Below are 144,179 nucleotides of genomic sequence, written 5' to 3' on the forward strand. Positions count from 1 at the left end.
AAATACAAAAGGCACAATGCCGCCGTATGTACAAGAATAGAGACTCTTCATACAGTCGGTGCTTTGAGCATTCCCTGTGAGACCAGTATTAGTTTCCGATACACCACTCCAGGTTCAATGTATTCCTTGGACATACTCATTGACGATGAAACACTGATATTACATCGGTATTAAATACAAAAGGGACAATGCCGCCTTAACTGCAAGATGAGTGAGACTTCTTAGAGTCTGTGCTCTGATCCTTTCGTGTGAGACCTGTATTAGTTTCCGAAATACCACTGCAGGTTCATTGTATTCCATGGACCTTCGCATTGATGAAGAAACACAGAAATCGCAGTGGAACTAAATTCGAAAGGCACAATGCCGCCTTACGTACAAGAATAGAGACTCCTCTTACAGTCGGTGCTTTGAGCATTCCCTGTGAGACCAGTATTAGTTTCTGATACACCACTGCAGGTTCAATGTATTCCATAGACATACACATTGACAATGAAACACTGAAATTACATCGGAATTAAATACAAAAGTCACAATGCTGCCATAAGTGCTAGAACATTTACTCTTCTTACAGTCGGTGCTTTGAGCATTCCCTGCGAGACCAGTACTAGTTTCCGATACACAACTGCAGGTACAATGTATTCCTTGGACATTCACATTGTCGATGGAACACAGAAATGGCATCGGAATTAAATACAAATAGCACAATGCCGCCTTAAGTACAAGAATAGAGAGTCTTCTTAGTCGGTACTTTGAGCATTCCCTGTGAGAACAGTATTAGTTTCCTATACACCACTGCAGGGTCTATTTATTCCATGGACATTCACATTGACGATGAAACACAGAAATCGCATCGGCATTAAATACAAAAGGCACAATGCCGCCTTAAGTACAAGAATAGAGACTCTTCTTACAGTCGGTGCATTGAGCATTCCCTGTGAGACCAGTATTAGTTTCCGATACACCATTGCCGGTTCAATGAATTTTTTGGACCTTCACATTGACGATGTAACACAGAATTCGCATCGACATTAAATACAAAATGCACAATGCCACCTTAAGTACAAGAATAGAGACTCTTCTTACAGTCGGTTCTTTGAGCATTCCCTTTGAGACCAGTATTAGTTTCCGATACACCATAGCAGGTTCAGTGAATTCCTTGGACCTTCACAATGACGATGAAACACAGAAATCGCATCGGAATTAAATACAAACGGCACAATGCCGCCTTAAGTACAAGAATAGAGACTCTTCTTACAGTCGGTGTTTCGAGCATTCCCCGTGAGACCAGTATTAGCTTGCGATACACCACTGCAGGTCCAATGTATTCCGTGGACATACACATTGACGATGAAACACTGAAATTACATCGGAATTAAATACAAAACGCACAATGCCGCCATAAGTGCAAGAAGAGTGGGACTTCTTAGAGTCTGTGCTTTGATCCATTCCTGTGAGTCCAGTATTCGCTTCCGATACGCCACTGCAGGTTCAATGTATTCCTTGGACATACACATTGACGATGAAACACAGAAATCGCATCGGAATTAAATAGAAAAGGCACAATGCCGCCTTAAGTACAAGAATAGAGACTCCTCTTAAAGTCGGTGCTTTGAGCATTCCGTGTGAGACCAGTATTAGTTTCCGATACACCACTGCAGGTTCAATGTATTCCTTGGACATACACAATGACAATGAAACACTGAAATTACATCGGAATTAAATACAAAAGGAACAATTCCGCCATAAGTGCAAGACGAGTGAAACTTCTTAAAATCTGTGCTTTGATCCTTTCCTGTGAGACCAGTATTAGTTTCCGATACACCACTGCAGGTTCAATGTATTCCTTGGACATACACAATGACAATGAAACACTGAAATTACATCGGAAATAAATACAAAAGGAACAATTCCGCCTTAAGTGCTAGAAGAGTGAAACTTCTAAAAATGTGTGCTTTGATCCTTTCCTGTGAGACCAGTATTAGTTCCGATACACCACTGCAGGTCCAATGAATTCCTTGGACCTTCACATAGACGATGAAACACCGGAATCGCATCGGAATTAATACAAAAGGCACAATGCCGCCTTACATACAAGAATAGAGCCTCTTCTTACACTCGGTGCTTTGAGCATTCGCTGTGAGACCAGTATTAGTTTCCGATACACCACTCCAGGTTCAATGTATTCCTTGGACATACTCATTGACGATGAAACACTGATATTACATCGGTATTAAATACAAAAGGGACAATGCCGCCTTAACTGCAAGATGAGTGAGACTTCTTAGAGTCTGTGCTTTGATCCTTTCCTGTGAGACCTGTATTAGTTTCCGATACACCACTGCAGGTTCATTGTATATCTTGGACCTTCGCATTGACGAAGAAACACAGAAATCGCAGAGGAACTAAATTCAAAAGGCACAATGCCGCCTTACGTACAAGAATAGAGACTCCTCTTACAGTCGGTGCTTTGGGCATTCCCTGTGAGACCAGTATTAGTTTCTGATACACCACTGCAGGTTCAATGTATTCCTTAGACATACACATTGACAATGAAACACTGAATTTACATCGGAATTAAATACAAAAGTCACAATGCCGCCATAAGTGCAAGAACATAGACTCTTCTTACAGTCGGTGCTTTGAGCATTCCCTGCGAGACCACTACTAGTTTCCGATACACCACTGCAGGTTCAGTGTATTCTTTGGACCTTCACATTGAGGATGAAGCACCGAAATCGCATCGGAATTAAATACAAAAGGCGCAATGCCACCATAAGTGCCAGAATAGAGACCCTTCTTACAGTCGGTGCTTTGAGCATTCCCTGTGAGACCAGTATTAGTTTCCGATACACCACAGCAGGTACAATGTATTCCTTGGAACTTCCAATTGACGATGAAACACAGAAATCGCATCGGAATTAAATACAAAAGGCACAATGCCGCCTTACGTACAAGAATAGAGACTCTTCTTACAGTCGGTGTTTGAGCAATCCCTGTGAGACCAGTATTAGTTTCCGATACACCACTTCAGGTCCAATGTATTCCTTAGACATACACATTGACGATGAAACCCTGAAATTACATCGGAATGAAATACAAAAGGCACAATGCCGCCATAAGTGCATGAATAGAGACTCTTCTTACAGTCGGTGCTTTGAGCATTCCCTGTGAGGCCAGTATTAGTTTCCGATACACCACTGCAGGTACAATGTATTCCTTGGACCTTCAAATTGACGATGAAACACAGAAATCGCATCGGAATTAAATACAAAATGCACAATGCCGCCTTAAGTACAAGAACAGAGACTCTTCTAACAGTCGGTGCTTTGAGCATCCCCTTTGAGACCAGTATTGTTTTCCGATACACCACTGCAGGTTCAATGTATTCCTTGGACATAGACATTGACAATGAAACACAGAAATCGCATCGGAATTAAACACAAAAGGCACAATGCCGCCATAAGTGCCAGAATAGAGACCCTTCTTACAGTCGGTGCTTTGAGCATTCCCTGTGAGACCAGTATTAGTTTCCGATACACCACAGCAGGTACAATGTATTCCTTGGAACTTCCAATTGACGATGAAACACAGAAATCGCATCGGAATTAAATAGAAAAGGCACAATGCCGCCTTACGTACAAGAATAGAGACCCTTCTATCAGTCGGTGTTTTGAGCATTCCCTGTGAGAAAAGGATTAGTTTCGGATACACCACTCCAGGTTCAATGTATTCCTTGGACATACTCATTGACGATGAAACACTGAAATTACAGCGGAATTAAATACAAAAGGGACAATGCCGCCTTAACGGCAAGATGAGTGAGACTTCTTAGAGTCTGTGCTTTGATCCCTTCCTGTGAGACCAGTTTTAGTTTCCGATACTCCACTGCAGGTTCAATGTATTACTTGGACCTTCGCATTGACGATGAAACACAGATATCGAATCGGAACTAAATACAAAAGGCACAATGCCGCAATAAGTACAAGAATAGAGATTCTTCTTACAGTCGGTGCTTTGAACATTCCCTGTGAGACCAGTTTAAGTTTCTGATACACCACTGCAGGTTCAATGTATTCCTTGGACATACACATTGACGATGAAACACAGATATCGCATCGGAATTAAATACAAAAGGCACAATGATGCCTTACGTACGAGAATAGACACTCTTCTTACGGTCGGTGCTTTGAGCTTTCCCTGTGACACCAGTTTTAGTTTCCGATACAAAACTCCAGGTCAATGTATTCCTTGGACATACTCATTGACGATGAAATACTGAAATTACATCGGAATTAAATACAAAAGGACCAATGCCGCCTTAACGGCAAGATGAGTAAGACTTCTTAGAGTCTGTGTTTTGATCCTTTCCTGTGAGACCAGTATTAGTTTCCGATACACCACTGCAGGTTCAATGTATTCCTTTGACCTTCGCATTGACGATGAAACACAGATATCGCATCGGAATTAAGTACAAAAGGCACAATGCCGCCTTAAGTACAAGAAAAGAGACTCTTCTTACAGTCGGTGCTTTGAGCATTCCCTGTGAAAACAGTATTACTTTCCGATATACCACTGCAGGTTTAATGTATTCCTTGGACATACACATTGACAATGAAGCACAGAAATCGCATCGGAATTAAACACAAAAGGCACAATGCCGCCATAAGTGCCAGAATAGAGACGCTTCTTACAGTCGGTGCTTTGAGCATTCCCTGTGAGACCAGTATTAGTTTCCGATACACCACAGCAGGTACAATGTATTCCTTGGAACTTCACGTTGACGATCAAACACAGAAATCGCATCGGAATTAAATACAAAAGGCACAATGCCGCCTTAAGTACAAGAATTGAGACTCTTCCTACAGTCGATGCTTTGAGCATTCCCTCTGAGACCAGTATTAGTTTCCGATACACAACTGCAGGTTGAATGGATTCCTTGGACATACGCATTGACGATGAAACACAGAAATCACCTCGGAATTAATACAAAAGGCACAATGCTGCCTTACGTACAAGAATAGAGACTCTTCTTACAGTCTGTGCTTTGAGCATTCGCTGTGAGACCAATATTAGTTTCCGATACACCACTCCAGGTTAAATGTATTCCTTGGACATACTCATTGACGATGAAACACTGAAATTACATCGGTATTAAATACAAAAGGAACAATGCCGCCTTAACTGCTAGATGAGTGAGACTTCTTAGAGTCTGTGCTTTGATCCTTTCCTGTGAGACCAGTATTAGTTTCCGATACACCACAGCGGGTACAATGTATTCCTTGGAACTTCACAATGACGATGAAACACAGAAATCGCATCGGAATGAAATACAAAAGGCACAATGCCGCCTTAAGTACAAGAATTGAGACTCTTCCTACAGTCGATGCTTTGAGCATTCCCTGTGAGACCAGTATTAGCTTCCGATACACCACTGCAGGTTCAATGGATTCCTTGGACATACGCATTGACGATGAGACACAGAAATCACCTCGGAATTAATACAAAAGGCACAAAGCCGCCTTACGAACAAGAATAGAGACTCTTCTTACAGTCGGGGCTTTGAGCATTACCTGTGAGACCAGTACTAGTTTACGATACACAACTGCAGGTACAATGTATTCCTTGGACCTTCACATTGACGATGGAACACAGAAATGGCATCGGAATTAAATACAAAAGGCACAATGCCGCCATAAGTGCAAGAACAGAGACTCCTCTTACAGTCGGTGCTTTGAGCTTTCCCTGTGAGACCAGTATTGGTTTCCGATACACCACTCCAGGTTCAATGTATTCCTTGGACATACTCATTGACGATGAAACACTGAAATTACATCGGAATTAAATACAAAAGGAACAATGCCGCCTTAACGGCCAGATGAGTAAGACTTCTTAGGGGCTGTGCTTTGATCCTTTCCTGTGAGGCCAGTATTATTTTCCGATACACCACTGCAGGTTCAATGTGTTCCTTGGACCGTCGCATTGACGATGAAACACAGAAATCGAATCGGAACTAAATACAAAAGGCACAATGCCGCAATAAGTACAAGAATAGAGACTCTTTTTACAGTCGGTGCTTTAAGCACTGCATGTGAGACCAGTATTATTTTCCGATACTCCACTGCAGGTTCAATGTGTTCCTTGGACCTTCGCATTGACGAAGAAACATAGAAATCACATCGGAACTAAATACAAAAGGCACAATGCCGCAATAAGCACAAGACTAGAGACTCTTCTTACAGTCGTTGCTTTGAGCATTCCCTGTGAGACCAGTATTAGCTTCCGATACACCACAGCAGGTTCAATGTATTCCTTAGACATACACATTGACGATGAAACACTGAAATTACAATGGAATTTAATAAAAAAGGCACAATGCCGCCATAAGTACAAGAATAGAGACTCCTCTTACAGTCGGTTCTTTGAGCATTCCCTGTGAGACCAGTATTAGTTTCCGATACACCACTGCAGGTACAATGTATTCCTTGTAACTTCACATTGACGATGAAACGCAGAAATCGCATCGGAATTAAATGCAAAAGGCACAATGCCGCCTTAAGTACAAGAATAGAGACTCTTCTTACAGCCGGTGCTTTGAGCATTCCCTGTGAGACCAGTATTAGTTTCCGATACACCACTGCAGGTTCAGTGTATTCCTTGGACATACACATTGACGATGAAACACAGAAATCGCATCGGAATTAAATACAAAATGCACAATGCCGCCTTAAGTACAAGAATAGAGACTTTTCTTACAGTCGGTGATTTGAGCATTCCCTGTGAGACCAGTAGTAGTTTCTGATACACCACTGCTGGTTCAATGTATTCCTTAGACATACACATTGACGATGAAACACAGAAATCGCATCGGAATTAAATACAAAAGGTACAATGCCGCCTTACGTACAAGAATTGAGACTCAAATAACGGTCGGTGCTTTTAGCATTCCCTGTGAGACCAGTATTAGTTTCCGATACACAAATCGAGGTTCAATGTATTCCTTAGTCATACTCATTGACGATGAAACACTGAATTTACATCGGAATTAAATACAAAAGGAACAATGCCGCCTTAACGGCAAGATGAGTGAGACTTCTTAGAGTCTGTGCTTTGATCCTTTCCTGTGAGACCATTATTAGTTTCCGATACACCACTGCAAGTTCAATGTATTCCTTGGATCTTCGCATTGACGATGAAACACAGAGATCGAATCGGAACTAAATACAAAAGGCACAATGCCGCAATAAGTACAAGAATGGAGACTCTTCTTACAGTCGGTGCTTTGAGCAATCCCTGTGAGTCCAGTATTAGATTCCGATACACCACTGCAGGTTCAATGTATTCTTTAGACATACACATTGACGATGAAACACTGATATTACATCGGAATTAAATACAAATCGCACAATGCCGTTATAAGTGCGAGAATAGAGACTCCGCTTACAGTCGGTGCTTTGAGCATTCCCTGTGAGACCAGTATTAGTTTCCGATACACCAATCGAGGTTCAATGTATTCCTTAGTCATACTCATTGACGATGAAACACTGAATTTTCATCGGAATTAAATACAAAAGGAACAATGCCGCCTTAACGGCAAGATGAGTGAGACTTCTTAGAGGCTGTGCTTTGATCCTTTCCTGTGAGACCAGTATTAGTTTCCGATACACCACTGCCGGTTCAATGTATTCCTTGGATCTTCGCATTGACGATGAAACACAGAGATCGAATCGGAACTAAATACAAAAGGCACAATGCCGCAATAAGTACAAGAATGGAGACTCTTCTTACAGTAGGTGCTTTGAGCAATCCCTGTGAGACCAGTATTAGATTCCGATACACCACTGCAGATACAATGAATTCCTTAGACATACACATTGACGATGAAACACTGAAATTACATCGGAATTAAATACAAAATGCACAATGCCGCCATAAGAGCAAGAATGGAGACTCTTCTTACAGTCGGTGCTTTGAGCTTTCCCTGTGAGACCAGTATTAGTTTCCGATACACCACTCCAGGTTCAATGTATTCCTTGGACATACTCATTGACGATGAAACACTGAAATTACTTCGGAATTAAATACAAAAGGAACTATGCCGCCTTAACGGCAAGATGAGTAAGACTTCTTATAGTCTGTGCTTTGATCCTTTCCTGTGAGACCAGTATTAGTTTCCGATACACCACTGCAGGTTCAAAGTATTCCTTGGACCTTCGCATTGACGATGAAACACAGAAATCGAGGCGGAACTAAATACAAAAGGCACAATGCCGCAATAAGTACAAGAATAGAGACTCTTCTTACAGTCGGTGCTTTGAGCATTCCCTGTCAGACCAGTATTAGTTTCCGATACACCACTGCAGGTTCAATGTAGTGCTTAGACATACACATTGACGATGAAACACTGAAATTACATCGGAATTAAATACAAATGGCACAATGCCGCCATAAGTGCAAGAATAGAGACTCCTCGTACGGTCGGTGCTTTGAGCTTTCCCTGTGAGACCAGTATTAGTTTCCGAACACCACTCCAGGTTCAATGTATTCCTTGGACATACTCATTGACAATGAAACACAGAAATCGCATCGGAATTAAATACAAAAGGCACAATGCCGCCTTTCGTACAAGAATAGAGACTCTTCTTACAGTCGGTGCTTTGAGCATTCCCTGTGAGACCACTATTAGTTTCCGATACACCACTCCAGGTTCAATGTAGTCCTTGGACATACTCATTGACGATGAAACACTGTAATTACATAGGAATTAAATACAAAAGGAACAATGCCGCCTTAACTGCAAGATGAGTGAGACTTCTTAGAGTCGGTGCTTTGATCCTCTCCTGTGAGACCAGTATTAGTTTCCGATACACCACTGCAGGTTCAATGTATTTCTTGGACCTTCGCATTGACGATGAAACACAGAAATCGCATCGCAATTAAATACAAAAGGCACAATGCCCCCTTAAGTACAAGAATAAAGACTCTTCTTACAGTCGGTGCTTTGAGCATTCCCTGTGAGACCAGAATTAGTTTTCGATACACCACTCCAGGTTCAATGTATTCCTTGGACATACTCATTGACAATGAAACACAGAAATCGCATCGGAATTAAATACAAAAGGCACAATGCCGCCTTTCGTACAAGAATAGAGACTCTTCTTACAGTCGGTGCTTTGAGCATTCCCTGTGAGACCAGTATTAGTTTCCGATACACCACTCCAGGTTCAATGTACTCCTTGGACATACTCATTGACGATGAAACACTGAAATTACATAGGAATTAAATACAAAAGGAACTATGCCGCCTTAACTGCAATATGAGTGAGACTTCTTAGAGTCAGTGCTTTGATCCTCTCCTGTGAGACCAGTATTAGTTTCCGATACACCACTGCAGGTTCGATGTATTCCTTGGACCTTCGCATTGACGATGAAACACAGAAATCGCATCGGAATTAAATACAAAAGGCACAATGCCGCCTTAAGTACAACAATAGCGACTCTTCTTACAGTCGGTGCTTTGAGCACTCCCTGTGAGACCAGTATTAGTTTCCGATATACCACTGCAGGTTCAATGTATTCCTTGGACATACGCATTGACGATGAAACACAGAAATCGCATCGGAATTAAATACAAAATGCACAATGCCGCCTTACGTACAAGAATAGAGACTCTTCTTACAGTCGGTGCTTTGAGCATTCCCTGTGAGGTCAGTATTAGTTTCCGATACACCACTGCAGGTTCTATGTATTCCTTAGACATACACATTGACGATGAAACACTGAAATTACATCGGAATTAAATACAAATGGCACAATGCCGCCATAAGTGCAAGACCATAGACTCTTATTACAGTCAGTGCTTTGAGCATTCCCTGCGAGACCAGTACTAGTTTCCGATACACCACTGCAGGTACAATGTATTCCTTGGACCTTCATATTGACGATGGAACACAGAAATGGCATCGGAATTAAATACAAATGGCACAATGCCGCCTTAAGTACAAGAATAGAGACTCTTCTTACAGTCGGTGCTTTGAGCATTCCCTGTGAGGTCAGTATTAGTTTCCGATACACCACTGCAGGTTCTATGTATTCCTTAGACATACACATTGACGATGAAACACTGAAATTACATCGGAATTAAATACAAATGGCACAATGCCGCCATAAGTGCAAGACCATAGACACTTATTACAGTCAGTGCTTTGAGCATTCCCTGCGAGACCAGTACTAGTTTCCGATACACCACTGCAGGTGCAATGTATTCCTTGGACCTTCACATTGACGATGAAACACAGAAATCGCATTGGAATTAAATACAAAAGGCACAATGCCGCCTTAAGTACAAGAATAGAGACTCTTCTTACAGTCGGTGCTTTGAGTATTTCCTGTGAGACCAGTATTAGTTTCCGATACACCACTGCAGGTTCAATGTATTGCTTGGACATACACATTGACGATGAAACACAGAAATCGCATCGGAATTAAATACAAAAGGCACAATGCCGCCTTTCGTACAAGAATGGAGACTCATCTTACAGTCGGTGCTTTTAGCATTCCCTGTCAGACCAGTATTAGTTTCCGATACACCACACCAGGTTCAATGTATTCCTTGGACATACTCATTGACGATGGAACACTGAAATTACATCGGAATTATATACAAAAAAACAATGCCGCCTTAACGGCAAGATGAGTGAGACTTCTTAGAGTCTGTGCTTTGATCCTTTCCTGTGAGATTATTATTAGTTTCCGATACACCACTGCAGGTTCAATGTATTCCTTGGACCTTCGCATTGACGATGAAACACAGAGATCGAATCGGAACTAAATACAAAAGGCACAATGCCGCTATAAGTACAAGAATAGAGACTCTTCTTACAGTCGGTGCTTCGAGCAATCCCTGTGAGACCAGTATTAGATTCCGATACACCACTGCAGGTTCAATGTATTCCTTAGACATACACATTGACGATGGAACACTGAAATTACATCGGAATTAAATACAAATGGCACAATGCCGCCATAAGTGCAAGAATAGAGACTCCTCTTACAGTTGGTGGTTTGAGCATTCCCTGTGCGACCAGTATTAGTTTCCGATACACCACTGCTGGTAAAATGTATTCCTTGTACCTTCACATTGACGATGAAACACAGAAATCGCATCGCAATTAAATACAAAAGGCACAATGCCGCCCTAAGTACAAGAATAGAGACTCTTCTTACAGTCGGTGCTTTGAGCATTCCCTGCGAGACCAGTATTAGTTTCCGATACACCACTGCAGTATCAAAGTATTCCTTAGACATACACATTGACGATGAAACACAGAAATCGCATCGGAATTAAATACAAAAGGCACAATGCCGCCTTAAGTACAAGAATAGAGACTCCTCTTACAGTCGGTGCTTTGAGCTCTCCCTGTGAGACCAGTATTAGTTTCCGATATACCACTGCAGGTTCAATGTATTCCTTGGACATACGCATTGACGATGAAACACAGAAATCGTATCGGAATTAAATACAAAAGGCACAATGCCGCCTTACGTACAAAAATAGAGACTCTTCTTACAGTCGGTGCTTTGAGCATTCCCTGTGAGACCAGTATTAGTTTCCGGTACACCACTGCAGGTTCAATGTATTCCATAGACATACACATTGATGATGAAACACTGAAATTACATCGGAATTAAATACAAAAGGCACAATGCCGCCATACGTGCATGAATCGAGACTCTTCTTACAGTCGGTGCTTTGAGCATTCCCTGTGAGGCCAGTATTAGCTTCCGATACACCACTGCAGGTACAATGTATTCCTTGGTCCTTCAAATTGACGAGGAAACACAAAAATCGAATCTGAATTAAACACAAAATGCACAATGCCGCCTTAAGTACAAGAATAGAGACTCTTCTTACAGTCGGTGCTTTGAGCATTCCTTGTGAGACCAGTATTAGTTTCCGATACACCACTGCAGGTTCTATGTATTCTTTAGACATACACATTGACGATGAAACACTGAAATTACATCGGAATTAAATACAAAAGGAACAATGCCGCCATTAGTGCAATAATAGAGACTCCTCTTACAGTCGGTGCTTTGAGCATTCCCTGTGAGACCAGTATTAGTTTCCGATACACCAATTAAAGTTCAATGTATTCCTTGGACATACTCATTAACGATGAAACACTGAAATTACATCGGAATTAAATACAAAAGGAACAATGCCGCCTTAACTGCAAGATGAGTGAGACTTTTTAGAGTCTGTGCTTTGATCCTTTCCTGTGAGACCAGTATTAGTTTCCGATACACCACTGCAGGTTCAATGTATTCCTTGGACCTTCACATTGACGATGAAACACAGAAATCGCATCGGAATTAAATACAAAAGGCACAATGCCGCCTTAAGTACAAGAATAGTGACTCTTCTTACAGTCGGTGCTTTGAGCATTCCCTGTGAGACCAGTATTAGTTTCCGATATACCACTGCAGGTTCAATGTATTTCTTGGACATACGCTTTGACGATGAAACACAGAAATCGCATCGGAATTAAATACAAAAGGCACAATGCCGCCTTAAGTACAAGAATAGAGACTCTTCTTACAGACGGTGCTTTGAGCATTCCGTGTGAGACCAGTATTAGTTTCCGATACACCACTGCAGGATCAATGTATTCCTTAGACATACACACTGACGAAGAAACACTGAAATTACATTGGAATTAAATACAAAAGGCACAATGCCACCATAAGTGCAAGAATAGAGACTCCTCTTACAGTCGGTGTTTTGAGCATTCCCTGTGAGACCAGTATTAGTTTCCGATACACCACTGCAGGTACAATGTATTCCTTGTACCTTCACATTGACGATGAAACACAGAAATCGCATCGGAATAAAATGCAAAAGGCACAATGCCGCCTTAAGTACCAGAATAGAGACTCTTCTTACAGTAGGTGCTTTGAGCATTGCCTAAGAGACCAGTATTAGTTTCCGATACACCACTGCAGGTTCAGTGTATTCCTTGGACATACATATTGACGATGAAACACAGAAATCGCATCGGAATGAAATACCAAATGCACAATGCCGCCTTACGTACAAGAATAGAGACTTTTCTTACAGTCGGTGCTTTGAGCATTCCCTGTGAGACCAGTATTAGTTTCTGATGCACCACTGCTGGTTCAATGTATTCCTTAGACATACACATTGACGATGAAACACTGAAATTACATCGGAATTTAATACAAAAGGAACAATGCCGCCTTAAGTGCAAGAAGAATGAGACTTCTTAGAGTCTGTGCTTTGATCCTTTCCTGTGAGACCAGTATTAGTTTCCGATACACCACAGCAGGTTCAATGTATTCCTTGGACCTTCGCATTGATGGTGAAACACAGAAATCGCATCGGAATTAAATACAAAATGCACAATGCCGCTTTAAGTACAAGAATAGAGACTCTTCTTACAGTCGGTGCTTTGAGCATTCTCTTTGAGACCAGTATTGGTTTCCGATACACCACTGCAGGTTCAATGTATTCCTTGGAACATCACATTGATGATGAAACACAGAAATCGCATCGGAATTAAATACAAAAGGCACAATGCCGCCTTAAGTACAAGAATTGAGACTCTTCCTACAGTCGATGCTTTGAGCATTCCCTGTGAGACCAGTATTAGCTTCCGATACACCACTGCAGGTTCAATGGATTCCGTGGACATACGCATTGACGATGAGACACAGAAATCGCCTCAGAATTAATACAAAAGGGACAATGCCGCCTTACGTACAAAAATAAAGACTCTCCTTACAGACGGTGCTTTGAGCATTCCCTGTGAGACCAGTATTAGTTTCCGATACACCACTGCAGGATCAATGTATTCCTTATACATACACATTGACGAAGAAACACTGAAATTACATTGGAATGAAATACAAAAGGCACAATGCCACCATAAGTGCAAGAATAGAGACTCCTCTTACTGTCGGTGCTTTGAGCATTCCCTGTGAGACCAGTATTAGTTTCCGATACACCACTGCTGGTACAATGTATTCCTTGTACCTTCACATTGACGAAGAAACACAGAAATCGCATCGGAATTAAATGCAAAAGGCACAATGCCGCCTTAAGTACAAGAATAAAGACTCTTCTTACAGTCGGTGCTTTGAGTATTGCCTAAGAGACCAGTATTAGTTTCCGATACACCACTGCAGGTTCAGGGTATTCCTTGGACATACACATTGACGATGAAACACAGAAATCGCATCGGAATGAAATACAAAATGCACAATGCCGCCTTACGTACAAGAATAGAGACTTTTCTTACAGTCGGTGCTTTGAGCATTCCCTGTGAGACCAGTATTAGTTTCTGAAGCACCACTGCAGGTTCAATGTATTCCTTAGACATACACATTGAAAATGAAACACTGAAATTACATCGGAATTAAATACAAAAGTCACAATGCCGCCATAAGTGCAAGAACATAGACTCTTCTTACAGTCGGTGCTTTGAGCATTCCCTGCGAGACCAGTACTAGTTTCCGATACACCACTGCAGGTACAATGTATTCCTTGGACCTTCACATTGACGATGGAACACAAAAATGGCATCGGGATTATACAAATGGCACAATGCCGCCTTAAGTACAAGAATAGTGACTCTTCTTACAGTCGGTGCTTTGAGCATTCCCTGTGAAACCAGTATTAGCTTCCGATACACCACTGCAGATTCCGTGTATTCCTAGGACATACACATTGACGATGAAACACTGAAATTACATCGGAATTTAATACAAAAGGAACAATGCCGCCGTAAGTGCAAGAAGAATGAGACTTCTTAGAGTCTGTGCTTTGATCATTTCCTGTGAGACCAGTATTAGTTTCCGATACACCACTGCAGGTGCAATGTATTCCTTGGACCTTCACATTGATGATGAAACACAGATATCGCATTGGAATTAAATACAAAAGGCATAATGCCGCCTTAAGTACAAGAATAGTGACTCTTCTTACAGTCGGTGTTTTGAGCTTTCCCTGTGAGACCAGTACTAGTTTCCGACACACCACTGCAGGTTCAATGTATTCCTTACACATACACATTGACGATGAATCACTGAAATTACATCGGAATTAAATACAAAAGGCACAATGCCGCCATACGTGCATGAATAGAGACTCTTCTTACAGCCGGTGCTTTGAGCTTTCCCTGTGAGACCAGTATTAGTTTCCGATACACCACTCCAGGTTCAATGTATTCCTTGGACATACTCATTGACGATGAAACACTGAAATTACATCGGAATTAAATACAAAAGGAACAATGCCGCCTTAACTGCAAGATGAGTGAGACATCTTAGAGTCAGTGATTTGATCCTTTCCTGTGAGACCAGTATTAGTTTCCGATACACCACTGCAGGTTCAATGTATTCCTTGGACCTTCGCATTGACGGTGAAACACAGAAATCGCATCGGAATTAAATACAAAAGGCACAATGCCGCCTTAAGTACAGGAATTGAGACTCTTCTTACAGTCGGTGCTTTGAGCATTCCCTGTGAGACCAGTATTAGTTTCCGATATACCACTGCAGGTTCGATGTATTCCTTGGAACTTCACATTGACGATGAAACACAGAAATCGCATCGGAATTAAATACAAAAGGCACAATGCCGCTTTAAGTACAAGAATAGAGACTCTTCTTACAGTCGGTGCTTTGAGCAATCCCTGTGAGACCGGTATTAGTTTCCGATACACCACTGCAGGTTCAATGTATTCCTTGGACATACTCATTGACGATGAAACACTGAAATTACATCGGAATTAAATACAAAAGGAACAATGCCGCCTTAACTGCAAGATGAGGGAGACTTCTTAGAGTCTGTGCTTTGATCCTTTCCTGTGAGCCCAGTATTAGTTTCCGATACACCACTGCAGGTTCAATGTATTCCTTAGACATACACATTGACAACGAAACACAGAAATCGAATCGGAATTAAACTCAAAAGGCACAATGCCGCCATAAGTGCCAGAATAGTGACCCTTCTTACAGTCGGTGCTTTGAGCATTCCCTGTGAGACCAGTATTAGTTTCCGATACACCTCAGCAGGTACAATGTATTCCTTGGAACTTCACATTGACGATGAAACACAGAAATCGCATCGGAATTAAATACAAAAGGCACAATGCCGCCTTAAGTACAAGAATTGAGACTCTTCCTACAGTCGATGCTTTGAGCATCCCCTGTGAGACCAGTATTAGTTTCCGATACACCACTGCAGGTTCAATGGATTCCTTGGACATACGCATTGACGATGAACCACAGAAATCGCCTCGGAATTAATACAAAAGGCACAATGCCGCAATAAGCACAAGAATAGAGACTCTTCTTACAGTCGTTGCTTTGAGCATTTCCTGTGAGACCAGTATTAGTTTCCGATACACCACTGCAGGTTCAATGTATTCCTTAGACATACACATTGACGATGAAATACTGAAATTACATTGGAATTAAATACAAAAGGCACAATGCCACCATAAGTGCAAGTATTGAGACTCCTCTTACAGTCGGTGCTTTGAGCATTCCCTGTGAGATCAGTATTAGGTTCCGATACACCACTGCAGATACAATGTATTCCTTGTACCTTCACATTGACGATGAAACACAGAAATCGCATCGGAATTAAATGCAAAAGGCACAATGCCGCCTTAAGTACAAGAATAGAGACTCTTCTTACAGTCGGTGCTTTGAGCATTGCCTGTGAGACCAGTAATAGTATCCGATACACCACTGCAGGTTCAATGTATTCCTTGGACCTTCACATTGACGATGAAACACAGAAATCGCATCGGAATCAAATACAAAAGGCACAATGCCGCCTTAAGTACAAGAATAGAGACTCTTCTCACAGTCGGTTCTTTGAGCTTTCCCTGTGAGACCAGTATTAGTTTCCGATACACCACTGCTGGTTCAATGTATTCCTTGGACCTTCACATTGACGATGAAACACAGAATTCGCATCGGAATTAAATACTAAAGGCCTAATGCCGCCTTATGTACAAGAATAGAGACTCATCTTACAGTCGGTGCTTTGAGGATTCCCTGTGAGACCAGTATTAGTTTCCGATACACCACACCAGGTTCAATGTATTCCTTGGACATACTCATTGGCGATGGAACACTGAAATTACATCGGAATTAAATTCAAAAGAAACAATGCCGCCTTAACGGCAAGATAAGTGAGGCTTCTTAGAGACTGTGCTTTGATCCTTTCCTGTGAGACCAGTATTAGTTTCCGATACACCATTGCAGGTTCAATGTATTCCTTGGACCATAGCATTGACGATGAAACACAGAGATCGAATCGGAACTAAATACAAAAGGCACAATGCCGCAATAAGTACAAGAATAGAGACTCTTCTTACAGCCGGTGCTTTGAGCATTCCCTGTGAGACCAGTATTAGTTTCCGATACACCACTGCAGGTTCAATGTATTCCTCAGACATACACATTGGCGATGAAACATTGAAATTACACCGGAATTAAATACAAATGGCACAATGCCGCCATAAGTGCAAGAATAGAGACTCCTCTTACAGTCGGTGCTTTGAGCATTCCCTGTGAGACCAGTATTAGTTTCCGATACACCACTGAAGGTACAATGTATTCCTTGTACCTTCACATTCACGATGAAACACAGAAATCGCATCGGAATTAAATACAAAAGGCACAATGCCGCCTTTCGTACAAGAATAGAGACCCTTCTTACAGTCGGTGCTTTGAGCATTCCCTGTAAGACCAGTATTAGTTTCCGATACACCCCAGCAGGTACAATGTATTCCTTGGAACTTCACATTGACGATGAAACACAGAAATCGCATCGGAATTAAATACAAAAGGCACAATGCCGCAATAAGTACAAGAATAGAGACTCTTCTTACAGCCGGTGCTTTGAGCATTCCCTGTGAGACCAGTATTAGATTCCGATACACCTCAGCAGGTACAATGTATTCCTTGTAACTTCACATTGACGATGAAACACAGAAATCGCCTCGGAATTAATACAAAAGGCACAATTCCGCAATAAGCACAAGAATAGAGACTCTTCTTACAGTCGGTGCTTTGAGCATTTCCTGTGAGACCAGTATTAGTTTCCGATACACCACTGCAGGTTCAATGTATTCCTTAGACATACACATTGACGATGAAACACTGAAATTACATTGGAATTAAATACAAAAGGCACAATGCCACCATAAGTGCAAGTATAGAGACTCCTCTTACAGTCGGTGCTTTGAGCATTCCCTGTGAGACCAGTATTAGTAGCCGATACACCATTGCAGGTTCAATGTATTCCTTGGACCATCGCATTGACGATGAAACACAGAGATCGAATCGGAACTAAATACAAAAGGCACAATGCCGCAATAAGTACAAGAATAGAGACTCTTCTTACAGCCGGTGCTTTGAGCATTCCCGGTGAGACCAGTATTAGTTTCCGATACACCACTGCAGGTTCAATGTATTCCTTAGACATACACATTGGCGATGAAACATTGAAATTACATCGGAATTAAATACAAATGGCACAATGCCGCCATAAGTGCAAGAATAGGGACTCCTCTTACTGTCGGTGCTTTGAGCATTCCCTGTGAGACCAGTATTTGTTTCCGATACACCACTGCAGGTACAATGTATTCCTTGTACCTTCACATTGACGATGAAACACAGAAATCGCATCGGAATTAAATACAAAAGGCACAATGCCGCCTTTCGTACAAGAATAGAGACCCTTCTTACAGTCGGTGCTTTGAGCATTCCCTGTAAGACCAGTATTAGTTTCCGATACACCCCAGCAGGTACAATGTATTCCTTGGAACTTCACATTGACGATGAAACACAGAAATCGCATCGGAATTAAATACAAAAGGCACAATGCCGCCTTAAGTACAAGAATTGAGACTCTTCCTACAGTCGATGCTTTGAGCATTCCCTGTGAGACCAGTATTAGTTTCCGATACACCACTGCAGGTTCAATGGATTCCTTGGACTTACGCATTGACGATGAAACACAGAAATCGCCTCGGAATTAATACAAAAGGCACTATGCCGCAATAATCACAAGAATAGAGACTCTTCTTACAGTCGGTGCTTTGAGCTTTTCCTGTGAGACCAGTATTAATTTCCGATACACCACTGCAGGTTCAATGTATTCCTTAGACATACACATTGACGATGAAACAATGAAATTACATTGGAATTAAATACAAAAGGCACAATGCCACCATAAGTGCAAGTATAGAGACTCCTCTTACTGTCGGTGATTTGAGCATTCCCTGTGAGATCAGTATTAGTTTCCGATACACCTCTGCAGGTACAATGTATTCCTTGTACCTTCACATTGACGATGAAACACAGAAATCGCATCGGAATTAAATGCAAAAGGCACAATGCCGCCTTAAGTACAAGATTAGAGACTCTTCTTACAGTCGGTGCTTTGAGCATTGCCTGTGAGACCAGTAATAGTATCCGATACACCACTGCAGGTTCAATGTATTCCTTGGACCTTCACATTGACGATGAAACACAGAAATCGCATCGGAATCAAATACAAAAGGCACAATGCCGCCTTAAGTACAAGAATAGAGACTCTTCTTACAGTCGATTCTTTGAGCTTTCCCTGTGAGACCAGTATTAGTTTCCGATACACCACTGCAGGATCAATGTATTCCTTGGACCTTCACATTGACGATGAAACACAGAATTCGCATCGGAATTAAATACTAAAGGCATAATGCCGCCTTCAGTACAAGAATAGAGTCTCTTCTTACAGTCGGTGCTTTGAGCATTTCCTGTGAGACCAGTATTAGTTTCCGATACACCACTGCAGGTTCAATGTATTGCTTGGACATACTCACTGACGATGAAACATAGAAATCGCATCGGAATTAAATACAAAAGGCACAATGCCGCCTTACGTACAAGAATAGGGACTCATCTTACAGTCGGTGCTTTGAGCATTCCCTGTGAGACCAGTATTAGTTTCCGATACTTCACTGCAGGTTCAATGTATAGCTTGGACATACTCATTGACGATGAAACACTGAAATTACATCGGAATTAAATACAAAAGGAACAATGCCTCCTTAACTGCAAGACGAGTGAGACTTCTTAGAGTCTGTGCTTTGATCCTTTCCTGTTGGACCAGTATTAGTTTCCGATACACCACTCCAGGTTCAATGTATTCCTTGGACATACTCATTGACGATGAAACACTGAAATTACATCGGAATTAAATACAAAAGGAACAATTCCGCCTTAACGGCAAGATGAGTAAGACTTCTTTAGGTCTGTGCTTTGATCGTTTCCTGTGAGACCAGTATTAGTTTCCGATACACCACTGCAGGTTCAATGTATTCCTTGGACCTTCGCATTGACAACGAAACACAGAAATCGAATCGGAACTAAATACAAAAGGCACAATGCCGCAATAAGTACAAGAATAGAGACTCTTCTTACAGTCGGTGCTTTGAGCATTCCCTGCGAGACCAGTATTAGATTCCGATACACCTCAGCAGGTACAATGTATTCCTTGTAACTTCACATTGACGATGAAACACAGAAATCGCCTCGGAATTAATACAAAAGGCACAATGCCGCAATAAGCACAAGAATAGAGACTCTTCTTACAGTCGGTGCTTTGAGCATTTCCTGTGAGACCAGTATTAGTTTCCGATACACCACTCCACTTTCAATGTATTCCTTAGACACACACATTGACGATGAAACACTGAAATTACATTGGAATTAAATACAAAAGGCACAATGCCACCATAAGTGCAAGTATAGAGACTCCTCTTACAGCCGGTGCTTTGAGCATTCCCTGTGAGATCAGTATTAGTTTGCGATACACCACTGCAGGTTCAATGTATTCCTTGGACCTTCACATTGACGATGAAACACAGAAATCGCATCGGAATCAAATACAAAAGGCACAATGCCACCTTAAGTACAAGAATAGAGACTCTTCTTACAGTCCGTTCTTTGAGCTTTCCCTGTGAGACCAGTATTAGTTTCCGATACACCACTGCAGGATCAATGTATTCCTTGGACCTTCACATTGACGATGAAACATAGAATTCGCATCGGAATTAAATACTAAAGGCATAATGCCGCCTTCAGTACAAGAATAGAGTCTCTTCTTACAGTTGGTGCTTTGAGCATTTCCTGTGAGACCAGTATTAGTTTCCGATAAACCACTGCAAGTTCAATGTATTGCTTGGACATACACACTGACGATGAAACATAGAAATCGCATCGGAATTAAATACAAAAGGCACAATGCCGCCTTACGTACAAGAATAGAGACTCATCTTACAGTCGGTGCTTTGAGCATTCCCTGTGAGACCAGTATTAGTTTAAGATACACCACACCAGGTTCAATGTATTCCTTGGACATACTCATTGACGATGGAACACTGAAATTACATCGGAATTAAATTCTAAAGGAACAATGCCGCCTTAACGGCAAGATAAGTGAGGCTTCTTAGAGTCTGTGCTTTGATCCTTTCCTGTGAGACCAGTATTAGTTTCCGATACACCATTGCAGGTTCAATGTATTCCTTGGACCATCGCATTGACGATGAATCACAGAGATCGAATCGGAACTAAATACAAAAGGCACAATGCCGCAGTAAGTACAAGAATAGAGACTCTTCTTACAGTCGGTGCTTTGAGCATTCCCTGTGAGACCAGTATTAGTTTCTGATACACCACTGCAGGTTCAATGTATTCCTTAGATATACACATTGACGATGAAACACTGATATTACATCGGAATTAAATACAAATGGCACAATGCCGCCATAAGTGCAAGAATAGAGACTCCTCTTACAGTCGGTGTTTTGAGCATTCCATGTGAGACCAATATTAGTTTCCGATACACCACTGCAGGTACAATGGATTCCTTGGACATACGCATTTACGATGAAACACAGAAATCGCCTCGGAATTAATACAAAAGGGACAATGCCGCCTTACGTACAAGAATAAAGACTCTTCTTACAGACGGTGCTTTGAGCATTCCCTGTGAGACCAGTATTAGTTTCCGATACACCACTGCAGGATCAATGTATCCCTTGGAACTTCACATTGACGATGAAACACAGAAATCGCATCGGAATTAAATACAAAAGGCACAATGCCGCCTTAAGTACAAGAATTGAGACTCTTCCTACAGTCGATGCTTTGAGCATTCCCTGTGAGACCAGTATTAGCTTCCGATACACAAATGCAGGTTCAATGGATTCCTTGGACATACGCATTGACGATGAAACACAGAAATCGCCTCGGAATTAACACAAAAGGGACAATGCCGCCTTACGTACAAGAATAAAGACTCTTCTTACAGACGGTGCTTTGAGCATTCCCTGTGAGACCAGTATTAGTTTCCGATACACCACTGCAGGATCAATGTATTCCTTATGCATACACATTGACGAAGAAACACTGAAATTACATTGGAATTAAATAAAAAAGGCACAATGCCACCATAAGTGCAAGAATAGAGACTCCTCTGACAGTCGGTGCTTTGAGCATTCCCTGTGAGACCAGTATTAGTTTCCGATACACCACTGCTGGTACAATGCATTCCTTGTACCTTCACATTGACGATGAAAGACAGAAATCGCATCGGAATTAAATGCAAAAGGCACAATGCCGCCTTAAGTACAAGAATAGAGATTCTTCTTACAGTCGGTGCTTTGAGCATTGCCTAAGAGACCAGTATTAGTTTCCGATACACCACTGCAGGTTCAGTGTATTCCTTGGACATAAACATTGACGATGAAACACAGAAATCGCATCGGAATGAAATACAAAATGCACAATGCCACCTTACGTACAAGAATAGAGACTTTTCTTGCAGTCGGTGCTTTGAGCATTCCCTGTGAGACCAGTGTTAGTTTCTGATGCACCACTGCAGGTACAATGTATTCCTTGGACCATCACATTGACGATGGAACACAGAAATGGCATCCGAATTAGACACAAATGGCACAATGCCGCCTTAAGTACAAGAATAGAGACTCTTCTTACAGTCGGTGCTTTGAGCATTCCCTGTGAAACCAGTATTAGCTACCGATACACCACTGCAGATTCCATGTATTCCTAGGACATACACATTGACGATGAAACACTGAAATTACATCGGAATTTAATACAAAAGGAACAATGCCGCCGTAAGTGCAAGAAGAATGAGACTTCTTAGAGTCTGTGCTTTGATCCTTTCCTGTGAGACCAGTATTAGTTTCCGATACACCACTGCAGGTGCAATGTATTCCTTGGACCTTCACATTGATGATGAAACACAGAAATCACATTGGAATTAAATACAAAAGGCATAATGCCGCCTTAAGCACAAGAATAGTGACTCTTCTTACAGTCGGTGTTTTGAGCTTTCCCTGTGAGACCAGTACTAGTTTCCGACACACCACTGCAGGTTCAATGTATTCCTTAGACATACACATTGACGATGAATCACTGAAATTACATCGGAATTAAATACAAAAGGCACAATGCCACCATACGTGCATGAATAGAGACTCTTCTTACAACCGGTGTTTTGAGCTTTCCCTGTGAGACCAGTATTAGTTTCCGATACACCACTCCAGGTTCAATGTATTCCTTGGACATACTCATTGACGATGAAACACTGAAATTACATCGGAATTAAATACAAAAGGAACAATGCCGCCTTAACTGCAAGATGAGTGAGACATCTTAGAGTCTGTGCTTTGATCCTTTCCTGTGAGACCAGTATTAGTTTCCGATACACCACTGCAGGTTCAATGTATTCCTTGGACCTTCGCATTGACGGTGAAACACAGAAATCGCATCGGAATTAAATACAAAAGGCACAATGCCGGATTAAGTACAGGAATAGAGACTCTTCTTACTTTCGGTGCTTTGAGCATTCCCTGTGAGACCAGTATTAGTTTCCGATATACCACTGCAGGTTCGATGTATTCCTTGGAACTTCACATTGACGATGAAACACAGAAATCGCATCGGAATTAAATACAAAAGGCACAATGCCGCTTTAAGTACAAGAATAGAGACTCTTCTTACAGTCGGTGCTTTGAGCAATCCCTGTGAGACCGGTATTAGTTTCCGATACACCACTCCAGGTGCAATGTATTCCTTAGACATACACATTGACAATGAAACACAGAAATCGCATCGGAAATTAACACAAAAGGCACAATGCCGCCATAAGTGCCAGAATAGAGACCCTTCTTACAGTCGGTGCTTTGAGCATTCCCTGTGAGACCAGTATTAGATTCCGATACACCTCAGCACGTACAATGTATTCCTTGGAACTTCACATTGACGATGAAGCACAGAAATCGCATCGGAAGTAAATACAAAAGGCACAATGCCGCCTTTCGTACAAGAATAGAGACTATTCTTACAGTCGGTGCTTTGAGCATTCCCTGTGAGACCAGTATTAGTTTCCAATACACCACTCCAGGTTCAATGTATTCCTTGGACATACTCATTGACGATGAAACACTGAAATTACATCGGAATTAAATACAAAAGGAACAATGCCGCCTTAACTGCAAGATGAGTGAGACTTCTTAGAGTCTGTGCTTTGATCCTTTCCTGTAAGCCCAGTATTAGTTTCCGATACACCACTGCAGGTTCAATGTATTCCTTGGACCTTCGCAGTGACGATGAAACACAGAAATCGCATCGGAATTAAATACAAAAGGCACAATGCCGCCTTAAGGACAGGAATAGAGACTCTTCTTACAGTCGGTGCTTTGAGCATTCCCTGTGAGACCAGTATTAGTCTCCGATATACCACTGCAGGATCAATGTATTCCTTGGACATACGCATTGACGATGAAACACAGAAATCGCATAGGAATTAAATACAAAAGGCACAATGCCGCCCTACGTACAAGAATAGAGACTCTTCTTACATTCGGTGCTTTGAGCATTCCCTGTGAGACCGGTATTAGTTTCCGATACACCACTGCAGGTTCAATATATTCCTTAGACATACACATTGACAATGAAACACAGAAATCGAATCGGAATTAAACTCAAAAGGCACAATGCCGCCATAACTTCCAGAATAGTGACCCTTCTTACAGTCGGTGCTTTGAGCATTCCCTGTGAGACCAGTATTAGTTTCCGATACACCTCAGCAGGTACAATGTATTCCTTGGAACTTCACATTGATGATGAAACACAGAAATCGCATCGGAATTAAATACAAAAGGCACAATGCCACCTTAAGTACAAGAATTGAGACTCTTCCTACAGTCGATGCTTTGAGCATTCCCTGTGAGACCAGTATTAGTTTCCGATACACCACTGCAGGTTCAATGGATTCCTTGGACATACGCATTGACGATGAAACACAGAAATCGCCTCGGAGTTAATACAAAAGGCACAATGCCGCAATAAGCACAAGAATAGAGACTCTTCTTACAGTCGGTGCTTTGAGCATTTCCTGTGAGACCAGTATTAGTTTCCGATACACCACTGCAGGTTCAATGTATTCCTTAGACATACACATTGACGATGAAACACTGAAATTACAATGGAATTAAATACAAAAGGCACAATGCCACCATGAGTGCAAGTATTGAGACTCCTCTTACAGTCGGTGGTTCGAGCATTCCCTGTGAGATCAGTATTAGTTTCGGATACACCACTGCAGTTACAATGTATTCCTTGTACCTTCACATTGACGATGAAACGCAGAAATCGCATCGGAATTAAATGCAAAAGGCACAATGCCGCCTTAAGTACAAGAATAGAGACTCTTCTTACAGTCGGTGCTTTGAGCATTGCCTGTGAGACCAGTAATAGGATCCGATACACCACTGCAGGTTCAATGTATTCCTTGGACCTTCACATTGACGATGAAACACAGAAATCGCATCGGAATCGAATACAAAAGGCACAATGCCGCCTTAAGTACAAGAATAGAGACTCTTCTTACAGTCGGTTCTTTGAGCTTTCCCTGTGAGACCAGTATTAGTTTCCGATACACCACTGCTTGTTCAATGTATTCCTTGGACCTTCACATTGACGATGAAACACAGAATTCGCATCGGAATTAAATACTAAAGGCCTAATGCCGCCTTCAGTACAAGAATAGAGACTCTTCTTACAGTCGGTGCTTTGAGCATTTCCTGTGAGACCAGTATTAGTTTCCGATACACCACTGCAGGTTCAATGTATTGCTTGGACATACACACTGACGATAAAACATAGAAATCGCATCGGAATTAAATACAAAAGGCACAATGCCGCCTTACGTACAAGAATAGAGACTCATCTTACAGTCGGTGCTTTGAGCATTCCCTGTGAGACCAGTATTAGTTTCCGATACACCACACCAGGTTCAATGTATTCCTTGGACATACTCATTGACGATGGAACACTGAAATTACATCGGAATTAAATTCAAAAGGAACAATGCCGCCTTAACGGCAAGATAAGTGAGGCTTCTTAGAGACTGTGCTTTGATCCTTTCCTGTGAGACCAGTATTAGTTTCCGATACACCATTGCAGGTTCAATGTATTCCTTGGACCATCGCATTGACGATGAAACACAGAGATCGAATCGGAACTAAATACAAAAGGCACAATGCCGCAATAAGTACAAGAATAGAGACTCTTCTTACAGTCGGTGCTTTGAGCATTCCCTCTGAGACCAGTATTAGTTTCCGATACACCACTCAAGGTTCAATGTATTCCTTAGACATACACATTGACGATGAAACACTGATATTACATCGGAATTAAATACAAATGGCACAGTGCCGCCATAAGTGCAAGAACAGAGACTCCTCTTACAGTCGGTGCTTTGAGCATTCCCTGTGAGACCAGTATTAGTTTCCGATACACCACACCAGGTTCAATGTATTCCTTGGACATACTCATTGACGATGGAACACTGAAATTACATCGGAATTAAATTCAAAAGGAACAATGCCGCCTTAACTGCAAAATGAGTGAGACTTCTTAGAGTCTGTGCTTTGATCCTTTCCTGTGGGACCAGCATTAGTTTCCGATACACCACTCCAGGTTCAATGTATTCCTTGGACATACTCATTGACGATGAAACACTGAAATAACATCGGAATTAAATACAAAAGGAACAATGCCGCCTTAACTGCAAGATGAGTGAGACTTCTTAGAGTCTGTGCTTTGATCCTTCCCTGTGAGACTAGTATTAGTTTCCGATACACCACTGCAGGTTCAATGTATTCCTTGGACCTTCGCATTGACGATGAAACACAGAAACTGCATCGGAATGAAATACAAAAGGCACAATGCCGCCTTAAGTACAGGAATAGAGACTCTTCTTACAGTCGGTGCTTTGAGCATTCCCTGTGAGACCAGTATTAGTTTCCGATATACCACTGCAGGTTCAATGTATTCCGTGGACATACGCATTGACGATGAAACACAGGAATCGCATCGGAATTAAATACAAAAGGCACAATGCCGCCCTACGTACAAGAATAGAGACTCTTCTTACATTCGGTGCTTTGAGCATTCCCTGTGAGACCGGTATTAGTTTCCGATACACCACTGCAGGTTCAATGTATTCCTTAGACATACACATTGACAATGAAACACAGAAATCGCATCGGAATTAAACACAAAAGGCACAATGCCGCCATAAGTGCCAGAATAGAGACCCTTCTTACAGTCGGTGGTTTGAGCATTCCCTGTGAGACCAGTATTAGTTTCCGATACACCTCAGCAGGTACAATGTATTCCTTGGAACTTCACATTGACGATGAAACACAGAAATCGCATCGGAATGAAATACAAAAGGCACAATGCCGCCTTAAGTAGAAGAATTGAGACTCTTCCTACAGTCGATGCTTTGAGCATTCCCTGTGAGACCAGTATTAGTTTCCGATACACCACTGCAGGTTCAACGGATTCCTTGGACATACGCAATGACGATAAAACACAGAAATCGCCTCGGAATTAATACAAAAGGGACAATGCCGCAATAAGCACAAGAATAGAGACTCTTCTTACAGTCGGTGCTTTGAGCATTTCCTGTGAGACTAGTATTAGTTTCCGATACACCACTGCAGGTTCAATGTATTCCTTAGACATACACATTGACGATGAAACACTGAAATTACATTGGAATTAAATACAAATGGCACAATGCCACCATAAGTGCAAGTATAGAGACTCCTCTTACAGTCGGTGCTTTGAGCATTCCCTGTGAGATCAGTATTAGTTTCCGATACACCACTGCAGGTACAAAGTATTCCTTGTACCTTCACATTGACGATGAAACACAGAAATCACATCGGAATTAAATGCAAAAGGCACAATGCCGCCTTAAATACAAGAATAGAGACTCTTCTTACAGTCGGTGCTTTGAGCATTGCCTGTGAGACCAGTAATAGTATCCGATACACCACTGCAGTTTCAATGTATTCCTTGGACCTTCACATTGACGATGAAACACAGAAATCGCATCGGAATCAAATACAAAATTCACAATGCCTCCTTAAGTACAAGAATAGAGTCTCTTCTTACAGTCGGTGCTTTGAGCATTCCCTGTGAGACCAGTATTAGATTCCGATACACCTCAGCAGGTACAATGTATTCCTTGGAACTTCACATTGACGATGAAACACAGAAATCGCCTCGGAATTAATACAAAAGGCACAATGCCGCAATAAGCACAAGAATAGAGACTCTTCTTACAGTCGGTGCTTTGAGCAATTCCTGTGAGCCCAGTATTAGTTTCCGATACACCACTGCAGGTTCAATGTATTCCTTAGACATACACATTGACGATGAAACACTGAAATTACATTGGAATTAAATAAAAAAGGCACAATGCCACCATAAGTGCAAGTATAGAGACCCCTCTTACAGTCGGTGCTTTGAGCATTCCCTGTGAGATCAGTATTAGTTTCCGATACACCACTGCCGGTACAATGTATTCCTTGTACCTTCACATTGACGATGAAACACAGAAATCGCATCGGAATTAAATGCAAAAGGCACAATGCCGCCTTAAGTACAAGAATAGAGACTCTTCTTACAGTCGGTGCTTTGAGCATTGCCTGTGAGACCAGTAATAGTATCCGATTCACCACTGCAGGTTCTATGTATTCCTTGGACCTACACATTGACGATGAAACACAGAAATCGCATCGGAATCAAATACAAAAGGCACAATGCCGCCTTAAGTACAAGAATAGAGACTCTTCTTACAGTCGGTTTTTTGAGCTTTCCCTGTGAGCCCAGTATTAGTTTCCGATACACCACTGCAGGATCAATGTATTCCTTGGACCTTCACATTGACGATGAAACACAGAATTCGCATCGGAATTAAATACTAAAGGCATAATGCCGCCTTCAGTACAAGAATAGAGTCTCTTCTTACAGTTGGTGCTTTAAGCATTTCCTGTGAGACCAGTATTAGTTTCCGATACACCACTGCAGGTTCAATGTATTGCTTGGACATACACACTGACGATGAAACATAGAAATCGCGTCGGAATTAAATACAAAAGGCACAATGCCGCCTTACGTACAAGAATAGAGACTCATCTTGCAGTCGGTGCTTTGAGCATTCCCTGTGATACCAGTATTAGTTTCCGATACACCACTGCAGGTTCAATGTATTCCTTGGACATACTCATTGACGATGAAACACTGAAATTACATCGGAATTAAATACAAAAGGAACAATGCCGCCTTAACGGCAAGATGAGTAAGACTTCTTAAGGTCTGTGCTTTGATCCTTTCCTGTGAGACCAGTATTAGTTTCCGATACACCACTGCAGGTTCAATGTATTCCTTGGACCTTCGCATTGACAATGAAACACAGAAATCGAATCGAAACTAAATACAAAAGCCACAATGCCGCAATAAGTACAAGAATAGAGACTCGTCTTACAGTCGGTGCTTTGAGCATTCCCTGTGAGACCAGTATTAGATTCCGATACACCTCAGCAGGTACAATGTATTCCTTGGAACTTCACATTGACGATGAAACACAGAAATCGCCTCGGAATTAATACAAAAGGCACAATGCCGCAATAAGCACAAGAATAGGGACTCTTCTTACAGTCGGTGCTTTGAGCATTTCCTGTGAGACCAGTATTAGTTTCCGATACACCACTGCAGGTTCAATGTATTCCTTAGACATACACATTGACGATGAAACACTGAAATTACATTGGAATTAAATACAAAAGGCACAATGCCACCATAAGTGCAAGTATAGAGACTACTCTTACAGTCGGTGCTTTGAGCATTCCCTGTGAGATCAGTATTAGTTTCCGATACACCACTGCAGGTACAATGTATTCCTTGTACCTTCACATTGACGATGAAACACAGAAATCGCATCGGAATTAAATGCAAAAGGCACAATGCCGCCTTAAGTACAAGAATAGAGACTCTTCTTACAGTCGGTGTTTGAGCATTGCCTGTGAGACCAGTAATAGTATCCGATACACCACTGCAGGTTCAATGTATTCCTTGGACCTACACATTGACGATGAAACACAGAAATCGCATCGGAATCAAATACAAAAGGCACAATGCCGCCTTAAGTACAAGAATAGAGACTCTTCTTACAGTCGGTTCTTTGAGCTTTCCCTGTGAGACCAGTATTAGTTTCCGATACACCACTGCAGGATCAATGTATTGCTTGGACTTACTCATTGACGATGAAACACTGAAATTACATCGGAATTAAACACAAAAGGAACAATGCCGCCTTAACTGCAAGATGAGTGAGACTTCTTAGAGTCTGTGCTTTGATCCTTTCCTGTGGGACCAGTATTAGTTTCCGATACACCACTCCAGGTTCAATGTATTCCTTGGACATACTCATTGACGATGAAACACTGAAATTACATCGGAATTAAATACAAAAGGAACAATGCCGCCTTAACGGCAAGATAAGACTTCTTAAGGTCTGTGCTTTGATCCTTTCCTGTGAGACCAGTATTAGTTTCCGATACACCACTGCAGGTTCAATGTATTCCTTGGACCTTCGCATTGACAATGAAACACAGAAATCGAATCGGAACTAAATGCAAAAGGCACAATGCCGCAATAAGTACAAGAATAGAGACTCTTCTTACAGTCGGTGCTTTGAGCATTCCCTGTGAGACCAGTATTAGATTCCGATACACCTCAGCAGGTACAATGTATTCCTTGGAACTTCACATTGACGATGAAACACAGAAATCGCCTCGGAATCAATACAAAAGGCACAATTCCGCAATAAGCACAAGAATAGAGACTCTTCTTACTGTCGGTGCTTTGAGGATTTCCTGTGAGACCAGTATTAGTTTCCGATACACCACTGCAGGTTCAATGTATTCCTTAGACATACACATTGACGATGAAACACTGAAATTACATTGGAATTATATACAAAAGGCACAATGCCACCATAAGTGCAAGTATAGAAACTCCTCTTACAGTCGGTGCTTTGAGCATTCCCTGTGAGATCAGTATTAGTTTCCGATACACCACTGCAGGTACAATGTATTCCTTGTACCTTCACATTGACGATGAAACACAGAAATCGCATCGGAATTAAATGCAAAAGGCACAATGCCGCCTTAAGTACAAGAATAGTGACTCTTCTTACAGTCGGTGCTTTGAGCATTGCCTGTGAGACCAGTAATAGTATCCGATACACCACTGCAGGTTCAATGTATTCCTTGGACCTTCACATTGACGATGAAACACAGAAATCGCATCGGAATCAAATACAAAAGGCACAATGCCGCCTTAAGTCCAAGAATAGAGACTCTTCTTACAGTCGGTTCTTTGAGCTTTCCCTGTGAGACCAGTATTAGTTTCCGATACACCACTGCAGGATCAATGTATTCCTTGGACCTTCACATTGACGATGAAAACAGAATTCGCATCGGACTTAAATACTAAAGGCATAATGCCGCCTTCAGTACAAGATTAGAGTCTCTTCTCACAGTAGGTGCTTTGAGCATTTCCTGTGAGACCAGTATTAGTTTCCGATACACCACTGCAGGATCAATGTATTGCTTGGACATACACACTGACGATGAAATATAGAAATCGCATAGGAATTAAATACAAAAGGCACAATGCCGCTTTAACGGCAAAATAAGTGAGGCTTCTTTGAGTCTGTGCTTTGATCCTTTCCTGTGAGACCAGTATTAGTTTCCGATACACCATTGCAGGTTCAATGTATTCCTTGGACCATCGCATTGACGATGAAACACAGAGATCGAATCGGAACTAAATACAAAAGGCACAATGCCGCAGTAAGTACAAGAATAGAGACTCTTCTTACAGTCGGTGCTTTGAGCATTCCCTGTGAGACCAGTATATGTTCCGATACACCACTGCAGGTTCAATGTATTCCTTAGACATACACATTGACGATGAAACACTGATTTTACATCGGAATTAAATACAAATGGCACAATGCCGCCATAAGTGCAAGAATAGAGACTCCTCTTACAGTCGGTGCTTTGAGCATTCCGTGTGAGACCAATATTAGTTTCCGATACACCACTGCAGGTACAATGTATTCCTTGTACCTTCACATTGACGATGAAACACAGAATTTGCATCGGAATTAAATACTTAAGGCATTATGCCGCCTTCAGTACAAGAATAGAGTCTCTTCTTACAGTCGGTGCTTTGAGCATTTCCTGTGAGACCAGTATTAGTTTCCGATACACCACTGCAGGTTCAATGTATTCCTTGGACATACTCATTGACGATGAAACACTGAAAATACATCGGAATTAAATACAAAAGGAATAATGCCGCCTTAACGGCAAGATGAGTAAGACATCTTAAGGTCTGTGCTTTGATCCTTTCCTGTGAGACCAGTATTAGTTTCCGATACACCACTGCAGGTTCAATGTATTCCTTGGACCTTCGCATTGACAATGAAACACAGAAATCGAATCGGAACTAAATACAAAAGGCACAATGCCGCAATAAGTACAAGAATAGAGACTCTTCTTACAGTCGGTGCTTTGAGCATTCCCTGTGAGACCAGTATTAGATTCCGATACTCCTCAGCAGGTACAATGTATTCCTTGGAACTTCACATTGACGATGAAACACAAAAATCGCCTCGGAATTAATACAAAAGGCACAATGCCGCAATAAGCACAAGAATAGAGACTCTTCTTACAGTCGGTGCTTTGAGCATTTCCTGTGAGACCAGTATTAGTTTCCGATACACCACTGCAAGTTCAATGTATTCCTTAGACATACACATTGACGATGAAACACTGACATTACATTGGAATTAAATACAGAAGGCACAATGCCACCATAAGTGCAAGTATAGAGACTCCTCTTACAGTCGGTGCTTTGAGCATTTCCTGTGAGATCAGTATTAGTTTCCGATACACCACTGCAGGTACAATGTATTCCTTGTACCTTCACATTGACGATGAAACACAGATATCGCATCGGAATTAAATGCAAAAGGCACAATGCCGCATTAAGTACAAGAATAGAGACTCTTCTTACAGTCGGTGATTTGAGCATTGCCTGTGAGACCAGTAAAAGTATCCGATACACCACTGCAGGTTCAATGTATTCCTTGGACCTTCACATTGACGATGAAACACAGAAATCGCATCGGAATCAAATACAAAAGGCACAATGCCGCCTTAAGTACAAGAATAGAGACTCTTCTTACAGTCGGTTCTTTGAGCTTTCCCTGTGAGACCAGTATTAGTTTCCGATACCCCACTCCAGGATCAATGTATTGCTTGGACATACACACTGACGATGAAACATAGAAATCGCATCGGAATTAAATACAAAAGGCACAATGCCGCCTTACCTACAAGAATAGAGACTCATCTTACAGTCGGTGCTTTGAGCATTCCCTGTGAGACCAGTATTAGTTTCCGATACACCACTGCAGGTTCAATGTATTGATTGGACATACTCATTGACGATGAAACACTGAAATTACATCGGAATTAAATAAAAAGGAACAATGCCGCCTTAACGGCACGATGAGTAAGACTTCTTATGGTCTGTGCTTTGATCCTTTCCTGTGAGACCAGTATTAGTTTCCGATACACCACTGCAGGTTCAATGTATTCCTTGGACCTTCGCATTGACAATGAAACACAGAAATCGAATCGGAACTAAATACAAAAGGCACAATGCGCAATAAGTACAAGAATAGAGACTCTTCTTACAGTCGGTGGTTTGAGCATTCCCTATGAGAGCAGTATTAGATTCCGATACACCTCAGCAGGTACAATGTATTCCTTGGAACTTCACATTGACCATGAAACACAGAAATCGCCTCGGAATTAATACAAAAGGCACAATGCCGCATTAAGCACAAGAATAGAGACTCTTCTTACAGTCGGTGCTTTGAGCATTTCCTGTGAGACCAGTATTAGTTTCCGATACACCACTGCAGGTTCAATGTATTCCTTGGACATACTCATTGACGATGGAACACTGAAATTACATCGGAATTAAATTCAAAAGGAACAATGCCGCCTTAACGGCAAGATAAGTGAGGCTTCTTAGAGTCTGTGCTTTGATCCTTTCCTGTGAGACCAGTATTAGTTTCCGATACACCATTGCAGGTTCAATGTATTCCTTGGACCATCGCATTGACGATGAAACACAGAGATCGAATCGGAACTAAATACAAAAGGCACAATGCCGCAATAAGTACAAGAATAGAGACTCTTCTTACAGTCGGTGCTTTGAGCATTCCCTGTGAGACCAGTATTAGTTTCCGATACACCACTGCAGGTTCAATGTATTCCTTAGACATACACATTTACGATGAAACACTGATATTACATCGGAATTAAATACAAATGGCACAATGCCGCCATAAGTGCAAGAATAGAGACTCCTCTTACAGTCGGTGCTTTGAACATTCCGTGTGAGACCAATATTAGTTTCCGATACACCACTGCAGGTACAATGTATTCCTTGTACCATCACAATGACGATGAAACACCGAATTTGCATGGGAATTAAATACTAAAGGCTTAATGCCGCCTTCAGTACAAGAATAGAGTCTCTTCTTACAGTCGGTGCTTTGAGCATTTCCTGTGAGACCAGTATTAGTTTCCGATACACCACTGCAGGTTCAATGTATTCCGTGGACATACTCATTGACGATGAAACACTGAAATTACATCGGAATTAAATACAAAAGGAACAATGCCGCCTTAACGGCACGATGAGTAAGACTTCTTAAGGTCTGTGCTTTGATCCTTTCCTGTGAGACCAGTATTAGTTTCCGATACACCACTGCAGGTTCAATGTATTCCTTGGACCTTCGCATTGACAATGAAACACAGAAATCGAATCGGAACTAAATACAAAAGGCACAATGCCGCAATAAGTACAAGAATAGAGACTCTTCTTACAGTCGATGCTTTGAGCATTCCCTGTGAGACCAGTATTAGTTTCCGATACACTACTGCAGGTTCAATGTATTCCTTGGACCTTCGCATTGACGATGAAACACAGAAATCGCATCGGAATTAAATACAAAAGGCACAATGCCGCCTTAAGTACAGGAATAGAGACTCTTCTTACAGTCGGTGCTTTGAGCATTCCCTGTGAGACCAGTATTAGTTTCCGATATACCACTGCAGGTTCAATGTATTCCTTGGACATACGCATTGACGATGAAACACAGAAATTGCATCGGAATTAAATACAAATGGCACAATGCCGCCCTACGTACAAGAATAGAGACTCTTCTTACATTCGGTGCTTTGAGCATTCCCTGTGAGACCGGTATTAGTTTCCGATACACCACTGCAGGTTCAATGTATTCCTTAGACATACACATTGACAATGAAGCACAGAAATCGCATCGGAATTAAACTCAAAAGGCACAATGCTGCCATAAGTGCCAGAATAGAGACCCTTCTTACAGTCGGTGCTTTGAGCATTGCCTGTGAGACCAGTAATAGTATCCGATACACCACTGCAGGTTCAATGTATTCCTTGGACCTTCACATTGACGATGAAGCACAGAAAACGCATCGGAATCAAATACAAAAGACACAATGGCGCCTTAAGTACAAGAACAGAGACTCTTCTTACAGTCGGTTCTTTGAGCTTTGACTGTGAGACCAGTATTAGTTTCCGATACACCACTGCAGGTTCAATGTATTCCTTGGACTTTCACATTGACGATGAAACACAGAATTCGCATCGGAATTAAATACTAAAGGCTTAATGCCGCCATCAGTACAAGAATAGAGTCCCTTCTTACAGTCGGTGCTTTGAGCATTTCCTGTGAGACCAGTATTAGTTTCCGATACACCACTGCAGGTTCAATGTATTGCTTGGACATACACACTGACGATGAAACATGGAAATCGCATCGGAATTAAATACAAAAGGCACAATGCCGCCTTACGTACAAGAATAGAGACTCATCTTACAGTCGGTGCTTTGAGCATTCCCTGTGAGACCAGTATTAGTTTCCGATACACCACACCAGGTTCAATGTATTCCTTGGACGTACTCATTGACGATGGAACAATGAAATTACATCGGAATAAAATTCAAAAGGAACAATGCCGCCTTAACGGCAAGATAAGTGAGGCTTCTTAGAGTCTGTGCTTTGATCCTTTCCTGTGAGACCAGTATTAGTTTCCGATACACCATTGCAGGTTCAATGTATTCCTTGGCCCATCGCATTGACGATGAAACACAGAGATCGAATCGGAACTAAATACAAAAGGCACAATGCCGCAATAAGTACAAGAATAGAGGCTCTTCTTACAGTCGGTGCTTTGAGCATTCCCTGTGAGACCAGTATTAGTTTCCGATACACCACTGCAGGTTTAATGTATTCCTTAGACATACACATTGACGATGAAACACTGATATAAAATCGGAATTAAATACAAATGGCACAATGCCCCCATAAGTGCAAGAATAGAGACTCCCCTTACAGTCGGTGCTTTGAGCATTCCCTGTGAGACCAATATTAGTTTCCGATACACCACTGCAGGTACAATATATTCCTTGTACCTTCACATTGACGATGAAACACAGAATTTGCATCGGAATTAAATACTAAAGGCATAATGCCGCCTTCAGTACAAGAATAGAGTCTCTTCTTACAGTCGGTGCTTTGAGCATTTCCTGTGAGACCAGTATTAGTTTCCGATACACCACTGCAGGTTCAATGTATTGCTTGGACATACACATTGACGATGAAACACAGAAATCGCATCGGAATTAAGTACAAAAGGCACAATGCCGCCTTCAGTACAAGAATAGAGACTCTTCTTACAGTCGGTGCTTTGAGCATTCCCTGTGAGACCAGTATTAGTTTCTGATACACCACTGCTGGTTCAATGTATTCCTTGGACATACGCATTGACGATGACACACATAAATCGCATCCGAATTAAATACAAAAGGCACAAGGCCTCCTTACGTACAAGAAAAGAGACTCTTCTTACAGTCGGTGCTTTGAGCATTCCCTGTGAGACCAGTATTAGTTTCCGATACACCACTGCAAGTTCAATGAATTCCTTAGACATACACATTGACGAAGAAACACTGAAATTACATCGGAATTAAATACAAAAGTAACAATGCCGCCATAAGTGCAAGAATAGAGACTCTTCTTACAGTCGGTGCTTTGAGCTTTCCCTGTGAGACCAGTATTAGTCTCTGATACACCACTCCAGGTTCAATGTATTCCTTGGACATACTCATTGACGATGAAACACTGAAATTACATCGGAATTAAATACAAAAGGAACAATGCCGCCTTAACGGCAAGATGAGTAAGACTTCTTAAGGTCTGTGCTTTGATCCTTTCCTGTGAGACCAGTATTAGTTTCCGATACACCACTGCAGGTTCAATGTATTCCCTGGACCTTCGCATTGACAATGAAACACAGAAATCGAATCGGAACTGAATACAAAAGGCACAATGCCGCAATAAGTACAAGAATAGAGACTCTTCTTACAGTCGGTGCTTTGAGCATTCCCTGTGAGACCAGTATTAGTTTCCGATACACCACTGCAGGTTCAATGTATTCCTTAGACATACACATTGGCGATGAAACATTGAAATTACATCGGAATTAAATACAAATGGCACAATGCCGCCATAAGTGCAAGAATAGAGACTCCTCTTACAGTAGGTGCTTTGAGCAATCCCTGTGAGACCAGTATTAGTTTCCGATACACCACTGCAGGTACAATGTATTCCTTGTACCTTCACATTGACGATGAAACACAGATATCGCATCGCAATTAAATACAAAAGGCACAATGCCGCCTTAAGTACAAGAATAGAGACTCTTCTTACAGTCGGTGTTTTGAGCATCCCCTGTGAGACCAGTATTAGTTTCTGATACACCACTGCAGGTTCAATGTTTTCCTTGGACATACACATTGACGATGAAACACAGAAATCGCATCGGAATTAAATACAAAACGCACAATGCCGCCTTTCGTACAAGAATACAGACTCTTCTTACAGTCGGTGCTTTGAGCATTCCCTGTGAGACCAGTATTAGTTTCCGATACACCACTGCAGGTTCAATGTATTCCTTGGACCTTCGCATTGACGATGAAACACAGAAATCGCATCGGAATTAAATACAAAAGGCACAATGCCGCCTTAAGTACAAGAATAGAGACTCTTCTAACAGTCGGTGCCTTGAGCATTCCCTGTGAGACCAGTATTAGTTTCCGATACACAACTGCAGGATCAATGAACTCCTTAGACATACACATTGACGATGAAACACTGAAATTACATCGGAATTAAATACAAAAGGCACAATGCCGCCTTAAGTACAGGAATAGAGACTCTTCTTACAGTCGGTGCTTTGAGCATTCGCTGTGAGACCAGTATTAGTTTCCGATATACCACTGCAGGTTCAATGTATTCCTTGGACATACGCATTGACGATGAAACACAGAAATCGCATCGGAATTACATACAAAAGGCACAATGCCGCCCTACGTACAAGAATAGAAACTCTTCTTACATTCGGTGCTTTGAGCATTCCCTGTGAGACCGGTATTAGTTTCCGATACACCACTGCAGGTTCATTGTATTCCTTAGACATACACATTGACAATGAAACACAGAAATCGCATCGGAATTAAACTCAAAAAGCACAATGCCGCCATCAGTGCCAGAATAGAGACTCTTCTTACAGTCGGTGATTTGAGCATTCCCTGTGAGACCAGTATTAGTTTCCGATACACCACTGCAGGTACAATGTATTCCTTGTACCTTCACATTGACGATGAAACACAGAAATCGCATCGGAATTAAATACAAAAGGAACAATGCCGCATTAAGTACAAGAATAGAGACTCTTCTAACAGTCGGTGCCTTGAGCATTCCCTGTGAGACCAGTATTAGTTTCCGATACACAACTGCAGGTTCAATGAACTCCTTAGACATACACATTGACGATGAAACACTGAAATTACATCGGAATTAAATACAAAAGGCACAATGCCGCCATAAGTGCAAGAATAGAGACTCTTCTTACAGTCGGTGCTTTGAGATTTCCCTGTGAGACCAGTATTAGTTTCCGATACACCACTGCAGGTTCAATGTATTCCTTGGACCTTCGCATTGACAATGAAACACAGAAATCGAATCGGAACTAAATACAAAAGGCACAATGCCGCAATAAGTACAAGAATAGAGACTCTTCTTACAGTCGGTGCTTTGAGCATTCCCCGTGAGACCAGTATTAGTTTCCGATACACCACTGCAGGCTCAATGTATTCCTTAGACATACACATTGGCGATGAAACATTGTAATTACATCGGAATTAAATACAAATGGCACAATGCCGCCATAAGTGCAAGAATAGAGACTCCTCTTACAGTCGGTGCTTTGAGCATTCCCTGTGAGACCAGTATTAGTTTCCGATACATTACTGCAGGTACAATGTATTCCTTGTAACTTCACATTGACGATGAAACACAGTCATCGCATCGGAATTAAATACAAAAGGCACAATGCCGCCTTAAGTACAAGAATAGAGACTCTTCTTACAGTCGGTGCTTTGAGCATTCCCTGTGAGACCAGTATTAGTTTCTGATACACCACTGCAGGTTCAATGTATTCCTTGGACATACACATTGACGATGAAACAAAGAAATCGCATCGGAATTAAATACAAAAGGCACAATGCCGCCTTTCGTACAAGAATAGAGACTCTTCTTACAGTCGGTGCTTTGAGAATTCCCTGTGAGACCAGTATTAGTTTCCGATATACCACTGCAGGTTCAATGTATTCCTTGGACATACGCATTGACGATGAAACACAGAAATCGCATCGGAATTAAATACAAAAGGCACAATGCCGCCCTACGTCCAAGAATAGAGACTCTTCTTACATTCGGTGCTTTGAGCATTCCCTGTGAGACCGGTATTAGTTTCTGATACACCACTGCAGGTTCAATGTATTCCTTAGACATACACATTGACAATGAAACACAGAAATCGCATCGGAATTAAACTCGAAAGGCACAATGCCGCCATAACTGCCAGAATAGCGACCCTTCTTACAGTCGGTGCTTTGAGCATTCCCTGTGAGACCAGTATTAGTTTCCGATACACCACTGCAGGTACAATGTATTCCTTGTACCTTCACATTGACGATGAAACACAGAAATCGCATCGGAATTAAATACAAAAGGCACAATGTCGCCTTAAGTACAAGAATAGAGACTCTTCTTACAGTCGGTGTTTTGAGCATTCCCTGTGAGCCCAGTATTAGATTCTGATACACCACTGCAGGTTCAATGTATTCCTTGGACATACACATTGACGATGAAACACAGAAATCGCATCGGAATTAAATACAAAAGGCACAATGCCGCCTTTCGTACAAGAATAGAGACTCTTCTTACAGTCGGTGCCGTGAGCATTCCCTGTGAGACCAGTATTAGTTTCCGACACACCACTGCAGGTTCAATGAATTCCTTAGACGTACACATTGACGATGAAACACTGAAATTACATTGGAATTAAATACAAAAGGCACAATGCCGCCATAAGTGGAAGAATTGAGACTCTTCTTACAGTCGGTGCTTTGAGCTTTCCCTGTGAGACCAGTATTAGTTTCCGATTCACCACTCCAGGTTCAATGTATTCCTTGGACATACTCATTGACGATGAAACACTGAAATTACATCGGAATTAAATACAAAAGGAACAATGCCGCCTTAACGGCAAGATGAGTAAGACTTCTTAAGGTCTGTGCTTTGATCCTTTCCTGTGAGGCCAGTATTAGTTTCCGATACACCACTTATAAAATAAATAAAATAAAATAAAATAAAATAAAATATTAATTATTTTTATCTGTCTGATTGGCTCTCCTATGAGTCGTCAGGTTTTGATTATTCGGTATCAGACGCTTGACAATGGCTTTTTCGTAAAGGCAATGTTACTCGTAGTTGACCGTGAAATAAAACTGAAATAATCGGACTTCGTAATTAAATCGTTTCCAAAGACTGCTGCGGTAGGTGCGGACTCATAATCTAAATCTCAATATTACAATAATTTGCCAGCCATGCCAAAACGTCGTACAGAGGTGATTGTCTACTAAACAAAAAATTACACAGTTAGTTAAATCAGATATATTCAATGAATAAGCCTACAGTTCATAATCCTACTTACTTCTATAAATATAAATTCTTTTCAGAATCGAGTGCCTAGTATGGTTGCAACTCGCTGTAATTTTCTATAACATGAAATATGGCGGTGTGCCAGACAATAAACTAAAATACGTGCTTCTCGCACCACTTCAACGAGAGCTCTCTTTTTTCTTAATCAAACATACGACTAACGAAAATGTACTTTTGTTTTATCAGCGACACAGCGCTGCAGTTGTGTGCCATAGGCTTTATTTATTTGTCACTGATTATTTATTTAATTAATATCTCGCGTTTCCGAGGAAACTCACGCTCGGCATGCAAATGTGCCTTTATATTGCCCCCTGAATTGCGAGGCGAAAGGACACATCTGCAGGCGAGCAATTCACCTAAAGGCACAAGAAAATCTAAGTTATCTACAACTATTTACATGACTTACATTATACTGTATATTATACACAAAATTTGAATGACGCGCGTGCGCCGAAAAAGTTCTTATGTTGGCAAAACAGAGTGCGCGCATGCGCAGAAGCGTCTGTGTATCTACGGCACTGCCGTTATTTCGTAAATTTAGATCACGCGGCACAGTATTGCAGTTCATATTGTTCGTGTGCGCGCGCATTTCTTAGTCGTTGCACAAAGAAAATATTCCACCAAGATTACATATGAAGACTACATTCTATGACAGGTAACTTAGTTTTAAAATTACAATATTTGTTATAATACAATACAACTTTAGATTGTTGAATGTTCTTAGTTACATAGCATTGCAATGAAATGCTTCAAAGAAAAATGTCCGTATTTTTCAGGTGCGTTGACCTATACACATGGTGTCGTTATCACAGTTCATATTCATCTGCTGCACAATAATTTTTTACAGGTTAGTATCGTCGTGGTAAAGTTTTTTTTTTTCACAGTAACATCGTTGTATAACAACGTGATTGATACATAAGCATGTCCATTTCCTATTTCCATTATAGTCGTTGTGATGCAGTTCGTTGTGACAAAAAGCATTGTTTATTACAGATCAGACGTGACCCGTCGAGTAATTAGTCCATATGCAGTTCGTTTTCGATATTCCGTGGAAGCTTGGTTGCAGAACCTCGGACGGCACATAGCTGGCGTCGATCCTTGGACAGTCCAGGTAAGCGTGTCCGTCACATTTCGAGAACATTTCATTCCCTGAAGTTCCAACCAAAATTCTTCCACCCGTCGTGTTGTTTCCTGGACAGGCACTTTGTGTCCATTTAATCCAGTTAACATCTTGAAGTTGGGTACTGTAGTAATGTCGCTAGACGATGCACGAATTATGCACTTCACATATTCAGTTTTTTTTTTAAATATAGCTCACCTAAATGTTCGTGGTTACTCACCGAAGAAATCGTTCATCGCGTTAACAAAGGTACGATGCATCATGAATGTCATTGACAGTTTCTTTCACATAGGTTTCTGCGTAGTTGCAGACTTAGTAATGTACGTTAATGTCCGTGAATAGTGGTTCACTACGCAATTTTTTTTTTTTATTTTTTTTTTTAAAAAAAGTTTTTCACATTTTGGCACTCGTTATCGTTCAAATTTTCACACAGTAACAGTTACATTATACATCAGTTTAAAAAAAACATAAGTAATAATACATACACACGTCACATATTTTCTTAGCATAAACATAATACAGTTGCACATAAACATGTTTACATCATCATTACATAGCTATAGGTTATTACATTGTGTCATATTTGATTACATGAATTGCAGATATTTACATCCTCTTTAGCGGTTTTGCTGGGATATTATCGATGTTTTTTGTGATGTCATCTGAAATTAAGATAGGTTAGACACAACATTCATTACATCAGTAGGCAAGACCAGGCGTTTTCGCTACTCAATAAATATTCAAAATAGTAAGAGAGAGAAAATGTTCGATTCCTCGCGTTTTGTGCGTGTGTGTAGAGTGTCTGTGTGGCCTTGACTACTGATAGATGCTTTTCGTGTTGAGAGATGTGCGTCTAATCTATTTCTCAAAGTAAAAGATCGCATCACAGATGACGTCTGTCAGTTCGTCAGGTGTCATAGCAAGTCAGTGGTACCTACAGTCACAAATGTTCCGTGAAAAATTTATATATCATTCACTGCTACGTAATCATAAATTTTACTTTAATATTCAGTCTTCTCGGTGGAACCGCGGCGTTGAAAGAAAAGTTCTTCTGTCTTCAACTGCGACTCTGGAACGCTGAAATGAAAATTTCTATACTACTTATTATCTGTGTTGTAGCAACAGAGTTTTTCGAGTTGCTTAGCAATATTTTGATGGGTATGACTTTTACATTATTCAGCATGAAATGCTCTAAGATCTCGGTGTGCGTATAGCCCAATAATTTTGTTAGTTCTACGATGTTGTAACAGATACGCACCAGGGTGCGGTATGTTAACAATTATATAAGGTCCTTCATATAGCAGACGCCACTTAGCGTTGCGTCGTTTGAGTGCAACAGATTTATGATGAGTACGAAGTAGTACAAGCATTCCTACCTCGAATTTTTGTTTTCTTTTTATTATGTTTCTGTGATGTTTGTTTCGTATCTGTGCGTGATGTGTCAGCGTAGTCAATACTTCTTTTATTTTCTGTTCAGGTGTGATTTCCTTGTCTGACAACTTAGGTAATGGTTCTATCCACTGATCGTTCTGTTTGCAATTGAACATGATCTCGTTAGGTGTGTAATTTGTATCGTAAATATTTAAGTTATTGTGTACGTCTTCGAAAAGACTTAGGTAGGACACCCAATTAGTATGTTTTGATGAAATATAGGTCCTCATGAATCGATTTAATTCTCGGAAAAGTCTCTCAGTCGCGTTACATTGTGGACTAAACCTCGAAATAAATATACTTTTAATGTTATTGTCCTTCAAGAAATTTCTCCATTTGTACCCAGAGTAGTATGCTGCATTATCTGACAGAATTGCTTTAGGTTTTCCCACGTGCGTCAGGTAATCACTTGAGAATCTTCGTATTATAGCATTTGCAGTGGCGGATTTTAAAGCATAAAGTTTTACGTGTTTAGAAAATATATCGTAAAAAGCTAAGATATATTTGACGCCTCCAGAGCTTGCTGGATGCGGTCCACTAATGTCAGTACACAGAATTTCCAGGGGTCTACCAGGTAAAATAGAATGTAAATCTGTTTTTGTGGATAAATTCTGAGGTTTTGATTTTTGACATATGACACATGTTTTTAGTTCCCTGTAAATTTTTCTTCTCATATTGCTAAAATAACAGTATGTACTGAGCTTTGCCAAACACTTTTTCGTCCCATAATGACCCCAAACTAAGTGTGTGTGCCAAATTAGATTACGTTCAGACTCTTTGGGAATGCATACACACCAGTTAGTAGCATTTGGATGTCGGCGGTAAAATAACACATCATTGTGTAACTTGTAATACTGAGTCAAAGGATGGTTGTGTTTTTCTACCAGTAATGTTATTATCTTATACCAGTGAGGATCAGATTTTTGTAATTCAGCCATGTTTCTGCACATATCAATATAATATTGGTGATACTGCTTGTCTTGCATTGAGAGAATCCTGTAGTCATTTATATTTTCTAAGTCACTGTTGGTATCATTCATACCTTGTGGAAGTCTAGACAAAGTGTCTGCAATGGTGTTGTCCTTACCTCTTATGTACTTAATTTCAAAAGAGTAGTTCTGAAGTGTAACTGCCCATCGTGATAGTCTAGGATGTACAAGTTTACAAGTTAACAAAAATGTCAGGGCCTGGTGATCGGTGTAAATTACCGTATGTTTTCCAAATAAATAATAATTGAATTTCTTGAATGCCCATACTATGGAAAGTGTTTCTAACTCAGTAGTGGAGTATGTACGCTCACATTCAGTTAGAGTGCGACTCGCAAACCCAATAATTCTTATCTGTTCCTCCTCTTTATTCTTTACAACTTGAAATAAGCAACAGCCCAAGCCAGTACGTGAAGCGTCACAAGTCATACAAAAATCTAAATTGAAATCTGGATGGCTCAAAATGTTAGCATTCACTAAAGCATGTTTAATTGTATTAAAGTCATTCTGGCACTGTTCCGACCAGATCCAAACTTGATTCCTTCTGAGTAGATTTAGCAGATGTTTACTGTTCAAAAGTGGTTGTGACAAAAAACGTCTGAAAAATGAACATAGCCCAAGGAATGATTTTAACTGCTTTTTAGTTCGAGGGCTAGGAAAGTTTCTGATAGCATCTAATTTACTGGGATCCGGACGTATGCCCTGTGAATTAATGATATGTCCTAAATACTTTATCTCACTGCAACCAAATTTTGATTTTCTTAGGTTGGCTGTGACTCCAGCTTGTGCAAATTTTTCTAAAATTCTTTGAAGTGTGTCAACGTGTTCATTCCAGGATTGTGTAGCTATCAGTATATCATCTACATAGTGTGTGACTGTCTCAACTAAATCGTCGCCAAGCACGGTATCCAGGGCTGTAATGAATACCCCAGAGCTGACATTCAGTCCGAAGGGTAGAACACAAAACTGATAGGTTCGCCCCCCGAACATAAATGCAGTATATTTCCGAGAATCAGGAGTGATACCCACCTGCCAAAACGAATTAGCGAGATCTATTGTGGAAAAATATTTTGCATCTAGAAATTTCTGTAATTGCTCTTCTAAATTTTCAGGTTTTGTGTGAACCGGTAAAATTATTTCATTAATAGCTCGTGCGTCTAACACTAACCTAATGCCTCCATTTGATTTTTTGACAACAAGTAGAGGACTACAATAAGGTGAGGTGGATGGTTCAATGACCTTCCAGTCTAACATTTGTTTTAATTCTTGCCACACAGCAGGTCGTTGAGATAACGGTACGTTATATGTCTTATGGTAGAAGATCTTGTGAGGCTTAACTTCAATCTTGTACACATACGTGCTGATAACACCTAATCGTTTGGTAAAAACTTGTAAATATTTGGATAACACTTCCTGTAGTTTTATACGTTCATGTACACTGAGAGCTGTAGCTTCACTTATCTTATGATCAAGCAATGTTTTCAAGTCCATTAGCTCTCTGTCAGATGAGTGTGTTTGCATGTCTTGAATGTCTTTGTCAAGTACTAACTGTACCTTGTACCCTGTACAGTGTTTGTCATGCTTTAGAGTTCTCCTGTCCAAATCAATAATAATTACACTGCCTTTATCATTTAAAATACATTTACCTTTGGAGAAGTCTATAATGCAGTCCTTCTCGCTCATAATATCTATTCCTAATATGCAATTTGTCACAAGGTTTTGTACAACCAGGAATGGCCATTGTACGGTTCCATTACCTATTTTAACGTTTACAAAAACTTGCTTCGTAACCCTACATGACTTATTACCTAGTGCAGTAGTTATTTTACAGTTTTGGGCAGGAAACTCAGGCACAGGTTCCAATTCACACATCTTTTTATAAAAATTAAAAGATAAAACGCTCACAGCTGCACCTGTATCTAGGATAATAGTAGTTGGAATCCCACCTACTACACCAGTAGTGGATGCTAAAACAATTTCATTTGTGTTTAAACGACATTGTGTACTGTCTTGTAAAAGTTCATCTGATATATTGTTATTGTGGTTGTATCTTATAAATAAAACAGGTAGTTTTTGTTTAGAATTACTCGGCATATCATTATTCTGTTGTTCAAGTGTGGTGTCAAATAACTGATTAACATTGAAGCCGCCCCCCAAGGATTCTTCAGCCACGACCTGGGGCAAAGTAGTGACTGTTTCTAGTTTGTTGGATTATCATTTGTACTAGGTACTGACACAGATTGAGGTTGTGCATCAGGTGTCATTTCTATTATATTCACATTCGGATATTGCCTATTATGATCTCCAAACTTTTGCGGTTGTTGTTGCTGTTGCGCATTATAACTTACCTGTCGGTCGTAAGGTATGCTCCAATTTTGACCTGGTGGCTGCTGTGGTAAAGCAGAGTTTGAATGAAAGTACTGATCGTTACGAGTCCAACCTTGATGCTGTCTTGGCTCGTAGTTATTATTATTTCTATTTCTGTTTGTGTTTTTGTTATTACCTTTGTATCCGTTGTTACCGTTGCAGTTATTACCGCGGTGCCTTTTGTATGGATTGCCGCATGAAATGTTATTACTGTTGTAACTATTGTTCGTATTGGAATACGCGTGTTGATTTTGATTTCCGTACTGAGACGGCATGTGAGTTTGCTGTTTTTGTTGTACCGCGTATCCAACTGTGGGCGCGCCAGAATTGTGTTGGCAAGCCTGCATGTTTTGCATACCACTAGTGTAAACATTGTGGCTGCTGTTTTGCCGCGCGAAGCGCTGATCTTCAAGTAACATGTCAACCGAATCTAAAGCTGTTAAAAAATAATCTGAATCGTCATCTGGGATATGTAGAAGTTTTTCCTTAATGTTGAAAGGCAATTTGGCCTTCAACGCTCGGAGTATATCACGTGTTGCGACTGGTTCGTCTAAAAAATGTCCCATGTTCAAGTATTTTTCAAAATATCTACGTAAGTTACCATTTTTACTGTTAAAAGTTTCAGGTTCTAAAATTTGTCTTCTGAGTCGCTCCTGGACGGATTGCGACCAGAATTTGTTCAGAAAGGCACGCTCAAACTCACTGTACGTGGTACATACGTCAGCTTGACTGTATGCCCAGACAGCTGCATCGCCTTGGATGTAACCGACAATATATGAAATCTTTTTCCGGTCACTCCAAGTGCGTGGAAATGCGTTACTAAAAGATTTAAGAAAAATCACCGGATGAATGGTTCGTTTCTCTGGGATAAAAGCCTGAAATTGCCTGTGTTTTATTAAGCTTTCGTCTTCCTTTGCATTATGATATGGATTTGTACCACTGTAATTACTGCAATGCTCAGCTGGCGAGTAATTACGATAATGTTGCTGTGGTTTACCATGATAATACCTTGTGTTTGTGTTTGCACGTTGTGGTATGTGTTGTTGTCGTGGTGTGTTTTGTTCTTGTGTGTATGTTGTGTGCGGTATGTGTGCGTCATACTCGAATGTATATTGATTTCTGAACTGTACATTTTGACTGATATTTTCGTTACATTCAGACTGTGGTTGATCGGTGAATTGTCTCATGGGTGCAGTGACGGATTGTACTGCGTCACTAATCAGCTGTTTGTTATTAGTGATGTATTCCGCTACGGAGTCGTGCACAATTGTTGGTAAATTTTCACGTATGCATCTATCAAAATGTTTGTCTTTGTTCTCTACCCAATCATGAAATTCTTTATTAATATTTTGAAAATGAGCTGTGGCATCAGATTGTAAGATGTCAGTCAGGTGTTGTTCAACATCGTCAAATTTATTCTGCACGTCAGTAATTCGTTTTTCAAGGTTGTCGTGTACTGAAGGATATGTTTGAATTTGTTCAGTAAGAGCTTCACACGTGACATTAAGGTTTTTTAATTGTTTCTGTAAAAGTGCTACGTCATTTGTAATCTTTTCTTGTCTCGTATTAAGCTTGGAAAATTTCGTACTGAGTTCAGTCATCTGTTCGGTCAGTGTGGCGTCTATAAGTTCCACACGTTTACACAAAGTGTCATTACATGCCTTGATTGCTATGAGATCAGATTTAATTTCGTCATTTTGTGTCTTTAACTGTTCATTTTGTGTCTTTAAGGTTGCCATGTTTTCCGCGTTCTGCATCCTTAAGGTTGCCATATTTTCTGCGTTTTGTTTCATTAGCATTTGTAACATGTTGGCAATGTTTACTGTTTGCAAGGTCTCTGCCCCCGCCGCGTCATTAGACGTGACGTCATGTATTAACATGGGCTCTGACTGAGACTTTGAAATTTTTGTGGTGGACGGCCTATTGTCAAAATTTCCGTTGACACTTGCGTCAATATTTGATGTATCGTCACTACCGGTTGCTGTCGTAAAGTCATTTTCTAACATTTGTCTCTCGTCCGAGTCGGATTGCGTCTGAATAGTACGTCTTTGCTGTTCCATTTTTGCGTATTGTTTTCTAGTTATTACCATGCCACACGTGCTATATATTTCAAGAAATTAATGTTTGACACTGGTTTTAAAATAAAATGCAGTTGAGCATGAATCGGTCGTAGCAACAATGGCTGTCTGTTAATTTAAAAATATAAACTGAATTTGAGATTATTGGTAATGGCTGCTGGCCATGTTACATGATATCGTACAGAAGTCGGCCATATTGTACACTCGTGTATTGGTATTGTTGCATACGTTATTGTTTAAGGAAAAATACTGAGAATGGAATTTATCACTGAAACTGTTATGCGGAAAAGAAACACTACAGAATTTTACTGAAAAGCTAATACACTGAATTATACGTCTGGTCAAGCCTGCTAATGCAAAGATGCTGCGTCTTACCTTATTTTGCTGGAAGCTTCTTTGCGTCTTCCCGCAAAATTTTATAATTGGCAAATATCTTCTGATTTTTTTATTTCTCATATAGTCAAGTCCAGGACCAGAAGGTTGATTTTTCACATGAAACAAAGAGAACAATGTAACAAATGACAAAATAACAAGTCCGACACGCAGTCGCCAATATAAAATAAATAAAATAAAATAAAATTAAATAAAATATTAATTATTTTTATCTGTCTGATTGGCTCTCCTATGAGTCGTCAGGTTTTGATTATTCGGTATCAGACGCTTGACAATGGCTTTTTCGTAAAGGCAATGTTACTCGTAGTTGACCGTGAAATAAAACTGAAATAATCGGACTTCGTAATTAAATCGTTTCCAAAGACTGCTGCGGTAGGTGCGGACTCATAATCTAAATCTCAATATTACAATAATTTGCCAGCCATGCCAAAACGTCGTACAGAGGTGATTGTCTACTAAACAAAAAATTACACAGTTAGTTAAATCAGATATATTCAATGAATAAGCCTTCAGTTCATAATCCTACTTACTTTTATAAATATAAATTCTTTTCAGAATCGAGTGCCTAGTATGGTTGCAACTCGCTGTAATTTTCTATAACATGAAATATGGCGGTGTGCCAGACAATAAACTAAAATACGTGCTTCTCGCACCACTTCAACGAGAGCTGTCTTTTTTCTTAATCAAACATACGACTAACGAAAATGTACTTTTGTTTTATCAGCGACACAGCGCTGCAGTTGTGTGCCATAGGCTTTATTTATTTGTCACTGATTATTTATTTAATTAATATCTCGCGTTTCCGAGGAAACTCACGCTCGGCATGCAAATGTGCCTTTATACACTGCAGGTTCAATGTATTCCTTGGACCTTCGCATTGACAATGAAGCACAGAAATCGAATCGGAACTAAATACAAAAGGCACAATGCCGCAATAAGTACAAGAATAGAGACTCTTCTTACAGTCGGTGCTTTGAGCATTCCCTGTGAGACCATTATTAGTTTCCGATACACCACTGCAGGTTCAATGTATTCCTTAGACATACACATTGGCGATGAAACATTGAAATTACATCGGAATTAAATACAAATGGCACAATGCCGCCATAAGTGCAAGAATAGAGACTCCTCTTACAGTAGGTGCTTTGAGCATTCCCTGTGAGACCAGTATTAGTTTCCGATACACCACTGCAGGTACAATGTATTCCTTGTACCTTCACATTGACAATGAAACACAGAAATCGCATCGGAATTAAATACAAAAGGAACAATGCCGCCTTAAGTACAAGAATAGAGACTCTTCTTACAGTCGGTGCTTTGAGCATTCCCTGTGAGACCAGTATTAGTATCTGATACACCACTGCAGGTTCAATGTATTCCTTGGACATACACATTGACGATGAAACACAGAAATCGCATCGGAATTAAATACAAAACGCACAATGCCGCCTTTCGTACAAGAATAGAGACTCTTCTTACAGTCGGTGCTTTGAGCATTCCCTGTGAGACCAGTATTAGTTTCCGATACACCACTGCAGGTTCAATGTATTCCTTGGACCTTCGCATTGACGACGAAACACAGAAATCGCATCGGAATTAAATACAAAAGGCACAATGCCGCTTTAAGTACAGGAATAGAGACTCTTCTTACAGTCGGTGCTTTGAGCATTCCCTGTGAGACCAGTATTAGTTTCCGATATACCACTGCAGGTTCAATGTATTCCTTGGACATACGCATTGACGATGAAACACAGAAATCGCATCGGAATTAAATACAAAAGGCACAATGCCGCCCTACGTACAAGAATAGAGTCTCTTCTTACATTCGGTGCTTTGAGTATTCCCTGTGAGACCGGTATTAGTTTCCGATACACCACTGCAGGTTCAATGTATTCCTTAGACATACACATTGACAATGAAACACAGAAATCACATCGGAATTAAACTCAAAAGGCACAATGCCGCCATAAGTGCCAGAATAGAGACTCTTCTTACAGTCGGTGCTTTGAGCATTCCCTGTGAGACCAGTATTAGTTTCCGATACACCACTGCAGGTACAATGTATTCCTTGTACCTTCACATTGACGATGAAACACAGAAATCGCATCGGAATTAAATACAAAAGGCACAATGCCGCCTTAAGTACAAGAATAGTGACTCTTCTTACAGTCGGTGCTTTGAGCATTCCCTGTGAGACCAGTATTAGTTTCTGATACACCACTGCAGGTTCATTGTATTCCTTGACAATACACATTGACGATGAAACACAGAAATCGCATCGGAATTAAATACAAAAGGCACAAAGCCGCCTTTCGTACAAGAATAGAGACTCTTCTTACAGTCGGTGCTTTGAGCATTCCCCGTGAGACCAGTATTAGTTTCCGATACACCACTGCAGGTTCAATGTATTCCTTAGACATACACATTGGCGATGAAACATTGAAATTACATCGGAATTAAATACAAATGGCACAATGCCGCCACAAGTGCAAGAATAGGGACTCCTCTTACAGTCGGTGCTTTGAGCATTCCCTGTGAGACCAGTATTAGTTTCCGATACATTACTGCAGGTACAATGTATTCCTTGTACCTTCACATTGACGATGAAACACAGAAATCGCATCGGAATTAAATACAAAAGGCACAATGCCGCCTTAAGTACAAGAATAGAGACTCTTCTTACAGTCGGTGCTTTGAGCATTTCCTGTGAGACCAGTATTAGCTTCTGATACACCACTGCAGGTTCAATGTATTCCTTGGACATACACATTGACGATGAAACACAGAAATCGCATCGGAATTAAATACAAAAGGCACAATGTTGCCTTTCGGACAAGAATAGAGACTCTTCTTACAGTCGGTGCTTTGAGCATTCCCTGTGAGACCAGAATTAGTTTCCGATATACCACTGCAGGTTCAATGTATTCCTTGGACATACGCATTGACGATGAAACACAGAAATCGCATCGGAATTAAATACAAAAGGCACAATGCCGCCCTACGTACAAGAATAGAGACTCTTCTTACATTCGGTGCTTTGAGCATTCCCTGTGAGACCGGTATTAGTTTCCGATACACCACTGCAGGTTCAATGTATTCCTTAGACATACACATTGACAATGAAACACAGAAATCGCATCGGAATTAAACTCGAAAGGCACAATGCCGCCATAAGTGCCAGAATAGCGACCCTTCTTACAGTCGGTGCTTTGAGCATTCCCTGTGAGACCAGTATTAGTTTCCGATACACCACTGCAGGTACAATGAATTCCTTGTACCTTCACATTGACGATGAAACACAGAAATCGCATCGGAATTAAATACAAAAGGCACAATGTCGCCTTAAGTACAAGAATAGAGACTCTTCTTACAGTCGGTGATTTGAGCATTCCCTGTGAGACCAGTATTAGTTTCTGATACACCACTGCAGGTTCAATGTATTCCTTGGACATACACATTGACGATGAAACACAGAAATCGCATCGGAATTAAATACAAAAGGCACAATGCCGCCTTTCGTACAAGAATAGAGTCTCTTCTTACAGTCGGTGCTTTGAGCATTCCCTGTCAGACCAGTATTAGTTTCCTACACACCACTCCAGGTTCAATGTATTCCTTGGACATACTCATTGACGATGAAACACTGAAATTACATCGGAATTAAATACAAAAGGAACAATGCCGCCTTAACTGCAAGATGAGTGAGACTTCTTAGAGTCTGTGCTTTGATCCTTTCCTGTGAGACCTGTATTAGTTTCCGATACACCACTGCAGGTTCAATGTATTCCTTGGACCTTCGCATTGACGATGAAACACAGAAATCACATCGGAACTAAATACAAAATGCACAATACCGCAATAAGTACAAGAGTAGAGACTCTTCTAACAGTCGGTGCCGTGAGCATTCCCTGTGAGACCAGTATTAGTTTCCGATACACAACTGCAGGTTCAATGAATTCCTTAGACGTACACATTGACGATGAAACACTGAAATTACATCGGAATTAAATACAAAAGGCACAATGACGCCATAAGTGCAAGAATAGAGACTCTTCTTACAGTCGGTGTTTTGATCTTTCCCTGTGAGACCAGTATTAGTTTCCGATACACCACTCCAGGTTCAATGTATTCCTTGGACATACTCATTGACGATGAAACACTGAAATTACATCGGAATTAAATACAAAAGGAACAATGCCGCCTTAACGGCAAGATGAGTAAGACTTCTTAAGGTCTGTGCTTTGATCCTTTCCTGTGAGACCAGTATTAGTTTCCGATACACCACTGCAGGTTCAATGTATTCCTTGGACCTTCGCATTGACAATGAAACACAGAAATCGAATCGGAACTAAATACAAAAGGCACAATGCCGCAATAAGTACAAGAATAGAGACTTTTCTTACAGTCGGTGCTTTGAGCATTCCCCGTGAGACCAGTATTAGTTTCCCATACACCACTGCAGGTTCAATGTATTCCTTAGACATACACATTGGCGATGAAACATTGAAATTACATCGGAATTAAATACAAATGGCACAATGCCGCCATAAGTGCAAGAATAGAGACTCCTCTTACAGTCGGTGCTTTGAGCATTCCCTGTGAGACCAGTATTAGTTTCCGATACATTACTGCAGGTACAATGTATTCCTTGTACCATCACATTGACGATGAAACACAGAAATCGCATCGGAATTAAATACAAAAGGCACAATGCCGCCTTGCGTACAAGAATAGAGACTCTTCTTACAGTCGGTGCTTTGAGCATTCCCTGTGAGACCAGTATTAGTTTCTGATACACCACTGCAGGTTCAATGTATTCCTTGGACATACACATTGACGATGAAACACAGAAATCGCATCGGAATTAAATACAAAAGGCACAATGCCGCCTTTCGTACAAGAATAGAGACTCTTCTTACAGTCGGTGCATTGAGCATTCCCTGTGAGACCAGTATTAGTTTCCGATACACAACTCCAGGTTCATTGTATTCCTTGGACATACACATTGACGATGAAACACTGAAATTACATCGGAATTAAATACAAAAGGCACAATGCCGCCATAAGTGCAAGAATAGAGTCTCTTCTTACAGTCGGTGCTTTGAGCTTTCCATGTGAGACCAGTATTAGTTTCCGATACACCACTGGAGGTTCAATGTATTCCTTGGACATACTCATTGACGATGAAACACTGAAATTACATCGGAATTAAATACAAAAGGAACAATGCCGCCTTAACGGCAAGATGAGTAACACTTCTTAAGTTCTGTGCTTTGATCCTTTCCTGTGAGACCAGTATTAGTTTCCGATACACCACTGCAGGTTCAATGTATTCCTTGGACCTTCGCATTGACAGTGAAACACAGAAATCGAATCGGAACTAAATACAAAAGACACAATCCCGCTTTAAGTACAAGAATAGAGACTCTTCTTACAGTCGGTGCTTTGAGCATTCCCTGTGAGACCAGTATTAGTTTCTGATACACCACTGCAGGTTCAATGTATTCCTTGGACATACACATTGACGATGAAACACAGAAATCGCATCGGAATTAAATACAAAAGGCACAATGCCGCCTTTCGTACAAGAATAGAGACTCTTCTTACAGTCGGTGCTTTGAGCATTCCCTGTGAGACCAGTATTAGTTTCCGATACACCACTCCAGGTTCAATGTATTCCTTTGACATACTCATTGACGATGAAACACTGAAATTACATCGGAATTAAATACAAGAGGAACAATGCCCCCTTAACTGCAAGATGAGTGAGACTTCTTAGAGTCTGTGCTTTGATCCTTTCCTGTGAGACCAGTATTAGTTTCCGATACACCACTGCAGGTTCAATGTATTCCTTGGACCTTCGCATTGACTATGAAACACAGAAATCGCATCGGAATTAAATACAAAAGGCACAATGCCGCCTTAAGTACAGGAATAGAGACTCTTCTTACAGTCGGTGCTTTGAGCGTTCCCTGTGAGACCAGTATTAGTTTCCGATATACCACTGCAGGTTCAATGTATTCCTTGGACATACGCATTGACGATGAAACACAGAAATCGCATCGGAATTAAATACAAAAGGCACAATGCCGCCCTACGTACAAGAATAGAAACTCATCTTACATTCGGCGCTTGGAGCAATCCCTGTGATACCGGTATTAGTTTCCGATACACCACTGCAGGTTCAATGTATTCCTTAGACATACACATTGACAATGAAACACAGAAATCGCATCGGAATTAAACTCAAAAGGCACAATGCCGCCATAAGTGCCAGAATAGAGACCCTTCTTACAGTCGGTGCTTTGAGCATTCCCTGTGAGACCAGTATTAGTTTCCGATACACCTCAGCATGTACAATGTATTCCTTGGAACTTCACATTGACGATGAAACATAGAAATCGCATCGGAATTAAATACAAAAGGCACAATGCCGCCTTAAGTACAAGAATTGAGACTCTTCCTACAGTCGATGCTTTGAGCATTCCCTGTGAGACCAGTATTAGTTTCCGATACACCACTGCAGGTTCAATGGATTCCTTGGACATACGCATTGACGATGAAACACAGAAATCGCATCGGAGTCAAATACAAAAGGCACAATGCCGCCTAAAGTACAAGAATAGAGACTCTTCTTACAGTCGGTTCTTTGAGCTTTCCCTGTGAGAACAGTATTAGTTTCCGATACACCACTGCAGGTTCAATGTATTCTTTGGACCTTCACATTGACGATGAAACACTGAATTCGCATCGGAATTAAATACTAAAGGCATAATGCCGCCTTCAGTGCTAGAATAGAGTCTCATCTTACAGTCGGTGCTTTGAGCATTTCATGTGAGACCAGTATTAGTTTCCGATACACCACTGCAGGTTCAATGTATTGCTTGGACATACACACTGACGATGAAACATAGAAATCGCATCGGAATTAAATACAAAAGGCACAATGCCGCCTAACGTACAAGAATAGAGACTCATCTTACAGTCGGTGCTTTGAGCATTCCCTGTGAGACCAGTATTAGTTTCCGATATACCACACCAGGTTCAATGTATTCCTTGGACATACTCATTGACGATGGAACACTGAAATTACATCGGAATTAAATTCAAAAGGAACAATGCCGCCTTAACGGCAAGATAAGTGAGGCTTCTTAGAGTCTGTGCTCTGATCCTTTCCTGTGAGACCAGTATTAGTTTCCAATACACCATTGCAGGTACAATGTATTCCTTGGGCCATCGCATTGACGATGAAACACAGAGATCGAATCGGAACTAAATACAAAAGGCACAATGCTGCAATAAGTACAAGAATAGAGACTCTTCTTACAGTCGGTGCTTTGAGCATTCCCTGTGAGACCAGTATTAGTTTCCGATACATCACTGCAGGTTCAATGTACTCCTTAGACATACACATTGACGATGAAACGCTGATATTACATCGGAATTAAATACAAATGGCCCAATGCCGCCATAAGTGCAAGAATTGAGACTCCAATTACAGTCGGTGCTTTGAGCATTCCCTGTGAGAGCAATATTAGTTTCCGATACACCACTGCAGGTACAATGTATTCCTTGTACCTTCACATTGACGATGAAACACAGAAATCGCATCGGAATTAAATACAAAAGGCACAATGCCGCCTTAAGTACAAGAATAGAGACTCTTCTTACAGTCGGTGCTTTGAGCATTCCCTGTGAGACCAGTATTAGTTTCTGATACACCACTGCAGGTTCAACGTATTCCTTGGACATACACATTGACGATGATACACAGAAATCGCATCGGAATTAAATACAAAAGGCACAATGCCGCCTTTCGTACAAGAATAGAGACTCTTCTTACAGTCGGTGCTTTGAGCATTCCCTGTGAGACCAGTATTAGTTTCCGATACACCACTCCAAGTTCAATGTATTCCTTGGACATACTCATTGACGATGAAACACTGAAATTACATCGGAATTAAATACAAAAGGAACAATGTCGCCTTAACTGCAAGATGAGTGAGACTTCTTAGAGTCTGTGCTTTGATCCTTTCCTGTGAGACCAGTATTAGTTTCCGATACACCACTGCAGGTTCAATGTATTCCTTAGACATCCACATTGACAATGAAACACAGAAATCGCATCGGAATTAAACTCAAAAGGCACAATGCCGCCATAAGTGCCAGAATAGAGACACTTCTTACAGTCGTTGCTTTGAGCATTCCCTGTGAGACCAGTATTTGTTTCTGATACACCTCAGCAGGTACAATGAATTCCTTGTAACTTCACATTGACGATGAAACACAGAAATCGCATCGGAATTAAATACAAAAGGCACAATGCCGCCTTAAGTACAAGAATTGAGACTCTTCCTACAGTCGATGCTTTGAGCATTCCCTGTGAGACCAGTATTAGTTTCCGATACACCACTGGAGGTTCAATGGATTCCTTGGACATACGCATTGACGATGAAACACAGAAATCGCCTCGGAATTAATACAAAAGGCACATTGCCGCAATAAGCACAAGAATAGAGACTCTTCTTACAGTCGGTGCTTTGAGCATTTCCTGTGAGACCAGTATTAGTTTCCGATACACCACTGAAGGTTCAATGTATTCCTTAGACATACACATTGACGATGAAACACTGAAATTACATTGGAATTAAATACAAAAGGCACAATGCCACCATAAGTGCAAGTATAGAGACTCCTCTTACAGTCGGTGCTTTGAGCATTTCCTGTGAGACCAGTATTAGTTTCCGATATACCACTGCAGGTTCAATGTATTGCTTGGACATACTCATTGACGATGAAACACTGAAATTACATCGGAATTAAATAGAAAAGGAACAATGCCGCCTTAACTGCAAGATGAGTGAGACTTCTTAGAGTCTTTGCTTTGATCCTTTCCTGTGAGACCAGTATTAGTTTCCGATACACCACTCCAGGTTCAATGTATTCCTTGGACATACTCATTGACGATGAAACACTGAAATTACATCGGAATTAAATACTAAAGGAACAATGCCACCTTAACGGCAAGAAGAGTAAGACTTCTTAAGGTCTGTGCTTTGATCCTTTCCTGTGAGACCAGTATTAGTTTCCGATACACCACTGCAGGTTCAATGTATTCCTTGGACCTTCGCATTGACAATGAAACACAGAAATCGAATCGGAAATAAATACAAAAGGCACAATGCCGCAATAAGTACAAGAATAGAGACTCTTCTTACAGTCAGTGCTTTGACCATTCCATGTGAGACCAGTATTAGTTTCCGATATACCACTGCAGGTTCTATGTATTCCTTGGACATACGCATTGACGATGAAACACAGAAATCGCATCGGAATTAAATACAAAAGGCACAATGCCGCCCTACGTACAAGAATAGAGACTCTTCTTACATTCGGTGCTTTGAGCATTCCCTGTGAGACCGGTATTAGTTTCCGATACACCACTGCAGGTTCAATGTATTCCTTAGACATACACATTGACAATGAAACACAGAAATCGCATCGGAATTAAACTCGAAAGGCACAATGCCGCCATAAGTGCCAGAATAGCGACCCTTCTTACAGTCGGTGCTTTGAGCATTCCCTGTGAGACCAGTATTAGTTTCCGATACACCACTGCAGGTACAATGTATTCCTTGTACCTTCACATTGACGATGAAACACAGAAATCGCATCGGAATTAAATACAAAAGGCACAATGTCGCCTTAAGTACAAGAGTAGAGACTCTTCTTACAGTCGGTGATTTGAGCATTCCCTGTGAGACCAGTATTAGTTTCTGATACACCACTGCAGGTTCAATGTATTCCTTGGACATACACATTGACGATGAAACACAGAAATCGCATCGGAATTAAATACAAAAGGCACAATGCCGCCTTTCGTACAAGAATAGAGTCTCTTCTTACAGTCGGTGCTTTGAGCATTCCCTGTCAGACCAGTATTAGTTTCCGATACACCACTCCAGGTTCAATGTATTCCTTGGACATACTCATTAACGATGAAACACTGAAATTACATCGGAATTAAATACAAAAGGAACAATGCCGCCTTAACTGCAAGATGAGTGAGACTTCTTAGAGTCTGTGCTTTGATCCTTTCCTGTGAGACCTGTATTAGTTTCCGATACACCACTGCAGGTTCAATGTATTCCTTGGACCTTCGCATTGACAATGAAACACAGAAATCGAATCGGAACTAAATACAAAAGGCACAATGCCGCAATAAGTACAAGAATAGAGACTCTTCTTACAGTCGGTGCTTTGAGCATTCCCCGTGAGACCAGTATTAGTTTCCGATACACCACTGCAGGTTCAATGTATTCCTTAGACATACACATTGGCGATGAAACATTGAAATTACATCGGAATTAAATACAAATGGCACAATGCCGCCATAAGTGCAAGAATAGAGACTCCTCTTACAGTCGGTGCTTTGAGCATTCCCTGTGAGACCAGTATTAGTTTCCGATACATTACTGCAGGTACAATGTATTCCTTGTACCTTCACATTGACGATGAAACACAGAAATCGCATCGGAATTAAATACAAAAGGCACAATGCCGCCTTAAGTACAAGAATAGAGACTCTTCTTACAGTCGGTGCTTTGAGCATTCCCTGTGAGACCAGTATTAGATTCCGATACACAACTCCAGGTTCAATGTATTCCTTGGACATACACATTGACGATGAAACACTGAAATTACATCGGAATTAAATACAAAAGGCACAATGCCGCCATAAGTGCAAGAATAGAGTCTCTTCTTACAGTCGGTGCTTTGAGCTTTCCATGTGAGACCAGTATTAGTTTCCGATACACCACTAGAGGGTCAATGTATTCCTTGGACATACTCATTGACGATGAAACACTGAAATTACATCGGAATTAAATACCAAAGGAACAATGCCGCCTTAACGGCAAGATGAGTAACACTTCTTAAGTTCTGTGCTTTGATCCTTTCCTGTGAGACCAGTATTAGTTTCTGATACACCACTGCAGGTTCAATGTATTCCTTGGACATACACATTGACGATGAAACACAGAAATCGCATCGGAATTAAACTCAAAAGGCACAATGCCGCCATAAGTGCCAGAATAGAGACCCTTCTTACAGTCGGTGCTTTGAGCATTCCCTGTGAGACCAGTATTAGTTTCCGATACACCTCAGCATGTACAATGTATTCCTTGGAACTTCACATTGACGATGAAACACAGAAATCGCATCGGAATTAAATACAAAAGGCACAATGCCGCCTTAAGTACAAGAATTGAGACTCTTCCTACAGTCGATGCTTTGAGCATTCCCTGTGAGACCAGTATTAGTTTCCGATACACCACTGCAGGTTCAATGGATTCCTTGGACATACGCATTGACGATGAAACACAGAAATCGCATCGGAGTCAAATACAAAAGGCACAATGCCGCCTAAAGTACAAGAATAGAGACTCTTCTTACAGTCGGTTCTTTGAGCTTTCCCTGTGAGAACAGTATTAGTTTCCGATACACCACTGCAGGTTCAATGTATTCTTTGGACCTTCACATTGACGATGAAACACTGAATTCGCATTGGAAATTAATACTAAAGGCATAATGCCGCCTTCAGTGCAAGAATAGAGTCTCTTCTTACAGTCGGTGCTTTGAGCATTTCATGTGAGACCAGTATTAGTTTCCGATACACCACTGCAGGTTCAATGTATTGCTTGGACATACACACTGACGATAAAACATAGAAATCGCATCGGAATTAAATACAAAAGGCACAATGCCGCCTAACGTACAAGAATAGAGACTCATCTTACAGTCGGTGCTTTGAGCATTCCCTGTGAGACCAGTATTAGTTTCCGATACACCACTGCAGGTTCAATGAATTCCTTAGACATACACATTGACGATGAAACACTGAAATTACATCGGAATTAAATACAAAAGGCACAATGCCGCCATAAGTGCAAGAATAGGGACTCTTCTTACAGTCGGTGCTTTGAGCTTTGCCTGTGAGACCAGTATTAGTTTCCGATACACCACTCCAGGTTCAATGTATTCCTTGGACATACTCATTGACGATGAAACACTGAAATTACATCGGAATTAAATACAAAAGGAACAATGCCGCCTTAACGGCAAGATGAGTAAGATTTCTTAAGGTCTGTGCTTTGATCCTTTCCTGTGAGACCAGTATTAGTTTCCGATACAACACTGCAGGTTCAATGTATTCCTTGGACCTTCGCATTGGCAATGAAACACAGAAATCGAATCGGAACTAAATACAAAAGGCACAATGCCGCAATAAGTACAAGAATAGAGACTCTTCTTACAGTCGGTGTTTTGAGCATTCCCTGTGAGACCAGTATTAGTTTCCGATACACCACTGCAGGTTCAATGTCTTCCTTAGACATACACATTGGCGATGAAACATTGAAATTACATCGGAATTAAATACAAATGGCACAATGCCGCCATAAGTGCAAGAATAGAGACGCCTCTTACAGTCGGTGATATGAGCATTCCCTGTGAGACCAGTATTAGTTTCCGATACACCACTGCAGGTACAATGTATTCCTTGTACCTTCACATTGACGATGAAACACAGAAATCGCATCGGAATTAAATACAAAAGGCACAATGCCGCCTTAAGTACAAGAATAGAGACTCTTCTTACAGTCGGTGCTTTGAGCATTCCCTGTGAGACCAGTATTAGTTTCTGATACACCACTGCAGGTTCAACGTATTCCTTGGACATACACATTGACGATGATACACAGAAATCGCATCGGAATTAAATACAAAAGGCACAATGCCGCCTTTCGTACAAGAATAGAGACTCTTCTTACAGTCGGTGCTTTGAGCATTCCCTGTGAGACCAGTATTAGTTTCCGATACACCACTCCAAGTTCAATGTATTCCTTGGACATACTCATTGACGATTAAACACTGAAATTACATCGGAATTAAATACAAAAGGAACAATGCCGCCTTAACTGCAAGATGAGTGAGACTTCTTAGAGTCTGTGCTTTGATCCTTTCCTGTGAGACCAGTATTAGTTTCCGATACACCACTGCATTTTCAATGTATTCCTTAGACATCCACATTGACAATGAAACACAGAAATCGCATCGGAATTAAACTCAAAAGGCACAATGCCGCCATAAGTGCCAGAATAGAGACACTTCTTACAGTCGTTGCATTGAGCATTCCCTGTGAGACCAGTATTTGTTTCTGATACACCTCAGCAGGTACAATGTATTCCTTGTAACTTCACATTGACGATGAAACACAGGAATCGCATCGGAATTAAATACAAAAGGCACAATGCCGCCTTAAGTACAAGAATTGAGACTCTTCCTACAGTCGATGCTTTGAGCATTCCCTGTGAGACCAGTATTAGTTTCCGATACACCACTGCAGGTTCAATGGATTCCTTGGACATACGCATTGACGATGAAACACAGAAATCGCCTCGGAATTAATACAAAAGGCACATTGCCGCAATAAGCACAAGAATAGAGACTCTTCTTACAGTCGGTGCTTTGAGCATTTCCTGTGAGACCAGTATTAGTTTCCGATACACCACTGAAGGTTCAATGTATTCCTTAGACATACACATTGACGATGAAACACTGAAATTACATTGGAATTAAATACAAAAGGCACAATGCCACCATAAGTGCAAGTATAGAGACTCCTCTTACAGTCGGTGCTTTGAGCATTTCCTGTGAGATCAGTATTAGTTTCCGATACACCAAAGCAGGTACAATGTATTCCTTGTACCTTCACATTGACGATGAAACACAGAAATCGCATCGGAATTAAATGCAAAAGGCACAATGCCGCCTTAAGTACAAGAATAGAGACTCTTCTTACAGTCGGTGCTTTGAGCATTTCCTGTGAGACCAGTATTAGTTTCCGATATACCACTGCAGGTTCAAGTATTGCTTGGACATACTCATTGACGATGAAACACTGAAATTACATCGGAATTAAATAGAAAAGGAACAATGCCGCCTTAACTGCAAGATGAGTGAGACTTCTTAGAGTCTTTGCTTTGATCCTTCCCTGTGAGACCAGTATTAGTTTCCGATACACCACTCCAGGTTCAATGTATTCCTTGGACATACTCATTGACGATGAAACACTGAAATTACATCGGAATTAAATACAAAAGGAACAATGCCGCCTTAACTGCAAGATGAGTGAGACTTCTTAGAGTCTGTGCTTTGATCCTTTCCTGTGAGACCAGTATTAGTTTCCGATACACCACTGCAGGTTCAATGTATTCCTACTACCTTCGCATTGACGATGAAACACAGAAATCGCATCGGAATTAAATACAAAAGGCACAATGCCGCCTTAAGTACAGGAATAGAGACTCTTCTTACAGTCGGTGCTTTGAGCATTCCCTGTGAGACCAGTATTAGTTACCGATAAACCACTGCAGGTTCAATGTATTCCTTGGACATACGCATAGACGATGAAACACAGAAATCGCATCGGAATTAAATACAAAAGGCACAATGCCGCCCTACGTACAAGAATAGAGACTCTTCTTACATTCGGTGCTTTGAGCATTCCCTGTGAGACCGGTATTAGTTTCCGATACACCACTGCAGGTTCAATGTATTCCTTAGACATACACATTGACGATGAAACACAGAAATTACATTGGAATTAAATACAAAAGGCACAATGCCACCATAAGTGCAAGTATAGAGACTCCTCTTACAGTCGGTGCTTTGAGCATTCCCTGTGAGATCAGTATTAGTTTCCGATACACCACTGCAGGTACAATGTATTCCTTGTACCGTCACATTGACGATGGAACACAGTAATCGCATCGGAATTAAATACAAAATGCACAATGCCGCTTTAAGTACAAGAATAGAGACTCTTCTTACAGTCGGTGCTTTGAGCATTCCCTGTGAGACCAGTATTAGTTTCTGATACACCACTGCAGGTTCAATGTATTCCTTGGACATACACATTGACGATGAAACACAGAAATCGCATCGGAATTAAATACAAAAGGCACAATGCCGCTTTAAGTACAAGAATAGAGACTCTTCTTACAGTCGGTGCTTTGAGCATTCCCTGTGAGACCAGTATTAGTTTCCGATACACTACTGCAGGTTCAATGTATTCCTTAGACATACACATTGACGATGAAAAACAGAAATCGCATCGGAATTAAATACAAAAGGCACAATGCCGCCTTAAGTACAAGAATTGAGACTCTTCCTACAGTCGATGTTTGAGCATTACCTGTGAGACCAGTATTTGTTTCCGATACACCACTGCAGGTTCAATGGATTCCTTGGACATACGCATTGACGATGAAACACAGAAATCGCCTCGGAATTAATACAAAAGGCACAATGCCGCAATAAGCACAAGAATAGAGACTCTTCTTACAGTCGGTGCTTTGAGCATTTCCTGTGAGACCAGTATTAGTTTCCGATACACCACTGCAGGTTCAATGTATTACTTAGACACACACATTGACGATGAAACACTGAAATTACATTGGAATTAAATACAAAAGGCACAATGCCACCATTAGTGCAAGTATAGAGACTCCTCTTACAGTCGGTGCTTTGAGCATTCCCTGTGAGATCAGTATTAGTTTCCGATACACCACTGCAGGTACAATGTATTCCTTGTACCTTCACATTGACGATGAAACACAGAAATCGAATCGGAATTAAATGCAAAAGGCACAATGCCGCCTTAAGTACAAGAATAGAGACTCTTCTTACAGTCGGTGCTTTGAGCATTGCCTGTGAGACCAGTAATAGTATCCGATACACCACTGCAGGTTCAATGTATTCCTTGGACTTTCACATTGACGATGAAACACAGAAATCGCATCGGAATCAAATACAAAAGGCACAATGCCGACTTAAGTACAAGAATAGAGACTCTTCTTACAGTCGGTTCTTTGAGCTTTCCCTGTGAGACCAGTATTAGTTTCCGATACACCACTGCAGGTTCAATGTATTCCTTGAACCTTCACATTGACGATGAAACACAGAATTCGCATCGGAATTCAATTCTAAAGGCATAATGCCGCCTTCAGTACAAGAATAGAGTCTCTTCTTACAGTCGGAGCTTTGAGCAATTCCTGTGAGACGAGTATTAGTTTCCGATACACCACTGCAGGGTCAATGTATTCCTTGGACCTTCACATTGACGATGAAATACAGAATTCGCATCGGAATTAAATACTAAAGGCATAATGCCGCCTTCAGTACAAGAATAGAGTCTCTTCTTACAGTCGGTGCTTTGAGCATTTCCTGTGAGACCAGTATTAGTTTCCGATACACCACTGCTGGTTCAATGTATTCCTTGGACCTTCACATTGACGATGAAACACAGAGATCGAATCGGAACTAAATACAAATGGCACAATGCCGCAATAAGTACAAGAATATAGACTCTTCTTACAGTCGGTGCTTTGAGCATTCCCTGTGAGGCCAGTATTAGTTTCCGATGCACCACTGCAGGTTCAATGTATTCCTTAGACATACACATTGACGATGAAACACTGATATTACATCGGAATTAAATACAAATGGCACAATGCCGCCATAAGTGCAAGAATAGAGACTCCTCTTACAGTCGGTGCTTTGAGCATTCCCTGTGAGACCAGTATTAGTTTCCGATACACCACTGCAGGTACAATGTATTCCTTGTACCTTCACATTGACGATGAAACACAGGAATCGCATCGGAATTAAATACAAAAGGCACAATGCCGCCTTAAATACAAGAATAGAGACTCTTCTTACAGTCGGTGCTTTGAGCAATCCCTGTGAGACCAGTATTAGTTTCCGATACACCACTGCAGGTTCAATGTATTCCTTAGACATCCACATTGGCGGTGAAACATTGAAATTACATCGGAATTAAATACAAATGGCACAATGCCGCCATAAGTGCAAGAATAGAGACTCCTCTTACAGTCGGTGCTTTGAGCATTCCCTGTGAGACCAGTATTAGTTTCCGATACACCACTGCAGGTACAATGTATTCCTTGTACCTTCACATTGACGATGAAACACAAAAATCGCATCATAATTAAATACAAAAGGCACAATGCCGCCTTAAGTACAAGAATAGAGACTCTTCTTACAGTCGGTGCTTTGAGCATTCCCTGTGAGACCAGTATTAGTTTCTGATACACCACTGCAGGTTTAATGTATTCCTTGGACATTCACATTGTCGATGAAACACAGAATCCGCATCGGAATTAAATACAAAAGGCACAATGCCGCCTTACGTACAAGAATAGAGGCTCTTCTTACAGTCGGTGCTTTGAGCATTCCCTGTGAGACCAGTATTAGTTTCCGATACACCACTCCCGGTTCAATGTATTCCTTAGACCTTCACATTGACGATGGAACACAGATATGGCATCGGAATTAGATACAAATGCACAATGCCGCCTTAAGTACAAGAATGTGGACTCTACTTACAGTCGGTGCTTTGAGCATTCCCTGTGAGACCAGTATTAGTTTCCGATACACCACTGCAGGTTCAATGTATTCCTTAGACATCCACATTGGCGGTGAAACATTGAAATTACATCGGAATTAAATACAAATGGCACAATGCCGCAATAAGTGCAAGAATAGAGACTCCTCTTACAGTCGGTGCTTTGAGCATTCCCTGTGAGACCAGTATTAGCTTCCGATACACCACTGCAGGTACAATGTTTTCCTTGTACCTTCACATTGACGATGAAACACAAAAATCGCATCGGAATTAAATACAAAAGGCACAATGCCGCCTTAAGTACAAGAATAGAGACTCTTCTTACAGTCGGTGCTTTGAGCATTCCCTGTGAGACCAGTATTAGTTTCTGATACACCACTGCAGGTTCAATGTATTCCTAGGACATACACATTGACGATGAAACACAGAAATCACATCGGAACTAAATATAAAATGCACAATGCCGCAATAAGTACAAGAATAGAGACTCTTCTTACAGTCGGTGCTTTGAGCATTCCCTGTGAGACCAGTATTAGTTTCCGATACTCCACTGCAGGTTCAATGAATTCCTTAGACATACACATTGACGATGAAACACTGAAATTACATCGGAATTAAATACAAAAGGCACAATGCCGCCATAAGTGCAAGATTAGAGACTCTTCTTACAGTCGGTGCTTTGAGCTTTCCCTGTGAGCCCAGTATTACTTTCCGATACACCACACCAGGTTCAATGTATTCCTTGGACATACTCATTGACGATCAAACACTGAAATTACATCGGAATTTAATACAAAAGGAACAATGCCGCCTTAACGGCAAGATGAGTAAGACTTCTTAGAGTCTGTCCTTTGATCCTTTCCTGTGTGACCAGTATTAGTTTCCGATACACCACTGCAGGTTCAATGTATTCCTTGGACCTTCACATTGACGATGAAACACAGAGATCGAATCGGAACTAAATACAAATGGCACAATGCCGCAATAAGTACAAGAATATAGACTCTTCTTACAGTCGGTGCTTTGAGCATTCCCTGTGAGGCCAGTATTAGTTTCCGATGCACCACTGCAGGTTCAATGTATTCCTTAGACATACACATTGACCATGAAACACTGATATTACATCGGAATTAAATACAAATGGCACAATGCCGCCATAAGTGCAAGAATAGAGACTCCTCTTACAGTCGGTGCTTTGAGCATTCCCTGTGAGACCAGTATTAGTTTCCGATACACCACTGCAGGTACAATGTATTCCTTGTACCTTTACATTGACGATGAAACACAGGAATCGCATCGGAATTAAATACAAAAGGCACAATGCCGCCTTAAATACAAGAATAGAGACTCTTCTTACAGTCGGTGCTTTGAGCATTCCCTGTGAGACCAGTATTAGTTTCCGATACACCACTGCAGGTTCAATGTATTCCTTAGACATCCACATTGGCGGTGAAACATTGAAATTACATCGGAATTAAATACAAATGGCACAATGCCGCCATAAGTGCAAGAATAGAGACTCCTCTTACAGTCGGTGCTTTGAGCATTCCCTGTGAGACCAGTATTAGTTTCCGATACACCACTGCAGGTACAATGTATTCCTTGTACCTTCACATTGACGATGAAACACAAAAATCGCATCGGAATTAAATACAAAAGGCACAATGCCGCCTTAAGTACAAGAATAGAGACTCTTCTTACAGTCGGTGCTTTGAGCATTCCCTGTGAGACCAGTATTAGTTTCTGATACACCACTGCAGGTTCAATGTATTCCTAGGACATACACATTGACGATGAAACACAGAAATCACATCGGAACTAAATATAAAATGCACAATGCCGCAATAAGTACAAGAATAGAGACTCTTCTTACAGTCGGTGCTTTGAGCATTCCCTGTGAGACCAGTATTAGTTTCCGATACACCACTGCAGGTTCAATGAATTCCTTAGACATACACATTGACGATGAAACACTGAAATTACATCGGAATTAAATACAAAAGGCACAATGCCGCCATAAGTGCAAGAATAGAGACTCTTCTTACAGTCGGTGCTTTGAGCTTTCCCTGTGAGCCCAGTATTACTTTCCGATACACCACACCAGGTTCAATGTATTCCTTGGACATACTCATTGACGATCAAACACTGAAATTACATCGGAATTTAATACAAAAGGAACAATGCCGCCTTAACGGCAAGATGAGTAAGACTTCTTAGAGTCTGTCCTTTGATCCTTTCCTGTGAGACCAGTATTAGTTTCCGATACACCACTGCAGGTTCAATGTATTCCTTGGACCTTCGCATTGACGATGAAACACAGAAATCGAATCGGAACTAAATACAAAAGGCACAATGCCGCAATAAGTACAAGAATAGAGCCTCTTCTTACAGTCGCTGCTTTGAGCATTCCCTGTGAGACCAGCATTAGTTTTCGATACACCACTGCAGGTTCAATGTATTCCTTAGACATACACATTGACGATGGAACACTGAAATTACATCGGAATTAAATACAAATGGCACAATGCCGCCTTAAGTGCAAGAATACAGACTCCTCTTACAGTCGGTGCTATGAGCATTCCCTGTGAGACCAGTATTAGTTTCTGATACACCACAGAAGGTTCAATGTATTCCTTGGACATACACATTGACGATGAAACACAGAAATCGCATCGGAATTAATTACAAAAGGCACCATGCCGCCTTACGTACAAGAATAGAGACTCTTCTTACAGTCGGTGCTTTGAGCATTCCCTGTGAGACAAGTATTAGTTTCCGATATACCACTGCAGGTTCAATGTATTCCTTGGACATACGCATTGACGATGAAACACAGAAATCGCATCGGAATTAAATACAAAAGGCACAATGCCGCCCTACGTACAAGAATAGAGACTCTTCTTACATTCGGTGCTTTGAGCATTCCCTGTGAGACCGGTATTAGTTTCCGATACACCACTGCAGGTTCAATGTTTTCCTTGGACATACGCATTGACGATGAAACACAGAAATCGCCTCGGAATTAATACAAAAGGCACAATGCCGCAATAAGCACAAGAATAGAGGCTCTTCTTACAGTCGGTGCTTTGAGCATTTCCTGTGAGACCAGTATTAGTTTCCGATACACCACTGCAGTTTCAATGTATTACTTAGACACACACATTGACGATGAAACACTGAAATTACATTGGAATTAAATACAAAAGGCACAATGCCACCATAAGTGCAAGTATAGAGACTCCTCTTACAGTCGGTGCTTTGAGCATTCCCTGTGAGATCAGTATTAGTTTCCGATACACCACTGCAGGTACAATGTATTCCTTGTACCTTCACATTGACGATGAAACACAGAAATCGAATCGGAATTAAATGCAAAAGGCACAATGCCGCCTTAAGTACAAGAATAGAGACTCTTCTTACAGTCGGTGCATTGAGCATTGCCTGTGAGACCAGTAATAGTATCCGATACACCACTGCAGGTTCAATGTATTCCTTGGACTTTCACATTGACGATGAAACACAGAAATCGCATCGGAATCAAATACAAAAGGCACAATGCCGCCTTAAGTACAAGAATAGAGACTCTTCTTACAGTCGGTTCTTTGAGCTTTCCCTGTGAGACCAGTATTAGTTTCCGATACACCACTGCAGGTTCAATGTATTCCTTGAACCTTCACATTGACGATGAAACACAGAATTCGCATCGGAATTAAATTCTAAAGGCATAATGCCGCCTTCAGTACAAGAATAGAGTCTCTCCTTACAGTCGGTGCTTTGAGCAATTCCTGTGAGACCAGTATTAGTTTCCGATACACCACTGCAGGTTCAATGTATTCCTTGGACATACGCATTGACGATGAAACACAGAAATCGCATCGGAATTAAATACAAAAGGCACAATGCCGCCCTACGTGCAAGAATAGAGACTCTTCTTACATTCGGTGCTTTGAGCATTCCCTGTGAGACCGGTATTAGTTTCCGATACACCACTGCAGGTTCAATGTATTCCTTAGACATACACATTGACAATGAAACACAGAAATCGCATCGGAATTAAATGCAAAAGGCACAATGCCGCCATAAGTGCCAGAATAGAGACCCTTCTTACAGTCGGTGCTTTGAGCATTCCCTGTGAGACCAGTATTAGTTTCCGATACACCTCAGCACGTACAATGTATTCCTTGGAACTTCACATTGACGATGAAACACAGAAATCGCATCGGAATTAAATACAAAAGGCACAATGCCGCCTTAAGTACAAGAATTGAGACTCTTCCTACAGTCGATGCTTTGAGCATTCCCTGTGAGACTAGTATTTGTTTCCGATACACCACTGCAGGTTCAATGGATTCCTTGGACATACGCATTGACGATGAAACACAGAAATCGCCTCGGAATTAATACAAAAGGCACAATGCCGCAATAAGCACAAGAATAGAGCCTCTTCTTACAGTCGGTGCTTTGAGCATTTCCTGTGAGACCAGTATTAGTTTCCGATACACCACTGCAGTTTCAATGTATTACTTAGACACACACATTGACGATGAAACACTGAAATTACATTGGAATTAAATACAAAAGGCACAATGCCACCATAAGTGCAAGTATAGAGACTCCTCTTACAGTCGGTGCTTTGAGCATTCCCTGTGAGATCAGTATTAGTTTCCGATACACCACTGCAGGTACAATGTATTCCTTGTACCTTCACATTGACGATGAAACACAGAAATCGCATCGGAATTAAATGCAAAAGGCACAATGCCGCCTTAAGTACAAGAATAGAGACTCTTCTTACAGTCGGTGCTTTGAGCATTGCCTGTGAGACCAGTAATAGTATCCGATACACCACTGCAGGTTCAATGTATTCCTTGGACTTTCACATTGACGATGAAACACAGAAATCGCATCGGAATCAAATACAAAAGGCACAATGCCGCCTTAAGTACAAGAATAAAGACTCTTCTTACAGTCGGTGCTTTGAGCATTCCCTGTGAGACCAGTATTAGTTTCCGATACACTACTGCAGGTTCAATGTATTCCTTAGACATACACATTGACGATGAAAAACAGAAATCGCATCGGAATTAAATACAAAAGGCACAATGCCGCCTTAAGTACAAGAATTGAGACTCTTCCTACAGTCGATGTTTGAGCATTACCTGTGAGACCAGTATTTGTTTCCGATACACCACTGCAGGTTCAATGGATTCCTTGGACATACGCATTGACGATGAAACACAGAAATCGCCTCGGAATTAAAACAAAAGGCACAATGCCGCAATAAGCACAAGAATAGAGACTCTTCTTACAGTCGGTGCTTTGAGCATTTCCTGTGAGACCAGTATTAGTTTCCGATACAACACTGCAGGTTCAATGTATTACTTAGACACACACATTGACGATGAAACACTGAAATTACATTGGAATTAAATACAAAAGGCACAATGCCACCATTAGTGCAAGTATAGAGACTCCTCTTACAGTCGGTGCTTTGAGCATTCCCTGTGAGATCAGTATTAGTTTCCGATACACCACTGCAGGTACAATGTATTCCTTGTACCTTCACATTGACGATGAAACACAGAAATCGAATCGGAATTAAATGCAAAAGGCACAATGCCGCCTTAAGTACAAGAATAGAGACTCTTCTTACAGTCGGTGCATTGAGCATTGCCTGTGAGACCAGTAATAGTATCCGATACACCACTGCAGGTTCAATGTATTCCTTGGACTTTCACATTGACGATGAAACACAGAAATCGCATCGGAATCAAATACAAAAGGCACAATGCCGCCTTAAGTACAAGAATAGAGACTCTTCTTACAGTCGGTTCTTTGAGCTTTCCCTGTGAGGCCAGTATTAGTTTCCGATACACCACTGCAGGTTCAATGTATTCCTTGAACCTTCACATTGACGATGAAACACAGAATTCGCATCGGAATTAAATTCTAAAGGCATAATGCCGCCTTCAGTACAAGAATAGAGTCTCTTCTTACAGTCGGTGCTTTGAGCAATTCCTGTGAGACCAGTATTAGTTTCCGATACACCACTGCAGGTTCAATGTATTCCTTGGACCTTCACATTGACGATGAAATACAGAATTCGCATCGGAATTAAATACTAAAGGCATAATGCCGCCTTCAGTACAAGAATAGAGTCTCTTCTTACAGTCGGTGCTTTGAGCATTTCCTGTGAGACCAGTATTAGTTTCCGATACACCACTGCAGGTTCAATGTATTCCTTGGACCTTCACATTGACGATGAAACACAGAGATCGAATCGGAACTAAATACAAAAGGCACAATGCCGCAATAAGTACAAGAATATAGACTCTTCTTACAGTCGGTGCTTTGAGCATTCCCTGTGAGACCAGTATTAGTTTCCGATACACCACTGCAGGTTCAATGTATTCCTTAGACATCCACATTGGCGGTGAAACATTGAAATTACATCGGAATTAAATACAAATGGCACAATGCCGCCATAAGTGCAAGAATAGAGAATCCTCTTACAGTCGGTGCTTTGAGCATTCCCTGTGAGACCAGTATTAGTTTCCGATACACCACTGCAGGTACAATGTATTCCTTGTACCTTCACATTGACGATGAAACACAAAAATCGCATCGGAATTAAATACAAAAGGCACAATGCCGCCTTAAGTACAAGAATAGAGACTCTTCTTACAGTCGGTGCTTTGAGCATTCCCTGTGAGACCAGTATTAGTTTCTGATACACCACTGCAGGTTCAATGTATTCCTTGGACATTCACATTGACGATGAAACACAGAAATCGCATCGGAATTAATTACAAAAGGCACAATGCCGCCTTACGTACAAGAATAGAGGCTCTTCTTACAGTCGGTGCTTTGAGCATTCCCTGTGAGACCAGTATTAGTTTCTGATACACCACTGCAGGTTCAATGTATTCCTAGGACATACACATTGACGATGAAACACAGAAATCACATCGGAACTAAATATAAAATGCACAATGCCGCAATAAGTACAAGAATAGAGACTCTTCTTACAGTCGGTGCTTTGAGCATTCCCTGTGAGACCAGTATTAGTTTCCGATACACCACTGCAGGTTCAATGAATTCCTTAGACATACACATTGACGATGAAACACTGAAATTACATCGGAATTAAATACAAAAGGCACAATGCCGCCATAAGTGCAAGAATAGAGACTATTCTTACAGTCGGTGCTTTGAGCTTTCCCTGTGAGCCCAGTATTACTTTCCGATACACCACACCAGGTTCAATGTATTCCTTGGACATACTCATTGACGATCAAACACTGAAATTACATCGGAATTTAATACAAAATGAACAATGCCGCCTTAACGGCAAGATGAGTAAGACTTCTTAGAGTCTGTCCTTTGATCCTTTCCTGTGAGACCAGTATTAGTTTCCGATACACCACTGCAGGTTCAATGTATTCCTTGGACCTTCGCATTGACGATGAAACACAGAAATCGAATCGGAACTAAATACAAAAGGCACAATGCCGCAATAAGTACAAGAATAGAGCCTCTTCTTACAGTCGCTGCTTTGAGCATTCCCTGTGAGACCAGCATTAGTTTTCGATACACCACTGCAGGTTCAATGTATTCCTTAGACATACACATTGACGATGGAACACTGAAATTACATCGGAATTAAATACAAATGGCACAATGCCGCCTTAAGTGCAAGAATACAGACTCCTCTTACAGTCGGTGCTTTGAGCATTCCCTGTGAGACCAGTATTAGTTTCTGATACACCACAGAATGTTCAATGTATTCCTTGGACATACACATTGACGATGAAACACAGAAATCGCATCGGAATTAATTACAAAAGGCACCATGCCGCCTTACGTACAAGAATAGAGACTCTTCTTACAGTCGGTGCTTTGAGCATTCCCTGTGGGACAAGTATTAGTTTCCGATATACCACTGCAGGTTCAATGTATTCCTTGGACATACGCATTGACGATGAAACACAGAAATCGCATCGGAATTAAATACAAAAGGCACAATGCCACCCTACGTACAAGAATAGAGACTCTTCTTACATTCGGTGCTTTGAGCATTCCCTGTGAGACCGGTATTAGTTTCCGATACACCACTGCAGGTTCAATGTATTCCTTAGACATACACATTGACAATGAAACACAGAAATCGCATCGGAATTAAATGCAAAAGGCACAATGCCGCCATAAGTGCCAGAATAGAGACCCTTCTTACAGTCGGTGCTTTGAGCATTCCCTGTGAGACCAGTATTAGTTTCCGATACACCTCAGCATGTACAATGTATTCCTTGGAACTTCACATTGACGATGAAACACAGAAATCGCATCGGAATTAAATACAAAAGGCACAATGCCGCATTAAGTACAAGAATTGAGACTCTTCCTACAGTCGATGCTTTGAGCATTCCCTGTGAGACTAGTATTTGTTTCCGATACACCACTGCAGGTTCAATGGATTCCTTGGACATACGCATTGACGATGAAACACAGAAATCGCCTCGGAATTAATACAAAAGGCACAATGCCGCAATAAGCACAAGAATAGAGACTCTTCTTACAGTCGGTGCTTTGAGCATTTCCTGTGAGACCAGTATTAGTTTCCGATACACCACTGCAGTTTCAATGTATTACTTAGACACACACATTGACGATGAAACACTGAAATTACATTGGAATTAAATACAAAAGGCACAATGCCACCATAAGTGCAAGTATAGAGACTCCTCTTACAGTCGGTGCTTTGAGCATTCCCTGTGAGATCAGTATTAGTTTCCGATACACCACTGCAGGTACAATGTATTCCTTGTACCTTCACATTGACGATGAAACACAGAAATCGCATTGGAATTATATGCAAAAGGCACAATGCCGCCTTAAGTACAAGAATAGAGACTCTTCTTACAGTCGGTGGTTTGAGCATTGCCTGTGAGACCAGTAATAGTATCCGATACAACACTGCAGGTTCAATGTATTCCTTGGACTATCACATTGACGATGAAACACAGAAATCGCATCGGAATCAAATACAAAAGGCACAATGCCGCCTTAAGTACAAGAATAAAGACTCTTCTTACAGTCGGTTCTTTGAGCTTTCCCTGTGAGACCAGTATTAGTTTCAGATACACCACTGCAGGTTCAATGTATTCCTTGGACCTTCACATTGACGATGAAACACAGAATTCGCATCGGAATTAAATACTAAAGGCATAATGCCGCCTTCAGTACAAGAATAGAGTCTCTTCTTACAGTCGGTGCTTTGAGCATTTCCTGTGAGACCAGTATTAGTTTCCGATACACCAATGCAGGTTCAATGTATTCCTTGGACCTTCACATTGACGATGAAACACAGAGATCGAATCGGAACTAAATACAAAAGGCACAATGCCGCAATAAGTACAAGAATATAGACTCTTCTTACAGTCGGTGCTTTGAGCATTCCCTGTGAGGCCAGTATTAGTTTCCGATGCACCACTGCAGGTTCAATGTATTCCTTAGACATACACATTGACGATGAAACACTGATATTACATCGGAATTAAATACAAATGGCACAATGCCGCCATAAGTGCAAGAATAGAGACTCCTCTTACAGTCGGTGCTTTGAGCATTCCCTGTGAGACCAGTATTAGTTTCCGATACACCACTGCAGGTTCAATGTATTCCTTAGACACACACATTGGCGGTGAAACATTGAAATTACATCGGAATTAAATACAAATGGCACAATGCCGCCATAAGTGCAAGAATAGAGACTCCTCTTACAGTCGGTGCTTTGAGCATTCCCTGTGAGACCAGTATTAGTTTCCGATACACCACTGCAGGTACAATGTATTCCTTGTACCTTCACATTGACAATGAAACACAAAAATCGCACCGGAATTAAATACAAAAGGCACAATGCCGCCTTAAGTACAAGAATAGAGACTCTTCTTACAGTCGGTGCTTTGAGCATTCCCTGTGAGACCAGTATTAGTTTCTGATACACCACTGCAGGTTCAATGTATTCCTTGGACATACACATTGACGATGAAACACAGAAATCACATCGGAACTAAATATAAAATGCACAAAGCGGCAATAAGTACAAGAATAGAGACTCTTCTTACAGTCGGTGCTTTGAGCATTCCCTGTGAGACCAGTATTAGTTTCCGATACACCACTGCAGGTTCAATGAATTCCTTAGACATACACATTGACGATGAAACACTGAAATTACATCGGAATTAAATACAAAAGGCACAATGCCGCCATAAGGGCAAGAATAGAGACTCCTCTTACAGTCGGTGCTTTGAGCTTTCCCTGTGAGACCAGTATTAGTTTCCGATACACCACACCAGGTTCAATGTATTCCTTGGACATACTCATTGACGATGAAACACTGAAATTACATCGGAATTTAATACAAAAGGAACAATGCCGCCTTAACGGCAAGATGAGTAAGACTTCTTAGAGTCTGTGCTTTGATCCTTTCCTGTGAGACCAGTATTAGTTTCCGATACACCACTGCAGGTTCAATGTATTCCTTGGACCTTCGCATTGACGATGAAACACAGAAATCGAATCGAAACTAAATACAAAAGGCACAATGCCGCAATAAGTACAAGAATAGAGCCTCTTCTTACAGTCGCTGCTTTGATCCTTTCCTGTGAGACCAGTATTAGTTTCCGATACACCACTGCAGGTTCAATGTATTCCATGGACCTTCGCATTGACGATGAAACACAGAAATTGCATCGGAACTAAATACAAAATGCACAATGCCGCAATAAGTACAAGAATAGAGGCTCTTCTTACAGTCGGTGCTTTGAGCATTCCCTGTGAGACCAGTATTAGTTTCCGATACACCACTGCAGGTTCAATGAATTCCTTAGACATACACATTGACGATGAAACACTGAAATGACATCGGAAGTAAATACAAAAGTCACAATGCCGCCATAAGTGCAATAATAGAGACTCTTCTTACAGTCGGTGCTTTGACCTTTCCCAGTGAGACCAGTATTAGTTTCCGATACACCACTGCGGGTTCAATGTATTCCTTAGACATACACATTGCCGAAGAAACACTGAAATTACATTGGAATTAAATACAAACGTCACAATGCCGCCATAAGTGCAAGAATAGAGACTCTTCTTACAGTCGGTGCTTTGAGCATTCCCTGTGAGACCAGTATTAGTTTCCGATACTCCACTGCAGGTACAATGTATTCCTTGTACCTTCACATTGACGATGAAACACATGAATCGCATCGGAATTAAATACAAAAGGCAGAATGCCGCCTTAAGTACAAGAATAGAGACTCTTCTTACAGTCGGTGCTTTGAGCATTCCCTGTGAGACCAGTATTAGTTTCCGATACACCACTCCAGGTTCAATGTATTTCTTGGAGATACTCAATGACGATGAAACACTGAAATTACATCGGAATTAAATACAAAAGGAACAATGCCGCCTTAACTGCAAGATGAGTGAGACTTCTTAGAGTCTGTGCATTGATCCTTTCCTGTGAGACCGGTATTAGTTTCCGATACACCACTGCAGGTTCAATGTATTCCTTGGACCTTCGCATTGACGATGAAACACTGAAATCACGTCGGAACTAAATACAAAAGGCACAATGCCGCAATAAGTACAAGAATAGAGCCTCTTCTTACAGTCGGTGATTTGAGCATTCCCTGTGAGACCAGTATTAGTTTCCGATACACCACTGCAGATTCAATTTATTCCTTAGACATACACATTGACGATGAAACACTGAAATTACATCGGAATTAAATACAAATGGCACAATGCCGCCATAAGTGCAAGAATAGAGACTCCTCTTACAGTCGGTGCTTTGAGCATTCCCTGTGAGACCAGTATTAGTTTCCGATACACCACTGCAGGTACAATGTATTCCTTGTACCTTCACATTGACGATGAAACACAGAAATCGCATCGGAATTAAATACAAAAGGCACAATGCCGCCTTAAGTACAAGAATAGAGACTCTTCTTACAGTCGGTGCTTTGAGCATTCCCTGTGAGACCAGTATTAGTTTCTGATACACCACTGAAGGTTCAATGTATTCCTTGGACATACACATTGACGATGAAACACAGAAATCGCATCGGAATGAATTACAAAAGGCACAATGCCGGCTTACGTACAAGAATAGAGACTCTTCTTACAGTCGGTGCTTTGAGCATTCCCTGTGAGACAAGTATTAGTTTCTGATACACCACTGCAGGTTCAATGTATTCCTTGGACATACACATTGACGATGAAACACAGAAATCGCATCGGAATTATATACAAAAGGCACAATGCCGCCTTACGTACAAGAATAGAGACTCTTCTTACAGTCGGTGCTTTGAGCATTCCCTGTGAGACCAGTATTAGTTTCCGATACACCACTTGTGATGTTACAAAATAGAAGTGATGTTGCTATTCAATGGAAAGTTGGAAATTGAGATTTAACTAACTATTTTATCAATCACAATTGGCGTAAGAATCATGGATTGACCATTGTCATAAAATATTGCATTATGAGATGTGAATAGTTTTTACTTGCGGTTTCGCGTGGCTTGAGGCAGTCACAACTAGCGTGCTATTGATTAAGAAGTTGCGTTATCGTCTTTGTAATTACTTCATGATCGTAGATACGATCATACCCGGTTGTGAAGTTATTGTTATGACAAAAAATATTTCCTAAGGGACCAGAAAGTTCTTAAGGGCGCAAAAACAACTGTAACATCACACAAAAGAGAAATTCAATATTAAAGCTGATGCAAGAAGACGATAAAACAGTTTTCTTTTTATCAATGTAACACGCACATTGGACTGCTTATCTTGGAGTCTGTAATATTAGCAAAATGCATAATTAAAATGAAAATAATACTGAGGAGATAATAGAAATGAGCACTGCTAAATGATTCAGTATTCCCAGAACAAATATTTATTATAACTAAAACATACATCGTACCTTAAGCTTAATACTACAATGACGGTAGATTTTTATGTCCATATCATGTCCATTGAGCGCTCTTTTATATAGCCATTGTCCTCTTGAGTCGCTCGTGCTTCGTCACGGTAAGTTACAACAGTTCTTCTTCCTTCACTTCACTCAAAACTTAGACGGAACACGTTTTTATTTATTTAGTAAAAATAATTAGATCAGACCGCCACAAATCTGCGTCCGTCTTACTCGAGAAAATCAGTAAAAGTCTTTTTAGCGCTCAAGGCTTCATTTGTTCTCCAGCGAACAAAATAGTGAAGGATCGCATATCCATCCGTACTTTTCTGTTTATATTGCCGCCCAAAGACGACGAATTACATTATCTAGAAAATTCCACCGTCGCCATGCGACGCCTTATTATATATTAATCATTCTTTATAAACAAGTATTTGCCTTCTGGCTGAATTTGCTGTTTTAATTAAGCCAAAAATAGCGAATATCACATTGCCTCCCATGAGGAGAGAGGGAATGCCGAAGGATTACCTCGATCCTCATGTCCTCATGAGATATTCGTGATTTTTTGTGTGACATTTACATAACGTTACTGGCGTACAAAGTACATAAATTGAAATCACATTTATAAACATATATCCGATATTTATCATTTTTCAAAATAAAGTTTTTCATTCTTTGTTCATCAGTCACTTCATTCCATAATACCAAGATTAACATTTATGTGCATATTTAAGTTTGGTCCATATTTGCTTATAACAATAAGTGAACGTTCATTTCGCACTTCAGGGGATAGAATTCAGGAATTACTTTCTCTTGAGCTTAACAACTAATACATGAGTACAGTGAGTGCTTATTTTCACTAAACTAGAGTGGACAATGTTCGAGCATCTGTTGACCCATTGTGGTTCAATTACAGTTTAATAACGTAGCACTACACTTCATGATGCTTTCACTTTCTGTGTTAGCTGTCTACGGCGTTCATCATGCAGTACATCTGTCCTTTCCGCTGTGGTGCCAGGTATTCATGCGGCTTCCCGGGTTTTTATTTACAATATGAAACAGAAGAAGTGGAAAATTATTAGTATAACTTATAACCTATTGGATACATTTGTTAAGGATCGGGACTGGTCTGGAGTTTAGGGTCTTCCTATAGTGCACATTCATTTTCTTTGTCCATCAAGAGACAGGTTTATAATTCATTTTAGCAGTGTTCAGGAGTGCCGGTATTAATGGCTTTAAGGTCTCAGTAATCTAACAATTTACTTCTCACTCATCTTAACTTCAACTCAAGAAAATCGCTTAATTTACATATGAAAATGTAGTCACACAAGTGTACAAATGTCTTTCCTCCAGTATGTACGATTGAAGTCATGGCGGTTAGCAGTTTAAAGTTTGGATTGTTTCGTCACCCACACGTCAGCCACTCACAGCGGCTGCACAGTGTTGCGTGAGCTCCAATACTTAGTATCCGTTCGCGCTCAGGCTGTAACAGAGCTGCTCGTCGTCGATTGCTCCCTTTTTTTTTTTTTTTTTTTTGTGAACTTCGTATCACACGAGTGCATCGCTACAAACATCTCGCGCGCGTTTTCCACCGGAGGAGCCGGACACTGAAGCTGCCTCCATACTTCTCTGTCAACTGCCCCCCATGAGGCTCACAGGTAAGTGACGAAGAATGTTTTAGCTGTCGCTGCACTTAGAACAACACTGAACTTTGCGTTGCACCTGTTGTCGTAGCCTTGACTTCCTTTTTTACACTTGCAGTACAACACTACCACTAGTATACAGTGAACAGTTATTTTTATTATGCACGTCGCACTTTAGTGTGCATCTTCACACAGCATTCGTGCTTAGTTCCTTCGCCGATAGAGTTCATTTACAAAACAATCAATTTTGCACGTTTCCTCCACTGGTATAGTAAGACTTATATTCTACTATTTACAAAATATCACTTACGACAATAGGTCTCCCTCTTCGCTTCATGTACTCAGCAATCGTTCTCTGTTAAAAAAAAATAGGGTAACGCGTGTCTACTATTTTTCGCATGAATGGAATTACCGACAGTTCACTGGGTTTACACAACCGGTCCATAACAAACATTACTAAAGCTAGCGAAGTTCATCACGCTACGTGTCTCATTTCTCATAAGCACTGCTTTGCCCCGAAGCACATGTGCCTTTTACAAGTCGACCCTTGGTGTGGGTTAATGAACCAAGATCAAAAGGAACGGGCACAAGGAAAATGGATTTCATAAGAGGAGTGTCTTAGGAGACATTTTTGCAATAAAATCTTCATGTAAATCAAATTATCATAATAAACATAGGCACATATATAAATTTCAACCTCTTTCATTACAGCATGCTTTGCTACTTCTACGTCTTACTCTGGTTATAGTCAGTATTATGTTTAAATATCACTGCATTGCTTGTTCTTTAGATTAGCCTTCAATTAGGGTATTGAATGGTCGCTAGATTACACTACAATTTTCTGAAGATCTTTACTTGGACTTATTTATGATACAGGGGGCTTGCTGTGTGGTTATTTAGTACCTTTATTCGACTGAAATCAATTCGTCAGCTAACATTCCTCATATACTCTTTACATTGGGCACAGATCGCAGGGAAATAGTTTACTTTCATAGCAATTAATGGCCTCGTGGAGTACTTACGCTACATTATTGATGCTTCATGGTTTGCCTCTATTTGTACTGTATTTCACCTAACTTAGTTTACTACAGCTTATTGTCTCCTTGCGTGAACACATGTGGGTTACCACTTGTTTTTCCATTTAACAGCACGCTTTAACTGAACTTTAAGCTATTTCTTCTACTCCTGTCCACTGTCTGGACTGTTTGACCATGTACCTTTATTTTTTTTTTTTTTTTTTTTTTAAGCAGGTAATTTGGGCTTTTACAACAGAACTTCAAGTACTTACATTACTAAAAATAAATCTATAAATCTTCTTGTACCGTGAGAGAAGTGCTTATTTACGCATCCTTCTCCATTTCTCACCTTTACATATTTATTTAGCTCCGGGCAATCACCTCGAAAGCACTTTTTTTCTTATTACTAACTTAAAATTAAATTGAAATTATTGGTGCAACCCCTATTTCCTGCTTCAGCTTGTTGAAGAAATATCAGTTCAATGTCCATCACTACAAACAATTTTTCCATACATAGCATTTAATACTTAAAGTTTACATGTAGTAGCCGTTACCATGTAATCAGTGCGCTGTTCAACACAATACTTATTATTAACAGTTCACACAAGGAAATTTCCAGTAAGCAAGAGGCAGGAAACCGAAACAGATTCTATCTGCAGTTGAAGCTGCGTCTGTAAACTAACTCTCTGTTTCAATGGACCAATCGCTCCCGATATGGAGCACCCCTGAATCGGCAATGATAAAACTTTTGAAACAGAAGACACCTGTCTGAAGAGACATGGTGACATGACATTGATGTTTGTTCCTGTATCAACAACGGCTGTGACAGGAATGTTAGTAATAGAAATCTTAATCGAAGCCTGGACCTGTTCATCATAAATGTCGTTAATGTCTTGAGCTTTGTCAGGTGCAAGGTCATCTCGTAAGTCGGTCTCACGGTCGTACCGTATCGCATTAACATACTCAGAATCAGAGGATTCCTTAGTGCCCCCACTCAAAATTCGCAGCGACCTCTTTGAGGCTGAGAGGCGCTGCCTCTAATTTTCCGCAGGATGTTTAACCTGTTTGTTATTCATGGCCTTAAGTGTTTGTTCCGTTTCATATTGGTGCTGGTTATGTGGTACAAATGCCGGTGTAGAGGGGTAAAATCCACTGGGTGCATTCACTTGTGAATAAAATACTTGAGACGGCTGCTGTCGCCCGATCTTTTGGTTGCCGGCAAAACCATTTCCTTGTGAAGGAAAGTTCACATTTGGTGCCATTTGAAAATTGTTCCGCGGTCCTCTATTCTGTGAAAAGTTGTTCTGATGTGCTGGGTGGCCTCCGCCTGGCCCATGCCACTTACTATATTTCGACCTATAACTTTGATTGTACACTGGCCCATTTGAAAAATTACCAATCGTTTGTGGAGAATTTCAATACTGCTCAGGCGCAGAATTAAAGGGTGGGTTTCCGTACTGATGTTGTACCTGGTGGTTGTAAATTGGGTGGTATCTCTGCTGATTACTGTAATTGGTTTTCTGCTTCCCTTTAAAGTTATTGCCGTTTGCGTTTTGATAACCGCTGGCAGGTTGGTAACAGCGGTCGCAGTAGCTCGCTCTCTCCTTGGGCGCATTGTTGTCCGCGTGCGATGCATTCTGCTGGCTGCCAGGGAAGAATTTGCCGCTGCCAACCTTGGAGCGCACATCCTCGCTAATTAAATCTAAGGAATCCAGCGCAGAAAGGAATGCATTCGTGTCTTCTTCGGACACATTTACTAGTTTCTCTCTAATAGACACAGGGAGTTTGCTTTTGAGAATCATAATTACGTCCTTGGAAGAAATCGGAGAATCCCAGAATTTAATTTTTGCTAGATACTTCTCAAAGTATCGCCGGAGACTTCCATGCTTCTCATTGAAAATTTCCGCACCATACACCTCCTTCCTTAATCTTTGCTGTACCCCATTACTCCAAAATTTTGCCAAGAACATTTTCTCAAACTCTTCATAATTCCTACACGTGTCTACCATTTCCGTTCCCCATAATGCTGCATCACCAGAAATAAAGCCAGTGACGAACTGAATACGCTGTCTGTCTGTCCAGCTCCTGGGAAATATGCCGGAAAAATTCTTTAGGAACACGATGGGGTGTATTTCTCGCTTCTGCGGATGAAAAACAGGAAAAGTGCGATGCTTAATCACACTTTCCTCTTGCATTAAACTCACAATTGTGGGCGGATCATTTATTTTCCCTACTCGGGACTCAACATGACTGTCGTTTTGCATGTAATCAGGCGGTGAACGATAAGGAGTTGACTGACATTCGTCACCGTCTAAAGAGCTGTTCCCTATAGTTTGCGTATGTGTGTGCGGATTTTCTACCCAGTTTCTCAGCATTCTGACTTCGTCCACTACTTGCTGCTTCCACTCGGGAAGATCCCGTGTAAGTGTCCTCCGAATCTGTCCCAATTCAGAAACTACTGTGTTTCCCGACTTACAAGGAGCAGCTAAGATTTCATAAGTTACATCCTTGACAGTCTCCCTAAGCTCCTCCCTGACCTTCTTTTCGATAAAAATATCTTTACCCTTTATCCATTCACTGTAGTGTTCCGACAATGCCTCCGCGTGTGCTTTCACGGTGCTCTTAACCTGTTCCTCGATATTGATTGAGTCTATCTGCCTCGACAGATCCTCTACTACACCTTCAATGTCAGATACTGCATTTCTAACTGAGTTTATTTCTTTGGTAGCTGCCTGAATTTTTGTGTTTAATGTTCCAGATACTTCAGCTATTTCACTTTTCACCTGTTTCTGCATTTTCTGAATTTGATCACTGATCTTAGTTTGCACCTCACCCAAATGGGTATTTCATTCAGCCGTAATTTCTTTATGCAGATCTGTTTTGATTGTGCCTAGCTCTGTTTTTAATGATTCGCTTACAGCATCTAGTCGGGCGTTAACAATCTCATTTTGTGTTTTTATAGTCTCATTTTGTGTTTTTATATTCTCATTTACTGCGTCAAACTGTTGTTTCAGCATTTCCATTAACGCACCGAGGTCATTTGTAGCTGCAGCGGGACGAGTTTGGACTTCAGGGTCACTTTCCCCTGTTACAGACATGGTTAGTTCAGTTTCCACACGGGAACCTACCATTCGCGATCGTAAAGGGTATGGAATACTATTAACGTCTTCACTCCCGTCTCCTGTTGTCACCTGTCTCTGTTTACTATCTGCCATTTTCGTCAGTAAATCAGGTGCTACGCAAAGCTTTCGTCGTTTGTCAGTGACGTGGTAAGTCCGCTAAGAGCACCACTGCATGTTCAATGTATTCCATGGACATTCGCATTGACGATGAAACACAGAAATCGCATCGGAACTAAATACAAAATGCACAATGCCGCAATAAGTACAAGAATAGAGACTCTTCTTACAGTCGGTGGTTTGAGCATTCCCTGTGAGACCAGTATTAGTTTCCGATACACCACTGCAGGTTTAATGAATTCCTTAGACATACACATTGACGATGAAACACTGAAATTACATCGGAAGTAAATACAGAAGGCACAATGCCGCCTTAAGTACAAGAATAGAGACTCTTCTTATAGTCGGAGATTTGAGCATTCCCTGTGAGACCAGTATTAGTTTCCGATACACCACCGCAGGTTCAATGCATTCCTTGGACATACACATTGACGATGAAACACAGAACTCGCATCGGAATTAAATACAAAAAGCACAATGCCGCATTTCGTACAAGAATAGAGACTCTTCTTACAGTCGGTGCTTTGAGCATTCCCTGTGAGAGCAGTATTAGTTTCCGATACACCACTCCAGGTTCAATGTTTTCCCTGGACATACTCATTAACGATGAAACACTGAAATTACATCGGAATTAAATACAAAAGGAACAATGCCGATATAACTGCAAGGTGAGTGAGACTTCTTTGAGTCTGTGCTTTGATCCATTCCTGTGAGACCAGTATTAGTTTCCGATACACCACTGCAGGTTCAATGTATTCCATGGACCTTCGCATTGACGATGAAACACAGAAATCGCATCGGAACTAAATACAATATGCACAATGCCGCAATAAGTACAAGAATAGAGACTCTTCTTACAGTCGGTGCTTTGAGCATTCCCAGTGAGACCAGTATTAGTTTCCGATACACCACTGCAGGTTCAATGAATTCCTTAGACATACACATTGACGATGAAACACTGAAATTACATCGGAATTAATTACAAAAGGCACAATGCCGCCATAAGTGCAAGAATAGAGACTCTTCTTACAGTCGGTGCTTTGAGCTTTCCCAGTGAGACCAGTATTAGTTTCCGATACACCACTGCAGGTACAATGTATTCCTTAGACATACACATTGCCGAAGAAACACTGAAATTACATTGGAATTAAATACAAAAGTCACAATGCCGCCATAAGTGCAAGAATAGAGAATTTTCTTACAGTCGGTGCTTTGAGCATTCCCTGTGAGACCAGTATTAGTTTCCGATACACCACTGCAGGTTCAATGTATTCCTTGGACCTTCACGTAGACGATGAAACACAGAAATCGCATTGGAATTAAATGCAAAAGGCACAATGCCGCCTTAAGTACAAGAATAGAGACTCTTCTTACAGTCGGTGCTTTGATAATTCCCTGTGAGACCAGTATTAGTTTCCGATATACCACCGCAGGTTCAATGCATTCCTTGGACATACACATTGACGATGAAACACAGAACTCGCATCGGAATTAAATACAAAAGGCACAATGCCGCATTTCGTACAAGAACAGAGACTCTTCTTACAGTTGGTGCTTTGAGCATTCCCTGTGAGAACAGTATTAGTTTCCGATACACCACTCCAGGATCAATGTTTTCCCTGGACATACTCATTGACGGTGAAACACTGAAATACATCGGAATTAAATACAAAAGGAACAATGCCGATATAACTGCAAGGTGAGTGAGACTTCTTAGAGTTTGTGCTTTGATCCTTTCCTGTGAGACCAGTATTAGTTTCCGATACACCACTGCAGGTTCAATGTATTCCTTGGACCTTCGCATTGACGATGAAACACAGAAATCATATCGGAATGAAATACAAAAGGCACAATGCCGCCTTAAGTACAACAATAGAGACTCTTCTTACAGTCGGTGTTTGAGCATTACCTGCGAGACCAGTATTAGTTTCCGATACACCACTGCAGATTCAATGTATTCCTTGGACATACACATTGACGATGAAACACAGAAATCACATCCTAACTAGAAACAAAAGGCACAATGCCGCCTTACGTACAACAATAGAGACTCTTCTTACGGTCGGTGCTTTGAGCATTACCTGTGAGACCAGTATTAGTTCCCGATACACCACTCCAGGTTCAATGTATTCCTTGGACATACTCATTGACGATGAAACACTGAAATTACATCGGAATTAAATAGAAAAGGAACAATGCCGCCTTAACTGCAAGATGAGTGAGACTTCTTAGAGTCTGTGCTTTGATCCTTTCTACTGTGAGACTAGTATTAGTTTCCGATACACCATTGCAGGTTCAATGTATTCCTTGGACCTTCGCATTGACGATGAAAAACAGAAATCGAATCGGAACTAAATACAAAAGGCACAATGCCGCAATATGTACAAGAATAGAGACTCTTCTTACAGTCGGTGCTTTGAGCATTCCCTGTGAGACCTGTATTAGTTTCCGATACACCACTGCAGATTCAATGTATTTCTTGGACATACACATTGACGATGAAACACAGAAATCACATCGGAATTAAATACAGAAGGCAACTGCCGCCTTACGTACAAGAGGAGAGACTCTTCTTACGGTCGGTGCTTTGAGCATTACCTGTGAGACCAGTATTAGTTTCCGATACACCACTCCAGGTTCAATGTATTCCTTGGACATACTCATTGACGATGAAACACTGAAATTACATCGGAATTAAATACAAATGGCACAATGTCGCCATAGGTGCAAGAATAGAGACTCCTCTTAATGTCGGTGCTTTGAGCATTCCCTGTGAGACCAGTATTAGTTTCCGATACACCACAGCAGGTACAGTGTATTCCTTGTACCTTCACATCGACGATGAAACACAGAAATCGCATCGGAATTAAATAAAAAAGGCATTATGCCGCCTTAAGTACAAGAATAGAGTCTCTTCTAACAGTCGGTGCTTTGAGCATTCCCTGTGAGACCAGTATTAGTTTCTGATACACCACTGCAGGTTCAATGTATTCCTTGGACATACACATTGACGATGAAACACAGATATCGCATCGGAATTAAATACAAAAGGCACAATGCCGCCTTACGTACAAGAATAGAGACTCTTCTTACAGTCGGTGCTTTGAGCATTACCTGTGAGACCAGTATTAGTTTCCGATACACCACTCAAGGTTCAATGTATTCCTTGGACATACTCATTGAGGATGAAACACTGAAATTACATCGGAATTAAATACAAAAGGAACAATGCCGCCTTAACTGCAAGATGAGTGAGACTTCTTAGAGTCTGTGCTTTGATCCTTTCTACTGTGAGACCAGTATTAGTTTCCGATACACCACTGCAGGTTCAATGTATTCCTTGGACCTTCGCATTGACGATGAAACACAGAAATCGAATCGGAACTAAATACAAAAGGCACAATGCCGCAATAAGTACAAGAATAGAGACTCTTCTTACAGTCGGTGCTTTGAGCATTCCCTGTGAGACCTGTATTAGTTTCCGATACACCACTGCAGGTTCAATGTATTCCTTAGACATACACATTGACGATGAAACACTGAAATTACATCGGAATTAAATACAAATGGCACAATGCCACCATAAGTGCAAGAATAGAGACTCCTCTTACAGTCGGTGCTTTGAGCATTCCCTCTGAGACCAGTATTAGTTTCCGATACACCACTGCAGGTACAATGTATTCCAGAGACATACACATTGCCGAAGAAACTCTGATATTACATTGGAATTAAATACAAAAGTCACAATGCCGCCATAAGTGCAAGAATAGAGACTCTTCTTACAGTCGGTGCTTTGAGCATTCCCTGTGAGACCAGTATTAGTTTCCGATACACCACTGCAGGTACAATGTATTCCTTGGACCTTCACATAGACGATGAAACACAGAAATCGCATCGGAATTAAATGCAAAAGGCACAATGCCGCCTTAAGTACAAGAATAGAGACTCTTCTTACAGTCGGTGCTTTGAGCATTCCCTGTGAGACCAGTATTAGTTTCCGATACACCACCGCAGGTTCAATGCATTCCTTGGACATACACATTGTCGATGAAACACAGAACTCGCATCAGAATTAAATACACAAGGCATAATGCCACATTTCGTACAAGAATAGAGACTCTTCTTACAGTCGGTGCTTTGAGCATTCCCTGTGAGACCAGTATTAGTTTCCGATACACCACTCCAGGTTCAATGTTTTCCCAGGACATACTCATTGACGATGAAACACTGAAATTACATCGGAATTAAATACAAAATGAACAATGCCGATATAACTGCAAGGTGAGTGAGACTTCTTAGAGTCTGTGCTTTGATCCTTTCCTGTGAGACCAGTATTAGTTTCCGATACACCACTGCAGGTTCAATGTATTCTTTGGACCTTCGCATTGACGATGAAAACAGAAGTCATATCGGAATGAAATACAAAAGGCACAATGCAGCCTTAAGTACAAGAATAGAGACTCTTCTTACAGTCGGTGTTTGAGCATTCCCTGTGAGACCAGAATTAGTTTCCGATACACCACTGCAGATTCAATGTATTCCTTGGATATATACATTGACGATGAAACAGAGAAATCACATCGGAATTAAATACAAAAGGCACAATGCCGCCTTACGTACAAGAGGAGAGACTCTTCTTACGGTCGGTGCTTTGAGCAGTACCTGTGAGACCAGTATTAGTTTCCGATACGCCACTCCAGGTTCAATGTATTCCTTGGACATACTCATTGACGATGAAACACTGAAATTACATTAGAATTAAATACAAATGAAACAATGCCGCCTTAACTGCAAGATGAGTGAGACTTCTTAGAGTCTGTGCTTTGATCCTGTCTACTGTGAGACCAGTATTAGTTTCCAATACACCACTGCAGGTTCCATGTATTCCTTGGACCTTCGCATTGACGATGAAACACGAAATCGAATCCGAGCTAAATACAAAAGGCACAATGCCGCAATAAGTACAAGAATAGAGACTCTTCTTACAGTCGGTGCTTTGAGCATTCCCTGTGAGACCAGTATTAGTTTCCGATACACCACTGCAGGTTCAATGTATTCCTTAGACATACACATTGACGATGATACACTGAAATTACATCGGAATTAAATACAAATGCACAATGCCGCCATAAGTGCAGGAATAGAGACCCCTCTTTCAGTCGGTGGTTTGAGCATTCCCTGTGAGACCAGTATTAGTTTCCGATACACCACTGCAGGTTCAATGTATTCCTTAGACATACACATTGCCGAAGAAACACAGAAATCACATCGGAATTACATACAAAAGGCACAATGCCGCCTTACGTCTTACGTACAAGAATAGAGACTCTTCTTACGGTCCGTGCTTTGAGCATAACCTGGGAGACCAGTATTAGTTTCCGATACGCCACAGCAGGTACAATGTATTCCTTGTACCTTCACATTGACGATGAAACACAGAAATCGCATCGGAATTAAATACAAAAGGCACAATACCGCCTTAAGTACAAGATTAGAGACTCTTCTAACAGTCGGTGCTTTGAGCATTCCCTGTGACACCAGTATTAGTTTCTGATACACCACTGCAGGTTCAATGTATTCCTTGGACATACACATTGACGATGAAACACAGATATCGCATCGGAATTAAATACAAAAGGCACAATGCCGCCTTACGTACAAGAATAGAGACTCTTCTTACAGTTGGTGCTTTGAGCATTACCTGAGAGACCAGTATTAGTTTCCGATACACCACTCAAGGTTCAATGTATTCCTTGGACATACTCATTGACGATGAAACACTGAAATTACATCGGAATTAAATACAAACGGAACAATACTGCCTTAACAGCAAGATGAGTGAGACTTCTTTGAGTCTGTGCTTTGATCCCTTCCTGTGAGACCAGTATTAGTTTCCGATACACCAATGCAGGTTCAATGTATTCCACGGACCTTCGCATTGAAGATGAAACACAGAAATCGCATCGGAACTGAATACAAAATGCACAATGTCGCAATAAGTACAAGAATAGAGACTCTTCTTACAGTCGGTACTTTGAGCATTCCCTGTGAGACCAGTATTAGTTTCCGATACACCACTGCAGGTTCAATGAATTATTTAGACATACACATTGACGATGAAACACTGAAATTACATCGGAATTAAATACAAAAGGCACAATGCCGCGTTAAGTACAAGAATTGAGACCCATCTTACAGTCGGTGCTTTGAGCATTCCGTGTGAGACCAGTATTAGTTTCCGATACACCACCGCAGGTTCAATGCATTCCTTGGACATACACATTGACGATGAAACACAGAACTCGCATCGGAATTAAATACAAATGGCACAATGCCGCCTTTCGTACAAGAATAGAGACTCTTCTTATAGTCGGTGCTTTGAGCATTCCCTGTGAGACCAGTATTAGTTTCCGATACACCACTCCAGGTTCAATGTTTTCCTTGGACATACTCATTGACGATGAAACACTGAAATTACATCGGAATTAAATACAAAAGGAACAATGCCGATATAACTGCAAGGTGAGTGGGACTTCTTAGAGTCTGTGCTTTGATCCTTTCCTGTGAGACCAGTGTTAGTTTCCGATACACCACTGCAGGTTCAATGTATTCCTTGGACCTTCGCATTGACGATGAAACACAGAAATCGCATCGGAATTAAATACAAAAGGCACAATGTCGCCTTAAGTACAGGAATAGAGACTCTTCTTACAGTCGGTGTTTGAGCATTCCCTGTGAGACCAGTATTAGTTTCCGATACACCACTGCAGATTCAATGTATTCCTTGGACATACACATTGACGATGAAACACAGAAATCACATCGGAATTAAATACAAAAGGCACAATGCCGCCTTACGTACAAGAATAGAGACTCCTCTTACGGTCGGTGCTTTGAGCATTACCTGTGAGACCAGTATTAGTTCCCGATACACCACTCCAGGTTCAATGTATTCCTTGGACATACTCATTGACGATGAAACACTGAAATTACATCGGAATTAAATAGAAAAGGAACAATACCGCCTTAACTGCAAGATGAGTGAGACTTCTTAGAGTCTGTGCTTTGATCCTTTCTACTGTGAGACTAGTATTAGTTTCCGATACACAATTGCAGGTTCAATGTATTCCTTGGACCTTCGCATTGACGATGAAACACAGAAATCGAATCGGAACTAAATACAAAAGGCACAATGCCGCAATAAGTACAAGAATAGAGACTCTTCTTACAGTCGGTGCTTTGAGCATTCCCTGTGAGACCTGTATTAGTTTCCGATACACCACTGCAGTTTCAAAGTATTCCTTAGACATACACATTGACGATGAAACACTGAAATTACATCGGAATTAAATACAAATGGCACAATGCCGCCATAAGTGCAAGAATAGAGACTCCTCTTACAGTCGGTGCTTTGAGCATTCCCTCTGATACCAGTATTAGTTTCCGATACACCACTGCAGGTACAATGTATTCCTTAGACATACACATTGTCGATGAAACACAGAACTCGCATCGGAATTAAATACAAAAGGCACAATGCCACCTTTCGTACAAGAATAGAGACTCTTCTTACAGTCGGTGCTTTGAGCATTCCCTGTGAGACTAGTATTAGTTTCCGATACACCACTCCAGGTTTAAAAGTTTTCCCTGGACATACTCATTGACGATGAAACACTGAAATTACATCGGAATTAAATACAAAAGGAACAATGCCGATATAACTGCAAGGTGAGTGAGACTTCTTAGAGTCTGTGCTTTGATCCTTTCCTGTGAGACCAGTAATAGTTTCCGATACACCACTGCAGGTTCAATGTATTCTTTGGACCTTCGCATTGACGATGAAACACAGAAATCATATCGGAATGAAATACAAAAGGCACAATGCAGCCTTAAGTACAAGAATAGAGACTCTTCTTACAGTCGGTGTTTGAGCATTCCCTGTGAGTCCAGTATTAGTTTCCGATACACCACTGCAGATTCAATGTATTTCTTGGACATACACATTGACGATGAAACACAGAAATCACATCGGAATTAAATACAGAAGGCAACTGCCGCCTTACGTACAAGAGGAGAGACTCTTCTTACGGTCGGTGCTTTGAGCATTACCTGTGAGACCAGTATTAGTTTCCGATACACCACTCCAGGTTCAATGTATTCCTTGGACATACTCATTGACGATGAAACACTGAAATTACATCGGAATTAAATACAAATGGCACAATGTCGCCATAGGTGCAAGGATAGAGACTCCTCTTAATGTCGGTGCTTTGAGCATTCCCTGTGAGACCAGTATTAGTTTCCGATACACCACAGCAGGTACAGTGTATTCCTTGTACCTCCACATCGACGATGAAACACAGAAATCGCATCAGAATTAAATAAAAAAGGCATTATGCCGCCTTAAGTACAAGAATAGAGTCTCTTCTAGCAGTCGGTGCTTTGAGCATTCCCTGTGAGACCAGTATTAGTTTCTGATACACCACTGCAGGTTCAATGTATTCCTTGGACATTCACATTGACGATGAAACACAGAAATCGCATCGGAATTAAATACAAAAGGCACAATGCCGCCTTACGTACAAGAATAGAGGCTCTTCTTACAGTCGGTGCTTTGAGCATTCCCTGTGAGACCAGTATTAGTTTCCGATACACCACTCCCGGTTCAATGTATTCCTTAGACCTACACATTGACGATGGAACACAGATATGGCATCGGAATTAGATACAAGTGGCACAATGCCGCCTTAAGTACAAGAATGTGGACTCTACTTACAGTCGGTGCTTTGAGCATTCCCTGTGAGACCAGTATTAGTTTCCGATACACCACTGCAGGTTCAATGTATTCCTTAGACATCCACATTGGCGGTGAAACATTGAAATTACATCGGAATTAAATACAAATGGCACAATGCCGCCATTAGTGCAAGAATAGAGACTCCTCTTACAGTCGGTGCTTTGAGCATTCCCTGTGAGACCAGTATTAGTTTCCGATACACCACTGCAGGTACAATGTATTCCTTGTACCTTCACATTGACGATGAAACACAAAAATCGCATCGGAATTAAATACAAAAGGCACAATGCCGCCTTAAGTACAAGAATAGAGACTCTTCTTACAGTCGGTGCTTTGAGCATTCCCTGTGAGACCAGTATTAGTTTCTGATACACCACTGCAGGTTCAATGTATTCCTAGGACATACACATTGACGATGAAACACAGAAATCACATCGGAACTAAATATAAAATGCACAATGCCGCAATAAGTACAAGAATAGAGACTCTTCTTACAGTCGGTGCTTTGAGCATTCCCTGTGAGACCAGTATTAGTTTCCGATACACCACTGCAGGTTCAATGAATTCCTTAGACATACACATTGACGATGAAACACTGAAATTACATCGGAATTAAATACAAAAGGCACAATGCCGCCATAAGTGCAAGAATAGAGACTATTCTTACAGTCGGTGCTTTGAGCTTTCCCTGTGAGCCCAGTATTACTTTCCGATACACCACACCAGGTTCAATGTATTCCTTGGACATACTCATTGACGATCAAACACTGAAATTACATCGGAATTTAATACAAAATGAACAATGCCGCCTTAACGGCAAGATGAGTAAGACTTCTTAGAGTCTGTCCTTTGATCCTTTCCTGTGAGACCAGTATTAGTTTCCGATACACCACTGCAGGTTCAATGTATTCCTTGGACCTTCGCATTGACGATGAAACACAGAAATCGAATCGGAACTAAATACAAAAGGCACAATGCCGCAATAAGTACAAGAATAGAGCCTCTTCTTACAGTCGCTGCTTTGAGCATTCCCTGTGAGACCAGCATTAGTTTTCGATACACCACTGCAGGTTCAATGTATTCCTTAGACATACACATTGACGATGGAACACTGAAATTACATCGGAATTAAATACAAATGGCACAATGCCGCCTTAAGTGCAAGAATACAGACTCCTCTTACAGTCGGTGCTTTGAGCATTCCCTGTGAGTCCAGTATTAGTTTCTGATACACCACAGAATGTTCAATGTATTCCTTGGACATACACATTGACGATGAAACACAGAAATCGCATCGGAATTAATTACAAAAGGCACCATGCCGCCTTACGTACAAGAATAGAGACTCTTCTTACAGTCGGTGCTTTGAGCATTCCCTGTGAGACAAGTATTAGTTTCCGATATACCACTGCAGGTTCAATGTATTCCTTGGACATACGCATTGACGATGAAACACAGAATTCGCATCGGAATTAAATACAAAAGGCACAATGCCACCCTACGTACAAGAATAGAGACTCTTCTTACATTCGGTGCTTTGAGCATTCCCTGTGAGACCGGTATTAGTTTCCGATACACCACTGCAGGTTCAATGTATTCCTTAGACATACACATTGACAATGAAACACAGAAATCGCATCGGAATTAAATGCAAAAGGCACAATGCCGCCATAAGTGCCAGAATAGAGACCCTTCTTACAGTCGGTGCTTTGAGCATTCCCTGTGAGACCAGTATTAGTTTCCGATACACCTCAGCATGTACAATGTATTCCTTGGAACTTCACATTGACGATGAAACACAGAAATCGCATCGGAATTAAATACAAAAGGCACAATGCCGCCTTAAGTACAAGAATTGAGACTCTTCCTACAGTCGATGCTTTGAGCATTCCCTGTGAGACTAGTATTTGTTTCCGATACACCACTGCAGGTTCAATGGATTCCTTGGACATACGCATTGACGATGAAACACAGAAATCGCCTCGGAATTAATACAAAAGGCACAATGCCGCAATAAGCACAAGAATAGAGACTCTTCTTACAGTCGGTGCTTTGAGCATTTCCTGTGAGACCAGTATTAGTTTCCGATACACCACTGCAGTTTCAATGTATTACTTAGACACACACATTGACGATGAAACACTGAAATTACATTGGAATTAAATACAAAAGGCACAATGCCACCATAAGTGCAAGTATAGAGACTCCTCTTACAGTCGGTGCTTTGAGCATTCCCTGTGAGATCAGTATTAGTTTCCGATACACCACTGCAGGTACAATGTATTCCTTGTACCTTCACATTGACGATGAAACACAGAAATCGCATTGGAATTAAATGCAAAAGGCTCAATGCCGCCTTAAGTACAAGAATAGAGACTCTTCTTACAGTCGGTGGTTTGAGCATTGCCTGTGAGACCAGTAATAGTATCCGATACACCACTGCAGGTTCAATGTATTCCTTGGACTTTCACATTGACGATGAAACACAGAAATCGCATCGGAATCAAATACAAAAGGCACAATGCCGCCTTAAGTACAAGAATAAAGACTCTTCTTACAGTCGGTTCTTTGAGCTTTCCCTGTGAGACCAGTATTAGTTTCCGATACACCACTGCAGGTTCAATATATTCCTTGGACCTTCACATTGACGATGAAACACAGAATTCGCATCGGAATTAAATACTAAAGGCATAATGCCGCCTTCAGTACAAGAATAGAGTCTCTTCTTACAGTCGGTGCTTTGAGCATTTCCTGTGAGACCAGTATTAGTTTCCGATACACCAATGCAGGTTCAATGTATTCCTTGGACCTTCACATTGACGATGAAACACAGAGATCGAATCGGAACTAAATACAAAAGGCACAATGCCGCAATAAGTACAAGAATATAGACTCTTCTTACAGTCGGTGCTTTGAGCATTCCCTGTGAGGCCAGTATTAGTTTCCGATGCACCACTGCAGGTTCAATGTATTCCTTAGACATACACATTGACGATGAAACACTGATATTACATCGGAATTAAATACAAATGGCACAATGCCGCCATAAGTGCAAGAATAGAGACTCCTCTTACAGTCGGTGCTTTGAGCATTCCCTGTGAGACCAGTATTAGTTTCCGATACACCACTGCAGGTTCAATGTATTCCTTAGACACACACATTGGCGGTGAAACATTGAAATTACATCGGAATTAAATACAAATGGCACAATGCCGCCATAAGTGCAAGAATAGAGACTCCTCTTACAGTCGGTGCTTTGAGCATTCCCTGTGAGACCAGTATTAGTTTCCGATACACCACTGCAGGTACAATGTATTCCTTGTACCTTCACATTGACGATGAAACACAAAAATCGCATCGGAATTAAATACAAAAGGCACAATGCCGCCTTAAGTACAAGAATAGAGACTCTTCTTACAGTCGGTGCTTTGAGCATTCCCTGTGAGACCAGTATTAGTTTCTGATACACCACTGCAGGTTCAATGTATTCCTTGGACATACACATTGACGATGAAACACAGAAATCGCATCGGAATTAAATACAAAAGGCACAATGCCGCCTTACGTACAAGAATAGAGGCTCCTCATACGGTCGGTGCTTTGAGCATTCCCTGTGAGACCAGTATTAGTTTCCGATACACCACTCCCGGTTCAATGTATTCCTTAGACCTTCACATTGACGATGGAACACAGATATGGCATCGGAATTAGATACAAATGGCACAATGCCGCCTTAAGTACAAGAATGTGGACTCTACTTACAGTCGGTGCTTTGAGCATTCCCTGTGAGACCAGTATTAGTTTCCGATACACCACTGCAGATTCCATGTATTCCTAGGACATACACATTGACGATGAAACACTGAAATTACATCAGAATTAAATACAAAAGGAACAATGCCGCCTGAAGTGCAAGAAGAATGAGACTTCTTAGAGTCTGTGCTTTGATCCTTTCCTGTGAGACCAGTATTAGTTTCCGATACACCAATGCAGGTGCAATGTATTCCTTGGACCTTCACATTGACGATGAAACACAGAGATCGAATAGGAACTAAATACAAAAGGCACAATGCCGCCTTACGTACAAGAATAGAGATTCTTCTTACAGTCGGTGCTTTGAGCATTCCCTGTAAGACCAGTATTAGTTTCCGATACACCACTCCAGGTTCAATGTATTCCTTGGACACACTCAATGACGATGAAACCCTGAAAATACATCGGAATTAAATACAAAAGGAACAATGCCGCCTTAAATGCAAGATGAGTGAGACTTCTTAGAGTCTGTGCTTTGATCTTTTCCTGTGAGACCGGTATTAGTTTCCGATACACCACTGCAGGTTCAATGTATTCCTTGGACCTTCGCATTGACGATGAAACACAGAAATCACATCGGAACTAAATATAAAATGCACAAAGCCGCAATAAGTACAAGAATAGAGACTCTTCTTACAGTCGGTGCTTTGAGCATTCCCTGTGAGACCAGTATTAGTTTCCGATACACCACTGCAGGTTCAATGAATTCCTTAGACATACACATTGACGATGAAACACTGAAATTACATCGGAATTAAATACAAAAGGCACAATGCCGCCATAAGGGCAAGAATAGAGACTCCTCTTACAGTCGGTGCTTTGAGCTTTCCCTGTGAGACCAGTATTAGTTTCCGATACACCACACCAGGTTCAATGTATTCCTTGGACATACTCATTGACGATGAAACACTGAAATTACATCGGAATTTAATACAAAAGGAACAATGCCGCCTTAACGGCAAGATGAGTAAGACTTCTTAGAGTCTGTGCTTTGATCCTTTCCTGTGAGACCAGTATTAGTTTCCGATACACCACTGCAGGTTCAATGTATTCCTTGGACCTTCGCATTGACGATGAAACACAGAAATCGAATCTAAACTAAATACAAAAGGCACAATGCCGCAATAAGTACAAGAATATAGCCTCTTCTTACAGTCGCTGCTTTGAGCATTCCCTGTGAGACCAGCATTAGTTTCCGATACACCACTGCAGGTTCAATGTATTCCTTAGACATACACATTGACGATGGAACACTGAAATTACATCGGAATTAAATACAAATGGCACAATGCCGCCTTAAGTGCAAGAATAGAGACCCCTCTTACAGTCGGTGCTTTGAGCATTCCCTGTGAGACCAGTATTAGCTTCTGATACACCACTGAAGGTTCAGTGTTTTCCTTGGACATATACATTGCCGATGATACACAGAAATCGCATCGGAATTAATTACAAAAGGCACAATGCCGCCTTACGTACAAGAATAGAGACTCTTCTTACAGTCGGTGCTTTGAGCATTCCCTGTGAGACAAGTATTAGTTTCCGATACACCACTCCAGGTTCAATGTATTCCTTGGACATACTTATTGACGATGAAACACTGAAATTACATCGGAATTAAATACAAAACGAACAATGCCGCCTTAACTTCAAGATGAGTGAGACTTCTTTGAGTCTGTGCTTTGATCCTTTCCTGTGAGACCAGTATTAGTTTCCGATACACCACTGCAGGTTCAATGTATTCCATGGACCTTCGCATTGACGATGAAACACAGAAATTGCATCGGAACTAAATACAAAATGCACAATGCCGCAATAAGTACAAGAATAGAGGCTCTTCTTACAGTCGGTGCTTTGAGCATTCCCTGTGAGACCAGTATTAGTTTCCGATACACCACTGCAGGTTCAATGAATTCCTTAGACATACACATTGACGATGAAACACTGAAATGACATCGGAAGTAAATACAAAAGTCACAATGCCGCCATAAGTGCAATAATAGAGACTCTTCTTACAGTCGGTGCTTTGACCTTTCCCAGTGAGACCAGTATTAGTTTCCGATACACCACTGCGGGTTCAATGTATTCCTTAGACATACACATTGCCGAAGAAACACTGAAATTACATTGGAATTAAATACAAACGTCACAATGCCGCCATAAGTGCAAGAATAGAGACTCTTCTTACAGTCGGTGCTTTGAGCATTCCCTGTGAGACCAGTATTAGTTTCCGATACTCCACTGCAGGTACAATGTATTCCTTGTACCTTCACATTGACGATGAAACACATGAATCGCATCGGAATTAAATACAAAAGGCAGAATGCCGCCTTAAGTACAAGAATAGAGACTCTTCTTACAGTCGGTGCTTTGAGCATTCCCTGTGAGACCAGTATTAGTTTCCGATACACCACTCCAGGTTCAATGTATTTCTTGGAGATACTCAATGACGATGAAACACTGAAATTACATCGGAATTAAATACAAAAGGAACAATGCCGCCTTAACTGCAAGATGAGTGAGACTTCTTAGAGTCTGTGCTTTGATCCTTTCCTGTGAGACCGGTATTAGTTTCCGATACACCACTGCAGGTTCAATGTATTCCTTGGACCTTCGCATTGACGATGAAACACTGAAATCACGTCGGAACTAAATACAAAAGGCACAATGCCGCAATAAGTACAAGAATAGAGCCTCTTCTTACAGTCGGTGATTTGAGCATTCCCTGTGAGACCAGTATTAGTTTCCGATACACCACTGCAGATTCAATTTATTCCTTAGACATACACATTGACGATGAAACACTGAAATTACATCGGAATTAAATACAAATGGCACAATGCCGCCATAAGTGCAAGAATAGAGACTCCTCTTACAGTCGGTGCTTTGAGCATTCCCTGTGAGACCAGTATTAGTTTCCGATACACCACTGCAGGTACAATGTATTCCTTGTACCTTCACATTGACGATGAAACACAGAAATCGCATCGGAATTAAATACAAAAGGCACAATGCCGCCTTAAGTACAAGAATAGAGACTCTTCTTACAGTCGGTGCTTTGAGCATTCCCTGTGAGACCAGTATTAGTTTCTGATACACCACTGAAGGTTCAATGTATTCCTTGGACATACACATTGACGATGAAACACAGAAATCGCATCGGAATGAATTACAAAAGGCACAATGCCGGCTTACGTACAAGAATAGAGACTCTTCTTACAGTCGGTGCTTTGAGCATTCCCTGTGAGACAAGTATTAGTTTCTGATACACCACTGCAGGTTCAATGTATTCCTTGGACATACACATTGACGATGAAACACAGAAATCGCATCGGAATTATATACAAAAGGCACAATGCCGCCTTACGTACAAGAATAGAGACTCTTCTTACAGTCGGTGCTTTGAGCATTCCCTGTGAGACCAGTATTAGTTTCCGATACACCACTTGTGATGTTACAAAATAGAAGTGATGTTGCTATTCAATGGAAAGTTGGAAATTGAGATTTAACTAACTATTTTATCAATCACAATTGGCGTAAGAATCATGGATTGACCATTGTCATAAAATATTGCATTATGAGATGTGAATAGTTTTTACTTGCGGTTTCGCGTGGCTTGAGGCAGTCACAACTAGCGTGCTATTGATTAAGAAGTTGCGTTATCGTCTTTGTAATTACTTCATGATCGTAGATACGATCATACCCGGTTGTGAAGTTATTGTTATGACAAAAAATATTTCCTAAGGGACCAGAAAGTTCTTAAGGGCGCAAAAACAACTGTAACATCACACAAAAGAGAAATTCAATATTAAAGCTGATGCAAGAAGACGATAAAACAGTTTTCTTTTTATCAATGTAACACGCACATTGGACTGCTTATCTTGGAGTCTGTAATATTAGCAAAATGCATAATTAAAATGAAAATAATACTGAGGAGATAATAGAAATGAGCACTGCTAAATGATTCAGTATTCCCAGAACAAATATTTATTATAACTAAAACATATATCGTACCTTAAGCTTAATACTACAATGACGGTAGATTTTTATGTCCATATCATGTCCATTGAGCGCTCTTTTATATAGCCATTGTCCTCTTGAGTCGCTCGTGCTTCGTCACGGTAAGTTACAACAGTTCTTCTTCCTTCACTTCACTCAAAACTTAGACGGAACACGTTTTTATTTATTTAGTAAAAATAATTAGATCAGACCGCCACAAATCTGCGTCCGTCTTACTCGAGAAAATCAGTAAAAGTCTTTTTAGCGCTCAAGGCTTCATTTGTTCTCCAGCGAACAAAATAGTGAAGGATCGCATATCCATCCGTACTTTTCTGTTTATATTGCCGCCCAAAGACGACGAATTACATTATCTAGAAAATTCCACCGTCGCCATGCGACGCCTTATTATATATTAATCATTCTTTATAAACAAGTATTTGCCTTCTGGCTGAATTTGCTGTTTTAATTAAGCCAAAAATAGCGAATATCACATTGCCTCCCATGAGGAGAGAGGGAATGCCGAAGGATTACCTCGATCCTCATGTCCTCATGAGATATTCGTGATTTTTTGTGTGACATTTACATAACGTTACTGGCGTACAAAGTACATAAATTGAAATCACATTTATAAACATATATCCGATATTTATCATTTTTCAAAATAAAGTTTTTCATTCTTTGTTCATCAGTCACTTCATTCCATAATACCAAGATTAACATTTATGTGCATATTTAAGTTTGGTCCATATTTGCTTATAACAATAAGTGAACGTTCATTTCGCACTTCAGGGGATAGAATTCAGGAATTACTTTCTCTTGAGCTTAACAACTAATACATGAGTACAGTGAGTGCTTATTTTCACTAAACTAGAGTGGACAATGTTCGAGCATCTGTTGACTCATTGTGGTTCAATTACAGTTTAATAACGTAGCACTACACTTCATGATGCTTTCACTTTCTGTGTTAGCTGTCTACGGCGTTCATCATGCAGTACATCTGTCCTTTCCGCTGTGGTGCCAGGTATTCATGCGGCTTCCCGGGTTTTTATTTACAATATGAAACAGAAGAAGTGGAAAATTATTAGTATAACTTATAACCTATTGGATACATTTGTTAAGGATCGGGACTGGTCTGGAGTTTAGGGTCTTCCTATAGTGCACATTCATTTTCTTTGTCCATCAAGAGACAGGTTTATAATTCATTTTAGCAGTGTTCAGGAGTGCCGGTATTAATGGCTTTAAGGTCTCAGTAATCTAACAATTTACTTCTCACTCATCTTAACTTCAACTCAAGAAAATCGCTTAATTTACATATGAAAATGTAGTCACACAAGTGTACAAATGTCTTTCCTCCAGTATGTACGATTGAAGTCATGGCGGTTAGCAGCTTAAAGTTTGGATTGTTTCGTCACCCACACGTCAGCCACTCACAGCGGCTGCACAGTGTTGCGTGAGCTCCAATACTTAGTATCCGTTCGCGCTCAGGCTGTAACAGAGCTGCTCGTCGTCGATTGCTCCCTTTTTTTTTTTTTTTTTTGTGAACTTCGTATCACACGAGTGCATCGCTACAAACATCTCGCGCGCGTTTTCCACCGGAGGAGCCGGACACTGAAGCTGCCTCCATACTTCTCTGTCAACTGCCTCCCATGAGGCTCACAGGTAAGTGACGAAGAATGTTTTAGCTGTCGCTGCACTTAGAACAACACTGAACTTTGCGTTGCACCTGTTGTCGTAGCCTTGACTTCCTTTTTTACACTTGCAGTACAACACTACCACTAGTATACAGTGAACAGTTATTTTTATTATGCACGTCGCACTTTAGTGTGCATCTTCACACAGCATTCGTGCTTAGTTCCTTCGCCGATAGAGTTCATTTACAAAACAATCAATTTTGCACGTTTCCTCCACTGGTATAGAAAGACTTATATTCTACTATTTACAAAATATCACTTACGAGCTAATATTTACAATTAATGGTCACTCCTTTTGTTAAGTCCAGTGAACAACTGCTTTATGAATGGACTCTTTATATCTCAAGATTTGCTTTCACTAGTGAACCTAAAAATATTCTTTCAAACTTTCTTTTAAGGGCTCATCTCCTCATTATGAAAACTACAGGTTTCGCAACACTCGTTGCATTTATTCTTTAGTGCACCCAAGATCATTTTCTACTGCCACGCAGCATATCTACTACTTAACGAGTACACATTTAACGCTGAATCTTTTTTTTTGTGCTTGCCAAATCTTTTTTTTTATATTTGAGGGCAGACTGGATAACAATAGGTCTCCCTCTTCGCTTCATGTACTCAGCAATCGTTCTCTGTTAAAAAAAAAATAGGGTAACGCGTGTCTACTATTTTTCGCATGAATGGAATTACCGACAGTTCACTGGGTTTACACAACCGGTCCATAACAAACATTACCAAAGCTAGCGAAGTTCATCACGCTACGTGTCTCATTTCTCATAAGCACTGCTTTGCCCCGAAGCACATGTGCCTTTTACAAGTCGACCCTTGGTGTGGGTTAATGAACCAAGATCAAAAGGAACGGGCACAAGGAAAATGGATTTCATAAGAGGAGTGTCTTAGGAGACATTTTTGCAATAAAATCTTCATGTAAATCAAATTATCATAATAAACATAGGCACATATATAAATTTCAACCTCTTTCATTACAGCATGCTTTGCTACTTCTACGTCTTACTCTGGTTATAGTCAGTATTATGTTTAAATATCACTGCATTGCTTGTTCTTTAGATTAGCCTTCAATTAGGGTATTGAATGGTCGCTAGATTACACTACAATTTTCTGAAGATCTTTACTTGGACTTATTTATGATACAGGGGGCTTGCTGTGTGGTTATTTAGTACCTTTATTCGACTGAAATCAATTCGTCAGCTAACATTCCTCATATACTCTTTACATTGGGCACAGATCGCAGGGAAATAGTTTACTTTCATAGCAATTAATGGCCTCGTGGAGTACTTACGCTACATTATTGATGCTTCATGGTTTGCCTCTATTTGTACTGTATTTCACCTAACTTAGTTTACTACAGCTTATTGTCTCCTTGCGTGAACACATGTGGGTTACCACTTGTTTTTCCATTTAACAGCACGCTTTAACTGAACTTTAAGCTATTTCTTCTACTCCTGTCCACTGTCTGGACTGTTTGACCATGTACCTTTATTTTTTTTTTTTTTTTTTTAAGCAGGTAATTTGGGCTTTTACAACAGAACTTCAAGTACTTACATTACTAAAAATAAATCTATAAATCTTCTTGTACCGTGAGAGAAGTGCTTATTTACGCATCCTTCTCCATTTCTCACCTTTACATATTTATTTAGCTCCGGGCAATCACCTCGAAAGCACTTTTTTTCTTATTACTAACTTAAAATTAAATTGAAATTATTGGTGCAACCCCTATTTCCTGCTTCAGCTTGTTGAAGAAATATCAGTTCAATGTCCATCACTACAAACAATTTTTCCATACATAGCATTTAATACTTAAAGTTTACATGTAGTAGCCGTTACCATGTAATCAGTGCGCTGTTCAACACAATACTTATTATTAACAGTTCACACAAGGAAATTTCCAGTAAGCAAGAGGCAGGAAACCGAAACAGATTCTATCTGCAGTTGAAGCTGCGTCTGTAAACTAACTCTCTGTTTCAATGGACCAATCGCTCCCGATATGGAGCACCCCTGAATCGGCAATGATAAAACTTTTGAAACAGAAGACACCTGTCTGAAGAGACATGGTGACATGACATTGATGTTTGTTCCTGTATCAACAACGGCTGTGACAGGAATGTTAGTAATAGAAATCTTAATCGAAGCCTGGACCTGTTCATCATAAATGTCGTTAATGTCTTGAGCTTTGTCAGGTGCAAGGTCATCTCGTAAGTCGGTCTCACGGTCGTACCGTATCGCATTAACATACTCAGAATCAGAGGATTCCTTAGTGCCCCCACTCAAAATTCGCAGCGACCTCTTTGAGGCTGAGAGGCGCTGCCTCTAATTTTCCGCAGGATGTTTAACCTGTTTGTTATTCATGGCCTTAAGTGTTTGTTCCGTTTCATATTGGTGCTGGTTATGTGGTACAAATGCCGGTGTAGAGGGGTAAAATCCACTGGGTGCATTCACTTGTGAATAAAATACTTGAGACGGCTGCTGTCGCCCGATCTTTTGGTTGCCGGCAAAACCATTTCCTTGTGAAGGAAAGTTCACATTTGGTGCCATTTGAAAATTGTTCCGCGGTCCTCTATTCTGTGAAAAGTTGTTCTGATGTGCTGGGTGGCCTCCGCCTGGCCCATGCCACTTACTATATTTCGACCTATAACTTTGATTGTACACTGGCCCATTTGAAAAATTACCAATCGTTTGTGGAGAATTTCAATACTGCTCAGGCGCAGAATTAAAGGGTGGGTTTCCGTACTGATGTTGTACCAGGTGGTTGTAAATTGGGTGGTATCTCTGCTGATTACTGTAATTGGTTTTCTGCTTCCCTTTAAAGTTATTGCCGTTTGCGTTTTGATAACCGCTGGCAGGTTGGTAACAGCGGTCGCAGTAGCTCGCTCTCTCCTTGGGCGCATTGTTGTCCGCGTGCGATGCATTCTGCTGGCTGCCAGGGAAGAATTTGCCGCTGCCAACCTTGGAGCGCACATCCTCGCTAATTAAATCTAAGGAATCCAGCGCAGAAAGGAATGCATTCGTGTCTTCTTCGGACACATTTACTAGTTTCTCTCTAATAGACACAGGGAGTTTGCTTTTGAGAATCATAATTACGTCCTTGGAAGAAATCGGAGAATCCCAGAATTTAATTTTTGCTAGATACTTCTCAAAGTATCGCCGGAGACTTCCATGCTTCTCATTGAAAATTTCCGCACCATACACCTCCTTCCTTAATCTTTGCTGTACCCCATTACTCCAAAATTTTGCCAAGAACATTTTCTCAAACTCTTCATAATTCCTACACGTGTCTACCATTTCCGTTCCCCATAATGCTGCATCACCAGAAATAAAGCCAGTGACGAACTGAATACGCTGTCTGTCTGTCCAGCTCCTGGGAAATATGCCGGAAAAATTCTTTAGGAACACGATGGGGTGTATTTCTCGCTTCTGCGGATGAAAAACAGGAAAAGTGCGATGCTTAATCACACTTTCCTCTTGCATTAAACTCACAATTGTGGGCGGATCATTTATTTTCCCTACTCGGGACTCAACATGACTGTCGTTTTGCATGTAATCAGGCGGTGAACGATAAGGAGTTGACTGACATTCGTCACCGTCTAAAGAGCTGTTCCCTATAGTTTGCGTATGTGTGTGCGGATTTTCTACCCAGTTTCTCAGCATTCTGACTTCGTCCACTACTTGCTGCTTCCACTCGGGAAGATCCCGTGTAAGTGTCCTCCGAATCTGTCCCAATTCAGAAACTACTGTGTCTCCCGACTTACAAGGAGCAGCTATGATTTCATAAGTTACATCCTTGACAGTCTCCCTAAGCTCCTCCCTGACCTTCTTTTCGATAAAAATATCTTTACCCTTTATCCATTCACTGTAGTGTTCCGACAATGCCTCCGCGTGTGCTTTCACGGTGCTCTTAACCTGTTCCTCGATATTGATTGAGTCTATCTGCCTCGACAGATCCTCTACTACACCTTCAATGTCAGATACTGCATTTCTAACTGAGTTTATTTCTTTGGTAGCTGCCTGAATTTTTGTGTTTAATGTTCCAGATACTTCAGCTATTTCACTTTTCACCTGTTTCTGCATTTTCTGAATTTGATCACTGATCTTAGTTTGCACCTCACCCAAATGGGTATTTAATTCAGCCGTAATTTCTTTATGCAGATCTGTTTTGATTGTGCCTAGCTCTGTTTTTAATGATTCGCTTACAGCATCTAGTCGGGCGTTAACAATCTCATTTTGTGTTTTTATAGTCTCATTTTGTGTTTTTATATTCTCATTTACTGCGTCAAACTGTTGTTTCAGCATTTCCATTAACGCACCGAGGTCATTTGTAGCTGCAGCGGGACGAGTTTGGACTTCAGGGTCACTTTCCCCTGTTACAGACATGGTTAGTTCAGTTTCCACACGGGAACCTACCATTCGCGATCGTAAAGGGTATGGAATACTATTAACGTCTTCACTCCCGTCTCCTGTTGTCACCTGTCTCTGTTTACTATCTGCCATTTTCGTCAGTAAATCAGGTGCTACGCAAGGCTTTCGTCGTTTGTCAGTGACGTGGTGAGTCCGCTAAGAGCACCACTGCATGTTCAATGTATTCCATGGACATTCGCATTGACGATGAAACACAGAAATCGCATCGGAACTAAATACAAAATGCACAATGCCGCAATAAGTACAAGAATAGAGACTCTTCTTACAGTCGGTGGTTTGAGCATTCCCTGTGAGACCAGTATTAGTTTCCGATACACCACTGCAGGTTTAATGAATTCCTTAGACATACACATTGACGATGAAACACTGAAATTACATCGGAAGTAAATACAGAAGGCACAATGCCGCCTTAAGTACAAGAATAGAGACTCTTCTTATAGTCGGTGATTTGAGCATTCCCTGTGAGACCAGTATTAGTTTCCGATACACCACCGCAGGTTCAATGCATTCCTTGGACATACACATTGACGATGAAACACAGAACTCGCATCGGAATTAAATACAAAAAGCACAATGCCGCATTTCGTACAAGAATAGAGACTCTTCTTACAGTCGGTGCTTTGAGCATTCCCTGTGAGAGCAGTATTAGTTTCCGATACACCACTCCAGGTTCAATGTTTTCCCTGGACATACTCATTAACGATGAAACACTGAAATTACATCGGAATTAAATACAAAAGGAACAATGCCGATATAACTGCAAGGTGAGTGAGACTTCTTTGAGTCTGTGCTTTGATCCATTCCTGTGAGACCAGTATTAGTTTCCGATACACCACTGCAGGTTCAATGTATTCCATGGACCTTCGCATTGACGATGAAACACAGAAATCCCATCGGAACTAAATACAATATGCACAATGCCGCAATAAGTACAAGAATAGAGACTCTTCTTACAGTCGGTGCTTTGAGCATTCCCAGTGAGACCAGTATTAGTTTCCGATACACCACTGCAGGTTCAATGAATTCCTTAGACATACACATTGACGATGAAACACTGAAATTACATCGGAATTAATTACAAAAGGCACAATGCCGCCATAAGTGCAAGAATAGAGACTCTTCTTACAGTCGGTGCTTTGAGCTTTCCCAGTGAGACCAGTATTAGTTTCCGATACACCACTGCAGGTACAATGTATTCCTTAGACATACACATTGCCGAAGAAACACTGAAATTACATTGGAATTAAATACAAAAGTCACAATGCCGCCATAAGTGCAAGAATAGAGAATTTTCTTACAGTCGGTGCTTTGAGCATTCCCTGTGAGACCAGTATTAGTTTCCGATACACCACTGCAGGTTCAATGTATTCCTTGGACCTTCACGTAGACGATGAAACACAGAAATCGCATTGGAATTAAATGCAAAAGGCACAATGCCGCCTTAAGTACAAGAATAGAGACTCTTCTTACAGTCGGTGCTTTGATAATTCCCTGTGAGACCAGTATTAGTTTCCGATATACCACCGCAGGTTCAATGCATTCCTTGGACATACACATTGACGATGAAACACAGAACTCGCATCGGAATTAAATACAAAAGGCACAATGCCGCATTTCGTACAAGAACAGAGACTCTTCTTACAGTTGGTGCTTTGAGCATTCCCTGTGAGAACAGTATTAGTTTCCGATACACCACTCCAGGATCAATGTTTTCCCTGGACATACTCATTGACGGTGAAACACTGAAATACATCGGAATTAAATACAAAAGGAACAATGCCGATATAACTGCAAGGTGAGTGAGACTTCTTAGAGTTTGTGCTTTGATCCTTTCCTGTGAGACCAGTATTAGTTTCCGATACACCACTGCAGGTTCAATGTATTCCTTGGACCTTCGCATTGACGATGAAACACAGAAATCATATCGGAATGAAATACAAAAGGCACAATGCCGCCTTAAGTACAACAATAGAGACTCTTCTTACAGTCGGTGTTTGAGCATTACCTGCGAGACCAGTATTAGTTTCCGATACACCACTGCAGATTCAATGTATTCCTTGGACATACACATTGACGATGAAACACAGAAATCACATCCTAACTAGAAACAAAAGGCACAATGCCGCCTTACGTACAACAATAGACACTCTTCTTACGGTCGGTGCTTTGAGCATTACCTGTGAGACCAGTATTAGTTCCCGATACACCACTCCAGGTTCAATGTATTCCTTGGACATACTCATTGACGATGAAACACTGAAATTACATCGGAATTAAATAGAAAAGGAACAATGCCGCCTTAACTGCAAGATGAGTGAGACTTCTTAGAGTCTGTGCTTTGATCCTTTCTACTGTGAGACTAGTATTAGTTTCCGATACACCATTGCAGGTTCAATGTATTCCTTGGACCTTCGCATTGACGATGAAAAACAGAAATCGAATCGGAACTAAATACAAAAGGCACAATGCCGCAATATGTACAAGAATAGAGACTCTTCTTACAGTCGGTGCTTTGAGCATTCCCTGTGAGACCTGTATTAGTTTCCGATACACCACTGCAGATTCAATGTATTTCTTGGACATACACATTGACGATGAAACACAGAAATCACATCGGAATTAAATACAGAAGGCAACTGCCGCCTTACGTACAAGAGGAGAGACTCTTCTTACGGTCGGTGCTTTGAGCATTACCTGTGAGACCAGTATTAGTTTCCGATACACCACTCCAGGTTCAATGTATTCCTTGGACATACTCATTGACGATGAAACACTGAAATTACATCGGAATTAAATACAAATGGCACAATGTCGCCATAGGTGCAAGAATAGAGACTCCTCTTAATGTCGGTGCTTTGAGCATTCCCTGTGAGACCAGTATTAGTTTCCGATACACCACAGCAGGTACAGTGTATTCCTTGTACCTTCACATCGACGATGAAACACAGAAATCGCATCGGAATTAAATAAAAAAGGCATTATGCCGCCTTAAGTACAAGAATAGAGTCTCTTCTAACAGTCGGTGCTTTGAGCATTCCCTGTGAGACCAGTATTAGTTTCTGATACACCACTGCAGGTTCAATGTATTCCTTGGACATACACATTGACGATGAAACACAGATATCGCATCGGAATTAAATACAAAAGGCACAATGCCGCCTTACGTACAAGAATAGAGACTCTTCTTACAGTCGGTGCTTTGAGCATTACCTGTGAGACCAGTATTAGTTTCCGATACACCACTCAAGGTTCAATGTATTCCTTGGACATACTCATTGAGGATGAAACACTGAAATTACATCGGAATTAAATACAAAAGGAACAATGCCGCCTTAACTGCAAGATGAGTGAGACTTCTTAGAGTCTGTGCTTTGATCCTTTCTACTGTGAGACCAGTATTAGTTTCCGATACACCACTGCAGGTTCAATGTATTCCTTGGACCTTCGCATTGACGATGAAACACAGAAATCGAATCGGAACTAAATACAAAAGGCACAATGCCGCAATAAGTACAAGAATAGAGACTCTTCTTACAGTCGGTGCTTTGAGCATTCCCTGTGAGACCTGTATTAGTTTCCGATACACCACTGCAGGTTCAATGTATTCCTTAGACATACACATTGACGATGAAACACTGAAATTACATCGGAATTAAATACAAATGGCACAATGCCACCATAAGTGCAAGAATAGAGACTCCTCTTACAGTCGGTGCTTTGAGCATTCCCTCTGAGACCAGTATTAGTTTCCGATACACCACTGCAGGTACAATGTATTCCAGAGACATACACATTGCCGAAGAAACTCTGATATTACATTGGAATTAAATACAAAAGTCACAATGCCGCCATAAGTGCAAGAATAGAGACTCTTCTTACAGTCGGTGCTTTGAGCATTCCCTGTGAGACCAGTATTAGTTTCCGATACACCACTGCAGGTACAATGTATTCCTTGGACCTTCACATAGACGATGAAACACAGAAATCGCATCGGAATTAAATGCAAAAGGCACAATGCCGCCTTAAGTACAAGAATAGAGACTCTTCTTACAGTCGGTGCTTTGAGCATTCCCTGTGAGACCAGTATTAGTTTCCGATACACCACCGCAGGTTCAATGCATTCCTTGGACATACACATTGTCGATGAAACACAGAACTCGCATCAGAATTAAATACACAAGGCATAATGCCACATTTCGTACAAGAATAGAGACTCTTCTTACAGTCGGTGCTTTGAGCATTCCCTGTGAGACCAGTATTAGTTTCCGATACACCACTCCAGGTTCAATGTTTTCCCAGGACATACTCATTGACGATGAAACACTGAAATTACATCGGAATTAAATACAAAATGAACAATGCCGATATAACTGCAAGGTGAGTGAGACTTCTTAGAGTCTGTGCTTTGATCCTTTCCTGTGAGACCAGTATTAGTTTCCGATACACCACTGCAGGTTCAATGTATTCTTTGGACCTTCGCATTGACGATGAAAACAGAAGTCATATCGGAATGAAATACAAAAGGCACAATGCAGCCTTAAGTACAAGAATAGAGACTCTTCTTACAGTCGGTGTTTGAGCATTCCCTGTGAGACCAGAATTAGTTTCCGATACACCACTGCAGATTCAATGTATTCCTTGGATATATACATTGACGATGAAACAGAGAAATCACATCGGAATTAAATACAAAAGGCACAATGCCGCCTTACGTACAAGAGGAGAGACTCTTCTTACGGTCGGTGCTTTGAGCAGTACCTGTGAGACCAGTATTAGTTTCCGATACGCCACTCCAGGTTCAATGTATTCCTTGGACATACTCATTGACGATGAAACACTGAAATTACATTAGAATTAAATACAAATGAAACAATGCCGCCTTAACTGCAAGATGAGTGAGACTTCTTAGAGTCTGTGCTTTGATCCTGTCTACTGTGAGACCAGTATTAGTTTCCAATACACCACTGCAGGTTCCATGTATTCCTTGGACCTTCGCATTGACGATGAAACACGAAATCGAATCCGAGCTAAATACAAAAGGCACAATGCCGCAATAAGTACAAGAATAGAGACTCTTCTTACAGTCGGTGCTTTGAGCATTCCCTGTGAGACCAGTATTAGTTTCCGATACACCACTGCAGGTTCAATCTATTCCTTAGACATACACATTGACGATGATACACTGAAATTACATCGGAATTAAATACAAATGCACAATGCCGCCATAAGTGCAGGAATAGAGACCCCTCTTTCAGTCGGTGGTTTGAGCATTCCCTGTGAGACCAGTATTAGTTTCCGATACACCACTGCAGGTTCAATGTATTCCTTAGACATACACATTGCCGAAGAAACACAGAAATCACATCGGAATTACATACAAAAGGCACAATGCCGCCTTACGTCTTACGTACAAGAATAGAGACTCTTCTTACGGTCCGTGCTTTGAGCATAACCTGGGAGACCAGTATTAGTTTCCGATACGCCACAGCAGGTACAATGTATTCCTTGTACCTTCACATTGACGATGAAACACAGAAATCGCATCGGAATTAAATACAAAAGGCACAATACCGCCTTAAGTACAAGATTAGAGACTCTTCTAACAGTCGGTGCTTTGAGCATTCCCTGTGACACCAGTATTAGTTTCTGATACACCACTGCAGGTTCAATGTATTCCTTGGACATACACATTGACGATGAAACACAGATATCGCATCGGAATTAAATACAAAAGGCACAATGCCGCCTTACGTACAAGAATAGAGACTCTTCTTACAGTTGGTGCTTTGAGCATTACCTGAGAGACCAGTATTAGTTTCCGATACACCACTCAAGGTTCAATGTATTCCTTGGACATACTCATTGACGATGAAACACTGAAATTACATCGGAATTAAATACAAACGGAACAATACTGCCTTAACAGCAAGATGAGTGAGACTTCTTTGAGTCTGTGCTTTGATCCTTTCCTGTGAGACCAGTATTAGTTTCCGATACACCAATGCAGGTTCAATGTATTCCACGGACCTTCGCATTGAAGATGAAACACAGAAATCGCATCGGAACTGAATACAAAATGCACAATGTCGCAATAAGTACAAGAATAGAGACTCTTCTTACAGTCGGTACTTTGAGCATTCCCTGTGAGACCAGTATTAGTTTCCGATACACCACTGCAGGTTCAATGAATTATTTAGACATACACATTGACGATGAAACACTGAAATTACATCGGAATTAAATACAAAAGGCACAATGCCGCGTTAAGTACAAGAATTGAGACCCATCTTACAGTCGGTGCTTTGAGCATTCCCTGTGAGACCAGTATTAGTTTCCGATACACCACCGCAGGTTCAATGCATTCCTTGGACATACACATTGACGATGAAACACAGAACTCGCATCGGAATTAAATACAAATGGCACAATGCCGCCTTTCGTACAAGAATAGAGACTCTTCTTATAGTCGGTGCTTTGAGCATTCCCTGTGAGATCAGTATTAGTTTCCGATACACCACTCCAGGTTCAATGTTTTCCTTGGACATACTCATTGACGATGAAACACTGAAATTACATCGGAATTAAATACAAAAGGAACAATACCGATATAACTGCAAGGTGAGTGGGACTTCTTAGAGTCTGTGCTTTGATCCTTTCCTGTGAGACCAGTGTTAGTTTCCGATACACCACTGCAGGTTCAATGTATTCCTTGGACCTTCGCATTGACGATGAAACACAGAAATCGCATCGGAATTAAATACAAAAGGCACAATGCCGCCTTAAGTACAGGAATAGAGACTCTTCTTACAGTCGGTGTTTGAGCACTCCCTGTGAGACCAGTATTAGTTTCCGATACACCACTGCAGATTCAATGTATTCCTTGGACATACACATTGACGATGAAACACAGAAATCACATCGGAATTAAATACAAAAGGCACAATGCCGCCTTACGTACAAGAATAGAGACTCCTCTTACGGTCGGTGCTTTGAGCATTACCTGTGAGACCAGTATTAGTTCCCGATACACCACTCCAGGTTCAATGTATTCCTTGGACATACTCATTGACGATGAAACACTGAAATTACATCGGAATTAAATAGAAAAGGAACAATACCGCCTTAACTGCAAGATGAGTGAGACTTCTTAGAGTCTGTGCTTTGATCCTTTCTACTGTGAGACTAGTATTAGTTTCCGATACACAATTGCAGGTTCAATGTATTCCTTGGACCTTCGCATTGACGATGAAACACAGAAATCGAATCGGAACTAAATACAAAAGGCACAATGCCGCAATAAGTACAAGAATAGAGACTCTTCTTACAGTCGGTGCTTTGAGCATTCCCTGTGAGACCTGTATTAGTTTCCGATACACCACTGCAGTTTCAAAGTATTCCTTAGACATACACATTGACGATGAAACACTGAAATTACATCGGAATTAAATACAAATGGCACAATGCCGCCATAAGTGCAAGAATAGAGACTCCTCTTACAGTCGGTGCTTTGAGCATTCCCTCTGAGACCAGTATTAGTTTCCGATACACCACTGCAGGTACAATGTATTCCTTAGACATACACATTGTCGATGAAACACAGAACTCGCATCGGAATTAAATACAAAAGGCACAATGCCACCTTTCGTACAAGAATAGAGACTCTTCTTACAGTCGGTGCTTTGAGCATTCCCTGTGAGACTAGTATTAGTTTCCGATACACCACTCCAGGTTTAAAAGTTTTCCCTGGACATACTCATTGACGATGAAACACTGAAATTACATCGGAATTAAATACAAAAGGAACAATGCCGATATAACTGCAAGGTGAGTGAGACTTCTTAGAGTCTGTGCTTTGATCCTTTCCTGTGAGACCAGTAATAGTTTCCGATACACCACTGCAGGTTCAATGTATTCTTTGGACCTTCGCATTGACGATGAAACACAGAAATCATATCGGAATGAAATACAAAAGGCACAATGCAGCCTTAAGTACAAGAATAGAGACTCTTCTTACAGTCGGTGTTTGAGCATTCCCTGTGAGTCCAGTATTAGTTTCCGATACACCACTGCAGATTCAATGTATTTCTTGGACATACACATTGACGATGAAACACAGAAATCACATCGGAATTAAATACAGAAGGCAACTGCCGCCTTACGTACAAGAGGAGAGACTCTTCTTACGGTCGGTGCTTTGAGCATTACCTGTGAGACCAGTATTAGTTTCCGATACACCACTCCAGGTTCAATGTATTCCTTGGACATACTCATTGACGATGAAACACTGAAATTACATCGGAATTAAATACAAATGGCACAATGTCGCCATAGGTGCAAGGATAGAGACTCCTCTTAATGTCGGTGCTTTGAGCATTCCCTGTGAGACCAGTATTAGTTTCCGATACACCACTGCAGATTCAATGTATTCCTTGGACATACACATTGACGATGAAACACAGAAATCACATCGGAATTAAATACAAAAGGCACAATGCCGCCTTAAGTACAAGAATAGAGACTCTTCTTACAGTCGGTGCTTTGAGCATTACCTGTGAGACCAGTATTAGTTTCCGATACACCACTAAAGGTTCAATGTATTCCTTGGACATAATCATTGACGATGAAACACTGAAATTACATCGGAATTAAATACAAAAGGAACAATGCCGCCTTAACTGCAAGATGAGTGAGACTTCTTAGAGTCTGTGCTTTGATCCTTTCTACTGTGAGACCAGTATTAGTTTCCGATACACCACTGCAGGTTCAATGTATTCCTTGGACCTTCGCATTGACGATGAAACACAGAAATCGAATCGGAACTAAATACAAAAGGCACAATGCCGCAATAAGTACAAGAATAGAGACTCTTCTTACAGTCGGTGCTTTGAGCATTCCCTGTGAGACCTGTATTAGTTTCCGATACACCACTGCAGATTCAATGTATTCCTTAGACATACACATTGACGATGAAACACTGAAATTACATCGGAATTAAATACAAATGGCACAATGCCACCATAAGTGCAAGAATAGAGACTCCTCTTACAGTCGGTGTTTAAACATTCCCTGTGAGACCAGTATTAGTTTCCGATACACCACTGCAGATTCAATGTATTCCTTGGACATATACATTGACGATGAACCAGAGAAATCACATCGGAATTAAATACAAAAGGCACAATGCCGCCTTACGTACAAGAGGAGAGACTCTTCTTACGGTCGGTGCTTTGAGCAGTACCTGTGAGACCAGTATTAGTTTCCGATACGCCACTCCAGGTTCAATGTATTCCTTGGACATACCCATTGACGATGAAACACTGAAATTACATTAGAATTAAATACAAAAGAAACAATGCCGCCTTAACTGCAAGATGAGTGAGACTTCTTAGAGTCTGTGCTTTGATCCTTTCTACTGTGAGACCAGTATTAGTTTCCAATACACCACTGCAGGTTCCATGTATTCCTTGGACCTTCTCATTGACGATGAAACACGAAATCGAATCGGAGCTAAATACAAAAGGCACAATGCCGCAATAAGTACAAGAATAGAGACTCTTCTTACAGTCGGTGCTTTGAGCATTCCCTGTGAGACCAGTATTAGTTTCCGATACACCACTGCAGGTTCAATGTATTCCTTAGACATACACATTGACGATGATACACTGAAATTACATCGGAATTAAATACAAATGGCACAATGCCGCCATAAGTGCAGGAATAGAGACCCCTCTTTCAGTCGGTGCTTTGAGCATTCCCTGTGAGACCAGTATTAGTTTCCGATACACCACTGCAGGTTCAATGTATTCCTTAGACATACACATTGCCGAAGAAACACAGAAATCACATCGGAATTACATACAAAAGGCACAATGCCGCCTTACGTCTTACGTACAAGAATAGAGACTCTTCTTACGGTCCGTGCTTTGAGCATAACCTGGGAGACCAGTATTAGTTTCCGATACACCACTCCAGGTTCAATGTATTCCTTGGACATACTCATTGACGATGAAACACTGAAATTACATCGGAATTAAATACAAATGGCACAATGTCGCCAAGGGTGCAAAAATAGAGACTCCTCTTACAGTCGGCGCTTTGAGCATTCCCTGTGGGATCAGTGTTAGTTTCCGATACATCACAGCAGGTACAATGTATTCCTTGTACCTTCACATTGACGATGAAACACAGAAATCGCATCGGAATTAAATACAAAAGGCACAATACCGCCTTAAGTACAAGATTAGAGACTCTTCTAACAGTCGGTGCTTTGAGCATTCCCTGTGAGACCAGTATTAGTTTCTGATACACCACTGCAGGTTCAATGTATTCCTTGGACATACACATTGACGATGAAACACAGATATCGCATCGGAATTAAATACAAAAGGCACAATGCCGCCTTACGTACAAGAATAGAGACTCTTCTTACAGTTGGTGCTTTGAGCATTACCTGAGAGACCAGTATTAGTTTCCGATACACCACTCAAGGTTCAATGTGTTCCTTGGACATACTCATTGACGATGAAACACTGAAATTACATCGGAATTAAATACAAACGGAACAATACTGCCTTAACAGCAAGATGAGTGAGACTTCTTTGAGTCTGTGCTTTGATCCTTTCCTGTGAGACCAGTATTAGTTTCCGATACACCAATGCAGGTTCAATGTATTCCACGGACCTTCGCATTGAAGATGAAACACAGAAATCGCATCGGAACTGAATACAAAATGCACAATGCCGCAATAAGTACAAGAATAGAGACTCTTCTTACAGTCGGTGCTTTGAGCATTCCCTGTGAGACCAGTATTAGTTTCCGATACACCACTGCAGGTTCAATGAATTATTTAGACATACACATTGACGATGAAACACTGAAATTACATCGGAATTAAATACAAAAGGCACAATGCCGCGTTAAGTACAAGAACTGAGACCCATCTTACAGTCGGTGCTTTGAGCATTCCCTGTGAGACCAGTATTAGTTTCCGATACACCACCGCAGGTTCAATGCATTCCTTGGACATACACATTGACGATGAAACACAGAACTCGCATCGGAATTAAATACAAAAGGCACAATGCCGCCTTTCGTACAAGAATAGAGACTCTGCTTATAGTCGGTGCTTTGAGCATTCCCTGTGAGACCAGTATTAGTTTCCGATACACCACTCCAGGTTCAATGTTTTCCTTGGACATACTCATTGACGATGAAACACTGAAATTACATCGGAATTAAATACAAAAGGAACAATGCCGATATAACTGCAAGGTGAGTGAGACTTCTTAGAGTCTGTGCTTTGATCCTTTCCTGTGAGACCAGTGTTAGTTTCCGATACACCACTGCAGGTTCAATGTATTCCTTGGACCTTCGCATTGACGATGAAACACAGAAATCGCATCGGAATTAAATACAAAAGGCACAATGCCGCCTTACGTACAAGAATAGAGACCCATCTTACAGTCGGTGCTTTGAGCATTCCCTGTGAGACCAGTATTAGTTTCCGATACACCACCGCAGGTTCAATGCATTCCTTGGACATACACATTGACGATGAAACACAGAACTCGCATCGGAATTAAATACAAAAGGCACAATGCCGCCTTACGTACAAGAATAGAGACTCTTCTTACAGTCGGTGCTTTGAGCATTACCTGTGAGACCAGTATTAGTTCCCGATACACCATTGCAGGTTCAATGTATTCCTTGGACCTTCGCATTGACGATGAAACACAGAAATCGAATCGGAACTAAATACAAAAGGCACAATGCCGCAATAAGTACAAGAATAGAGACTCTTCTTACAGTCGGTGTTTGAGCATTCCCTGTGAGGCCAGTATTAGTTTCCGATACACCACTGCAGATTCAATGTATTTCTTGGACATACACATTGACGATGAGACACAGAAATCACATCGGAATTAAATACAGAAGGCAACTGCCGCCTTACGTACAAGAGGAGAGACTCTTCTTACGGTCGGTGCTTTGAGCATTACCTGTGAGACCAGTATTAGTTTCCGATACACCTCTCCAGGTTCAATGTATTCCTTGGACATACTCATTGACGATGAAACACTGAAATTACATCGGAATTAAATACAAATGGCACAATGTCGCCATAGGTGCAAGAATAGAGACTCCTCTTAATGTCGGTGCTTTGAGCATTCCCTGTGACACCAGTATTAGTTTCCGATACACCACAGCAGGTACAGTGTATTCCTTGTACCTTCGCATCGACGATGAAACACAGAAATCGCATCGGAATTAAATAAAAAAGGCATTATGCCGCCTTAAGTACAAGAATAGAGTCTCTTCTAACAGTCGGTGCTTTGAGCATTCCCTGTGAGACCAGTATTAGTTTCTGATACACCACTGCAGGTTCAATGTATTCCTTGGACATACACATTGACGATGAAAGACAGATATCGCATCGGAATTAAATACAAAAGGCACAATGCCGCCTTACGTACAAGAATAGAGACTCTTCTTACAGTCGGTGCTTTGAGCATTACCTGTGAGACCAGTATTAGTTTCCGATACACCACTCAAGGTTCAATGTATTCCTTGGACATACTCATTGACGATGAAACACTGAAATTACATCGGAATTAAATACAAAAGGAACAATGCCGCCTTAACTGCAAGATGAGTGAGACTTCTTAGAGTCTGTGCTTTGATCCTTTCTACTGTGAGACCAGTATTAGTTTCCGATGCACCACTGCAGGTTCAATGTATTCCTTGGACCTTCGCATTGACGATGAAACACAGAAATCGAATCGGAACTAAATACAAAAGGCACAATGCCGCAATAAGTACAAGAATAGAGACTCTTCTTACAGGCGGTGCTTTGAGCATTCCCTGTGAGACCTGTATTAGTTTCCGATACACCACTGCAGGTTCAATGTATTCCTTAGACATACACATTGACGATGAAACACTGAAATTACATCGGAATTAAATACAAATGGCACAATGCCACCATAAGTGCAAGAATAGAGACTCCTCTTACAGTCGGTGTTTTGAGCATTCCCTCTGAGACCAGTATTAGTTTCCGATACACCACTGCAGGTACAATGTATTCCAGAGACATACACATTGCCGAAGAAACTCTGATGTTACATTGGAATTAAACACAAAAGTCACAATGCCGCCATAAGTGCAAGAATAGAGACTCTTCTTACAGTCGGTGCTTTGAGCATTCCCTGTGAGACCAGTATTAGTTTCCGATACACCACTGCAGGTACAATGTATTCCTTGGACCTTCACATAGACGATGAAACACAGAAATCGCATCGGAATTAAATGCAAAAGGCACAATGCCGCCTTAAGTACAAGAATAGAGACTCTTCTTACAGTCGGTGCTTTGAGCATTCCCTGTGAGACCAGTATTAGTTTCCGATACACCACCGCAGGTTCAATGCATTCCTTGGACATACACATTGTCGATGAAACACAGAACTCGCATCAGAATTAAATACACAAGGCATAATGCCACCTTTCGTACAAGAATAGAGACTCTTCTTACAGTCGGTGCTTTGAGCATTCCCTGTGAGACCAGTATTAGTTTCCGATACACCACTCCAGGTTCAATGTTTTCCCTGGACATACTCATTGACGATGAAACACTGAAATTACATCGGAATTAAATACAAAATGAACAATGCCGATATAACTGCAAGGTGAGTGAGACTTCTTAGAGTCTGTGCTTTGATCCTTTCCTGTGAGACCAGTATTAGTTTCCGATACACCACTGCAGGTTCAATGTATTCTTTGGACCTTCGCATTGACGATGAAAACAGAAATCATATCGGAATGAAATACAAAAGGCACAATGCAGCCTTAAGTACAAGAATAGAGACTCTTCCTACAGTCGGTGTTTGAGCATTCCCTGTGAGACCAGTATTAGTTTCCGATACACCACTGCAGATTCAATGTATTCCTTGGACATATACATTGACGATGAAACAGAGAAATCACATCGGAATTAAATACAAAAGGCACAATGCCGCCTTACGTACAAGAGGAGAGACTCTTCTTACGGTCGGTGCTTTGAGCAGTACCTGTGAGACCAGTATTAGTTTCCGATACGCCACTCCACTTTCAATGTATTCCTTGGACATACTCATTGACGATGAAACACTGAAATTACATTAGAATTAAATACAAAAGAAACAATGCCGCCTTAACTGCAAGATGAGTGAGACTTCTTAGAGTCTGTGCTTTGATCCTTTCTACTGTGAGACCAGTATTAGTTTCCAATACACCACTGCAGGTTCCATGTATTCCTTGGACCTTCGCATTGACGATGAAACACGAAATCGAATCGGAGCTAAATACAAAAGGCACAATGCCGCAATAAGTACAAGAATAGAGACTCTTCTTACAGTCGGTGCTTTGAGCATTCCCTGTGAGACCAGTATTAGTTTCCGATACACCACTGCAGGATCAATGTATTCCTTAGACATACACATTGACGATGATACACTGAAATTACTTCGGAATTAAATACAAATGGCACAATGCCGCCATAAGTGCAGGAATAGAGATCCCTCTTTCAGTCGGTGCTTTGAGCATTCCCTGTGAGACCAGTATTAGTTTCCGATACACCACTGCAGGTTCAATGTATTCCTTAGACATACACATTGCCGAAGAAACACAGAAATCACATCGGAATTACATACAAAAGGCACAATGCCGCCTTACGTCTTACGTACAAGAATAGAGACTCTTCTTACGGCCCGTGCTTTGAGCATAACCTGGGAGACCAGTATTAGTTTCCGATACACCACTCCAGGTTCAATGTATTCCTTGGACATACTCATTGACGATGAAACACTGATATTACATCGGAATTAAATACAAATGGCACAATGTCGCCAAGGGTGCAAAAATAGAGACTCCTCTTACAGTCGGTGCTTTGAGCATTCCCTGTGAGATCAGTGTTAGTTTCCGATACATCACAGCAGGTACAATGTATTCCTTGTACCTTCACATTGACGATGAAACACAGAAATCGCATCGGAATTAAATACAAAAGGCACAATACCGCCTTAAGTACAAGATTAGAGACTCTTCTAACAGTCGGTGCTTTGAGCATTCCCTGTGAGACCAGTATTAGTTTCTGATACACCACTGCAGGTTCAATGTATTCCTTGGACATACACATTGACGATGAAACACAGATATCGCATCGGAATTAAATACAAATGGCACAATGCCACCTTACGTACAAGAATAGAGACTCTTCTTACAGTTGGTGCTTTGAGCATTACCTGAGAGACCAGTATTAGTTTCCGATACACCACTCAAGGTTCAATGTATTCCTTGGACATACTCATTGACGATGAAACACTGAAATTACATCGGAATTAAATACAAACGGATCAATACTGCCTTAACAGCAAGATGAGTGAGACTTCTTTGAGTCTGTGCTTTGATCCTTTCCTGTGAGACCAGTATTAGCTTCCGATACACCAATGCAGGTTCAATGTATTCCACGGACCTTCGCATTGACGATGAAACACAGAAATCGCATCGGAACTGAATACAAAATGCACAATGCCGCAATAAGTACAAGAATAGAGACTCTTCTTACAGTCGGTGATTTGAGCATTCCCTGTGAGACCAGTATTAGTTTCCGATACACCACTGCAGGTTCAATGAATTATTTAGACATACACATTGACGATGAATCACTGAAATTACATCGGAATTAAATACAAAAGGCACAATGCCGCGTTAAGTACAAGAATTGAGACCCATCTTACAGTCGGTGCTTTGAGCATTCCCTGTGAGACCAGTATTAGTTTCCGATACACCACCGCAGGTTCAATGCATTCCTTGGACATACATATTGACGATGAAACACAGAACTCGCATCGGAATTAAATACAAAAGGCACAATGCCGCCTTTCGTACAAGAATAGAGACTCTTCTTATAGTCGGTGCTTTGAGCATTCCCTGTGAGACCAGTATTAGTTTCCGATACACCACTCCAGGTTCAATGTTTTCCTTGGACATACTCATTGACGATGAAACACTGAAATTACATCGGAATTAAATACAAAAGGAACAATGCCGATATAACTGCAAGGTGAGTGAGACTTCTTAGAGTCTGTGTTTTGATCCTTTCCTGTGAGACCAGTGTTAGTTTCCGATACACCACTGCAGGTTCAATGTATTCCTTGGACCTTCGCATTGACGATAAAACACAGAAATCGCATCGGAATTAAATACAAAAGGCACAATGCCGCCTTAAGTACAGGAATAGAGACTCTTCTTACAGTCGGTGTTTGAGCATTCCCTGTGAGACCAGTATTAGTTTCCGATACACCACTGCACATTCAATGTATTCCTTGGACATACACATTGACGATGAAACACAGAAATCACATCGGAATTAAATACAAAAGGCACAATGCCGCCTTACGTACAAGAATAGAGACTCTTCTTACGGTCGGTGCTTTGAGCATTACCTGTGAGACCAGTATTAGTTTCCGATACACCACACCAGGTTCAATGTATTCCTTGGACATACTCATTGACGATGAAACACTGAAATTACATCGGAATTAAATACAAAAGGAACAATGCCGCCTTAACTGCAAGATGAGTGAGACTTCATAGAGTCTGTGCTTTGATCCTTTCCTGTAAGACCAGTATTAGATTCCGATACACCACTGCAGGTTCAATGTATTCCTTGGACCTTCGCATTGACGATGAAACACAGAAATCGCATCGGAACTAAATACAAAAGCACAATGCCGCAATAAGTACAAGAATAGGGACTCTTCTTACAGTTGGTGCTTTGAGCATTCCCTTTGGGTCCAGTATTAGTTTCCGATATTCCACTGCAGGTTCAATGTATTCCTTAGACATACACATTGACGATGAAACACTGATAATATCATCGGAATTAAATACAAAAGGCAAAATGCCGCCATACGTGCGAGAATAGAGAAACCTCTTCCAGTCAGTGCTTTGACCATTCCCTGTGAGACCAGTATTAGTTTCCGATACACCACTCCAGGTTCAATGTATTCCTTGGACATACTGATTGACGATGAAACACTGAAATTACATCGGAATTAAATACAAAAGGAACAATGCCGCCTTAACTGCAAGATGAGTGAGACTTCATAGAGTCTGTGCTTTGATCCTTTCCTGTAAGACCAGTATTAGATTCCGATACACCACTGCAGGTTCAATGTATTCCTTGGACCTTCGCATTGACGATGAAACACAGAAGTCGCATCGGAACTAAATACAAAAGCACAATGCCGCAATAAGTACAAGAATAGGGACTCTTCTTACAGTTGGTGCTTTGAGCATTCCCTTTGGGTCCAGTATTAGTTTCCGATATTCCACTGCAGGTTCAATGTATTCCTTAGACATACACATTGACGATGAAACACTGATATTACATCGGAATTAAATACAAAAGGCAAAATGCCGCCATACGTGCGAGAATAGAGAAACCTCTTCCAGTCCGTGCTTTGACCATTCCCTGTGAGACCAGTATTAGTTTCCGATACACCACTCCAGGTTCAATGTATTCCATGGACATACTCATTGACGATGAAACACTGAAATTACATCGGAATTAAATACAAATGGCACAATGTCGCCAAGGGTGCAAAAATAGAGACTCCTCTTACAGTCGGTGCTTTGAGCATTCCCTGTGAGATCAGTATTAGTTTCCGATACACCACAGCAGGTACAATGTATTCCCTGTACCTTCACATTGACGATGAAACACAGAAATCGCATCTGAATTAAATACAAAAGGCACAATACCGCCTTAAGTACAAGAATAGAGACTCTTCTAACAGTCGGTGCTTTGAGCATTCCCTGTGAGACCAGTATTAGTTTCTGATACACCACTGCAGGTTCAATGTATTCCTTGGACATACACATTGACGATGAAAAACAGATATCGCATCGGAATTAAATACAAAAGGCACAATGCCGCCTTACGTACAAGAATAGAGACTCTTCTTACAGTCGGTGCTTTGAGCATTACCTGTGAGACCAGTATTAGCTTCCGATACACCACTCAAGGTTCAATGTATTCCTTGGACATACTCATTGACGATGAAATACTGAAATCTAATCGGAATTAAATACAAACGGAACAATACTGCCTTAACAGCAAGATGAGTGAGACTTCTTTGAGTCTGTGCTTTGATCCTTTCCTGTGAGACCAGTATTAGTTTCCGATACACCAATGCAGGTTCAATGTATTCCAAGGACCTTCGCATTGACGATGAAACACAGAAATCGCATCGGAACTGAATACAAAATGCACAATGCCGCAATAAGTACAAGAATAGAGACTCTTCTTACAGTCGGTGCTTTGAGCATTCCCTGTGAGACCAGTATTAGTTTCCGATACACCACTGCAGGTTCAATGAATTCCTTAGACATACACATTGACGATGAAACACTGAAATTACATCGGAATTAAATACAAAAGGCACAATGCCGCCTTAAGTACAAGAATAGAGACTCTTCTTACAGTGGGTGCTTTGAGCATTCCCTGTGAGACCAGTATTAGTTTCCGATACACCACCGCAGGTTCAATGCATTCCTTGGACATACACATTGACGATGAAACACAGAACTCGCATCCGAATTAAATACAAAAGGCACAATGCCGCCTTTCGTACAAGAATAGAGACTCTTCTTACTGTCGGTGCTTTGAGCATTCCCTGTGAGACCAGTATTAGTTTCCGATACACCACTCCAGGTTCAATGTTTTCCCTGGACATACTCATTGACGATGAAACACTGAAATTACATCGGAATTAAATACAAAAGGAACAATGCCGATATAACTGCAAGGTGAGTGAGACTTCTTAGAGTCTGTGCTTTGATTATTTCCTGTGATACCAGTGTTAGTTTCCGATACACCACTGCAGGTTCAATGTATTCCTTGGACCTTCGCATTGACGATGAAACCCAGAAATTATATCGGAATGAAATACAAAAGGCACAATGCCACCTTAAGTACAAGAATAGAGACTCTTCTTACAGTCGGTGTTTGAGCATTCCCTGTGAGACCAGTATTAGTTTCCGATACACCACTGCACATTCAATGTATTCCTTGGACATACACATTGACGATGAAACACAGAAATCACATCGGAATTAAATACAAAAGGCACAATGCCGCCTTACGTACAAGAATAGAGACTCTTCTTACGGTCGGTGCTTTGAGCATTACCTGTGAGACCAGTATTAGTTTCCGATACACCACACCAGGTTCAATGTATTCCTTGGACATACTCATTGACGATGAAACACTGAAATTACATCGGAATTAAATACAAAAGGAACAATGCCGCCTTAACTGCAAGATGAGTGAGACTTCATAGAGTCTGTGCTTTGATCCTTTCCTGTAAGACCAGTATTAGATTCCGATACACCACTGCAGGTTCAATGTATTCCTTGGACCTTCGCATTGACGATGAAACACAGAAATCGCATCGGAACTAAATACAAAAGCACAATGCCGCAATAAGTACAAGAATAGGGACTCTTCTTACAGTTGGTGCTTTGAGCATTCCCTTTGGGTCCAGTATTTGTTTCCGATATTCCACTGCAGGTTCAATGTATTCCTTAGACATACACATTGACGATGAAACACTGATATTACATCGGAATTAAATACAAAAGGCAAAATGCCGCCATACGTGCGAGAATAGAGAAACCTCTTCCAGTCAGTGCTTTGACCATTCCCTGTGAGACCAGTATTAGTTTCCGATACACCACTCCAGGTTCAATGTATTCCTTGGACATACTCATTGACGATGAAACACTGAAATTACATCGGAATTAAATACAAACGGAACAATACTGCCTTAACAGCAAGATGAGTGAGACTTCTTTGAGTCTGTGCTTTGATCCTTTCCTGTGAGACCAGTATTAGTTTCCGATACACCAATGCAGGTTCAATGTATTCCAAGGACCTTCGCATTGACGATGAAACACAGAAATCGCATCGGAACTGAATACAAAATGCACAATGCCGCAATAAGTACAAGAATAGAGACTCTTCTTACAGTCGGTGCTTTGAGCATTCCCTGTGGGACCAGTATTAGTTTCCGATACACCACTGCAGGTTCAATGAATTCCTTAGACATACACATTGACGATGAAACACTGAAATTACATCGGAATTAAATACAAAAGGCACAATGCCGCCTTAAGTACAAGAATAGAGACTCTTCTTACAGTGGGTGCTTTGAGCATTCCCTGTGAGACCAGTATTAGTATCCGATACACCACCGCAGGTTCAATGCATTCCTTGGACATACACATTGACGATGAAACACAGAACTCGCATCCGAATTAAATACAAAAGGCACAATGCCGCCTTTCGTACAAGAATAGAGACTCTTCTTACTTTCGGTGCTTTGAGCATTCCCTGTGAGACCAGTATTAGTTTCCGATACACCACTCCAGGTTCAATGTTTTCCCTGGACATACTCATTGACGATGAAACACTGAAATTACATCGGAATTAAATACAAAAGGAACAATGCCGATATAACTGCAAGGTGAGTGAGACTTCTTAGAGTCTGTGCTTTGATTATTTCCTGTGATACCAGTGTTAGTTTCCGATACACCACTGCAGGTTCAATGTATTCCTTGGACCTTCGCATTGACGATGAAACCCAGAAATCATATCGGAATGAAATACAAAAGGCACAATGCCACCTTAAGTACAAGAATAGAGACTCTTCTTACAGTCGGTGTCTGAGCATTCCCTGTGAGACCAGTATTAGTTTCCGATACACCACTGCACATTCAATGTATTCCTTGGACATACACATTGACGATGAAACACAGAAATCACATCGGAATTAAATACAAAAGGCACAATGCCGCCTTACGTACAAGAATAGAGACTCTTCTTACGGTCGGTGCTTTGAGCATTACCTGTGAGACCAGTATTAGTTTCCGATACACCACACCAGGTTCAATGTATTCCTTGGACATACTCATTGACGATGAAACACTGAAATTACATCGGAATTAAATACAAAAGGAACAATGCCGCCTTAACTGCAAGATGAGTGAGACTTCATAGAGTCTGTGCTTTGATCCTTTCCTGTGAGACCAGTATTAGTTTCCGATACACCACTGCAGGTTCAATGTATTCCTTGGACCTTCGCATTGACGATGAAACACAGAAATCGTATCGGAACTAAATACAAAGGCACAATGCCGCAATAAGTACAAGAATAGGGACTCTTCTTACAGTTGGTGCTTTGAGCATTCCCTTTGGGACCAGTATTAGTTTCCGATATTCCACTGCAGGTTCAATGTATTCCTTAGACATACACATTGACGATGAAACACTGATATTACATCGGAATTAAATACAAAAGGCAAAATGCCGCCATACGTGCGAGAATAGAGAATCTTCTTCCAGTCGGTGCTTTGACCATTCCCTGTGAGATCAGTATTAGTTTCCGATACACCACAGCAGGTACAATGTATTCCTTATACCTTCACATTGACGATGAAACACACACATCGCATCGGAATTAAATACAAAAGGCACAATGCCGCTTCAAGTACAAGAATAGAGACCCTTCCTACAGTCGGTGCTTTGAGCATTCCCTGTGAGACCAGTATTAGTTTCCGATACACCACTGCAGGTTCAATGTATTCCTTGGACATACACATTGACGATGAAACACAGAAATCGCATCGGAATTAAATACAAAACGCACAATGCCGCATTACGTACAAGAATAGAGACTCTTCTTACAGTTGGTGCTTTGAGCATTCATTGTGAGACCAGTATTAGTTTCCGATACACCTCTCCAAGTTCAATGTATTCCTTGGACACACTCATTGACGATGAAACACTGAAATTACACCGCTATTAAATACAAAAGGAACAATGCCGCCTTAACTGAAAGATGAGTGAGACATCTTAGAGTCCATGATTTGATCCTCTCCTGTGAGACCAGTATTAGTTTCCGATACACCACTGCAGGTTCAATGTATTCCTTGGACCTTCGCATTGACGATGAAACACAGAAATACACTAAATACAAAAGGCACAATGCCGCAATAACTACAAGAATAGAGACTCTTCTTACAGTCGGTGCTTTGAGCATTCCCTGGGAGACCAGTATTAGATTCCGATACACCATGCAGGTACAATGTATTCCTTGGACCTTCACATTGACGATGAAACACAGAAATCGCATCGGAATTAAATACAAAAGGCACAATGCCGCTTCAGTACATGAATAGAGACTGTTCTTACAGTCGGTGCTTTGAGCATTTCCTGTGAGACCAGTATTAGTTTCCGATACACCACTGCAGGTTCAATGTATTCCTTGGACCTTCGCATTGACGATGAAACACAGAAATCGCATCGGAACTAAATACAATAGGCACAATGCCGCAATAAGTACAAGAATAGAGACTCTTCTTGCAGTCGGTGCTTTGAGCATTCCCTGTGAGACCAGTATTAGTTTCCGATACACCACTGCAGGTTCAATGAAATCCTTATACATACACATTGACGATGAAACACTGAAATTACATCGGAATTAAATACAAAAGGCACAATGCCGCCATAAGTGCAAGAATAGGGACTCTTCTTACAGTCGGTGCTTTCAGCTTTCCCAGTGAGACCAGTATTAATTTCCGATACACCACTGCAGGTTCAATGTATTCCTTAGACATATACATTGTCGAAGAAACACTGAAATTACATCGGAATTAAATACAAAAATCACAATGCCGCCATAAGTGCAAGAATAGGGACACTTCTTACAGTCGGTGCTTTGAGCATTCCCTGTGAGATCAGTATTAGTTTCCGAAACACCACTGCAGGTACAATGTATTCCTTGGACCTTCACATTGACGATGACACACAGAAATCGCATCGGAATTAAATACAAAAGGCACAATGCCGCCTTAAGTACAAGAATAGAGACTCTTCTTACAATCGGCGTTTGAGCATTCCCTGTGAGACCAGTATTAGTTTCCGATACACCACTGCACATTCAATGTATTCCTTGGACATATACATTGACGATGAAACACAGAAATCACATCGGAATTATATACAAAAGGCACAATGCCGCCTTACGTACAAGAATAGAGACTCTTCTTACGGTCGGTGCTTTGAGCATTACCTGTGAGACCAGTATTAGTTTCCGATACACCACACCAGGTTCAATGTATTCCTTGGACATCCTCATTGACGATGAAACACTGAAATTACATCGGAATTAAATACAAAAGGAACAATGCCACCTTAACTGCAAGATGAGTGAGACTTCATAGAGTCTGTGCTTTGATCCTTTCCTGTGAGACCAGTATTAGTTTCCGATACACCACTGCAGGTTCAATGTATTCCTTGGACCTTCGCATTGACGATGAAACACAGAAATCGCATCGGAACTAAATACAAAAGCACAATGCCGCAATATGTACAAGAATAGGGACTCTTCTTACAGTTGGTGCTTTGAGCATTCCCTTTGGGACCGGTATTAGTTTCCGATACACCACTGCAGGTTCAATGTATTCCTTAGACATACACATTGACGATGAAACACTGATATTACATCGGAATTAAATACAAAAGGCAAAATGCCGCCATACGTGCAAGATTAGAGAATCTTCTTCAGTCGGTGCTTTGAGCATTCCCTGTGAGACCAGCATTAGTTTCCGATAGACCACAGCAGGTACAATGTATTCCTTGGACCTTCAGATTGACGATGAAGCACACACATCGCATCGGAATTAAATACAAAAGGCACAATGCCGCCTTAAGTACAAGAATAGAGACCCTTCCTACAGTCGTTGCTTTGAGCATTCCCTGTGAGACCAGTATTAGATTCCGATACACCACTGTAGGTTCAATGTATTCCTTGGACATACACATTGACGATGAAACAAAGAAATCGCATCGGAATTAAATACAAAACGCACAATGCCGCATTACGTACAAAAATAGAGACTCTTCTTACAGTCGGTGCTTTGATCATTCCCTGTGAGACCAGTATTAGTTTCCGATACACCACTCCAAGTTCAATGTATTCCTTGGACATACTCATTGACGATGAAACACTGATATTACATCGCTATTAAATACAAAAGGAACAATGCCGCCTTAACTGCAAGATGAGTGAGACTTCTTAGATTCTGTGATTTGATCCTCTCCTATGAGACCAGTATTAGTTTCCGATACACCACTGCAGGTTCAATGTATTCCTTGGACCTTCGCATTGACGATGAAACACAGAAATCGCATCGGAACTAAATACAAAAGGCACAATGCCGCAATAAGTACAAGAATAGAGACTCCTTTTACAGTCGGTGCTTTGAGCATTCCCTGCGAGACCAGTATTAGTTTCCGATACACCACTGCAGGTACAATGTATTCCTTGGACCTTCACATTGACGATGAAACACAGAAATCGCATCTGAATTAAATACAAAAGGCACAATGCCGCTTCAGTACATGAATAGAGACTTTTCTTACAGTCGGTGCTTTGAGCATTTCCTGTGAGACCAGTATTAGTTTCCGATACTCCACTGCAGGTTCAATGTATTCCTTGGACCTTCGCATTGACGATGAAACACAGAAATCGCATCGGAACTAAGTAGAAAAGGCACAATGCCGCAATAAGTACAAGAATAGAGACTCCTTTTACAGTCGGTGATCTGAGCACTCCCTGCGAGATTAGTATTAGTTTCCGATACACCACTGCAGGTTCAATGTATTCCTTAGACATACACATTGACGATGAAACACAGAAATTGCTTCGGAATTTAATACAAATGGCACAATGCCGCCTTAAGTACAAGAATAGAGACTCTTCTTACAGTCGGTGCTTTGAGCATTCCCTGTGAGACCAGTATTAGTTTCCGATACACCACTCCAAGTTCAATGTATTCCTTGGACATACTCATTGACGATGAAACACTGATATTACATCGCTATTAAATACAAAAGGAACAATGCCACCTTAACTGCAAGATGAGTGAGACTTCATAGAGTCTGTGATTTGATCCTTTCCTGTGAGACCAGTATTAGTTTCCGATACACCACTGCAGGTTCAATGTATTCCTTGGACCTTCGCGTTGACGATGAAACACAGAAATCGCATCGGAACTAAATACAAAAGGCACAATGCCGCAATAAGTACAAGAATAGAGACTCCTTTTACAGTCGGTGCTTTGAGCATTCCCTGCGAGACCAGTATTAGTTTCCGATACACCACTGCAGGTACAATGTATTCCTTGGACCTTCACATTGACGATGAAACACAGAAATCGCATCTGAATTAAATACAAAAGGCACAATGCCGCTTCAGTACATGAATAGAGACTTTTCTTACAGTCGGTGCTTTGAGCATTTCCTGTGAGACCAGTATTAGTTTCCGATACTCCACTGCAGGTTCAATGTATTCCTTGGACCTTCGCATTGACGATGAAACACAGAAATCGCATCGGAACTAAGTAGAAAAGGCACAATGCCGCAATAAGTACAAGAATAGAGACTCCTTTTACAGTCGGTGATCTGAGCACTCCCTGCGAGATTAGTATTAGTTTCCGATACACCACTGCAGGTTCAATGTATTCCTTAGACATACACATTGACGATGAAACACAGAAATTGCTTCGGAATTTAATACAAATGGCACAATGCCGCCTTAAGTACAAGAATAGAGACTCTTCTTACAGTCGGTGCTTTGAGCATTCCCTGTGGGACCAGTATTAGCTTCCAATCCACCATTGCAGATTGCATGTATTCCTTGGACATACACATTGACGATGAAATACTGAAATTACATCGGAATTCAATACAGAAGGCACAATGCCGACTTAAGTACAAGTATAGAGACTCTTCTTACAGTCTGTGCTTAGAGCATTCCCTGTGAGACCAGTATTAGTTTCCGATACACCACTGCAGGTCCAATGTATTCCTTGGACATACGCATTGACGATGAAACGCAGAAATTACATCAGCATTAAATACAAAAGGCACAATGCCGCCTTAAGTGCAAGAAGCGTGAGACTTCTTAGACTCTGTGCTTTGATCCTTTCCTGTGAGACCAATATTAGTTTCCGACACACCACTGCAGGTTCAATGTGTTCATTGCACCTTCACGTTGACGAAGAAACACAGAAATCGCATCGGAATTAAATACAAACGGCACAATGACGCCTTAAGTACATGAATAGATACTGTTCTTACAGTCGGTGCTTTGAGCATTCCCTGTGAGACCAGTATTAGTTTCCGATACACCACTGCAGGTTCAATGTATTCCTTGGACCTGCACATTGAAAATGAAACGCAGAAATCGCATTGGAATTAAATACAAAAGTCACAATGCCGCCTTAAGTACAAGAATAGAGACTCTTCTTACAGTCGGTGCTTCGAGCATTCCCTGTGAGACCAGTATTAGTTTCCGATACACCACTGGAGGTTGAATGTATTCCTTTGACATTCACATTGACGATAAAACACTGAAATTAAGTCGGAATTAAACACAAAAGGCACAATGCCGCCTTAAGTACAAGAATAGAGACTCTTCATATAGTCGGTGCTTTGAGGAATCCCTGTGAGACCAGTATTAGTTTCCGATACACCAGTGCAGGTTCAGTGTTTTCCTTGGACCTTCACATTGACGATGTAACACAGAAATTGCATCGGAATTAAATGCAAGAGCCACAATGCCGCCATAAGTACAAGAATAGAGACTCTTCTTACAGTCGATGCTTTGAGCATTCCCTGTGAGACCAGTATTAGTTTCCGATACACGACTGCAGGTTCAATGTATTCCTTGGACCTTCACATTGACGATTAAACAAAGATATCGCATCGGAATTAAATACAAAAGCCGCAATGCCGCCTTAAGTACAAATATAGAGAATCTTCTTACAGTCGGTGCTTTGAGCATTCCCTGTGAGACCAGTATTAGTTTCCAATACATTAGTGCAGGTTCAGTGTATTCCTTGGACCTTCGCATTGACGATGAAACACAGAAATCGCATCGGAATTAAATACAAGAAGCACAATGCCGCCATAAGTACAAGAATAGAGACCCTTCTTACAGTCGAGGATTTGAGCATTCCTTGTGAGACCAGTATTAGTTTCCGATACACCACTGCAATTTCAGTGTATTCCTTGGACCTTCACATTGAGGATGAAGCACATAAATCGCATCGGAATGAAATACAATAGGAACAATGCCGCCTTAAGTACAAGAATAGAGACTTTTCTTACAGTCGGTGCTTGGAGCATTCCCTGTGAGACCAGTATTAGATTCCGATACACCATTGCAGGTTCAATGTATTCGTTGGATATCACATAGACGATGAGACACTGAAATTACATCGGAATTAAATACAAAAGGCACAATGCCGTCTTAAGTACAAGAATAGAGACTCTTCTTACAGTCGGTGCTTTGAGCATTCCCTGTGAGACCAGTATCAGTTTCCGATACACCACTGCAGGTTCAATGTATTCCTCGGACATACACATGGACGATGAAATACTGATATCACATCGGATTTAAATACAAAAGGCACAATGCCGCCATAAGTGCAAGAAGAGTGAGACTTCTTAGAGTCTGTGTTTTGATCCATTCCTGTGCGACCTGTATTAGTTTTCGATACGCCACTGCAGGTTCAATGTATACCTTGGACCTTCACATTGACGATGAAACACAGAAATCGCATCGGAATTAAATCCAAAACGCTCAATGCCGCCTTATGTACAAGAATACAGACTCTACTTACAGTCGGTGCTTTGAGCATTCCCGGTGAGACCAGTATTAGTTTCCGATACAACACTGCAGGTTCAATGTATTCCGTGGAGCTTCACATTGACGAAGAAACACAGAAATCGCATCGGAATCAAATACAAAAGGCACAATGCCGCCTCAAGTACAAGAATAGAGACTCTTCTTACAGTCGGTGCTTTGAGCATTCCCTGTGAGACCAGTAATAGTATCCGATACACCACTGCAGGTTCAATCCATTCCTTGGACATACACATTGACGATGAAACACTGAAATTACATCGGAATTAAAAACAAAAGGGACAATGCCGCCTTAAGTACAAGAACAGAGACTCTTCTTACCGTCGGTGCTTTGAGCATTCCCTGTGAGACCAGTATTAGCTTCCGATACACCACTGCAGGTTCAATGTAATCCTTGGACCTTCACATTGACGATGAAACACAGAAATGGCATCGGAATTAAATACAAAAGACACAATGCCGCCTTAAGTACAAGAATAGAGACTCTTCTTACAGTCGGTGCTTTGAGCATTCCCTGTGAGACCAGTATTAGTTTCCGCTACACCTCCGCAGGTTCAGTTTATTCCTTGGACCTTCACATTGACGATGAAACACAGAAATGGCATCGGAATTAAATACAAAAGGCAAAATGCCGCCTTAAGTACAAGAATAGAGACTCTTCTCACAGTCGGTGCTTTGAGCATTCCCTGTGAGACCACTATTAGTTTCCGATACACCACTGCAGGTTCAATGTATTCCTTGGACCTTCACATTGACGATGAAACACAGAAATCGCATCGGAATTAGATATAAAACGCTCAATGCCGCCTTATGTACAAGAATACAGACTCCACTTACAGTCGGTGCTTTGAGCATTCCCTGTGAGACCAGTATTAGTTTCCGATACACCACTGCAGGTTCAATGTATTCCTTGGACCTTCACATTGACGATGAAACACAGAAACCGCATCGGAATCAAATACAAAAGGCACAATGCCGCCTTAAGTACAAGAATAGAGACTCTTCTTACAGTCGGTGCTTTGAGCATTCCCTGTGAGACCAGTAATAGTATCCGATACACCACTGCAGGTTCAATCTATTCCTTGGACATACACATTGACGATGAAACACTGAAATTACATCGGAATTAAATACAAAAGGGACAATGCCGCCTTAAGTACAAGAATAGGCACTCTTCTTACCGTCGGTGCTTTGAGCATTCCCTGTGAGACCAGTATTAGCTTCCGATACAACACTGGAGGTTCAATGAATTCCTTGGACATTCACATTGACGATGAAACACTGAAATTACATCGGAATTAAATACAAAATTCACAATGCCGCCTTAAGTACAAGAATAGAGACTGTTCTTACCGTCGGTGCTTTGAGCATTCCCTGTGAGACCAGTATTAGTTTCCGCTACACCTCTGCAGGTTCAGTTTATTCCTTGGACCTTCACATTGACGATGAAACACAGAAATGGCATCGGAATTAAATACAAAAGGCACAATGCCGCCTTAAGTACAAGAATAGAGACTCTTCTTACAGTCGGTGCTTTGAGCATTCCCTGTGAGACCAGTATTAGTTTCCGCTACACCTCTGCAGGTTCAGTTTATTCCTTGGACCTTCACATTGACGATGAAACACAGAAATGGCATCGGAAATAAATACAAAAGGCACAATGCGATTTAAGAACAAGAATAGAGACTCTTCTTACAGTCGGTGCTATGAGCATTCCCTGTGAGACCAGTATTAGTTTCCGCTACACCCCTGCACGTTCAGTTTATTCGTTGGACCTTCACATTGACGATGAAACACAGAAATGGCATCGGAATTAAATACAAAAGGCTCAATGCCGCCTTAAGTACAAGAATAGAGACTCTTCTTACAGTCGATGCTTTGAGCATTCCCTGTGAGACCAGTATTAGTTTCCGATACACCACTGCAGATTCAGTCTATTCCTTGGACCTTCACATTGACGATGAAACACAGTAATGGCATCGGAATTAAATACAAAAGGCCCAATGCCGCCTTAAGTACAAGAATAGAGACTCTTCTTACAGTCGGTGCTTTGAGCATTCCCTGTGAGACCAGTATTAGTTTCCGATACACCACTGCAGGTTCAATGTATTCCTTGGACCTTCACATTGACGATGAAACACAGAAATCGCATCGGAATTAAATACAAAAGACACAATGCCGCCTTAAGTACAAGAAAAGAGACTCTTCTTACAGTCGGTGCTTTGAGCATTCCCTGTGAGACCAGTATTAGCTTCCGATACACCACTGGAGGTTCAATGAATTCCTTGGACATTCAAATTGACGATGAGACACTGAAATTACATCGGAATTAAATACAAAAGGCACAATGCCGCCTTAAGTACAAGAATAGAGACTCTTCTTACAGTCGGTGCTTTGAGCATTCCCTGTGAGACCAGTATTAGTTTCCGATACACCACTGCAGGTTCAATGTATTCCTCGGACATATACATTGACGATGAAATACTGATATCACATCGGAATTAAATACAAAAGCCACAATGCCGCCATAAGTGCAAGAAGAGTGAGACTTCTTAGAGTCTGTGTTTTGATCCTTTCCTGTGCGACCTGTATTAGTTTTCGATACGCCACTGCAGGTTCAATGTATTCCTTGGACCTTCACATTGACGATGAAAAACAGAAATGGCATCGGAATTAAATACAAAAGGGACAATGCCGCCTTAAGTACAAGAATAGAGACTCTTCTTACCGTCGGTGCTTTGAGCATTCCCTGTGAGACTAGTATTAGTTTCCGATACACCACTGGAGGTTCAATGAATTCCTTGGACATTCACATTGACGATGAAACACTGAAATTACATCGGAATTAAATACAAATTTCACAATGCCGCCTTAAGTACAAGAATAGAGACTGTTCTTACCGTCGGTGCTTTGAGCATTCCCTGTGAGACCAGTATTAGTTTCCGCTACACCTCTGCAGGTTCAGTTTATTCCTTGGACCTTCACATTGACGATGAAACACAGAAATGGCATCGGAATTAAATACAAAAGGCACAATGCCGCCTTAAGTACAAGAATAGAGACTCTTCTTACAGTCGGTGCTTTGAGCATTCCCTGTGAGACCCGTATTAGTTTCCGATACACCACTGCGGGTTCAATGTGTTCCTTGGAGCTTCACATTGACGATGAAACATGGAAATCGCATCGGAATTAAATACAAAAGGCGCAATGCCGCCTTAAGTACAAGAATAGAGACTCTTCTTACAGTCGGTGCTATGAGCATTCCCTGTGAGACCAGTATTAGTTTCCGCTACACCTCTGCAGGTTCAGTTTACTCCTTGGACCTTCACATTGACGATGAATCACAGAAATGGCATCGGAATTAAAAACAAAAGGCACAACGCCGCCTTAAGTACAAGAATAGAGACTCTTCTTACAGCCGGTGCTTTGAGCATTCCCTGTGAGAGCAGTATTAGTTTCCGATACACCACTGCAGGTTCAATGTATTCCTCGGACATACACATTGACGATGAAATACTGATATCACATCGGAATTAAATACAAAAGGCACAATGCCGCCATAAGTGCAAGAAGAGTGAGACTTCTTAGAGTCTGTGTTTTGATCCTTTCCTGTGCGACCTGTATTAGTTTTCGACACGCCACTGCAGGTTCAATGTATTCCTTGGACCTTCACATTGACGATGAAAAACAGAAATGGCATCGGAATTAAATACAAAAGACACAATGCCGCCTTAAGTACAAGAACAGAGACTCTTCTTACAGTCGGTGCTTTGAGCATTCCCTGTGAGACTAGTATTAGTTTCCGATACACCACTGGAGGTTCAGTCTATTCCTTGGACATACACATTGACGATGAAACACTGAAATTACATCGGAATTAAATACAAAAGGGACAATGCCGCCTTAAGTACAAGAATAGAGACTCTTCTTACCGTCGGTGCTTTGAGCATTCCCTGTGAGACTAGTATTAGTTTCCGATACACCACTGGAGGTTCAATGAATTCCTTGGACATTCACATTGACGATGAAACATTGAAATTACATCGGAATTAAATACAAAATTCACAATGCCGCCTTAAGTACAAGAATAGAGACTGTTCTTACCGTCGGTGCTTTGAGCATTCCCTGTGAGACCAGTATTAGTTTCCGCTACACCTCTGCAGGTTCAGTTTATTCCTTGGACCTTCACATTGACGATGAAACACAGAAATGGCATCGGAATTAAATACAAAAGGCACAATGCCGCCTTAAGTACAAGAATAGAGACTCTTCTTACAGTCGGTGCTTTGAGCATTCCCTGTGAGACCCGTATTAGTTTCCGATACACCACTGCGGGTTCAATGTGTTCCTTGGAGCTTCACATTGACGATGAAACATGGAAATCGCATCGGAATTAAATACAAAAGGCGCAATGCCGCCTTAAGTACAAGAATAGAGACTCTTCTTACAGTCGGTGCATTGAGCATTCCCTGTGAGACCAGTATTAGATTCCGCTACACCACTGCAGGTTCAGTTTATTCCTTGGACCTGCACATTGACGATGAAACACAGAAATGGCATCGGAATTAAATACAAAAGGCACAATGCCGCCTTAAGTACAAGAATAGAGACTCTTCTTACAGTCGGTGCTTTGAGCATTCCCTGTGAGACCCGTATTAGTTTCCGATACACCACTGCGGGTTCAATGTGTTCCTTGGAGCTTCACATTGACGATGAAACATGGAAATCGCATCGGAATTAAATACAAAAGGCGCAATGCCGCCTTAAGTACAAGAATAGAGACTCTTCTTACAGTCGGTGCATTGAGCATTCCCTGTGAGACCAGTATTAGATTCCGCTACACCACTGCAGGTTCAGTTTATTCCTTGGACCTGCACATTGACGATGAAACACAGAAATGGCATCGGAATTAAATACAAAAGGCACAATGCCGCCTTAAGTACAAGAGTAGAGACTCCTCTCACAGTCGGTGCTTTGAGCATTCCCTGTGAGACCAGTAATAGTATCCGATACACCACTGCAGGTTCAATCTATTCCTTGGACATACACATTGACGATGAAAGACTGAAATTACATCGGAATTGAATACAAAAGGGACAATGCCGCCTTAAGTACAAGAATAGACACTCTTCTTACCGTCGGTGTTTTGAGCATTCCCTGTGACACCAGTATTAGCTTCCGATACAACACTGGAGGTTCAATGAATTCCTTGGACATTCACATTGACGATGAAACACTGAAATTACATCGGAATTAAATACAAAATTCACAATGCCGCCTTAAGTACAAGAAAAGAGACTCTTCTTACAGTCGGTGCTTTGAGCGTTCCCTGTGAGACCAGTATTAGTTTCCGCTACACCTCTGCAGGTTCAGTTTATTCCTTGGACCTTCACATTGACGATGAAACACAGAAATGGCATCGGAATTAAATACAAAAGGCACAATGCCGCCTTAAGTACAAGAATAGAGACTCTTCTTACAGTGGGTGCTTTGAGCATTCCCTGTGAGACCAGTATTAGCTTCCGTTATACCACTGCGGGTTCAATGTGTTCCTTGGAACTTCACATTGACGATGAAACATAGATATCGCATCGGAATTAAATACAAAAGGCGCAATGCCGCCTTAAGTACAAGAATAGAGACTCTTCTTACAGTCGGTGCATTGAGCATTCCCTGTGAGACCAGTATTAGATTCCGCTACACCACTGCAGGTTCAGTTTATTCCTTGGACCTGCACATTGACGATGAAACACAGAAATGGCATCGGAATTAAATACAAAAGGCACAATGCCGCCTTAAGTACAAGAATAGAGACTCCTCTCACAGTCGGTGCTTTGAGCATTCCCTGTGAGACCAGTAATAGTATCCGATACACCACTGCAGGTTCAATCTATTCCTTGGACATACACATTGACGATGAAAGACTGAAATTACATCGGAATTGAATACAAAAGGGACAATGCCGCCTTAAGTACAAGAATAGACACTCTTCTTAGCGTCGGTGTTTTGAGCATTCCCTGTGACACCAGTATTAGCTTCCGATACAACACTGGAGGTTCAATGAATTCCTTGGACATTCACATTGACGATGAAACACTGAAATTACATCGGAATTAAATACAAAATTCACAATGCCGCCTTAAGTACAAGAATAGAGACTCTTCTTACAGTCGGTGCTTTGAGCGTTCCCTGTGAGACCAGTATTAGTTTCCGCTACACCTCTGCAGGTTCAGTTTATTCCTTGGACCTTCACATTGACGATGAAGCACAGAAATGGCATCGGAATTAAATACAAAAGGCACAATGCCGCCTTAAGTACAAGAATAGAGACTCTTCTTACAGTGGGTGCTTTGAGCATTCCCTGTGAGACCAGTATTAGCTTCCGTTATACCACTGCGGGTTCAATGTGTTCCTTGGAACTTCACATTGACGATGAAACATAGAAATCGCATCGGAATTAAATACAAAAGGCGCAATGCCGCCTTAAGTACAAGATTAGAGACTCTTCTTACAGTCGGTGCTTTGAGCATTCCCTGTGAGACCAGTATTAGTTTCCGATACACCACTGCTGGTTCAATGTATTCCTTGGAACTTCACATTGACGATGAAACACAGAAATCGCATCGGAATTAAATACAAATGGCACAATGCCGCCTTAAGTACAAGAATAGAGACTCTTCTTACCGTCGGTGCTTTGAGCATTCCCTGTGAGACCAGTATTAGTTTCCGCTACACCTCTGCAGGTTCAGTTTATTCCTTGGACCTTCACATTGACGATGAAACACAGAAATGGCATCGGAAATAAATACAAAAGGCACAATGAGCCTTAAGTACAAGAATAGAGACTCTTCTTACAGTCGGTGCTATGAGCATTCCCTGTGAGACCAGTATTAGTTTCCGCTACACCCCTGCAGGTTAAGTTTATTCGTTGGACCTTCACATTGACGATGAAACACAGAAATGGCATCGGAATTAAATACAAAAGGCTCAATGCCGCCTTAAGTACAAGAATAGAGACTCTTCTTACAGTCGATGCTTTGAGCATTCCCTGTGAGACCAGTATTACTTTCCGATACACCACTGCAGATTCAGTTTATTCCTTGGACCTTCACATTGACGATGAAACACAGTAATGGCATCGGAATTAAATACAAAAGGCCCAATGCCGCCTTAAGTACAA

This window comes from Schistocerca americana, unplaced genomic scaffold (assembly GCF_021461395.2).
Source record: "Schistocerca americana isolate TAMUIC-IGC-003095 unplaced genomic scaffold, iqSchAmer2.1 HiC_scaffold_13, whole genome shotgun sequence".
In the NCBI taxonomy this organism is placed as follows: Eukaryota; Metazoa; Arthropoda; class Insecta; order Orthoptera; family Acrididae; genus Schistocerca; species Schistocerca americana.